General features: G+C 51.2%; 3 protein-coding genes and 1 non-coding gene across 23 annotated transcripts; 2 read left to right on the forward strand and 2 right to left on the reverse strand.

The window, feature by feature from the left end:
- The first annotated feature begins 464 nt into the window (after window positions 1-464).
- LOC105469493 (REST corepressor 2) lies at window positions 465-6,437 on the forward strand. 3 transcript variants are annotated; one of them, XM_011720558.2, is made up of 12 exons: window positions 465-1,301; window positions 2,020-2,076; window positions 2,378-2,458; window positions 2,682-2,734; window positions 2,821-2,982; window positions 3,096-3,220; window positions 3,307-3,376; window positions 3,468-3,683; window positions 4,719-4,796; window positions 4,934-4,991; window positions 5,134-5,363; window positions 5,494-6,437. In XM_011720558.2, the coding sequence occupies exons 1-12, from the start codon at window positions 1,175-1,177 to the stop codon at window positions 5,806-5,808; spliced, it is 1,572 nt and encodes a 523-aa protein (XP_011718860.1). In that variant the 5' UTR covers window positions 465-1,174; the 3' UTR covers window positions 5,809-6,437. The 3 variants fall into 3 exon arrangements, with proteins under 3 accessions (XP_011718860.1, XP_070930526.1, XP_070930525.1); XM_071074424.1 differs by lacking the exon at window positions 465-1,301 and adding an exon at window positions 1,404-1,865; XM_071074425.1 differs by lacking the exon at window positions 5,134-5,363.
- A 216-nt stretch (window positions 6,438-6,653) lies between these two features.
- LOC105469491 (microtubule affinity regulating kinase 2) lies at window positions 6,654-83,580 on the reverse strand. 15 transcript variants are annotated; one of them, XM_011720542.3, is made up of 19 exons: window positions 83,006-83,580; window positions 22,901-23,080; window positions 22,605-22,658; window positions 19,978-20,026; window positions 19,585-19,650; window positions 19,425-19,495; window positions 19,149-19,205; window positions 18,171-18,407; window positions 17,608-17,727; window positions 17,407-17,506; window positions 17,217-17,329; window positions 15,638-15,770; window positions 15,186-15,367; window positions 14,811-14,908; window positions 13,830-13,991; window positions 12,931-13,188; window positions 11,858-11,884; window positions 9,381-9,425; window positions 6,654-8,811 (listed from the first exon to the last, which is right to left on the reverse strand). In XM_011720542.3, the coding sequence occupies exons 1-19, from the start codon at window positions 83,057-83,059 to the stop codon at window positions 8,451-8,453; spliced, it is 2,367 nt and encodes a 788-aa protein (XP_011718844.1). In that variant the 5' UTR covers window positions 83,060-83,580; the 3' UTR covers window positions 6,654-8,450. The 15 variants fall into 15 exon arrangements, with proteins under 15 accessions (XP_011718844.1, XP_011718845.1, XP_070930524.1 ...); XM_011720543.3 differs by having other exon boundaries at window positions 15,186-15,364; window positions 83,006-83,578; XM_071074423.1 differs by lacking the exon at window positions 83,006-83,580 and adding an exon at window positions 69,840-71,450.
- LOC112424590 (U6 spliceosomal RNA) lies at window positions 36,419-36,522 on the forward strand. Its single transcript, XR_003015380.1, has one exon. It is a non-coding gene; the product is annotated as a U6 spliceosomal RNA (small nuclear RNA).
- Window positions 83,581-92,824: 9,244 nt separating the features above from the next.
- On the reverse strand, window positions 92,825-108,624 carry SPINDOC (spindlin interactor and repressor of chromatin binding). Of its 4 annotated transcripts, none has more exons than XM_011720539.3 (7): window positions 108,184-108,624; window positions 103,570-103,899; window positions 103,339-103,488; window positions 103,056-103,181; window positions 102,708-102,908; window positions 99,182-99,239; window positions 92,825-93,615 (listed from the first exon to the last, which is right to left on the reverse strand). In XM_011720539.3, exons 1-7 carry the CDS (start codon window positions 108,308-108,310, stop codon window positions 93,483-93,485), a joined length of 1,125 nt encoding a protein of 374 aa, XP_011718841.1. In that variant the 5' UTR covers window positions 108,311-108,624; the 3' UTR covers window positions 92,825-93,482. The 4 variants fall into 4 exon arrangements, with proteins under 4 accessions (XP_011718841.1, XP_011718840.1, XP_011718842.1 ...); XM_011720540.3 differs by lacking the exon at window positions 92,825-93,615 and adding an exon at window positions 98,394-98,833 and having other exon boundaries at window positions 108,184-108,623; XM_011720538.2 differs by lacking the exon at window positions 99,182-99,239 and having other exon boundaries at window positions 108,184-108,623.
- Window positions 108,625-108,826: the final 202 nt, after the last annotated feature.

The raw sequence follows: 108,826 nt of genomic DNA on the forward strand, positions 1-108,826 counted from the left end.
ATCCGTTCTGGCCCCCAAGGGCGCATGAAGGGGGGTCCCCCCTGCGGAAGGGGGGGCGGGGAGTTCCTTGGCAGGAAGGGAAATGGAAGGAAAAGCTGGGCTCCACCCGGGCGGGCGGGCAGGCGGCCCCAGGGCCCCCGGGGCAGGCGGCAGTAACCCGAGCCCACTGGTGTGTGGTGCTGGTGTACGCGTGGGTGGGGCTGACCCCTGGCTACTCCTGGGGGGCAGTGGGGTCTCCCCCAGGGGCAAGTCTGGGAGCCCAGGGACGCGAGGGGGGCCCCCGCAGCGGGACGCGTGCCCCACCAGGGTCCTGATCCCACCCCCTGGAGGTCTGGCCCTGGCCCCCAGGCCCCGCCCCCCGGGCCCTCCCTCCCACCCCAGGGCCAGATGTTCAGCTGGCGGAGGCATCGGCTGGGGGAGGGGTGCTGAGGCCGCAGCCGGCACTACTTCCCTGCCAGCAGCTTCATTGTGTGCGCGAGGAGCGAGCGGCGGCGGAGAGCGGGCGAACGAGCGGCAGCCCGAGCGCGGCGGGGAGAGCGAGCGCGCCGGGGAGGGTGCGAGGCGGCGCCCGCGGCTGAGCTCCGCCCGCCTCCCGGCAACTCTGCCCAGCGCCGCGCGCCGTGCGCGCCGTCCCGCCGCCGCCGCCGCCGCCGCCGCCGGGGCCCCGGCGGGCTGCCGTCGCGGGCAGGGTTCTGCTTGGGACACGGGTCCCCGCCCGGGGACTGGGGCATCCCCGGCGCAGCCGAGAGCCGCAGAACCCTGGGGGCGCAGATTGCGCTGCAGCGCCCGGCCGCTGAACGGCGTGGGCAGGTGGGCGGTGGGGTTCCAGGGCGCTCGGAGGACGGGGGACCCCGACTTAAGGGGAACCCCAACCCTGAAGGGCGTACATAGCAATCGCACCCCAGCCGCACCGGACCTTGCGCTCATCCCTTGCGTCCCCTACTTCTGCACAAACTTTTCTGACGCCCTGGCTCGTGGGGGTCGCCGAGAGCGCTGGGGCTGCCCGGTGGGCTCCCACCCCGCCGGACCCTAGCCACGCTGACCTCCTGCCTCTCCTAACCTCAGTGGCGACCTCTCCAGGCCGGGCCGGGCTAGGCACTCGGAGCGAGTGCAGCAACCACTGTCGCTCTCCGAAGGCTCCCGCGCCCCCCCCCCGGGGCAGCTGGGCGGGGTAATGCCCTCGGTGATGGAGAAGCCGAGCGCGGGCTCCGGGATCCTGTCCCGCAGCCGGGCCAAGACGGTGCCCAACGGCGGACAGCCCCACTCGGAGGATGACAGCAGCGAGGAGGAGCACTCGCACGGTGAGCCAGGTGGCCTAGGGTTAAAGGCGCGCCGGCCTTGGGGGAGCGGAGTGGGGCGGGAGGGGGAAGAGTTGCAGACCACGAGTCTATTACACTGATGGCTCCTGCCTCTCCTGGATTGGAGCCTCTGCTTTGCTTCTCCCCCAAGCCCAGGCTGCCGGCACAGCCAATCTGGAACCTGGGCCCCTAGCTGCTGTGGAGGCGTCCTGTCGGCCCCTCCCCTGCCCTCAGCTCCTCAGGCACCGAGGCATCCCTTCCTTGCATAGAGTGGATCTCTCATACCTTGCCATCTTGCAGGGGACTGAGGTCTGGCTGGAGCAGGGGCTGGAGAGACACCTCCACACAGAGCTGTGAGGCTCCTGTGGTGGGGAGGAGCCTTGGGTTCCTTGCAGGGCTGTGGTCCAGGTCTAGGGGCTGCCCTCCAACCCGGCTCCCCTCCCCCCAGCCGGAACAAAGCACTGTGCTTGGCCTGGGCTCTAAAACCGTCCCCTTGTCCACCCTCCAGCCCCAATGGCCATGACTGGACAGGGTCTTTTCCTCTTCCAGTCCCTTCTGTGGCTGCAGGTAACTGAGGGGGACAATCAGGGAAAAGTGAGCCTCCTGGAAGGTGGGGGCCCTGGGTGGTCAGGAAGAACTCCAGGCCAGCCACCTCCCCCGCCACATCCTCTCTCCCGTCCGCCCTCCCTGGAGTCCTGACTACCTCCCCCTGGCTCCACAGACAGCATGATCCGCGTTGGAACCAATTACCAGGCCGTAATTCCGGAGTGCAAGCCTGGTGAGTGGCAGGACAGGCTGTGAAGTGGGGTGGGGGTGGAGGCTCTGGGCTTAGCCTGCAGCCCCACCTGGGGTGCCCTTGGCTGGCTCCCCCTGGGAGGACAGGCTGGCAGAGGTGGGTGGCCCTGTGGCATGGTTAGCTTTCCTGCCCTGCCTTCTTGTCTGGGTCTCTGCCCCTCCTTCCCTTCTGGGCCTCAACCTCCCTGGCTCCACTCCTCTGCTGCCCTCTGGCCATGGGTCCAGCCAGGCTTGTGCCACCAGGCTGATCTGAGTGTCTTCCCTCCTGCTCCTCGGCCTTTCAGAGAGCCCTGCACGCTACAGCAACAAGGAGCTGAAGGGGATGCTGGTGTGGTCACCCAACCACTGTGTGTCAGATGCCAAGCGTGAGTGGGGCACAGCCCTGGGAGGTGGGGGCTTGGGTTCATCCCAGCTCCAAGCCAGCTCTTCTCAGAAGGGGGCTGGAGGCTGAGGTGTGTGTGGATCCAACCCTTGCCCTGGGGCTCGTGTTCAGGGGCCTGGCCGCTGGGGGGTGGTCCCTTTCTGGACAGGCCTGGGTTAAGAGCTATAACCCCCTTCACCAAGACCCTGCCCCTCCTGCCCCTGCAGTTGACAAGTACATTGCAATGGCCAAGGAGAAGCATGGCTACAACATTGAGCAGGTGAGCCTTGGCCCCTAGGGACTTGGGAATGGGGTGGAATGGTGCTGGGGGCAGCTGAGCCTGAGCTGCCCCTTGCCCCGGGCCAGGCGCTGGGCATGCTCCTGTGGCATAAGCACGATGTAGAGAAGTCGCTGGCTGACCTGGCCAACTTCACCCCATTCCCTGACGAGTGGACAGTAGAGGACAAGGTGCTGTTTGAACAGGCCTTTGGCTTCCACGGCAAGTGCTTCCAGCGTATCCAGCAGATGGTAAAGCCCTTCCACCCCCACTCCCTGGCGCTCCTCTGCCCCTCCTTTCTGAAGAGCTTACGTGGGGCCCAGAGTCTTGAGTGGGCCCCAGCTTCTGGCGTTGCCTCCTCCAGCTGCCCGACAAGTTGATTCCCAGCCTGGTGAAATATTACTACTCTTGGAAGAAGACCCGCAGCCGAACTAGCGTGATGGACAGACAGGCCCGGCGGCTGGGGGGCCGCAAGGACAAAGAAGACAGGTGGGGGCAGGAGCAGGCACTGGGCATGGGGGTAGGTAGAGCTCCTGGCACCTGCCTCATTCCCTCCCTGGCCCCTGTGTCAGCAGTGATGAGCTCGAAGAGGGTCGAGGAGGCGTGAGTGAGGGAGAGCCCGATCCTGGAGACCCTAAGAGAGAGGTGAGCTCCCAGAGACTCTGGGCCCTGCCTGCCGGTCCTCTTGCCTCTCTCAGGCTCTGCACCACCTACCCGCCTCTCCTTTCACTGGCAGCCTCTGCCCTCTCGGCCCCTGAATGCACGCCCAGGCCCTGGAAAAAAGGAGGTCCAGGTATCTCAGTACCGCCACCACCCCTTGCGAACCCGGCGTCGCCCACCCAAGGGCATGTACCTGAGCCCTGAGGGCCTCACGGCGGTGTCAGGAAGCCCGGACCTTGCCAACCTCACGCTCCGAGGTCTTGACTCTCAGCTCATCTCCCTCAAGCGCCAGGTGGGGCCCTGGGAAATGATGGGACTATGCAAAGGGGGCACTCGGCACCTGGGAACTGAAGTCTGGGGGGGGAGCTGAGGTGTAAGTGAGATGGTTCAGGGGCTGAGCCCCATCCTCTAGGACTCTGGGCAATGCGGTGTTCTTTTTGGGCCTTCTTTTAAAAAACTGGTCTGTAGGCTGGGTGCGGTGGCTCACGCCTGTAATCCAGGCACTCTGGGGGACTGAGGCGAGCAGATCACCTGAGGTCCAGGGTTTAAGACCATCCTGGCCAACATGGTGAAACCCCATCTCTACTAAAAATACAAAAATTAGCTGGGCATGGTGGCACATGCCTGTAATCCCAGCTACTTAGGAGGCTGAGGCAGGAGAATCGCTTGAACCTGGGAGGCGGAGGTTGCAGTGAGTGGAGACTGCACTATTGCACTCCAGCATGGGCAACAGAGTGAGATTCTGTCTAAAAAAAAAAAAAAAAAAAAAAAAGGCTGGGCACGGTGGCTCATCCCTATAATCCCAGCACTTTGGGAGTCCGAGGTGGGTGGATCACCTGAGGATGGGAATTCGAGACCAGCCTGACCAACATGGAGAAACCCTGTCTCTACTAAAAACAATACAAAATTAGCCAGGCGGAGTGGCAGGCACTTGTAATCACAGCTACTCGGGAGGCTGAGGCAGGAGAATCGCTTGAACCTGGGAGACAGATGTTTTGGTGAGCTGAGATTGTGCCATTGCACTCCAACCTGGGTAACAAGAGTGAAACTCCGTCTCAAAAAATATATATATATGTGCGTGTGTGTGTGTGTGTGTGTGTGTGTGTATATATATATATAGTAAAAATAAAAACTGGTCTGCAGAAAGGGGAGAACCCCAGCGGCTCCCCTACTGAGTAGTGCAGGGGGAACAAGCCAGATGGTGGACGGCAGAGAGCTTTGCCGGGGCAGTGGTGCTGGTGTCTTTGCAGAAGTAGGGTCCTGTGAAGGGCATGGTGGCCTGCCTGAGATGGGAGTCTGATGTTCCTCCACTTCCTGGCCTTCCCAGGTACAGAGCATGAAGCAGACAAACAGCAGCCTACGCCAAGCCCTGGAGGGCGGCATTGATCCACTCCGCCCCCCGGAGGTATGGCCGCTCTTTAAGTTAGGGTGCAAAAGGGGATCTCTCTCTGGAGGTAGAGCAGAAAGAGTACTACTTGGGGAGCAGGGCTGCCATTTGCATGGTTTTAAGTCTAAAGGATATGTGTGTTCCTTGCTTTCCAGGCCAACACCAAGTTCAACTCCCGCTGGACCACAGATGAGCAGCTTTTGGCTGTCCAAGGTGGGTTAAACTGTGGTGAGAAGAGAGAACCCCAGGAATCTATCTCCCCACCCTCCAAGGAGTGGGGGGGGCAGAGGGGAAGGGTCAAGGAAGTAACTAGTTCTAAGGGGTATTGACGCTGCTGCCCTTTTGACCCTTGCAGCCATCCGTAGGTATGGCAAAGACTTTGGGGCTATTGCAGAGGTGATTGGGAACAAGACTCTGACCCAGGTGAAGACTTTCTTTGTGAGCTACCGGCGCCGCTTCAATCTGGAGGAGGTGCTGCAGGAATGGGAGGCTGAGCAGGATGGGGCCCCTGGAGCCCCGGTCCCCATGGAGGAGGCTAGGAGAGGGGCTCCATTGCCAGCCCCAGCCCTAGAGGAAGATGATGAGGTGAGAAGGGGGTGAGAGAAACCCCTCAGAGAGAAGAGGTGAGGCGAGGCGAGGCAAGGCGCTGCCTCGGTCCTTAGACTGGGCTGAGGGCAGGAAGAGCCTGGCTTCTCACTCTTTTCTCTCCCCTCAGGTCCAGATTACAGCGGTCTCCACGTCTGTGCCCCGATCAGTGCCCCCTGCACCACCCCCCCCTCCACCTCCCACCTCGCTGTCCCAGCCGCCCCCACTGCTGAGGCCACCTTTGCCCACGGCTCCCACTCTGCTCCGACAGCCACCCCCACTGCAGCAGGGCCGCTTCCTCCAGCCCCGGCTGGCCCCCAACCAGCCCCCACCACCTCTCATCCGCCCCGCTCTGGCTGCCTCCCGCCACAGTGCCCGTCCTGGCCCTCAGCCCCCACCCACCCTGATTGGAGCCCCTCTGGAGCCCCCAGCACCCTCACTCTGAGCCCTGTGGTCTTCCACCAACCACAGGCTCCAGGATCCCTTTGCTGGCCATCCCCAGGCATCTCTGGTGTCACCGAGGACAGAAGGGACTAGGGATCTGGCGGGGTCTTTGGAAGACCAGAGCTGCGCACAGCCCAGCCCCGCCCTGTGGGTTCTGCATGTGTTCCTGGCAGCTGGGCCTGTCTCCTGTGGCCATGGCCAGGCTCAGGGGCCTTTGAGCTGGCCTGAGGGCACTTTCGCTTCCTGGCTGGGACTGGAATGGCTGCCTCCTAGCCTGCTGGGGCTTGGCCTCTGGGCTCTGCCCTTTGTGTGTCGGGGGTAGTGACCTTAGCATGGGGTGGGGAGAGGGCAGTTGGGTGTGCTGGCTGTTCTCATTCCTCTTTCCCTTATTTTAGCAATAAGTCTGGGGTGAGGTGGGGAGGGAGGCTGCAGAGGGGGAGGTGGGCAGAGGGGCCTTACAGCAGCAGAGGCTGGAAGAGCAGCTCTGTCTTCAGGGGCCAGCTGGGAAATGCTGTGGAGCTGAGGGTGCCCACCAAACCCACCTTCCAGAAACTTGGAGAAATGGGGGTTGGGAATTTATGCAGACATGGATTTATTTTTCAACATTTTTTAAAAATTAAAAAAAAATAAAACCTAAGCTTACTGAGTTTTCTTTCCCTTTTGGTGTAAGGGCCCTGGGCTTTGCTTCCTGTCTGTGCCCTGTGGGTGGGTGGGGAGCTGGGCCCACCCAGCAATGGCCCCAGACAGGAATCAAGTCTCTCCTGCAAGGCAGGCGTGCTGGGCCACATCTTGCCCACAGGGGACTGGGTCCCTGCCTGGCTGGGAGAAGAAACAGGAGGAGGCAGCTCAGATTCCAAACATTCTCTTTATTATGTGTTTGATCCAGAGGAGAAACTAAGTGCAGGGTTGGGGAGGAGGGGGCTAGCCGGGGAGGGGCCACCTTGCCTGGGTGCCCCGGGCCCCTACCCCCTTTGGGAGCCAAGCCATGCCCTCCCGGCCCCCTCAGAGCACCCGGGCTGTTCCATAGGGCAGGAGGGGGGAAGGGAGGGAGGGGGAGCCCTTGGTCTGAGCCGCAGTAGGAGTGTGGGGCAGGAGGGCTGAGGTTGGCGAGGCCCCTTCCTAGGACGCAAGGGCTCGACTTAATCGCTGAGCCTGGCCTGGGAGCGGGGGTGATGAAGAGGGGTGGAGTCATCATAAATCAAAAAAAAAAATAAAATAATAAAATAAAAAATAAAACCCATCACAAAAAAATGTACAACTCAGGTGAGGGTAGGGGCAGCCTCTGTGTAGGACTCCCTCCCTCAATTTCTCAAGAACAGAAACAGCAGAGAAATAAATTAAGGGATGCAGTGGCCACCACCAGCCAAGCGCCCAAAACCGCCCATGCCCACACTGGCCACTGAGGGCAGCAAGCTGGGAGTCGCTTTGCCTATCTGTCCCCCACCCTGTGGAGGGCAGATGCTCCCGGCCCTGCTGCCTAACCCAGCCTTCTGCCAGGTGGCCCTGGAGGCCCTGGGCAGTGTCTCCTGAGAGGAGGGGGCGACAGTGTCAGGAAGAAAAGGCAAGGCTGAGAGATGAGAGTGGTGAGGGAAGTCACTGCTATGGAGAGAGCTGGTGCCCAGATTAATGCCAATGAAGGGGAAGCCATGGGGAGAGGAAGGGCGAGGGGGCTGTGCTTTCAGACAAAGGCTCCCCCATCACAGAGTGCCCAGTGGCCCTGCTCTGGAGACCAACAGCCCAAGCGGCCCCCCTGGGGACCGAGGAGCCAATTTGCCCTGCAGTCCCCTCCCCTCTCCCAGCCCTGGGGTCAGCCCCTCCTTCTATCCGGGAGGGGTGGGAGAAGATGGCACAGACTTTGAGGAGGGAACACACGTCCCCACAGCAGCTTGTGGAAGGAAATGCCCAGCTCTGGGAAGGAGGGGCAGAGGGTACAGTGTGGAGGGAGGCGGAGCCTTGTGCCGGCCCTCCAGCCTCGGCAGCCCCGGGGCAGCCCCCAGTCCCACCCACTGCAGGGCTGCGCAGCACCCCCGCCCCCTGCCCCGCCACCCAGGCCTCCAGCCCAGGGGCCTGAGGTCAGGGGAAGGCCACCTCTGGTGGTTTGCTTGGAGGGGAAGGAGGGAGGAGAGGGAAGAAGCCCACAGTGGGCCTGGCGGAGGGCCTGACGGGAGCTCCACCACTCTTGCCTGAGAGTGTTCCAGCCCTGAGCCACCCTCCCGGGAAACCCCACAGATCCAGTCTCGACTGTCCCAATGGGGCAGGGAGGAAAGGTGGCCGCTGGGATTTTTTTTTTTTCTTTTTTTCTTTTTGGTAATAAAAAATTTCTTGGTTTAGGCGAAATACTCTGTGCAACCGCAGTACCGAGGGGGAGCCCTGCCCCCCCATCCACCCTCCCCTTCCTTTGCCTCCAGTTGGGGAGAGGGGAAGGGGGAATCTCTGGGCAGGGGTGAATGTGGGGGGCTGGAGAACAATCTCCCACCCCCCACAAACATGTAAGTGAAAACTGAGAAGGGCCAGGGAGGGGAGAAGTGCCAGCAGGGGAGACACACCAATCCATCGCTGCAGTCTCGCCCAGGTGGGGCGGCGCGGCGGCCCGGCAGCCCGTCCAGCTGGCCCGCCCCCGCCGCCCCCGCTCCTGGCAGCCTGTTAAAGCTTCAGCTCGTTGGCTATTTTGGAGGCAATGTTTTTGAAGGCCATGGAGGTGCCCGATATCCGCTTAAATCGAACCCCATTGAGAGAGAGCCGCGGCAGTTTGCACACCTCCATCTCCCACTGCACGAAGTCCTCGTGGCCCGGCGTGCCGTGCATGCACAGCAGCATGTATTTCTCATGCAGCTCGCTCTGGCAGCTGTTCGCGTCCAGCACCTTGCGGATCTCCCGCATCATCTCGTTGGGCTCCATGGAGCTCGTGGTCTTCATACTCCACGTGAAGCGGAGGGAGCGGGGTTTGGCCTCCCGAAATTCCTCCTTTTCTTTGTCGTTGACGCCACTGCCCACCACGTGAGGTCTGTGGAGAGGGCAGAGGCGGGCATCACGGGGGGCTGAGGCACCCCACCCCAGGAGGGCCACCCTGGCAGACAGCCCTCGAGCCCAGAGAGGAGAGCGGGAGGGAGCAGGAGCAGCCAGGCACGGCCCCTGGCCGCGGGGGCGGAGGGAGGCAGTCCTCCAACCCCTATGTGTCAGGACAGTGAAGGGGAGAAGCCAGCCTTGGGGTAGGCGGGGTGGGGTCAGGGAAGACACCGGTGCCCTCAATAGCACCAGCACAGACTCTATCTCCAGAAAGAAGCCTCGGAGCACAGGGAGGTGGGATAGGCCAGGGGTAGGAATCTGTAGCCCCGACCACCCGACCCAGAACTCCGACTTCCAGAATATACCAGACCTGAAGAGAAGGGCCCATTAACTCCTGCAATTGGGTTTGGGAAGGGGAAACTCTCTGAGGAAAGGGAGGCCCCAGAGGGTAGGGACAGGGCAGAACCACGGGAGGAAAAGCCAAGTGGCAGAAGGAAGAGAGGAGCAGGAGGCTTGTGGCAAGCCCGGTGGCCCGGGCAGGGCCAGTGCTGGCTCCAGCCCTCTCACCTGAGCGTCTCCACTCGGTCTTTGCTTTCAGGTTCATTCAGGTTCCTCAAAAAACAGAGCGAGGGAGAGTTTAGTGCTGGGATCTCTCGCTCCTTCCGCCGCCACAGACCCAAATGAGAGTGGGTCTGGGGAGGTGCCACCAGTGGGTGGGCAGGACCCAAGCCCAGGGCCCTCTGCCCATCACCTGGCAAGCCAACAGGGCTCTGCAGCACCTCACACTGGCGGCTCAACCATTCCTTTCCAGCAGGGAGCCCAGCACATGGGGCCTGTCCCTCCCCACACTCCCAGATCTGTGCCGGGGAGAAGGAGCCTCCGCTCTGGGGGAGGAGGGGGAGTGGCTGTGCACGCACTTCACTGAGCACACCGAGCACACAGCCGGGCACGAGGCTGCTCCCCCACAGCCAGGGCTCACGCGCTGTTCTGGGGGTTGCGGGTGTGAGTAAGTTTTTGGAGCCACACGCTAGGGTCTCAGGACTGCAGTCCTTTTGGAGGAAAGGGGCTGCAATGCTTTGGGTCTCTGTAGGAGGAGGGGCTGTGGATAGGCAAGGGTCTCTGTCAGAAGGCTCAAAGTGCCAAGGCCTGGGTCTGCATGGTAGGCACCTGGGGATGGGCGCCTGCTGCTGAGTGGAAAAGGCCGCCTCCTCCGACCTTTCCCAACTCCCCTACCTGCTGGCCTGCCAGGCCATCTGCTCATACACAGGGAGGACGAGGGCGGGGCGGGGCAGACACCTTGGGTGGGTGGGTGGGGAAGAGGTCTGGCCCCGCTGAGCGGCTTCTCCAGCTCCTGGCTGGAAGATGGGTGTCTGGAGCTAGGAAATTGGGGATTGCAGAGGGAGGATGTGAGAGGAAGGAGAAAGAGCAGCAGCACATAGAAATAAACAGGAAGACACAACCAACACAGGGGTGCACACAAGCGCACTGCGAGCAGGGAGCCCGGCTGTGCGAGGAAGGCACCCGCCCCGCTCTCTCCAGATGCCCTGTGGGGCAGCCCCCTGCTGGGGCCCCTTGAGGCAGCAGCCAGCCAGGCAGTCAAGCGCTGGGTGAGAGAAGGAGGGGATGGGGAAAGCCTGAAGACCCTGTCTGGACGTTCCTCCATCAGCTGTGGCACCAATGTGCCTGCCAGGCATCCCAGTTCCAGTGCAGGGCCTGAGCAGACAGCCCTGGGGAACAAGCACTCTTTTTTTTTTTTTTTGAGACAGAGTCGCTCTGCCGCCCAGGCTGGAGTGCAGTGGCCGGATCTCAGCTCACTGCAAGCTCTGCCTCCCGGGTTTACGCCATTCTCCTGCCTCAGCCTCCCGAGTAGCTGGGACTACAGGCGCCTGCCACCGCGCCCGGCTAGTTTTTTATATTTTTTAGTAGAGACGGGGTTTCACCGTGTTAGCCAGGATGGTCTCGATCTCCTGACCTCGTGATCCGCCCGTCTCGGCCTCCCAAAGTGCTGGGATTACAGGCTTGAGCCACCGCACCTGGCCGGAACAAGCACTCTTAACCTGGCCCTTGGTCTTCAGCTTGGTATTTGGCCCCCGAGGCCTGCAGAGAGGATGAGCCTAAGGCCAGGGGTGAAACAGCCAGGAAGGGGCCCATGAAGGGAGACCCCTGGGTAAGGGTGCAGAGATCTGTTGTTTTGCTAGGGCTTGGGGTAGAACGGCCCTTGCCCTGGAATGTCCCAGCTCCTGGCACTTTGGAAGGGACAGGCCATATCTGGAGAAAACAGCCCAGAGGAGAAGAGGCTTGATTTATCCAGATGCTGCTGGTGGCAGGGGTGTTGGGGCAGGGGTGCGGGTGGGTGGGGCTAGTCCTGCAGGAGCTGCCAGGAGGGGGTGCTGTGCTCCATTTGTGAGACAAAAGCTCCTAAGGTCTGGAGGATCTAGACTGAAACCTTGGGGCCCCAGGGTCCCTGTAGTGTCTCCAAAGTCCTGCCATCCCATAGGCCAAGGGGAAGAGGTCACACAGCTCTGAAGTTCAGGAAGCCCAGGAGACAGACAAGATACCATCCCAGATGCACTTGTAACCCTGGAGCTTCCTCACAGCGCATGCACATGACAGGGGAAAGGGCCAGGAAAGGATCCCAACACTGTGACCAAAACCTGGAGTGAGGGGGAGTGGGGATGGGGTGGGGTGGGTGAGAGGAGACAATCTTAAAGGGAGGCTTCCCTGAGACAGTCTCCCCTTACTTGAGGACAGGCGTAACTGTGGGCCCAAGGAAGGCCCCTCATTTTTAAAGCCATTTGCCCTGAGTGGGCCAATGTGGCCTCTTAGCCCTGCCTGTTCGTACTGGGGGCACTGAAGGCAGGCCCTGTGCCGTTGCCCAATCAGAGGCAGTCTTCATCCCTTTAAGATGGCAGAGAGAGGAGGGCCACACAGACTTGGTTAAGCAGATGTAGGAGAGTAAGAGCCAGAAAAGGGGAGTTAGTGATGGAGGCAGGACACAGGACACGGACACACACACACACACACACAGCGGGCTCAACGCCTACCTTCTGGCAAACCTGAAAGACAGATTTCTAAAAAAACAAACAAAAAAAAAGACAAAATAAAAAAAGAAATAAAAAAAACCCAACAAGACGGTATGTGGATAAGCAGGTGGGGAGTGGCTTCACAGGTTCAAGGGTCATCCCATTTTCGGAAGAGCCGCTCAGCGAGACTAGAGTCCCAGGCTTTCAGACCTGCCCACGCTCTCTGCAGGCCTCACACCTGCATTCTGGGGTTCAGACGGGGCAGTGGCTTTGGCTCCTCCAGCAGAGTGGAGTGAAACGTAGAGGAAGGGCAGGCGAGCCTGCTCTCTCAAAGCCCCTGCTGCTTCCTGAGCTGCTACTCCAAGGCAGGGAGAGGAATGGGCATGACAGGGACACGGAGCATCCCAGGAGGCCAGCCAGTTGGCTGGATGCACTTCAAGCTGCCCCTCTGTGGTGGCTGGGGGCTCAGGTGTGAGAAACCCCATGAAGAGATCCCCACCCTGGGTCCAACACAGGAAAGCTTTGGCACAACCTCTGGTTAGGTTAGGGAGGAGGCCACTGTGGGCCCTCGCCAGTGATTTCATTTATAGGTTTCACCATAAGAACCCCCGGGCGGAAGGGCATGGCTGTGGCTGCAGCCACAAACAGAACCAGCTAAGGGGAGAGGCAGTCAAAGGGACAAGAGACCAGGACAAAATTTTCCTTGCTGGCCCCAGCCTGGCTCATGCCTCATGACTTTGCAGCTGCGTCACCAAATATAAGTTTCCATGGGAACCCAGGAGAGAAGGGGGGGCTTTTATTTTAGCATCTGAGTTCACACTCTCCTAGAGAGGAGGCGGCATCGGCCATCTGCTTGGGGCCAGAGAATGAGGGGTGCCTGTAAGGAGTTGGGGAGAGGCCTAAGAGGGGTGGGCCTGGGCATACAAGGTGTTGACAAAGACCCAATTTCTTGTGCTTCCCCAAGCCTCTTCTAACCCCAAGACCCAATACCAGTACAGAGTGTCCCAAATCCCAACCCCCAACCCCTAACCCACTCCCAGTCAGGTAGGAAGGCCTGGCCTAAGCCTCTCTGCCACCCAAAGCTCCTTGCTTACCTGCGTACAAACTTGGAGGTGAACTTGCTGAAGATGCTCCCAGAGGCCCCCCGCCGGCCCTGGCTGTGGCCAGAGGGAGAGGCTGGGGTCACACCATAGGGCAAATTCTGCTGGTCCCGCACCTGCCGGAGCTGCCCAGCATGGAAGGTGCTTCGGCTGGACACACCCCGGGGGAAATTAGTTCGGTCTGGGGCTCCACCACTGCTGCTGATGTTGTGGGCGGATGGGGAGGCGACAGGGACACGTTGGGGGGCTGTGCTGTGAGAAGAGAAGTGGGGTTGAGGGGGATGAATTAGGGTACAGGACAGCCATCATCACTGGGCACCTGGACACCCTGTGGTGGGGACAGGGAGGGGGATGCTAGGGCAGAGGCAGCCATCACGAGGACACAGAAGGAAGGGTGTGACTATTGAGGACAGTGGTGAGAAGGAAGTCTTGTGGAAGTGGAAGGAGATGGTTTGGGAAGGGAGGGAGGGAGGCAAGGAAGGACCCGTGTGTGGAGTGTGGTTTAGGCTGGACAGAGCGGCCTCCCTGGGAGCCGGGCAGACTGGACCCTCAAGCGGGCAATGGGGACCAACCCTCGAGGATTGAGTCCCTGTGATGCCGACTATCCCCGGGGTCCCTAAGGAAACCCAGGAAGGTTCAGAACAAAAAGGTTTCCCTTTGGAGCCTTAGGACAGCTTCCTGCATACCTGTTCTGAGAGGGAGAACTGGAAAAGAGGGGCATTAACGCTCTTTTTTGTTCCCTCCACTTCCTGGCCGCAGGGGACAGACCCATTTCTTGTGGCTAAGATGACAAGAACAGAGCAGGACCCCCAAGTGGGAAGAAGAAATTGCTGGGGCAAGGGGGTAGGGTGGGCTGAGGGCAGCAGGTGCAGCAGCTGCCCCAGCACACTTGCCTGGGCCGCGGCACCTCACAGTTACTCTCCGTGGGGGGCAGCCCAGAGGCCTTGTTGGGGTGCACGGAGGCCGACATGGATTTCTGGTGCTGGCGGGGCCGGGCCGCAGAGACTGCGGCAGAAGCAGAAGCCGTGGAGGCCCGGGACCCTGGCATGGTTAGGCTAGGAGACAAAAGCAGCGGAGAGGCCCGTGTTAGGGGTGAGTGAGGGCAGGAGGCCTGGATTAGGAAGCAAGGGCAGGGGAAGGGCCAGAGCTGGGGAGCTCCAGCAGGGTAGAGGTCAGGCCTGGGCAGCAGCGGGATGCAAGTCAGAACTGAGGAATGCGGGGCTGGGAGTGGAGGTGAGTGAGGTCGGGAAGCAACGAGGTGGGTCAGAGCCTGGGAAGAGGAAACCAGAAATGAAGGAGAGCAGACAAGGGGCTGCTGCCTCCAGGCTGCACTGGCCTCCTAAGAATTCTAAGAACAAGAGAGTTTCTTCTACAGAAAGAGTGGGGTGTTGCTGAGGGGAAGCTTTCATAAACTCTGAAGAGATAGAGCCAGGAATGCAACAGTAAGAAATGCGGCCGGTGAAGGCTGGGGAGCTCTGGTCTCATGGGGATGGCTGGAGTTGCCCTCTATGTGTACACCGCTCCAGATGGGCATCTCTTGGTTCTGCCCTGAGCTGGGACCCCCAACACAAGGCCTTAGGTGCTCATGTCTAGAGAAGGGCAGCTGCCATGCCCTGGCCATGGTCGAGAAGCGAGCATGCAGCTGAGAGTCAGCCCCACACTTGGCAAACTGCAAGAAGCAGTCAGAGGAAGATGGGGAGGAGGCAATGGCGTGGAATAGGGGAGGGGAAAGCTGGACTGGACACAGCCAGGATGGAACTCCAGGGAGCAGGGAGCAATGCGCTGGCAGGGACAGGAGATGGTGCTGCTGACAGACATCACCCTGTGAGACGTGGCTCCTAGGGAGCGAGGCAGGCAGGGCCCGGGTCTCTCACCTGTCTTTGCCATTCTGGATGGAGGCCTGGCCGAGGCTGGCCCGCTCCAAAAGTGGGGAATTCCTGCTTCGATTTGTGCTGGTGGAGAGGACGCTGTTCTGTGGGGAATAAAGGGCAAGCGTTCTATCAGAAAGCCAAAGTGGTCTACAGCCAGGTTCTCCCGCAGGTTCATGGAACAAGCTTCCCCTCCCTTCCACCTGAAGCAGACAGCGGTAGGTTAAGGAAAGGATTCTGCTTTTACTCCTGGCAGCGAGGCTTCCTACTGCAAGCAGAAGTGGCAGCCAAAGGGAACAGAGTCTGAATTAAGAGAAGAGCTGCCTGGAGAGGGCAGGCCCCACCGCAGGAAGGAAGGAGAGGGCGGGGGCTGCGGCTCACCGTGGAAGGGGTTGGGGTGGTCTTCTTCCTCTCCAGGCCGGGCAGGGGGCTGGCAGGCACCTTGGCTGTGCTGCTGGCTTTCCGCCCCGACTCCCGGTCCTCCTCGGGCCGCTTATTTTCTGCATTGTTACTCTGAGTCTTCTTAGAGTAAGAATTAGAGGTGGGAATGGCAGGACCAGCTGCTGGGCCAGAGGGAGGGTGGGAATGCGTAAGGCCAAGGGGTCCACTGAGTACCAGCCCCATGCATGCTCATCTCCTACAGGGCTGGCCAACAACCCAGCAAGCCCCCATTCCACAGAGGTGAGGGAAGGGAAGTGGCTTGCCCATGGCCGTGCTACTAATAAGTGGCTGAACAAGGACTGAAACTTAGCTCTATTACCCAAGTCCCCACAGAACCTGTGACCTCTCTGGAGAGGGGTGACTCCCTACCTACAACTCCCAAAAGCATTTACCCTGGTCGCTGAAGCGCCGCTGCTTGGGATTGGCCGACACGCTGCGCTGTACCTTGTGGGATGGGGATGGGGCGCTGCTATTGGTCAGATCAGCTGAAGGCCGGGGCTTCAGGGTGATGGTGTCACCTTCCAGCTAAAAGAAACAGAAAACAGCTTCAAGGGAGGGCAGAAGTCACGTGGAAATCCCTACAGATGGACACATTTACACATACCACCCTCTCCCAACACTCCAACACCCCAGGATCATACCAGACGTCCACTTGTAAGACCAATAAATCCCCCCTTCACCCTGGAGATACACATGCTCTGACACAGACACTGACAGACACAGCCTCAGAGAGGAATACATAAGCCACACACCCAGAGACACAAATATCCACAAGAACACATGTCCAGACTCAAGACCACTCCCCTCAACACAGAGCAATATGGGCCTACACCAAGTGGCAGCAGGTGCCTGTTTTTGTTTTTTTTTTTTTGAGACGGAGTCTCGCTTTGTCACCCAGGCTGGAGTGCAGTGGCGCGATCTCGGCTCACTGCAAGCTCCACCTCCCGGGTTCACGCCATTCTCCTGCCTCAGCCTCCGAGTAGCTGGGACTACAGGCGCGCACCACCACGCCCGGCTAATTTTTTGTATTTTTAGTAGAGACAGGGTTTCACCGTGTTAGCCAGGATGGTCTCCATCTCCTGACCTCGTGATCTGCCCACCTCGGCCTCCCAAAGTGCTGGGATTACAGGCGTGAGCCACCGCGCCCAGCAAGCAGGTGCCTCTTAAGGATCCCACCACCAGAGGGACAGCAGGGCAGGGAGGCTGGGAGTTCATGTGGGGACACACAGATGATGAACAAAACCCAAATGGGCAGAAGAACAATCACAAAGTCTCCAGATCCACAGACGGGAAGACGGACACATACACACACACACAGATACACAACCCAAACATAAAGCACTAGACAGAAGCAACAGACTCAATAGCCGGGTGTGGTGGTGCATGCCTGTAATCCCAGCTACTTGGGAGGCAGAGGCAGGAAATCGCTTAAACCCGGGAGGCGGAGGTTGCAGTGAGCCAAGATCCTGCCATTGCACTCCAGCCCGGGCAACAAGAGCGAAACTCCATCTCAAAAAAAAAAAAAGAAAAAAAAAAAAAAAAAAAAAGCAACAGACTCAAGCTTCTGATCAGATACACACACAGACCCCCCTGCCCCACACACACCCACCCACCCATGCAGAAATGTACACTTCCAGATACAGAAAGACACAAAGATATCTAGATCAACACAGAGGTGCTAGCCGATGACCTAGACCCATCTAATCAACGCAGACTAACCTAGATCAACTACTCACCCGTATTGAAACTCTGACCCAGTCTCACACCGACCCTAACAGCTTTCTATCAATTCAGTCATGGAGATCAGTGAATGGGCCAGAGGACCTTAGACACCAAAGCTGAGGCTTAAAATTGGTGAGCAGAGAGCACACCTACTCAGAGATGAGCTTCTGCCTTCAACAGGTGTTAGAAGCATGGGTGCTACTGACAGTGAGGCTGGCCAGGTCAGAGAATGGAGCGGGGAGCACACACCTCGGAGCTCTTGTAGCCCAGGAGCAGATAGGTGGCCATCACCTCGTTGTATCTCTGGCCCACCAGCGAGTCCTGGATCTCTTCCCGTGTGTAACCCATGGACACCATCAGCTCTGCACAGGGGGACATATCGTTAACACTGGCCTCAACTCCTAGGCAAGCTTAACCTCACAGCCCGGCACAGCCTCACCTGTCCGCCGGGGGTCCTTGTAGTCAGGGAGTGGCTCCACATAAGGCTTTAGTTCATCATCTTCGTGACCCACATTCATCCATCGATCTTTCATGATTTGCTGGGGAGCACAGAGAAGGAAAAGGGCAGGGGGAAGAAAGTCAGCTGGAAAGTTTCCATGGGGACCCCAGGCCCTTCCGCCAGTTGGGCTCCACCGCTCACCTCTAAAGTGCCTCTCTTGCTGGGATTAAGAATGAGAAATTTCTTAAGCAAGTTTTCACAGTCCGTGGACATGTAGAACGGAATACGGTATTTTCCCCTCAGTACCCGTTCCCGCAGCTCCTGTAGGAGGATCCAGGGTTAGAAAATTGAAATTATCCCAAGGCCAAAGGAAGAAACATAATATCCAAGATCCTCAGAGCCTAGGCCTGGCCAGACATAAATGAAATATGGAAGAAGGCAGAGAGCCTGGGACAAGACACCTCACCAGAGAGGCAAGTGAAGTCAAATACCCTCGTACCCTCTAACTTGACCAGTCCGAGGCCTGCAATCCGGAGTGCCTTGGGGGATGAACACACACACAGTTTATCCCATCTTTCGAGAAAGGAACTGAGGTTATTCATTCCCAGGTGCAGAAGGCCTTTGACTGCTGCTACCTCAGCAAGCCCTTCTCTGAAGCTTTGGCTTGGGACAAATGTAGACAGGTGGCAAAGGCGGGAGGTCAGGGCTAAGACCAGAGGCCGAGAGGAAATGAGAAGCAATAAAAAGCTTGCACTTCACTCCACCTTGAGATTCTGTCCATCAAAAGGCAGGGATCCGCTGACCAGTGTATAGAGGATAACTCCTAGGCTCCACACATCCACCTCGGGTCCATCATATTTTTTGCCCTGGAAGAGTTCTGGGGCAGCATAAGGGGGACTGCCACAGAAGGTGTCCAGCTTGTTCCCAAAGGTGAATTCATTGCTGAAGCCAAAGTCTGCAATCTTGATGTTCATATCAGCGTCCAAGAGCAGGTTTTCTGCCTGGGAGGTAAGATGGAAAACATCAGGGAACCAAGTGAACCAGAATAAGGCCCTGGGCAGGAAGGAGCTGAGGGGAATGGGAGAACAAATGGAAAGTCATCTTCAGTCTCAGAACTTTCTCCACCAATGTCAGGGCAGGGCTTCAATCAGCGTGAATGGGCTGGGCAGGAGGAAGGCAGTGCAGGCCCCTCCTCACATGGGCAGCCATGGGAGAGATGGGATCCGAAGGCCCAGAGACCCTGTGAGCTGTGCAAAGCTACAGCATCAGGCCCAGGTTAATCAAATCATGTCTGTGAGGACTCAGCAACCAAGAGACTCACAGGTGTCCTCAAACTTGAGTATCTTGGTAATGGAGATGGTATATGCATGCCTGCCTGAAAAGCAGCTGGCATACAGCTGTGGAACTTTCAGCACTCTTCCCTGGGTCGGCTACCAGGTTGCCTGAAAGACCAAGAAAGCCTGGAGTGTGCCTGCCTCTCTTGGCAGCACTGAAAGGTGATGTGCCAAGAGGTGAAATGGCAAAGGCCCCCTGCTCAAGGGCTGGAACGGAACCCGAGGTCCAGCCACAAGGTCTCTATCAGAGGCAGCCCTAGGGGCTTTCTGGTCATCTCAAAAAAAAAAAAGAAAGGCTGGAGTTTCCTGAACACTCAGGGCCTGATGGTTATTGATGGTTTTATCATGGAGAATGAGGGGAACAACCTGGCCCCCACTCAAAGGCACAAGGAGAAGTACATGCCTTACCTTTAAGTCTCTATGGACAATAAACTTCTGGTGACAGTACTGTACAGCAGACACTATCTGAAAGGAAGGAAGAAGGGTTAACCCAGGGGTGCCTGAGGGTGGGCCACAGGGGCTGGCAGAGCAGTGATCCTGTGACCTAGTGCTAAGCTACCACACAGATAAGCAGAACCCAAAGTACCCTCCAGGGGCCACTTATAGACAGGCAGCTTATCCTTATATGTCAAACCCCAAAAGGCAGAGGTCAGGTCCAGATCCTATGGAGGGAGTCACACCTACCTGGCGGAATTTGGCTCGAGCCTCTTTCTCTTTCATCCTGCCATGAGCCACTAGATAATCAAATACCTCTCCTGTAAGAGACCAGGCAGGGATCTCAGTCAGAGCTGGCTGGAGGTGGAAGAAGTGGGGGCACAACAGGAAGAGGCAGTTCCACACCTACCGCCACTAGCGTACTCCATGACAAGGTAGAGCGTTTTCTCAGTCTCAATCACTTCAAATAATTTAACTACAAGAGAAAAGGCCAAGGCTTAAGTCAAGAAGCAGCAGGGGCCACATACTGCTCTAAAACATGTCCAGGAGCATCCTGGGGATGAAAGTCTCCCCTCCTTTCATGATCCCCCACTCCCAAGAACAAGTTCCTCTCATGCCAGCCAAACTGCTAAGGACAGCCCAGTATGCCAGAAGCGGAAACGGATTTTGAGCTGAGCTTCCCCAGGGGCATCCTTGAAGACCGCAGACTCCAGAAGGCAGTGTGCCTTGGGGAGAAGATGACACGCTGGAAAGCAGAGCCTTGCTGTTGGGGAAGAAGAGAGAAATGACAACTTGTGCTCACCTATGTTGGGATGATTCAAAACCTTCATTATTCTTACTTCGCGGAATAGCTGGAAGATAAAATGCCAGGGGTCATGCTTGCTCAACTTGCTCCCCTCAGGTACCTCCAAACAGAGCCCCTGCTAGGATTATTTTTTCCCAAAAAAACCAAAACCAGGCAGGGAAAAGAAAATAGGGTGGTTGTCTAGCTCATGTGCAGCCTTCCCCGTGGCTGGGAAGTCGGGGAAGCTGGAGGAGGGCTGGCTATGGGGACGTGCTACCCGGGATGGCATTGGGATGAGCCAGCCGTGCCCTCTGCTGCGTCTACCAAATCCAGCCCCAAAACAGCAGGCGGGTTTTGGCTGGGTGCCTCTGCTGGAGGGAGTGTGAGCCCATGTGCGTGAATATTCAGAACCCGAGCTGCTGCCTTGCTTCAGTGACAGTACACACCCCAGCTTGGTCTGTGTAAAGGGGTGGTGGAGCACCAGAGGGGGACCCCATCATTTTCTGATTTACAGTAGTCAGAGGGCTCTGTTCCAGGGGATAGGCCTTTCCTTCCTGGGCCTCCAGGGTGGTGACAGAAGAAGCCACTCCTATATATAGCTGATGCCAATTTTAATCAAATCCACCTCCACACACTCACGCTCTCTTTGTGAAACAAAACCAGGGGCTCCAAACCATGTATTTTCATAAAGACAGATGACAGAAATGAACTCTTTCCCCTCTGCGGGGGCCAGAGAACTGGAGGTGGGGCTTTTTGTAATTCCAGGCCTCATCACTTGCACAAAGAGCAGAACTAGTTTTTGTTGTTGTTTTTGTTGGGGGGGGGTAGGGGAAGCCCTAATTCAAGATATGGTTTATGGAATAAAGTGAATACATTTGTTTCCCCTTTAATGATGCCCCAGAGCTTTCCTGAGCTAGAACACAAAAGAAGAAAAAGGCTTTCCAATCTTCAGGAACCCAATGCTGACCTTACCCTTTATTAGAGCCTAGGTTTTTCTTACTTTTTTCCCTGGCCCAACAGATATTTTGGAAGAAGAGGCAAAAAGCCTCGCTACCACCCTCTGGGGTGGTAATGGGGAGCAGCACTGAAATGGGGCCAGAGGCAACTGCCAAGGTTTCTTCCCCTAAGGCTGCTCACCTGGCATGGAAGTGGCATTCTTCTGGGAGAACTTGGGGTTTTCTGGGCTCATCTAGAACCCTGAGGGGGCTAGCTTCTTCGATGTTCATTTTTTAGGGATTATTGCTGAGATCACATTTTTGGCCAGAATCAGACTGGCTTTAGTAACAGAGTCTCAAAAGGTTTTGAAAATGGCTCTATTTGTCCGGTGTTGGTGCCTTCCACAGAGTCAGGAAGAATTAGGGAGAAAAACAAGGTAGGGAGTAAGATGGCTTGGTGGACTGGCGATTATTACGATGGCAGGTTAGACTGCTCCCAAGGCCAAATGGCCCATCCCACGCTGACTTCTTCTGTGGGGCTGCAGCCAGTATGTCAGGAGCAGCCCTTTTTCCCTTGCTCCTGGAAAGCTCCAAGCAAGGACACCCTGGTGATGACAGCAATGATTCCACTGAACTGAAGAACCCTTGAAGGGATCCCAGGGGTAACAATAAATAGGAAACACCTTGGTTCTGGCTATTTGCACGTCAGGGGAACAACTCATCCACTCTAATTCCATGAGCATTGCCCTCAACAACAATCCTCAGCCCCTACTCCTAAGGTTCCCAGTATCACTGTATCTGACTCTAATGTTAGCACGAATCATGCCTTCTCCTAACTCAACTACCACAATATGCTTACGGAGAAAATATCTGATTTGCCACAAGATGAACAGAACTAGGTTTTGTTGAGAAAATTTGAGCTGGAGCTCATTCTCTAAAATGTAGCTGGCACAGAACCCAGCTGCAGGTTCCCTGTTTCCTCTTATTCTTGTATTTCTAAAGCCACTGCCCTGGATCATTCCAGATCTTGAAGTAGCTGCATGTGTTTCTAGTAGTGGCTACAAACATGTGTTTTTGCATAGGGCTGGCCGCAAGCCAGAAGATAACAAGATGCAGGAAGTAGGTCAGACAGGTAGGCCAAGCGGCTGGGAATGAACAGAAAGACTTCACAAGAGCCAGTGCCTGTGGCCAGGAAACCCACTCAGGAGGAGTCACCACAGAGGATTCAACTAAAACCCCTAAGGTAGCAGAGCCATGTGGGGTGGTGAGTGAAATGGCCAGAAAATTTAAACTAGGAATTCAAGAGGAGGTCTAAATGGGGTGAGTAGATCATTGACCCCAGAAGAGAGATTTAGAAAGGGACAGGAGGGCTGGGCGCGGTGGTTCACACCTGTAATCTTAGCACTTTGGGAGGCCGAGACGAGCGGATGACTTGAGTTCAGGAATTTGAGACCAGCCTGGCTAACATGGTGAAACCCCATCTCTACTAAAAATACAAAACTTAGCCAGGCGTGGTGGCGGGCGCCTGTAATCCCAGCTACTTGGGAGGCTGCAGTGGGAGAATCACTTGAAAACAAGAGGCGGAGGTTGCAGTGAGCTGAGATCACGCCATTGCACTCCAGCCTGCGTGACAAGAATGAGACTCTGACTCAAACAAAACAAAACAAAACAAAACAAAACACAAACGGACAGCAGGTGCCATGTGCTTACCTTCTGGAGGCTGGAGGAGTTCAGTTGAGTCTTGTCAATGATCTTCACAGCTACCTGAGGATGAGACAAAAAAGCCCCAAATCACTTCTCTGACTAGGCAAAATCCAGGATTCCAATCTACTTCCTCCTTTATATTTCGCACTCCTTTTCATCCCACAGCTTTTTGCACCCCTATATGTCAGATCTCATTTCTGCCGGATAAACAAGAGGTTGGCTGCAGTAGTAGTCCCATCACCACCTGCTGGAGTGTCAACAGGGCTGGGAGGTGCTGCCATGTCCCCAGTCCCAGTGCTCACCTCTTTCCCAGTCAGGATGTGTCGGGCCAACTTCACCTTGGCAAAGTTACCCTTGCCAATGGTCTTGAGGAGCCGGTAGTTTCCAATGTGGGGCTGCTCATCAGCAGAGGTGGCTGAGTTGCGGCCCCGAATCATGTTGGACTTACTGCTGGGCTTGGAGTCAAGGTGTCCCAAGGTGGGCTGCAGGGTAGAAACAGAGATACCATTACAAGCTACACTTCCAGTCCTCTAAACACTCTCTGCAAAATATGTAAGGGAGGAGGGTGCAGGGGCAGACTCCAGGGGGCTGGTAGGCATGTGAAGAAACATAGGACAGGAGAAGAAAGGAGAGGGGGCTGAGATGACAGCCAGTCTTCACTCCAAAGGAGCACATCATAAGGTCCAGTGCCCAGGTCCTGTGGGTGGCAAAGCTCAGGAGCAGAGCTGTCCCATCACTGGCTCCCTGAACCTCCACTGGCAACACAGCAGCTCGTCTGGCTCAGGAGGGAGAGCCGGTACCCCACTTCCCACTATGCTGCTTGTGCAGACTGCAAGAAGACTGCATCTCAAAGTCATGGTAGCAACATGGTCATAACTGCTTCAATGCCCTCACTGCCACCCAAAACTTACATGAAACTTTATTATTTATTTATTTATTATTTTGAGACAGAGCTTTGCTCTTGTTGCCTAGGCTGCAGTGCAATGGTGCAATCTCAGCTCACCGCAACCTCCGCCTCCTGGGTTTAAGCAATTCTCCCACCTCAGCATCCCGAGTAGCTGGGATTACAGTCACACGCCACCACGCCCGGCTAATTTTGTATTTTTAGTAGAGACGGGGTTTCTCCATGTTGCTCAGGCTGGTCTCAGACTCTCGACCTCTGGTGATCCGCCCGCCTTGGCCTCCCAAAGTGCTGGGATTACAGGCGTGAGCCACCGCACCCGGCCATAATAACCTTGTTGGGTAGAAATGTAGTAGCCCTCCCTGCATGGAAGGACTGCATGGCCGGAAGTTAAACCCAAGTCTCCTGCATGGGAGACGAAATTTCTGCCGCTGAACTACCAATGCCCCACCGAACCTTTATTATTTATCACTTTACATTTATTTTCCGTCTCTCCCAGTAAGAATGGAAGCACATAAAAGCAGGCATATATTCTTTATTCACTGATAGAACCCAGCACTTAAAGAGAGACTGGCTTATGTTTGCTGCTCAATGAGTACTTGTACAATGAAATGACTGACCGACTAGGTCTGAGCAAGGCAGCAGTCTGCCCTGCTCTGCCCTCCTGGCTCAAATGAGGGGACGAGGATGCAGAAGCTATAATGACCAGCACTGAACAGGCATACAAACATAATACAGGTTGAATATCCTTTATCCAAAATGCTTAGGACCAGAAACGTGTCAGATTTTTTATCGTTTTGAATTTTGGAATATTTGCATATACATAATCAGATATCTCAGGGATGGGACCCAAGTCTAAACGTTTATTTTTCACGTATACATTATATGCATGGCCTGAAGGTAATTTCATATTTTAAAATAATTTTGTTCATGAAACAAAGTGATTGAATTTTGATTATAACCTGTCATATGGGGTTACGTGTAGAATTTTCCACTTGTGGCATCATGCTGGCACTCAAAAAGTTTAGATTTTGGAGCATTTTTGCTTCTGGATTACGGATGTTCAACCTGTACAAAAAGGGTATGGTCTAGACAAAAAACATTATCTACGTGAAGACATGTACATTCGTCAAACTGCTAAACACAGACTATGTGAGCCAGCAATTCCGCTCCTCAGTATATACAAAAGAGAAATGAAAACATAAATCCACAAAAAACCTGTAACCAAGGTTCACAGCACCATAATCCATAATAGTCAAAAAGTGGAAACAATTCAAAAGCCCATCAGCTGGATGAACAGATAAACAAACGTAGCGGCCGGGCGCGGTGGCTCACGCCTGTAATCCCAGCACTTTGGGAGGCCGAGGCGGGCGGATCACAAGGTCAGGAGATCGAGACCACGGTGAAACCCCGTCTCTACTAAAAATACAAAAAATTAGCCGGGCGCGGTGGCGGGCGCCTGTAGTCCCAGCTACTCAGGAGGCTGAGGCAGGAGAATGGCGTAAACCCAGGAGGCGGAGCTTGCAGTGAGCCGAGATCGCGCCACTGCACTCCAGCCTGGGCGACACAGCGAGACTCCGTCTCAAAAAAAAAAAAAAAAAAAAAAACAAACGTAGCATCTCCCTACTGGGGAGTACTGGTTGGCAGCAAAAAAGAATATATGCTACAACACAGAAGAAACTTGAAAATGATGCTGAGTAAACAAAGCTGGTCATAAAGAACCACATATTGTATGATTCCATTTATATGAAATGCCCAGAACAGGCAAATCTATAGAGACAGAAAGTAGGTTAGTGGTTGCTGAGAAGGATGGGGGAAATTTAAGGGTGACAACTAAGGAGTGTGGGGTTTCTTTTTGGGGTAATGAAAATGTTCTAAAATTGATTACGGTGATGGATACACAACTGTGAATTTAATAAAAGTCACTCATTTAAATTTCAAATGGATAAACTTATGGTATGTGAATTATCTCTCACTAAAACTGTTCAGAGTTTGAGCCAGGCAAGGTGGCTCATGCCTATAATCCCAGCACTTTAGAAGGCTGAGGCAGGAGGATCACTTGAGGTCAGGAACTCAAGACCAGCCTGGGCAACATAGGGAGACTCTGTCTCTACAAAAAATTAAGAAATCTTGGGAGATTGAGGTGGGTTGATTGCTTGAGGTCAGGAGTTCGAGACCAGCCTGGCCAACATAGTAAAACCCTGTCTCTACTAAAAATACAAAAAATTAGCTGGGCGTGGTGGCAGGCGCCTGTAATCCCAGCTACTAGGGAGGCTGAGGCAGGAGAATCGCTTGAACCCGGGAGGAGGAGGTTACAGTGAGCTGAGATTGCACCACTGCACTCCAGCCTGGGCAACAAGAGTGAAACTCTGTTTCAAAAAAACAAAATAAAATAAAAACAAATAAAGAAATCAACTGGGTGTGGTGGCACGCACCTATAGTCCCAGCTGCTCTGGAGGATGAGGCGGGAGGATCGCTTGAACCCAGGAGGAGTTCAAGGCTACAGTGAGCCATGATCATGCCACTGTACTCCAGCCTGGGTGACAGAGTGAGACCTTGTCTCAAACAAAAACAAAAACAAAACACACACACACACACACACAAAAAAAAAAAAAAAAAAAAAAACACAAAAATGCAGAGTCTGGTCTAACTCCTGATTAGAGCCCTGGTTTACAACTCACAAAGAACATCTCACAAAGAACATCTGGTACGATCGCTCCAGCATACTGCAACAAAGCATATGAGGCCACAGCCTCATCCCAGAACCATCCAGAGCTGCCTTGGAAACTTCAAGAAACAGTTTGGAGGGCAGCAGGGTGACCAGAGGAGTGTGAGTCAAAGTTTTTCCTTTCATGGCCCCTGTTGGCTGTAAGTGAAGCACTCAAAAACCACAGAGAAAAAGAATGACTTGCTACTACTACCCAAGGAACTGTCCAGCATTCCTAGGCAAGAACCTTGCTAGGCCAGCCAGATGCTTTTCAGGCAGAAATGACAGCAGCAAGTAAATTCAGTATCCTGATTCTGACATTTCCCCTTCTTCACTGTGCCCATGCAGGGCCTTTGCATAGTAGCTGCAGGGTGTCTTTTGGTGAGCTGTTTGACCAGATCCCAGAAACACATGGGGTTGAACCTTGGAGGAGAAAGAGCCCATGTATTTGGTAGATGTTTGAAGGGGGAGGAGGCTCCTCACATCCCAGAAGAGGCCCTTTTAACTTCCTTCTTTCTCTCTTCCTCACCAACCTTTGCATCTCCATGAAGCCCCCCAGCCCTTACTGTCTGCTCATTCCAGCCCACAGAGCTCTCTGGTGCTCTGTTCTCCATGCACCCTGTAGCTCACCTAAGACTGGTTGGTTCTCAAACAGTGTTTGCTAGACAGGTGGATTTTTAAATACCTGCTTTTTTCCCTTCCAAAGGATCTCTAGGTTTCACACCCCTTGGAGAGCAGGGCATTGCTGGTACCTGACTGGGCCAGTCTCCTGAAGGGTACCCCAGCCCTGTTCAGCAGGGTACTGAAAGCCTGGCCTCCTCAGGCTACCTTTTTCTCAGCCCCAGCTTCCCTTTCCAGGCTGCTAGACTGCCTCCCACTTTCCCCAGTCTGCCTAAGGGGCAATGAACAGGAAAAACCTTCCTTCTGCCCCAACTCCTATGAGAGGAAGATGGGTGGGAAAGTTTCCTTGGCAACCTCTAGTTCACCTTCTAAGTTTGTTGTCACTCCCCTTTTCTCTGACGATATAAGTCCAAGGCAGCAGGAAGCGTGACAGTCTCTAAGTTCTCAAAATCCAGACCAGGGATTTAGCATCTACCTGGGGACTTGGGCCTTTTGCCAGTTGAGACCAAATCTGGGCATCCCACGCCCATCCTGAGCTCTGCTCTGCCCATCCCTCTTGGTGAACCGAGGGGCCAATCTGTGTGGCACAGGTCAGCATTCCCTGCCTGGCCCTGCTGCATGCACACTGGGCCTCAAGGAGCCTAACAACCACAAGCAAGATTCTGCCATTCATTCTCCTCCTTTCTGGTTAAGACTGTAGATGTCGGAGATAACCTGCTAGGTTTCAAATCCTAAATCTGCCACCTACTCAGCACATACTAACTTTATTATTATCATCAACATCATCAAGTCAGGCACAGTGGCTCATGCCTTTACAGGCAGCACTTAGGGAAGCAGAGGCAGGAGGATAGCTTGAGCCCAAGAGTTCAAGACCTGCCATTCACAAAAAGGAAAAAAAAAAAAGAATATATTTAAAAAGGCAATATAGCGAGACCCTCATTCACAAAAAGGAAACACACACACACACACAAAACCCCAAAACAGAACAACTGTAACATCAACATTGTCAAGAAGGAGGTGAGATTATTACAAATAGGAAAGAGAAGTACCCAAAAAAACGACCGGTGGCCAATACTGCCAGACATCTGTGCCAGGCAGCGATCTTGAGGAACGCTGCAGTCCAACAGAACCAGGTTCAAGTCCTGTCTCTCCCACCTACAAGCTTTAATTTCCTTATCTGTAAAGTAGCAATAAACGTTCCCTACTTTACAAAAGTAGATGAGAGAACACATGTAAAACACCCTATCCAGTGTTCAGTAAGAGCAACCATTATGTCCCCAAATACTACTATCTGCCAATCCAGAGGTCTCACTGTCAAAACAACCTTCCAAATCAAAGTTGAGCCCGCTAAGCCAGCTACAGCCCAGCTGGAGGCTGACAAGAGATGCTAGGGGCCTTTCCGCAAAAGGGGCCAGGTTGAGTGCCCGCTCTCCTCCAGACCTGGTGAACTGCCACACTCCCTCAACCTGTTGCTAGCCGACACCAGCACCTCTACCCTTCAAAAGAGGGAAGAAGGGGAGTTAGGAACTCAAGACAGGGTCGCTGTGAAGGGCTGGTCCCACACTGGATATCCAGGACAGGGAAAGAGAGGAGGTTCTGCTTGTTCAGGAGCCAGAGAAGCAATAAGCACTGATGCTTGCTCTTTGATCCCCTGCTCCAAAGTCACCAACCCACTTTTCAGGACTGAACCATCCAACTCACAGGACTCCAAGTGCTCAATCCTTCCCTTACTTACCCCTGCACCCCCTCTTCTATGCTGTAATATGTTTCCCACAGCAGGGATGTGAGCCAGGGTAAGGAGGCAAGCCACGGGGAGGAAGCAGAGAAAAGAGAACGGGAAAAGAGAGGAGAAAGTCTCCAACAGAAATGCTTCTTGGGGTAAGGCCCCAAGTGACACAACTTCCTCACCTAGCTGCTTCCCTGAAGGATAAAGTGGTAAGAGTATGCAGTGGCTAATATAGAGAGAGAGTTTCCCTTTTTGGGTTCTGGCTGCACCGTTCAGCTTGGCCCTGGGTCTCACCAACAGGATGGCAGGCTGAGGATTAGCTACCCTACTAGGCCAACTCAATAGGACCTGGCGAAAACCATGCTCTCTCCTCCACCACCATCCTCCCTGCTTATAGTAAGATGTGGCACACCAGGCACTCCCAAAGCTCTGGCCTATATCATACTCCAGGCAGGCCCTAAAGGATGGAGGAGGTCTGTCGAGAGGAGCCCCTATGGCTCTCAAGTAGCCTTTAGGAAGAATAAGGGGTCACCCTGCAAGGCAGTTATTTGGAACCAAAAGGCAAACCAAGCAGTTACTAAGCAGGCCTGATTCAGAAGTAGGGCTGAAACAGCTTTGGGGTCGGCTACTGAGAGGAAGAGAAGGCAGGACATGGAGGAGAAAATAAAAAGACAGTTTTGCATCCACTGGGCCCGTCGGGCCCTTTCCGCCTGGGATCTCAGACTCGGCCTAGGTGTGTTGTCAGGCTTGCCCGGAAGACAGCCTCCACCCTGAGAGGCCTGGCGCTGACTCAGGTAGGCAGGGCCCCGGCCCTAATGCTGGAGGCTCCTACCAACAGTTGTCCCGTGGAGAAGCTCATGCTTTGGGGCTCTGCATTCAGGGCTGGCCTTAAGTGTCCTTTGGCTTCCCGAGGGCTGAGAAGGGGCCAAACCAGGAGGGGTGATACTCCCTGGCCAGAAGCAGAGTAAGCCGGGTACTACAGAGTCGGGAGAGAAAAGTATCCCTTGGGCACCGGCCCTGGGTGACAGCTCTAGATCCTAGGCTCCCCCTCACTGGAGCACCGGAGCATCCTCTCTGAGGCCTCGGGACTCTGCCTCCCACCAGTCCCTCCTCGCCCACTTGTCAAGCCGCTTGATCCCAGGGGAGACTCTTCTGGTATGTGCTCCCTCTTCCTTTCCTAGTCAATGCCACTTCCACATCTGGACAGCCTTCCCATGAATATTACTATGCTGGACTCAGGCAGGACGCCACTTAGCAACTCTCTAAAGATCCTATGTTTGAGGTGAGAGGGAAGAAAGAGGAGGAGGCAATCCTAGAGCAAAAAGGGGGACAACATACCAGACTGGAGAAAGGGAAAAGGACTACCAGCGACTTCCATTCAGCAGAGCCCACAGCAGAACCTGTCAGGCAGCGAGGGCAAAGTACAGAGGCCAGGAAGAGCCAGGCCCAGGGCGGGGGCTGCCGGCTCAGCCAGCCACCCTTACTCAGCCGGAGCAGGCGACACCTTCCACCACCTCCTCAGTGAAAAGTAGCTAAGCAGACAGGCCGAGCGGTTCCTGCCTGGGAACCTGGACGGTGTCGCAACCGAAACCACCACTAGCAGAGAGACTGGGTTTGGCAAGGAGAGCAACAGGGACAAAGCCCCGCTGACTTCTCAAGGGCCAGAAGCCTGGTGGTAAGGAAGTGCGTGCAATTCCAGGACAGTACACCAGAAGCAAGGTGGGAGGGAAGGGGCAGGAGGGGAATAGGGCAGGAAGGGAGACAGAGAGAGAAAGAGGCGGGTTTAGATCAACTTCCTTCTCCCCTCCCCCTCCCTCCCTCCCCGGAAGTGGGCAGCCCCACCCTCCCCAAGGTGCTTTGCTGGGTAACAGCTGGCGAGAGGGTGAGGAGATTCACTGCAGCCACGGCTGTCATAAAACCCTAGCTCACCTGTAGCAGGTGGGACCTGGGTAGGGGCAGATGACTTTAACAAAACCTCCAATAGGGCTGGGGAGGAATACGTGTGACTCAGATGTGCTGACCCAGAGTGGCGGCCCTGCCAAAGACCAGCAAACCACCCCCTCAAGAACGGAGCAGGGAGGGGGGTAAGCAGAAACCAGCAAGCTGACAGTGGCGGATGGACCTCCTACTTCCTAAAAAAGCAGTGCTTAACCTTAGAACCATGCACATTCCACTTAGACACAAAATATTTTGGGCATAATTTCAGGGAGTTCGGGGACTCTATGTAAAGCCCCCTAGAGGTCTGTTTTCTAGATTAAGAGCCTTTATCACTGATAGAGCATTCTATCAATGAAAAAATCATGTTTAATCCTAGATTTTGCCCAAAAGCTAGAAACAATCCAAATGTCTCTTCTAAGTGCCTTCCAGCCCTGCTTCTGAAAATTCATCCATCCCTAGGTTCTAACTCACCTCCAAGTCTCCAGTCTCCAGTTTTGCCTTACCTTCAAAACAACACTGCTTTCTCAAGGAATTCCAAAGGCCTGGGATTTCTCACACTTTCCTCCTGCTAAGCCCCCACTACCTGGGCACATGGTGAGCACGGGGCAAGCTGGCTGTCTCTCATCTGGAGAAGACTCCCCTTCCAGACCAACGACCCCTGTCTACGTGCTGGTTGCAGCCTTGCCTCTGGTTCTCAGAACGATTTCTCATTCATCCCTGATTCTAGGCTAGGCTCTTTCTCATTAAGGAACTCTGTGACCTTCTCATGTTGGTAGCCATTAACCCTCTAGGGAAGGGCAAAGCTTCCTCTGTGCTCTTACAGAGGAAGATATCTTATATCCCTGCAAGACCATGCTACTCAGGAATGGCCAAGAAATGTTTGCCTTACACATGAGCCCTGGCCAACAGATTCACATTTCTGATACTACTGTATGTCCACTTTGTTTTCTCCAAACACAGACCTACAGGGTAGGTAGTCTCCCCGTTTTCCATTGAGAAATTGGCATTCAGAGGTTATGAGACTTGCCCAAAATCTCACAGCTTCTCAGTACAGAGCTGGGGCCAGAGCCCAGAGCTTTTGTCACCATGCTGTTCCTGACAGTCAGTCCCCCTTACCAGTTTCTCATCAGCCCTTCTTGATGCCTAGTTGTGCTCTCATTTCCCCCAAAAGATAAGCCCCTGGCTCCTCCTCCATAAGCTAGGAGACAGAAGGTATGAAGGCTCAGGAAAGGCACTCGGGACAATGGGAATGACAATGTTTGATTCAGGCCAATGGTGGAGGGCTGTTTAAAGGCCTCTCCCAGTGGTCCCACTGCAACCCTTTCCTTTTCTCAGCCCCCGAAAAGTGGGCCCTGACTTCAGTGGGCCCACTGGATCCTGGGCTTGAGCTTGCCTGGGCCCTCCGGCCCCTTCACTCACTGGTAGACTGAGAACCAGAGCAGGATCAAACAGCTTCATTTTTCCAGTCCCTTCATTTTTCTAGGGCTTTGCAATGTGACAGAAGGACTGTTTCCTCAATCCTATTTGTGGGAGACAGTAAGGGGTTTTGCAAACGGAGGAAATACAAAGCACTGACCTCAAACAGAAAGGCTGGGAAGAGACAGGGTAGGATTTAGATAAAAAGTCACATGGGGGCCAGGCACGGTGGCTCACGCCTGTAATCCCAGCACTTGGAGAGGCCGAGGAGGGTGGATCACTTGAGGTCAGGAGTTTGAGACCAGCCTGGGCAACATGGTGAAACCCCATCTCCACTAAAAATATAAAAATTTGCCGAGTATGGTGGCATGCTCCTGTAATTCCAGCTACTCAGAGGCTGAGGCATGAGAATTGCTTGAGCCTGGGAGGCAGAGGCTGCAGTGAGCACAGATTGCGCCATTGCACTCCAGCCTGGGTGACAGAGTAAGACTCTGTTTCAAAGAAAAAAAAGCCACATGGGGCTGAGCACTGTTGCTCGTGCCTTAATCCCAGCACTTTGGGAGGCCATGGTGGGAGGATGACTTGCGCCTGGGAATTCGAGACAGGCCTGGGCAACACAGTGAGACCCTCTCTCTCCAAATTCAAAAATTAGCCAGGCATGGTGCCATGGGCCTGTAGTCTCAGTTACTCAGGAGGCTAAAGCAGGGTGATTGTTTCAGTCCAGGAGGTGGAGGTAACAGTGAGCTATGATCGTGCCACTGCACTCCAGCTTGGGTGACAGAATAAGAATGACTCTTGTGACTCTTATTATTTTTTTTTTGAGATGGAGTCTCACTCTGTTGCCCAGGCTGGAGTGCGGTGGCGTGATCTTGGCTCACTGCAACCTCCGCTTCCCGGGTTCAAGTGACTCTCCTACCTCAGCCTTCCGAGTAGCTGGGATTACAGGAGCCTGCCACCACACTCAGCTAATTTTTTAATATTTTTAGTAGAGATGTAGGTTTCACCATGTTGGCCAGGATGGTCTCAATCTCCTGGCCCTGTGAACCGCCCGCCTTGGCCTCCCAAAGTGCTGGGATTACAGGTCTGAGTCACCGCACCCAGCCTCTTTTTTTTTTTTTTTTTTGAGATGGAGTCTCGCTTTGTCACCCAGGCTGGAGTGCAGTGGTGTGATCTCGGCTCACTGCAACATCCGCCTCCTGGGTTCAAGTGATTCTTCTGCCTCAGCCTCCCAAGTAGCTGGGATTACAAGTGCATGCCACCAAGTCCAGATAATTTTTGTATTTTTAGTAAGACGGGGTTTCACCACCTTGGCCAGGCTAGTCTTGAACTCCTGGCCTCAAGTAATCTGCCCGCCTCAGCCTCCCAAAGTGCTGGGGATTACAGACATGAGCCATTAAGCCCAGTCTTTTTTTTTTTTTTTGAGACAGGGTATGACTCTATCACCCGGGCTAGAGTGCAGCAGCACAATCTTGGCTCACTATAACCTCTGCCTCCTGGGCTCAATCCATCCTCCCACCTCAGCCTCCCGAGTAGCTGCAACTATAGGGCCACAGCAATATGCCCGGCTACCTTTTGTATTTTTTGTAGAGATAGGGTTTTGCCAGCTTGTCCAGGCTGGTACTGAACTCAACAATTCAAGCGATCTGCCCACCTTGGCCTCCCAAAGTGTGGGGATTATAGACATGAGCTACCACTCCCAGCATAAGACTCTGTCTCTTAAAAAAAGTCATGTGCCTGTAGCAAGTCCCTATTTATTAATTTATTTTTAGACAGGGTCTTGTTCTGTTGCCCAGGCTGGAGTGCAGTGGTATCATCTTGGCTCACTGCAGTCTTCGTCTCCTGGGCTCAAGTGATCTTCCTCTTGAGCACCTGGGACTACAGGCATGTGCCACCAAGCCCGCTAATTTTTGTATTTTTTGTGCAGACAGGATTTCTCCATGTTGCCCAGGCTGGTCTCGAACTCCCTGGGCTCAAGCAATCCTCTCACCTTGGCCTCCTAAAGTGCTGGGATCACAGAAGTGAGCCATTGCGCACGGCCATATGAAACATCTTGTAACTGGGAGCTGGAGTCCCTTGTTTTTTAACCCTTCCTCCCTCACTGTATCCAGAAACCGTCTTTGCATCCTTTGATTCTGAGCAACTATGGTTATCAACTGCCAAGAGCCAATAAACCAGAGGAGCATTCAGTGTTGGAGAGCTTGTAAAACTGGCAGGCACTCACCAGTGGAGAGCCTGGATGCTCCCACCCCCAAAATTAACTGTGACTGCTCCACTTGAGAAACAGTCACATTCCTTTACTATCCCACTGTAGATGGGAGGCAGAGGCTGCTCCCTCTTCCCAGCCAGGGTAGGAGCCTCCCTCACAAAGGATAACCAGAAAGCCTGCAACTTAAGCACAAAGCCAAAACCAAGGTGGTTTACTGCCCTTTAGCTCTCTGAGCTACAATCCTCAACACAAGGCAGGGAGATCAGCACTGCAGCCTGGCCCATGAGGCGGGCCGGGCCTCAAACCTGCCTGGGAAAAACCTGACATGGCAAAAGAGGTGAGAACAGAGAGCCACCTCCAGCTCACTCTCCTTCAGGCCTGGAAGCCACAATGCAAAGAGCACTCTCCAAATCTCTTGTCTTCAGAGCCACTTGAAATGCTGGACTCCTCTTGAAAGTAGGCTTCCAGGACCACTTTCATCCCTGAGAATCTGCTTGCTGGGGTCTGGTCTCTAAATCCCCAACTACTGTTAGACTAGCAAACCTTTGTTCAACAGTATTCTGGAGCCCTGGCTCCAGTTGCAAAGCTCAGTGAGATCTGGCTCCTGCCTTCCAGAATCTTAGAAGAGGTAAACTATACAGAAAACTTACTAGAGTCGCTCTGCCCACCTCTGCTGCTTACCAGTTGACTGAACATGAGCAAAGTGACATAACTTCTCTAAATCTGTTTCTTCATTTGGGACATAAAGATACTAGCTGGACCCATTTCACAGAATTAGCGGGAAGATTGAGAAAATCTGGCCGGGCATGGTAGCTCACGCCTGTGATTCCAGGACTTTGGGAGGCCAAGGCAAGCAGATCCCTTGAGCCTAGGAGTTCGAGGCCAACAGGGCGAAACACCGGCTCTACAAAAAAACACAAAAATAGGCCGGGCGCGGTGGCTCAAGCCTGTAATCCCAGCACTTTGGGAGGCCGAGACGGGCGGATCACGAGGTCAGGAGATCAAGACCATCCTGGCTAACACGGTGAAACCCCGTCTCTACTAAAAATACAAAAAATTACCCGGGCGTGGTGGCGGGCGCCTGTAGTCCCAGCTACTCGGAGGCTGAGGCGGGAGAATGGCGTGAACCCGGGAGGCGGAGCTTGCAGTGAGCCGAGATCGCGCCACTGCACTCCAGCCTGGGAGATACAGCGAGACTCCGTCTCAAAAAAAAAAAAAAAAAAAAAAAAAAAAACCACAAAAATTAGCCGGGGTGTGGTGGCATGTGCCTGTAATCCCAGCTACTTGGGAGGCTGATGTGGAAGGATCACTTGAGCCCAGGGAGGTAGACTGAGGCTGCAGTGAGCCATGATCACACTGCGGCACTCCAGCCTGGGTGACAGAGTAAGACCCTGTCTCAAAAGAAAAAAAAAAAAAAGAAAAAAGAAAATCCATGTCAGTGTTTACCATAGAACCTGGTGTTCGGGAATGTCTTGATGATGGATTCTATTATTATCTAGCTTCACTTTGGGGTAGGAACCATTGTTTCCCATCTCCAAGGGTTCTCTGGGCTCTGGGAAGAGCTGCAATACCTAGAAACTTGACTGTAAGTACCAGTATGGCTAAGTTGATTCATGTCATCCTGCTATTCCTTCTATAACAAGGAAAAGTCAAATTCTTGCCATGGCTGGGCCATCAGGCAAAGACGACCTTCTTTCCTAACATAAAACCATCCTGCAGGAAGAGTAGGTGAATGACAAAGTGCCCATGCCTCTGCCCTCTGTGTGGCCCAGAGGATGATGACAGTGGTCCTGCCAGGGTTCTTGCCTTCTTCATCAGTTCCTTAACTCCCTCCTCCCAGAAGAGGTCCACAAAACAACTGATATACCAGTACCACATGGTGCCAAGGGCTGGGGGAAGCTCACACTGCCAGCCTCGCACTTTATGCGGTTCCTCCCATACCAGTGGGTTACCGTAACCATGGAGACCAACAAATTCCTCCATATCACAGGAGAGCCAGCCTGCCAGTAGCCCAGGGCTCTGGGGGATGGGGGTGGTGGGGGTAGGCAGAAGGCAGCCTGTAGCACAGAGGTTTGGCTCACTTTACACAGGACTGTGGGGAGGTAGCAGATCCTAACCAGTGCAGCTGAGGTAGCTGGGCTTCCTCCTAAGCTCGTTTTCTTTGCCTAGTATGTGTGTTCTTGGCATATTTTCTGGGCTCTCTAGACACTCGGTCTCTCTTCCTAGCTCCACTGCTGTACACTGGGGATAATAGTGAAGGGTGCCGTTCCGGAGTTAGACCTGTGATAACCCAGTTCCACCGCTCTGCACATACATGCGCATACACAAAACATTGGAACAATACAGAAAAGATTAGCATGGCCCCTGTGCAAGGATGACACACAAATCTGTGAGGCATTCCTTTTTTTTTTTTTTTTTTTTTTGAGACAAGAGTTTCGCTCTTGTTGCCCAGGCTAGAGTACAGTGGCGCGATCTTGGCTCACCGCAATCTCCACCTCCCGGGTTCAACTGATTCTCCTGCCTCAGCCTCCCAAGTAACTGGGATTACAGGTATGCACCACCATGCCTGGCTAATTTTCCTCAGGTGATCCACCCAGCTCGGCCTCCCAAAGTGCTGGGATTACAGGTGTGAGCTACTGAGCCCGGCCCATATTTTTTAAAAGATTAAAAATTGTATTATTTCAGGCTAGGCATGGTGGCTTATGCCTGTAATCCCAACACTTTGGGAGGCCAAGGTGAGCAGATCACCCAAGGTCAGGAGTTCGAGACCAGCCTGGCCAATGTGGTGAAACCCCATCTCTACTAAAAATACAAAAATTAGCAGGGTATGGTGGCACGCGCCTGTAATCCCAGCTACTAGGGAGGCTGAGGCACGAGAATCACTTGAACCTGGGAGGTGGAGGTTGCAGTGAGCCGAGATTGTACCACTGCACTCCAGCCTGGGCTACAGAGTGAGATTCTGTCTCAAAAAAAAAAAAAAAAAATTTTTTTTTGAATAAATAAAAATAATAAGAAAAAAGAATAGGTCAGAATTGTGGTACAAGGAGCTACCCAGATCTACACATACTAAAAGGAAAGTGGTCATCTATCCTACGCGTCTTCCTGTGATCCAGGTTAAGTCCTCTTATCCCTTGTTTATCTCAAATCCAGACACTGTCTTAGCTGGGAGTGGTCGCTCACTTCTCTGGACTCTCAGCACTCTATCTGTACCCTTCATTTCTTCTTCTTTTGTAAGAGATGAAGTCTTGCTCTCTCGCCCAGGCTGGACTGCAATGGCACAATCACAGCTTACTGCATCCTCAAACTCCTGGGCTCAAAGGATTCTACTGCTTCAGCCTCTCAAATAGTTGGGACTACAGGTGTGTGCCACTATACCTGGCTAGTTTTTTATTTATTTCTTTTGTAGAGATGGCATCTTGCCATCTTGCCCAGGCTGGCCTCAAACTCCTAGGCTCAAGCAATCTTCCTGCCTCAGCCTCCCAAAGTGCTGGGATTATAGGCGTGAGCCACCACACCCAGCCCCACTAATTTCTTGTTTGTGTCCCCATACCTTAACCCCCTCATGCTCTGACAGATCAGAGCCAGTGTCTCCTTCACCTTCATATACCCTCAGTGCCCAACAATGCCCACACCTACTTGGCCCATGTTTTTTTTTTTTTTTTTTTTTTTTGAGACGGAGTCTTGCTCTGTAGCCCGGGCTGGAGTGCAGTGGCCGGATCTCAGCTCACTGCAAGCTCCGCCTCCCGGGTTTGCGCCATTCTCCTGCCTCAGCCTCCTCAGTAGCTGGGACTACAGGCGCCCGCCACCTCGCCCGGCTAGTTTTTTTTTTGTATTTTTAGTAGAGACGGGGTTTCACCGTGTTAGCCAGGATGGTCTCGATCTCCTGACCTCGTGATCCGCCCGTCTCGGCCTCCCAAAGTGCTGGGATTACAGGCTTGAGCCACCGCGCCCGGCCCGGCCCATGTTATAATACGTAGGGAACAAGAGAGGCACAACTTTTTCATCTTTAAAGTTGCCTACTCTCGACCCCAAGATATAAGGGTAAGGGAAGGAAGATCACAACTTCTTGCTACCAGCCCCGTTTCCCCTCTTTCAAGGCATTTGTTGCCCTTGAAGTTGGTTGGTTACTATCTGTCCTTCCTGCTAGACTACACTACAAAAGGAGGGACCTTGGTCTTTTTTTTTGAGACAGTTTCTTCTCTGGCCATCCAGGTTAGAGTGCAGTGGTGCGATCTTGGCTCACTGCAACCTCCGCCTCAGGAGTTCAAGCGATTCTCCTGCCTCAGCCTCCCAAGTAGCTGGGATTACAGGTGCCCGCCACCATGCCTGTTTTTTTTTTTTTTTTTTTTTAAGTAGAGACGGGGTTTTGCCATGTTGGCCAGGCTGCTCTCGAACTCCTGACCTCAGGTGATCTGCCCATCTTGGCCTCCCAAAGTGCTGGGATTACAGGCATGAGCCACTGCACCAGGCCAGGTCTGTCTTATTCATGGCCCAGAACAATGCCCAGCACAATATTCAATATAGTACTGAATGAATAAATGTATACAAATGAATAAATAAGAAAACATGTTGGGGTGTCTTCATGACAGTCTCTGGGACCAAGTGATAACTGACAGCCCACATCAGTGTACTCTGCAAAAAATACCCATGAGGGTAGTGAGCCACGAGATCCCCTATTCCAGCGATGGATGAAAAGTGAGTGATCACCAAGGTGAGCTGGAGACAGACTCAGAATATAGGCACAACCAGGGACCAGCAGGGCCCATCACACTTGCTCCCCTGAATCAAGCCCTAGCCTTCCTTTCATCAGAGGGAAAACCCTCTCCTTCAAACTTCCTGCTGCCCAAGACAACCACCAGGTACTCCCACTTAAGACAGTTCTCTCTGCCTCTCTACATTTAGTTTCTCTACTGCTTTGCTATCAAAACCATTGTGTCTTGCTGTGACAATGAATGCAACTCCAGCCATTCTAAGAGCTACCAATTGGGGACAGACAGTGACTTGTATAAGAATCTAGGAGACATTTATTTATTGTTTGCCACACTAAGAGTTCTGCTTTAATATTTCTTACTTGAACCAATGTACTGACTCTAAGGCCCTGTTAAATGTAGGGTGTCAAAATAATTTCACCCATACACACCTGCCTCCTGTCCTGCTGCACGAATCAGCATTCCCACCCTGCCCCCAACCCCTCCCCAAACTGCCTCCTGTTACAAAAAAGCAAAGGAACTAAAAACGGCAGCTGGGGAGCTCAGTTGACTCACCCAGCATAATCATCTCCTCCCAGAATCTCCCATCTTCTCCTGGGGTTTTTGCCAACACAAAGTAAAAAAGAAGCATGAGATCTTAAAACAAAACAAAAAAAAACTCTCTCAGCATTTATGCAACAGTCTTTCTACCTGGGTACAGATTTAACCCTTTGTTTCTGCCCTTTCCAATGTGGTTTCCTTAAAATTTGCTTGTATGCTGAGGATAAGATCCAGTCTGGAGCTGGGAAACAGGCCTTCTAGACCCCCCAGACCCAGCACTGCTGCTGGAAAGTGCAGAACAAGACATGTGCCTCTTCCTGCTGCATCTTTCTCTGGAAGTGAAGAAATACTGCCTTCCTACTCCTCCAGTTTCAAAGAGGGAGTTGAAGAAGAAGGAGGAAATGTCAGAAAAAAACACCGGGACAAAGTTTGTTGCCCCAGAAGTCACCATGGCCAGAGGTCACAGCGCATCAGAAACCACCCCAAGGCTGTCACTGCCACCCTCACCTCAGAACTGTCTCCCTGTTGGGCCCGGCTGCAAAGTGGCTACTCCACTTAAGTGACAACTAAAAATCCAACTGGCTGATCTTTCTAGAAGCAAGCCCTTACAGGGCTGCTCCTGCTGACAGGGAGAGGTGCTATCTTTCTCCTGCAGCAGATCACTAAAAACCCAAGCAGGAGAGGGCACCTAAGTTGTGGAATGAGGGCATCCTGTTTCAGGTGCTACCGGACTATGGATCAAATCAGCTGACATGGAGAACCCAGACAAACCTAGCCCTCAAGGCAATCACAGAAGACAAGGGCAGCTCTCCAGCAACTTTTCTGGGTAGGAAGAGGAGGGTGCTTCTTTTTTGCCATCTGGCGTATAGGAGGACGACTTACTTGTACGATGGATAGTGCCATGACCACAAAATATGATTTAAAAAAAATTTTTTATTTGAGACAGAGTCTCACTCTATCGCCCAGGCTGGAGTGGAGTGGTGTGTCATCTCAGTTCACTGCAACCTCTACCTCCCGGGTTCAAGTGATTCTCCTGCCTCAGCCTCCCGAGTAGCTGGGAGTACAGGTGTGCACCACCAGGACCAGATTTTTTTTTTTTTTTTTTTTTTGGTATTTTTAGTAGAGATGGGGTTTTACCATGTTGGCCAGGCTGGTCTCAAACTCCTGTCCTCAAGTGATCTGACTGCCTCGGCCTCCCAAAGTGCTGGGATTACAGGCGTGAGTCACTGCACCCAGCTGAATACAAAATAAAGAGACACTTCCACAGGCAAATGCAAATCTGTTGCAGCATATTAGTCAAGAAATCCCCAAGTTACCAAAAGTTCTGTTCTGAGAAGGAACTCTTTTTCCATAGAAACATGTTACAAATGGTAGCTGTGTTCTCAGGTCAGCCCATAAGGTCCCAGCATAGTATTTCAAGTGGTACGTGAATCGTACCTAAGAGTTAAACCATAGCCCAGAACAGGAAATGGATTCAGAGTTCCAACTCAGGACCTGGGAACAGATCTTTGCTCTCCAAGCACCATGGGCAGCAGACACTGGGGCTCCCTAGCCTTCAAGCTCTGGGTGAGGGCTTGAATCAAGAAGACTTGAGCCAGGTGCGGTGGCTCAATCCTGTAATCCCAGCACTTTGGGAGGCCGAGGTGGGCGGATCACGAGGTCAGGAGATTGAGACCATCCTTGCTAACATGGTGAAACCCCATCTCTACTAAAAATACAAAAAATTAGCCGGGCGTGGTGGTGGGCACCTGTAGCCCCAGCTACTGGGGAGGCTGAGGCAGGAGAATGGCATGAACCCGGGAGGCGAAGCTTGCAGTGAGCCAAGATCGGGTCACTGTACTCCAGCCTGGGCAACAGACCCAGACTCCGTCTCAAAAAAAAAAAAAAAAGGAAGACTTGAACAAGAGAGCTTCAAAGCATTTGGGGTAGAGCTTAAGGCTGGGTAGGAGAGAGGGTCTGAGGAGATATAAACCCAGATGGAGATGAGGAATGAGGCTAGAGGAAAAATTTTAAATGGGTGCTGCCTTACACAAGAGAAGAGCTAATTAAGGAAGACCAGGTAGAACAACTTCCAGCTAGAGGAGACAAGACAACCTGCAACAGTACCCTGACATATCAGGGGCAAAAAATGCTCTTTACAACTGTCTTCCCTACTAGGCAGCTGACGTGGGGGCTATGCTTCATACCTGCCTTACTCAGCTTGCCACTGCTGCTGCAGTCTCAACCCTGCGCTGATGGCTGGATCCTGTTACTAAGTGGCCATGGCCTAGGCAGGTATCCTGGCCAGCTTGCCAGATCAATGGAGGATTCATTTGTCAGCAGTTAGGTGAAGAGTGGAAAGCCCGAGCTTCTTAGTGAGACTGAGTATATGTCAGCTTATGGCTTTAGGCTGAAGGTGCCCCTCAAAGCCAACCACTGCTGTTTATTCGCTAGTGGCAATGACAATTTTGCTCCAAGGGGGCCCTTGCTGTTTGTACTTTCTACTTAGGAGCAAAGTATGGCAAACCAGAGGACAGTCATTTTCCATTACATGTGCCTTATTAAAAAGTACTTTTTTTTTTGAGACAGGGTCTCTGTCACCCAGGCCAGAGTGCAGTGGCACAATCTTGGCTCACTGCAGCCTCGACCTCCCCAGGCTCAGGTGATTCTCCCACCTCAGCCTTCTGAGTAGCTGGGACTATAGGTGCCCACCACCACACCTGACTAATTTTTGTACTTTTGTAGAGATGGGGTTTCGCCACGTTGCCCAAACTCCTCTCAACTGATAGGCGTGAGCCACTGCACCCGACCAAAAGGCACTTTTTATACTTAATTCATCCTTTCAACATCCTATGAAAAGAGTCTGGGCTGGGTGCGGCGGCTCACACCTATAATTCCAGCACTTTGGAAGGCTGAGGCGGGCGGATCACTTGAAGTCAGGCATTCAAGACCAGCCTGACCAACATGGTGAAACTCCATCTCTACTAAAAATACAAAAATCAGCCGGGCGTGGTGGCGGGCACCTGTAGTCCCAGCTACTCAGGAGGCCCAGGTGGAAGGGTCACTTGAGCCTGGGGAGGTCGAGGCTGCAGTGAGTCGAGATCACGCCACTGAACTCCAGCCTGGTTGGTTGACAGAGCAAGACTCCGTCTCAAAAAAAAAAAAAAAAAAAAAAAAAAAAAAGAGTCTGATTGAACTGGTTTCTAAGAGAAGGGAATGGCCCAAGGCATTTCTAACCTCTGTGGTATGAACCTGGGAATGGCACTGTTTGGTGAGATTAGCTCATGCACTGTGGAAGCCCTCAGGAACCAGAACCACCTATTAACAGGTGGCGCTGGGAGGAAGGGGGCCGCTCTTGGGCATTGCTAGATGTGCTGCTACAGAGACTGTGGACAAGGGAACGCTGGGTGTTTTGAAGGAGGCAGCAGCCAAGTCTGTAGCTCTCCACCTCTGAATTCACTCAGAGACGGCAGGGAAGAAAAGATGGCTCCAAGAGGAATACAGCTCCTACCCAACAAATCCTAAAAGGCAGCTCTAACTGGAAATAGGTATGGTGGCATAAATGAAGACCCACCCAGGACACCTCTCATCAGTAGAATTTAGCTTGGTGGCCACAGGCCGTGGCTACCCATTCTGTTGCTCTACATAGTTCATGCTAACTACCAAGGACAAAGAACCCCACAGCCACAGAGGGGTCCCTACCAATTCTTGAAAACAGAAGTTAAAGAGGCCGGGCGCAGTGCTCATGCCTGTAATCCCAGCACTTTGGGAGGCTGAAGCGGGCAGATCACAAGGTCAGGAGATCGAGACCATCCTGGCTAACACGGTGAAACCCCGTCTCTACTAAAAATACAAAAAATTAGCCGGGCGTGGTGACGGGCGCCTGTAGTCCCAGCTACTCGGGAGGCTGAGGCAGGAGAATGGTGTGAACCCGGGGAGGCGGAGCTTGCAGTGAGCAGAGATCGCGCCGCTGCACTCCAGTCTAGGAGAGAGAGCGAGACTCCGTCTCAAAAAAATAAAAAAATAAATAAAATAAAATAGAAGGTAAAGAATCAGAAATTACCAAATATCCACACCATCTAAAGCACTGAGAACAATGCCTGGTGACATGCTGGTTATTTCTATAATTTCATATCCTTTTCCAACTTATTCTGTAGGCTGCTAGAAGATACAGCTTGAACTTCTTTACTCAAAGCTCATCACGAATTCCCTGCATCTCCAAAAGGAGACGGATGTTTTCTCCAGTAGAGCCCTGCAGCTGAAGGCTAAGTTCTGGTCATCTATGTATATGGCTTGAACTTGGACTTGGGTTCAAGTCTGCATCCAGGCAGAAAGGCTGCTGCATAAATGGAGCTAGAAAAGGCTCCAGCAGCTCAACCATTTTATCTCTTCCACAAAAGGCCACTCTCCTCTCCCCTGATGAAAACACACACATCCCACCCTAGATGTATGGACCTGGAAACTCTGCAAATCAACTGTCATTATGGGAAATGTGATCAATGTTTCTCTCTCACACACATGCGTGTGCGCAGTGTGACCAGAGTAAGTCCATTCTCATACACAGTGCTTACTGAAGCTGGGCGCTGCCTCTTTAGCTGTGAGACAAGGGAAACCTGTGTGCATGTATATAGGGAGGGAAGTGATGGTGCTGGTGAAAGCTTAGCCACACTTCCAGCTCCTGGGTGTGTCTGCCATAGAATCCAGCAGCCTCTCTGGCAGCCAGGCCCCTATCGCCACTGTCCTTCACACAACATAACAGGATCGCTGTTTAGGAAGATGGGATTTTTGGTGTTGGGTTTTGTAGCCCATGAACTAGCATACATCTGCCCCATCTCAGGGGTAGTTTCCTGAAACAGCGGCATGTCCTGGGCCCCTGCAGACAGGGTCTGAGAAAGAAAAACAAGATGCCAGAACTAGAAATTTTAGGGTAATAAAGAAGGAATGAAAGTTGGCCACAGTGGCTCATGCCTGTAATCCCAGCACTTTGGGAGATGGAGGTAGGCAGATCATTTGAGGCAAGGAGTCTGAGACCAGCCTAGGCTACATAATGAGACCCCCCATCTCAACAAAGAAAAATTAGCTGGGCGTGGTGGCTCACACCTGTAATCCCAGCACTTTGGGAGGCTGAGGCAGGCAGATCATGAGGTCAGGAGTTTGAGACCAGCCTGAACAACATGGTGTAACCTCATCTCTATTAAAAATACAAAAATTAGCTGGGCGTGGTGGCACGCACCAGTAATCCTAGATACTCAAGAGGCTGAGGCAGGAGAATCGCTTGAACCTGGGAGGCTGAGGTTGCAGCAAGCCAAGATCACACCACTGCACTCAAGCCTGGGCAACAGAGTGAGACTCCATCTCAAAAAAAAAGAAAATTAGCTGGGCGTGGTGGCATGCACCTGTGGTCCCAGCTACTCAGGAGGCTGAGGCAGGAGGACTGCTTGAGCTAAGGAAGTTGAGGCTGCAGTGAGCCTTGATTACACCACTGCACTCCAGCCTGGGTGACAGAGTGAGAATCTCTTAAAAAAGTAGAAGGAATGAAACTGTCCTCTTCTCACAGCTGAAAGCCCTACCCCATGGGAGCAGACTTTTCCCACCTGGTCCTGAGGCCTCACACACACTCCCCTTTACCTTTCTTCACAGACCAGGATTCCTGCTGGTATCTCCACTCTACCCTGACAGCTCTACCATGTCAAGTGACCGTGGTATCTAACGCTGATGCTGGTTACCCCATGAAGAGATAACCAAGGTCATGTGAGCTGGGCTGACACGTTCTGCTGCACTTGTTTACAGACAAGGGGATTAAAACAACCTGTCAAGGGAGGGGGGGGAGCCCACGGGCAAGCACTGGCAACACGGCATAGAGGCCTCCCGCCAAGAAATTTTTTGCTCAAATATAAAGCAGAAATCTCTCACCAAACCAGCTAACTATGCCAAATACCACTTATGGTCAAGTGACCTTGAGGCACTGCTCAATTTTTCCAATGTTCTTTGGGTTTTTTGGGGGGTGGAGTGGAGGGGAAATTAGGGAGGTAGGCAACATAAGGTCCCTAAAAAGCCCCAAGTTCAATTAACACCCAAGCAAAGCATGTAGGGCTTAAAAAAGACGAGATGTCTTAAGGCTATATTTGTATAAAGCAAGCATTCAATTCTCAGATGCCTAAACTCCCAATCAGAAATCCAAATGCCAAAACAGAACTTTCTGTGACCACTTAGGTTGGAATTGGGAGGAAAGGAATTCCTCTTAGGTGCAGTTCCAGGGCAGAGGGGATCAGGTAGCAGGGAGTCTGGACACCAGGCCAAAGTCATCCTCTCTAACCAGAGGGTCAACCTGACAATGATAGTCGGTGGCCACAAGACACAGGAAGGAAGAGGGAAAGGTGGTCAGCACCTGAGACCCCGGCCTCAGGCAGTACAGGCCGCAGAAACTATATGGCTGTGGTGCAAAAGCTGACCCCTGGATCTGTGAAATTACAGGCTTTCCACCGCTCCTCTGCAAAACCATCTGTCACAGCCCCTAATAACCAATCCTCGGGTTGGGCACAGTAGCTCACACCTGTAATCCCAGTCCCTTGGGAGGCCGAGGCAGGCGGATCACCTGAGTTTGGTAGTTCAAGACCAGCCTGGCCAACATGGTGAAGCTCTGTCTCTACCAAAAATACAAAAATTAGCTGGGCGTGGTGGCGCATGCCTGTAGTCTCAGCTACTCGGGAGGCTGAGGCAGGAGAATCACCTGAATCTGAGGTGTGGAGGTTGCAGTAAGCCGAGATCGCGCCACTGCACTCCAGAGCGGGCAACAGAACAAGACTCCGTCTCAGAAAAAAATAAAATAAAATAAACAGTCCTCCCCATTCAGCAGGGTCGGGCTACTACTGGCTGGTCTCTGCCTCAGGCTCTCAAGTCTTAGCAGCAAGAGGATGTTTCCATTTGGGTTTTCCCACAGCTGGCTGTGGAGGTTGGCAGAAGGCTAAAGTGGTACCCCTTTCCTAGCCAGCCAAAGGGGGAACGTGAAACAATTGCTGGCAGCCTGTGCTCCCACTCCAACATCCCCTTTCTCGCAAAGGAGCAGCTACCACTCTCTTGACCTTTCATCCACAGTCTTGTTGAGGCCAGGGAAGATGCACCCAACCTAAGAAAACTGAAGGTAGTAAGTTAGCGACAAGAGAACGCAGTTTAGGAACTAAAGAACCTGGCTTTCGGGGAAAAGGGGGTATTGTACTCTAAGGGATTCTAAGAAGAAACTCGCCAAACCACCCAGCCAGCTCTTCTGAAGAGCAGGGGTATTTAGAAGTGCTTTTCATTTTCCAAGCTATTAGAGAACAGGGTGGCCTTGGACAGACCTGGTTACAGCAGAATGAGTGCACACACCTGCCACAGAGTGCCAGCCCGGGACAGTAACGTGCTCCAGAGTTCACATACTCACGCGCCCAGAAATCTCCTCCAGATCACTGCTGACAGGCAGAGCAGGGAGGTGGACTGAGTCCCGCTCTGAGCTGGTCACTCCAGTTTGCCTGGCAGGGTGGGGGTGGGGGTGGGGGCAGGGAGAAGTTGGGGAGAGGAGGAGGAGGAGGAGGAAGGGAGATTACTATTCTCTATTTTCAAGCCCTGCCCCTAAAACCAGGGAGGGAAGCGGCGGGGCTCCTGTTGCAGGAGCTCCAATCTCTAGGCACTACAGAGCCAACCAGCTGCATAAGAATTTTGGAGAACATGCACATCAAACAAACTGGGAAAAGGAGGGGAAACCAACCAGGGTAGAAGTGGGTAGGTCCCCTGCCAAGAACTCTGAATGGTACTCCTATCAGAACTAAAACATAACAGGAGGTGGGCAGGTTTGTGGCCTCTGGGAAAAGGCAGGAGGGAAAGCAGTAAAGACCGGACAAGCATGGGAACAAAACTCACTCCCTGGCAGGAGACGACAGCCTATGGAGTCAGAAGTGAAATGCTGTCCCAGTAAACCTTTCCCAGTAGGACAATCACATTCTAACCTTAGGTCAATTTTCATATGCTTCGCCGGCTGTGACCTGGACCCTGCAGTGTGGAACACGGTCACTTCTACAACCCTGTAAGTTAAGGCCTGCCACTCCAAGCACTTGTGAGGGAAGAGGGACTCTCACTGGCTGTGTTGTGCAATCTAGTCTGTGGCCAAGGGCAAAGCAGAAGCCACAGATGACGGGCCCTCCCACAGGGAGAGGAAAGCTCCTCCCTTTCCAGAACAGAGCCCAAGGCTGCCACAGAGAGGTGCTGTTTAGTGACAGAAATATTTGTCAGGAGTGACCAGAGGAACGGCCACTACGTACTTCCTCTTTCTCACCAACTGCTACCATCAGCCTCCACTGGCTGCCTCTGAAAACCCTGCAGAACCTCCGGTGGCAGGAGTGTTCTCTGAGTCATTCCCTCAAGAGAAAAGGGAAAGTGGGCCTGACTCCTGGGCCTGAAGAAGCCTCCCAGTGCCCTCAGCCAGTCCTTGCTGCAGAGCAAAAGCCAAGGACTGAAATCCCGGACGGCCTACTCTTCACCCACACCTGCATACAGTAAAAGCACTCCCTCTTACTCTAGAAAAGGCACGTGGCGGTGGGGGAAGCACCAACACTCATCTCCACAGCCACACAGCACTGGGAAAAGGAACTGATGGCTTCATATTTAAAGCCTTAAAAAACCAACTTTCTGTACGCACACACGTACACACGCACAAATACGTATATACACACACACAAACATAACTGATTTTATCTATGTGTGTGTAGGCATATACACATATACATGTAAAATTGATATCCAGATTAGATCCATGTGGTTTCTGGATTTTTGCCCACAACTGTATTATGAGCTGGCTGTCTCCCCTTCCCTGCCTGCAGCTCCAGGCTAACTCTCTTCCCTTCCTAGAGTCTCACTCGGGGTTCCAGCCACCTGTCTTCAAACGCAGAATGGTGTCTCAGACCTCCAGGTCTTGGCCACAGCTTTCCACTGCCTGGAACACTTTCCCACTAACAGTCACTCCCATTCCTCTTCGTGGTGAGCCTCAGCTCAGACATCGCTTCCACCAGGAAGCTTTCCTGATCCATGCATCACTTCACAGGGTCTCTCCGGACATTTCCCAGCTCAGGCCTTCCTGCACTAGCACTTCACTGCTTGCTGAACAGCCTGACTCCTTCACAACTCTTGTTGGCTGTCTTGTTCACTATTACACAGACTGAGAGCAGCATAAGGGAATTTCCAAGACTAGACCACTCTGTGTCTTCAGTGCACAGGCACAGCGCCTGGCACCTAACAGCCTCTCCAGAAATGCTTTCCTAACTCACCATGGGAAGTCTTGGGGTCAGAGTCTTCTTGCTTTTCTCAGAGTGACTCCTCACCCAAAAGCTCTTTGCACAGCTCTGCTCCATGTGACCCCTTTTAGCCTGGGTCAGGGCTAGAATGCTGGTGCCCACTTTTAAACCATTCCCAGCCAGGCGCCACGGCTCATGTCTGTAATCCCAACACTCTGGGAACCCAGGTGGGAGGATCGCTCGAGCCTAGGATTTGACACCAGCCTGGGCAATATTATAAGACCCTGTCTCCACCAAAATACAAAATATAAAATAAATAATCATTCCCTAGGGCCTCTGGCACCTCTATGGACACAGTCTCTGGCAGGATTTCAGAGCTCCTCTCCGGTGTGCAGAATTGGGGCCTGCTACCCTTCCACTTGTCCTTTCCCAGCCTGCCTTCTGCCATAAGGGCTGCAGCCAGCCCCTCTTAAGTGATGGCAATGGGGGCACAGTGCCAAGGGCCTAAGATCCATTCTAGACCCAACTCTGTGCAAACAATTTATGTCACCTTGGGCAAGTCATTCACCCTCTTATAAAATGAGGCACCGGAGACAAGCCCTGAGTGTCTTCCTGTGTGGATGCGACAGTCCTCAGTGCCTCTGTGCTCACAAGCCTTCCAGCCCTCTTCAAGACCACAGCAGGAAGTGGGCATCGTCTGCATGTCCTGAAGATCGCTTCCTGACCTTGACTTACGTCAAGACAACCTGCCTAAAAGTCTGGCTCCGGAAGTAAACCTCACCTAACATGACTAAACACCAGGTTGGAAAATCTCTTCCGCCTAAGGCTGAAAAAATTAAAAGCAACCTAGGTAGACAACTCCAGAAATCAAGGTAGTAAGCAGCAGCACACCCCAGAAACATGACAACCCTGAACTCAGGGTGCCCTCGAGAAGGATCATCTCCCTCCCTAGACTTCATTTACTCACAATTTACAAGCTCCTGGCCCCTCCCAGACACTCCACATACCATAAATGTAGCCACAAGGCGCAGGGAAAGGCACAGTCTATTTCCAACAGGCCCCAGGGCTCTGCAGCCTTACTTTGAGCAGCCCAGAGTAGGCACAGCCCCTGTTAGGGTAAATGGCACACCTAGTTCCTAGCACCTGCCCCCACCTGCAGCATGATTCCCTCGGAAGCTCGGTGAGTCTGCAGGCTTCCAGGTGGGGAGCTGCCTGCCTGCCTGCCTGCCTGCCTGCCTGCCACGAGCAGGTAATCCATGAAGAATAACTGAGTTGGCAAAGCCTAGCAAGCAGCAGTTTCAGCCTCTCTGCCCAGAGCGGGGGTGGGTGGGGTGAGGGGGGAGCAGGGAGGCAAGTACAAGCAGACCAGTTTAACAGGTCCTTATTTCCACCACCCCACACAGCTGGTGCCTTCTTCACCAGTCCAATAAAAGGAGATTCAAAAGTCAGATGGCGCTTTCATACTACACATCACAAAGACTAGAATCAAGGAAGAAAACGGTCATCCTTTTCACTCTTCCCCCACCCACAGTGGTCTCGGAAAACATGGTCCCTAATCTCACAGTTCGCAGGTCAACCAGGAAAAGCAACTGATCTGCTCCGAGAGGCTCAAAGGAAAATCTGGGTCCTCGCCATCATCAGGCGCTGAGCTGGTGTGAAATCAGTTCTTCCTGTGCCATGCTCCTGGGCTTTTCTCCCGCTATAAATAACTCCAGCCTTCTGACAGACCACATGACCTCTCCAACGCTGGACAAAATGCCCAACACTAGTGTTCCTCTGCCCACCCATCAAAAAAGAGGCGCAAGACTGAGACCACTGTAACCAGGAGCAACAACGCAGGTAGACACGTTGGTGTCTGGGCAAAGTGTCAGGGGCAAGGACAGAACTCAGCAAGGCCAGGAGGGCAAGGACAGAACTCAGCAAGGCCAGGAGGGCTTGGCTCTCTGGCTCTGGTCCCTACTCCAAGAAGCCAGACAGTTTCCTCAGCAGTGCATCCTCCCTGCGGTTTCCTCTCCGAGTTCTTAACACAATCCAGCAATGGTGTAAATCTTCTCCCTCATCTTCTCATCCTGAAAAAGCACTTCTTTGTAGTCATTACCACACCTACTTAAGATACTGGTTAAGACTTGTGACTTACACAGCCAAAGAATCAGACAGACAGATATCTGATTTACAAACCGACATGGACGCACTTCCCTAAGGGTAGCTGTAATAGAGAATGCCCACATTACAATTTTTTAAATTAAATTTTTTTTTTTTGAGACAAGGTCTCAAGCAATCCTCCTACCTCTGCCTCCCAAGTAGCTGGGACTACAGGCCTGCACCACCACGCCCAGCTAACTTTTCTTTTTTTATACAGACAGTGTTTCGCTATGTTGCCCAGGCTGTTTTCAAACTCCTGGACTCAAGCAATCTGTCCACCTCCACCTCCCAAAGTGCTAGGATTACAGGCATGAGCAACCGCACCCAGCCTCATGTTACGATGTTAAAAAGTTTTGTTTCACAAATAATTCATTGAGAGGTGACCATGTGCAAAGTACTCCAACAGTTTCTAGGTGTCCAAAGTGATACAGAGAAGGATAAAATACAGCCCACCCTTCAAAGAAGGTAACAATCTAGTAGGAGATAAGCACAAATCACACAATCCAGTGTGGGACGCAAATCCAGGAACTGAAGTTATGGTCAGCCTATTCCCCCAATTTACTGTCTATGGCTTTTTTTTTTTTTTTTTTTTCAGAGGAACAATGGGCTAAGAGAGATCTAAAGGTCCCCGTATCACTTCCAGTTAGGACCTGGCCTTCCATGAATGAGGATGCCTGCCCATGGCGTCAGCCACGGTGAGAGTTAGGCAGTGCTGGAATGAGAAGAAGCCAGTTCTGGGAAACTCACTGAAGAACCAGTCATTTAGCTTTTCTCGTCTTTCATCTCCCTCTGGAAACTTGAGACAGGCCCAGTATACAAGCAAAGGTGACATGAGAAGTGCTTAAAAATCCCAAGTTGAAAAAAATGCCGCTCAAGACTCGGTAATGGAAATGAAGTTGGAAAAAGCCCCTAATAATACGAACAGAAGAAGTTCTCTTGGGCAGGAGGTGGAAGGGATTCCTGAAGTTCTATATCCAAAACCCCAATATCACAATGCTAGCTGTGACCAAGGAGGCACATTTATATATTTTTCCTTTACTTCCCAATTATTGGTTGTCTGGTTTCCCTAATTCCCATTCAACCAGTTCTACAGCTTAGCTCATAAAACTATACCTTGGCCAAGTGTGGCGGCTCACACCTGGTATTCCAGCGCTTTGGAGGGCTAAGGCAGGCGGATCACTTGAGCCTAGGAGTTCAAGACCAGAAAGGGCAACATGGGGAAACCCTGTCTCTACAAAAAATGCAAAAAATTTGCTGGGTGTTGTGGCACATGACTGTGGTCCCAGCTACTCAGGAGGCTAAGGTCGGGGGACAGCTTGAGCCTGAGAGGCAGAGGTTGCAGTGAGCCAAGATGATGCCACTGCACTCCAGCCTGGGTGAGAGAGTGAGACCCTGTCTCAATAAATACATAAATAACCGTACCCTTATCCATCAGGCTACCAGCAGGTTCAGAGCTCTTCAGGAAGATAGGGAGGAACGAATACTAACTCCTGACAGTGCCTGGCAAGAAACAAAATTCCCTAGACAGACAGAAGATTCTATGCCATCTAAAAAAAGAAAAGTCAGTTAATCAGAGCCTGGGGGGTAAAGATTAAGGCCCCAGTCTTCTGTTAGGAAAAAGACACAATTCTGAAGCTAGTTCTCCTATCTTAAATGGGAAATGCTAGGGAGATGGTTGGTCCAAATCACCTCAAAAGAAAATCACTTCTTGAAATTAAAACAAAAAACAAAAAAAACACAGATGAGAGTGAATGGGAACTGGTTTATTTAAAAACCTTTCCTGTACAGTAGACAGTGAATTAGCTACACAAGCCTCTTCAGAAATGATGTACCAAGAGGAATTTGATAATAGAAGCATTCTGAATGTGAAACTGGGAGTTCAGCACCTAAACGTTTCTTATTGAGAAAAATCCTCACACCAGTCATAATGAAGGTTTAACATCAGTGTTTGACATTTTGTCATTAAGAGATTGGTTTTAACAGTCTGGATTTGGCAGCCTGCCTTATCGGCTGTTTCACAAGCAGTTTCTGTGGTTTCAAGAAAGGCAGGGTGTTTGCTTTTAAACACTACTTTTTTTTTTTTTGAGACTGAGTCTCACTCTATTGCCCAGGCTGGAGTGCAGTGGCGCAATCTCTGCTCACTGCAACCTCTGCCTTCTGGGTTCAAGCAATTCTCGTGCCTCAGCCTCCCGAGCAGCTGGGATCAGAGGCACGCCACTATGCCTGGCTAATTTTGGTATTTTTAGTAGAGACAGGGTTTCACCATGTTGACCAGGCTGGTCTCCAACTCCTGACCTCAGGTGATCTGCCCACCTCGACCACCCAAAGTAACACTATCTTAAAGTATATATTTCAGAATAGGGTCCAACCATTCCAAGACAGAAAGAGGGAATGAAAACCAAACGAAATAAAGGAATGTGGTGCTACCAAACAGAACGGGAGCACACCAGAGAGCAGAGTAGGAAAAGACGTTATTCACCACCCGCACCAAAATGGCAAGACAAGCCAACTTAGTACTTCTTACAGCCAAGTTAGAAAATTAGGACACAAAAGTGGCACTAAAGACATGATATTAATAAAGGGAAATCCCTACACAGAATTTCGTCTCTCCAAAATCAACTTACCTGGCCTAAATCTACCTGTTTACTTGAAAAAACACAACAAAACCACCCGACAGGGCCACATCAATGAAAAAGACTGTCATCTAATCAATTAGTAGCCACACCTCTCTGCCAGCACGAGATGTCGGTAATTAAGGTAGAGATTTTTCTCCCTGGGAATACAAGTACAGAAGGGCAGAGCCCCTATGGACCTAACCCATTATGACAGCCTTTTCATTAGCAAGGAAAGCATTGCCACACTCTCCAAGGAAGCCATGGCCACAGCATTAAAGAACACCTGAGTGAACAGCAGCTACCTCTGTTGAGAGATAAAAATGTGTTGGAGATGGGGTACGGGAAGGGGCAGAACCAGTCCTAAGAAAACCAACAGGCTGTGTTTCTCAAAAAACTTACATGGACCTTGGCTTTTCCACTCTTAACAAAAAGAGCACCTATGGCTCCAGCTACTTGGGAGGCTGAGGTGGGAGGGTCACTTGAACCTTGGGGGCCAAGGCTGCAGTAAGCTGAGATCACACCACTGCACTCCAGCTTGGGTGACAGAGTAAGACTCTGTCTCAAACAAACACCAAAGATACGGGTTCTGAAGTAGTTTAGAAATGGCACATAACTACATAACTGGGCTGGATACAATGGCAACTGCCTGTAATCCCAGCACTACGGGAGGCCAAGGCAGGTAGGTTGCTTGAGGCTAGGAGTTCCAGGCCAGCTTGGGCAACATGATGGAACCCCATCTCTACAAAAAGTGCAAAAAATTAGCCAGGCATAGTGGCACACGCCTGTAGTCCCAGCTACTTGGGAGGCTGAGGTGGGAGGATTGCTTGAGCCTGGGAGGTCGAGGCCAAGATTGCACCACTGTACTACAGCAGCCTGGGCAACAGAGTCAGACTCTTGTCTCAAAAAGAAAAGAAAAGAAAAGAAATGGCATACAACTGTGATTCTGGATAAGTAAATCTTATTTATTTATTTAATATTAGAGATGGAGTCTTGCTTTGTTGCCCAGGCTGGTCTCAAACTCCTGGGCTCAAGTGATCCTCTCACCTTGGCTTCCCAAAGTGCTGAGAATACAGCCGTGAGCCACCGACTACATCCAGCCCTAGGTGATATTTTAATCAAGGGCAACAGACCAGGCGCAGTAGCTCACTGCGATTTCACTGGCTTGAAATCCCAACGCTTTGGGAGGCCAAGGTGGGTGAGGGTCACTTGAGCCTAGGAGTTTGAGACCAGCCTAGCCAACAAAGCAAGACCCCATTCTCTACAAAAAATAAAAATAAGGCCGGGCACCATGGCTCACGCCTGTAATCCCAGCACTCTGGGAGGCCGAGGCAGGTGGATCACCTGAGGTCAGGAGTTCAAGACCATCAGCCTGACCAATACGGAGAAACCCAGTTTCTCTACTAAAAATACAAAAAAAAAAAAAAAAAAAAAAAAAAATTAGCTGGTGGTGGTGCATGCCTGTAATCCCAGCTACTAGGGAGGACGAGGCAGGAGAATCGCTTGAACCCAGGAGGCAGAGGTTGCAGTGAGCAGAGATCAAGCCATTGCACTCCAGCCTGGGCAACAAGAGCGAAACTCCATCTCAATAAACAAACAAACATTAAAAAAATTAGCTGGGTGTAGTGGCACAGCCCCTAGCTGCACAGGGGGTTCACGCAGGACTGAGTCCAGGAGGTTGAGGCTGCAGTGAGCATGTTTGGGCCACTACACTCCAGCTTGGGTGTCAGAACAAGATCCTGTTTCAAAAAAAAAGTGGTGTGTTGGGGGGGACACAGTGGTTCTCACCTGTAATCCCAGCACTTTGGGAGGCAAAGGCGGGCAGATCACTTGAAGTCAGGCGTTCAAGACCACCCTGGCCCACATGGTGAAATACTGTGTCTACTAAAAATACAAAATTAACCGGGTATGGTGGCAGGCGCCTGTAGTCCCAGTTACTCAGGAGGCTGAGACACAAGAATCACTTGAACCCAAGAAGCGGAGGTTGCAGTGAGCCGAGATTGCACCACTGCACTCTGAAACCCTGTCTCAAAAAAAAAAAAAAAAGCGGGGTTGGAGGAAGGGCAACAGCTCACCCCTTTACTCTCACCCCATTCTGTCATCTTAAAATAAAAGGCACCTTTCTGTAGTCCCAGCTACTCGGGAGGCTGAGGCAGGAGAATGGCTAAACCCGGGAGGTGGAGCTTGCAGTGAGCTGAGATCCGGCCACTGCACTCCAGCCTGGGCGACAGAGCGAGACTCCGTCTCCAAAAAAAAAAAAAAAAAGGCACCCTTGCCACAGTTAGACAAGCAAGTAAATTAAACCATACACTCAAGTTTAACTAAAATTCTGTAGAGAGGCATAAAGCAACCATTCCCACTAAGAAACAACTGCAGATGTCTAGGATATCTAAGATGTCTGGTCCCCATAGCTAGCCATGTGCACAGCTACGGGGACCCACTTTAGGAGAGAGAAGCAAACCAAAGGAGAGACTGAGCAAATGCAAACAGGAAGTAGTGGCATAAATTATACCAGCGATGGGATAAAGAGACACATAGCAGGATGTCCAGAGTCCAGCTCCCAGGACTGAATTGGCAAGTCCTAAACACACACAAGGCCTGGCACTACCAGCTACAGTGCTCAGGGCTGCTAGTAGTCAAGGCTACGAACAAGTAGCTCTGTGCCTGTGTGTGTGCAAGTGGCACACAGAGGGTTGCAAGAGAGAATCTGAGTTTGCTTCCTAGAGACAAAATATACACAGTTAAGATCCACACACAAGGCTGGGCGCGGTGGCTCACGCCTGTAATCCCAGCACTTTGGGAGGCCGAGACGGGCGGATCACAAGGTCAGGAGATCGAGACCATCCTGGCTAACACAGTGAAACCCCGTCTCTACTAAAAATACAAAAAATTAGCCGGGCGCAGTGGCGGGCGCCTGTAGTCCCAGCTACTCAGGAGGCTGAGGCAGGAGAATGGCGTGAACCTGGGGGCGGAGGTTGCAGTGAGCCGAGATCGCGCCACTGCACTCCAGCCTGGGTGACAGAGCGAGACTCCGTCTCAAAAAAAAAAAAAAAAAAAAAAAAGAGCCACACACAAAAGCTTCTTACGTTTTGTGGGGTTCTTTTTGGTGGGGAGTGGGGCGCTTACAAAGAAAGAGTTCTAGAATCCCAACATTTCATGGGTGCCACAGAGCAGGATAGTCAAACCTAGCAATCTATAATGCCCTATATTTTAAGGTACTTAATTGTTGTTTATCAATTTTAGGACCCAGGACTTTGGTTTTTCTAAAGGGGTTCTTGAAATTCCAGAATATGGGAAAAGATAAAGATGTGAATCAGAAGCTGGGGTCAAAGATCTTCTTTAAAAGGTCTCCCTTGCACACAGCACTCAACAGTAGCGAGGTAAGCCCAGAAAGCTGCTCCCACTCCATCCACACCATTTCTGCCACATTTACCAATGGCCACCAATGACAGAAGAAACAACTGGAGGCCATTTGTGACTCTAAACTCCATCTGTGAGACATCTGCCTCACACTTACCGTGAGCTAATCCTAAGGAAACTAACTTCTACTGCCTGGACACAACTGAAGCCAGGGACAAAGGATTCTTCACAACCAAGAAAAGCTGGTTCTGACAATGACATACTCTGGACCACCTGGGTTTGCAGCCTTAAACAAGTTATTCAACATTTCTGGGCCTCTATTTCCTCACCTGTAAAATAGTAAGACCGACTAACTTACAAAAAATAAATGAAGCCAGGCATGGTGGTTCATGCCTGTAATCCCACCACTTTTGGAGGCTGAGGTGGGTGGATCACCTGACGTCAGGAGTTTGAGACCAGCCTGGCCAATATGGTAAAACCGCATCTCTACTAGAAATACAAAAAATTAGCCGGGCGTGGTGGCGGATACCTGTAATCCCATCTACTTGGGAGGAAGAGGCTGGAGAATCGCTTGAACCCAGGAGGCGGAGGTTGTGGTGAGCCAAGATCGTGCCATTACACTCTAGCCTGAGCAACAAGAGTGAAACTCCGTCTCAAAAAAAAAAAAATTAGTCAGGCACGGTGGCAGATACTTATAGTCCCAGCTACTTGGGAGGCTGAGGCAGGAGAATTGCTTGAACCTGGGAGGCGGAGGATGCAGTGAGTCAAAGTCGTGCCATTGCACTCCAGCCTGGGCAACAAGACTGAGACTCTGTCTCAAAAAAAAAAAAAAAAACAACAAGTAAATGAGTTAATGAAGGTAAAACAGCTAAACAAGTGCTTGGGACAGAGTAAGTACTCAATAAATCTTAACTACTCTGTCTATAGCTAAAGATACACAGCCTCAGAGGCAAACCATGCAAAAATGAGGAGATCCTGCCCACTCTTCAGCCACTCAGTCCATTCTCTTTAAGGCTGAGTTTCCCAATGACTTGGAGCAGATTAATGCACTTAGAGGGCCATCCAGGAGGTGCCATTACTAAGCTATTGCCTTAACTAATACAGTAAACAAATCTTTGAAATTAAAATTCTTTTTTTTTTTTTTTTTTTTTGAGACAGAGTTTTGCTCTTGTTGCCCAGGCTGGAGTGCAATGGTACGATCTCGGCTCACCGCAACCTCCACCTCCCAGGTTCAAGCAAATCTCCTGCCTCAGCCTCTCTAGTAGCTGGGATTACAGGCATTTTTTGTCCTATAATTTTGTATTTTTAGTAGAGACAAGGTTTCTCCACGTTGGTCAGGCTGCTCTCGAACTCCCGAACTCAGGTGATCCACCCGCCTCGGCCTCCCAAAGTGCTGGGATTATAGGCATGAGCCACCATGCCCGGCTAAAATTCTTTTTATTTATTTATTTTTGAGACAGAGTCTCACTCTGTCGCCCAGGCAGGAGTGCAGTGGTGTGATCTCGTTTCACTGCAGCCTCCGCCTCCCGGGGTCAAGCAATTCTCTGCCCAGCCTCCAGAGTAGCTGGGATTACAGACGCCCACCACAACGCCTGGCTAAGTTTTTTGTATTTTTAGTAGAGATGGGGTTTCACCATCTTGGCCAGGCTGGTCTTGAACTCCTGATCTCGTGATCCACCCGCCTCAGTCTCCCTAAGTGCTGGGATTACCGGTGTGAGTCACCACGCCCAACCCAAAATTAGAATTCTTTATCTTCCACATAGACCAGTAGCCGAAGGGAGAAAATAGCACATTAAGTTCAATTCTGGAACTGAAATGCAAGCCACATGTAAATCTGAAAAGAAATATGCTTTATGGAAAAAGCAGATTATGGGACTTGCTGAGTGATGGGAAATGGAGCTACAATCCTGTATGTAGACAGGAATTGATATGTTGAGCACTTGATTAAACAGTTTTTAAAAAATGATTCCAATGAGATATGATTCTGAGCAAATGACATGAGTTTTTGTTGTGTTTTTTTTTTTACTTTGAGATAGAGTCTCATTCGGTCACCAAGGCTGGAGTGCAGCGGCATGCTCTCTGCTCACTGCAACCTCCGCCTCCTGGGTTCAAGTGACTCTCCTGCCTCAGCCTCCTGAGCAGCTGGAACTACAGGCACTCACCACCATACCCAGCTAATTTTTTGTATTTTAAGTAGAGATGGGGTTTCACCACATTGGCCAGGCTGATCTCGAACTCCTGACCTCGTGATCCACCCACCTTGGCCTCCCAAAGTGCTGGGATTACAGATGTGGGCCACCGTGCCTGGCTTTTTTTTTTTTTTCTTTTTTTTTTTGAGAGGGAGTCTCTCTCTGTCGCCCAGGCTAGAGTGCAGTGGCATGATCTCGGCTCATGCAGCCTCTCCCTCCCGGGTTCAAGCCAATTCTCCTGCCTTAGCCTCCTGAGTAGCTGGGACTACAGGTGTGCACCACTACACCCAGCTAATTTTTGTATTCTTAGTAGAGACAGGGCTTCACCATGTTGGCCAGGTTGGTCTCGATCTCCTGACCTCATGATCTGCCCACCTCAGCCTCCCAAAGTGCTGGGATTACAGGAGTGAGCCACTGCACCCAGCTGACATGAGTTTTAAAAGATTTGCTTAAAGTTGGTCAAAGTGACTATTAGAGGAGGCCCAAGGTCTATTATTCGTATGACTTAGGGAAGCTGTTAAAAGCTAGAGGTGCTATGGAAATTGGAGAATGAGTATACACAAAAGAACAATGTTGATAATTACAGGGTAGTTTAAAGATTATACACTACTACAATTCTCCCTGTCACTTAAGGACTTGTCAAGGAAATACAAAGTTCACACCCTCCTACAAACACTCCAAATAAACCTATCTCTTACAGGAAAAATAAAGTATACCTACATAAAAGTAGGATTTACAGGCATGTTTCATTAAGAAACAAGGGTTACAGGCTGGATGCAGTGGCTCATACCTGTAATCCCAGTACTTTGGGAGGCCATGGCAGGTGGATCACCAGGTCAAGAGTTCAAGACCAGCCTGGCCATCATGGCAAAATGCTGTCTCTACTAAAAACACAAAAATGAGCTGACCATGGTGGCACACACCTGTAGTTCCAGCTACTCGGGAGGGTGAGGCAGGAGATTCACTTGAACCTGGGAGGTGGAGGTTGCAGTGAGCCAATCCAGCCACTGCACTCCAACCTGGGCGACAGAGTGGGACTCTGTCTCCATAAAAAAAAAAAAAAAAGAAAGAAAGAAAGATAGAAATAGGGGTTAGCCCGGGCATGGTGGCTTGCACCTGTAATCCTAGCACTTTGGAGTAGCTGGGATTACAGCTGCGCCCGGCTAATTTTTGTACTTTTAGTAGAGATAGGCTTTTCACCATGTAAAGCCTATCTTTACATGGTAAATGATAGGCTCATGCCTGTAATCCCAGGCCAAGGCAGGCGGAGCACTAGCTCAGGAGTTCAAGACCAGCCTGGCCAACATGGTGAAACCCTTCCTCTACTAAAAATACAAAAATTAGCTGGGTATGGTGGCAGGCACCTGTAATCCCAGCTACTCAGGAGGCTGAGGCAGGAGAATTGCTTGAACCCAGGAGGCGGAGGTTGCAGTGAGCTGAGATATGCCACTGCACTCCAACCTGTACGACAGAGCAGGACTCCTTCTGGAAAAAAAAAAGACAGAAAAGAAAAGAAAGAAACAGGTTAAAAAGAATCAAGTACAAAAGGAAAAGAAACAAAAAGAAACAAAGTATGTCAGCTCTGGAGCCACCCAGGGAATAGACCATTGAGTGTCTGGCTTTAGTGACTGCAGCCTACCAGCCCTCAGCTAATGTAAGCACCAAGGTTCAAGGATAGAAGCTGTGTAAGCTTTGCAGTTTTCAAATTTGGAATTGACCAATAGCCAACATATACGTTAAAAAAAATTAAAAAAAAAAAAAAAAACCTACTGTCATAATAAAATCCAAGTAAGCCAAATGATCTTTTTAATGGAATAAAACAACAAAAAGTAATGCTATGTATTCAAAGGAGGAAATGAGCCAACTTTGGCCAAGGTCCAGCAGGTCACTGACAACCAGCTTCCTCAGCTAGAACAACTGAAAACCAAGACAGCAAGTGCCTTCCTGAGGCCCAGCCAGGGCCCCAGAAATTGCAAAACAGAGGCTCATTATGAGGTCATAGCAAGTAATCAACCAATCAAAGACAGGGATTATCAGTCCCATCTCTGTTTACAGAAGAGTTCTCACACTGTCTGGAATCCCTTTACTCTTACTGATGACGTCAAATGGATTTCTTCGTGTGGGTGACAGCTACTGATATTTATTGCATTAAAATTAAAACTGGCCAGGCACAGTGGCTCATGCCTGTAATCCCAGCGCTTTAAGAGGCCGAGGCAGGTGGATGATGAGGTCAGGAGTTTGAGACCAGCCTGAACAACATGGTGAAAAGCCTATCTCTACTAAAAGTACAAAAATTAGCCAGGCGCAGTGGCGTGTGCCTATAATCCCAGCTACTCCAGAGGCTGAGGCAAGAGAATCGCTTGAACCTGGGAGACTGCAGTGAGTGGAGATCACGCCATTGCACTCCAGCCTGGGTGACAGAGCAAGACACTGTCTCAAAAAAAAAAATTACAACTGAGAAAATGTCACACTATTAACTCATGTAAAATTATATTACAGGGTCAGGTGCAGTGGCTCATGCCTGTAATCCTAGCACTTTGGGAGGCCGAGGCAGGCAGATCAATTGAAGCCAGGAGCCTAGCCAACTTGGCAAAACCCTGTGTCTACTAAAAATACAAAAATGAGCCAGGTGTGGTGGTGTGCACCTGTAATCCCAGCTACTTGGGAGGCTAAGGCACAAGAATCGCTTGATCCCAGGAGGCAGAGGTTGTAGTGAGCCGAGATGGTGCCACTGCACTCCAGCCTGAGTGACAAAGCAAAACTCCGTCTCAAAAAACAAAACAAAACAATAATAATAATAATGATAATAATAAAGCCAGGCACAATGGCTCATACCTATAATCCCAGCACTCTGGGAGGCTGACATGAAGGGATTGCTTCAGCCTGGGAGGTTGAGACTGCAATGAGCCAAGATCATGCCATTCCACTCTAACCTGGGTGACACAGTGAGAACCTGTCTCAAAAAATAAAAAAAATTTATCGGCCAGGCGCAGTGGCTCAAGCCTGTAATCCTAGCACTTTGGGAGGCCGAGACGGGCGGATCATGAGTTCAGGAGATCGAGACCATCCTGGCTAACACCGTGAAACCCCGTCTCTACTAAAAAAATACAAAAAACTAGCCGGGCGAGGTGGCGGGCGCCTGTAGTCCCAGCTACTCGGGAGGCTGAGGCAGGAGAATGGCGTAAACCCGGGAGGCGGAGCTTGCAGTGAGCCGAGATCCGGCCACTGCACTCCAGCCTGGGCGACAGAGCGAGACTCTGTCTCAAAAAAAAAAAAAAAAAAAAAAAAAAAAAAATTTATCAACCAAAGTCATGGAGAACCAACCCAAGTTTTGTCTACAACCATGATTCTTACAGTTTTTGGTTTCAGGACTCTTTGCATTTTGAAAAATAACTGAACACTCAGAAGTTTTTGTTTATATGAATTGTATCTATCGATATTTACTATATTGGAAATTCAAATGAGGAAAAATTTAAACATGTATCAATTCATTTAACAGAACATGAGTAAACTCATTACATGTAAACATAAATGACTAATCTTTAATAAAAAACTTATTTTCCAAACCACAACTAAATATATACCAAAGAAAATCCACCTGATGAACTAATCTTATAATGCAATCAAAACACAACAGCTGACCAAAAAACAGGCCAGAGGCGGTGGCTCACGCCTGTAATCCCAGCACTTTGGGAGGCCAAGGCGGGCAGATCACCTGAGGTAAGGAGTTCGAAACCAGCCTGACCAACATGGAGAAACCCCGTCTCTACTAAAAGGCAAAATCAGCCAGGCATGGTGGCAGGTGCCTATAATCCCAGCTACTGGGGAGGCAGAAGCAGGAGAACTGCTTGAACCTGGGAGGCGGAGGTTGTAGTGAGCCGAGATTGTGCCACCACACTCCACCCTGGGTGATAAAGTGAGACTCTGTCTCAAAAAACAACAAATACTAACAAATTAAAGAAACAAAACAGGCCGGGCGCGGTGGCTCAAGCCTGTAATCCCAGCACTCTGGGAGGCCGAGGCGGGCGGATCACAAGGTCAGGAGATCGAGACCATCCTGGCTAACACGGTGAAACCCCGTCTCTACTAAAAAAAATTAAAAAACTAGCCGGGCGAGGTGGCGGGCGCCTGTAGTCCCAGCTATTCGGGAGGCTGAGGCAGGAGAATGGCGTAAACCCGGGAGGCGGAGCTTGCAGTGAGCTGAGATCTGGCCACTGCACTCCAGCCCGGGCGACAGAGCGAGACTCCGTCTCAAAAAAAAAAAAAAAAAAAAAGAAACAAAACAAACAAAAAACAGATGAGTATAAAAACTGAAAAATTTAGGCCAGGCGCAGTGGCTCACGCCTGTAATCCCAGCACTTTGGGAGGCCAAGGCGGGTGGATCATGAGGTCAGGAGATCAAGACCATCCTGGCTAACACAGTGAAACCCCGTCTCTACTAAAAATACAAAAAATTAGCAGGACATAGTGGTGGGTGCCTGTAGTCCCAGCTACTCGGGAGGCCAAGGCAGGAGAATGGCGTGAACCCGGGAGGGGGAGCTTGCAGTGAGCTGAGATCACGCCACTGCACTCCAGCCTGAGTGACAGAGCAAGAGAGACTCTGTCTCATTTAAAAAAAAAAAAATCTGGCCGGGCGCGGTGGCTCAAGCCTGTAATCCCAGCACTTTGGGAGGCCGAGGCGGGTGGATCACGAGGTCAGGAGATCGAGACTATCCTGGCTAACATGGTGAAACCCCGTCTCTACTAAAAATACAAAAAACTAGCCGGGCGTGGTGGCGGGCGCCTGTAGTCTCAGCTACTTGGGAGGCTGAGGCGGGAGAATGGCGTGAACCCGGGAGGCGGAGCTTGCAGTGAGCCGAGATCACGCCACTGCACTCCAGCCTGGGAGACACAGCGAGACTCCGTCTCAAAAAAAAAAAAAAAAAAAAAAAAAAAAAATCTGAAAAATTTAAAAATCAAAAAAAAAAAATGAGAAAAACAAAAAATAAGGCAGGTTGCAGTAGCTCATACCTAGCTCTTTGGGAGGCCAAGGTTGGCAGATCACTCAGGCCAGGAGTTCAAGACCAGCCTGGCCAACATGGCGAAACACTGTCTCCACTAAATATACAAAAATTAGCCGGGTGTGGTAGCACACACCTGTAATCTCAGCTACTTGGGAGGTGGAGATGGGAGGATCAACTGAGCCTAGAGAGGTCAAGGCTGCAGTGAGCTGAGATCACACTACTGCACTCCAGCGTGGGCGACAAAGTAAGACTCTGTTTGAAAATAAATAAACAAGCAATAAAGGAATGAAAAGGGAAAATGAGAAAAAAAATTTAAGATATAAAGGGGAGAAAAAGAATAAACAAGCCACATATTTTAAAGAACAACAACAAAAAAACCCAACAAAACCCACAGGGCCAGTGGTGTATGTATCAGAAGGAAAAAATCAGTTATCTTTGGTCAAAGTCCCTCACATCACGGGAACCAGAGGGACTGCAAACCAAAGTACTGAATGCCTCTTTGAGACCCAGGCAGGGATTATACTGGGGCTGGGAACAGCAAAACAAGGGCTCCTTATGAAGTCATAGCAAGTAACCAACCAACCCATCAAGACAAGGGCCCCATGTTTTGTCTACTACCGTGGTTTTCTCACCTTTGGTCTCAAGAACTCTTTATATGCTTAAAAAATTATTGAGGACTACACAGCTATCTTATTAGAAACTGAAACTAATTTAAAAAAATATTTATTAATCCATTCAAGATAATAAACCCACATGTTTATGCTAATAACCTTTTTAAAATAAAAAACTTGTATTTTCCAAAACAAAATGAAATTTCACCACAAGAGTAGCAGTGCTTTACATTCTTGCACATCTTTTTAATGTCTGGCTTAATGAAAGACAGTTGATTTCTCTCTCATATCTGCTTCTGCATTCCATGTGTTTTCATAAGTTGTTTTGGTTGAAATATAGGAAGAAAATATCACTTCACAGAGACATGTAGTTGAAAAACAGAGTTCATGGCCGGGCGCGGTGGCTCAAGCCTGTAATCCCAGCACTTTGGGAGGCCGAGGCGGGCGGATCACAAGGTCAGGAGATCGAGACCACAGTGAAACCCCGTCTCTACTAAAAATACAAAAAAATTAGCCGGGCGCGGTGGCGGGCGCCTGTAGTCCCAGCTACTCAGGAGGCTGAGGCAGGAGAATGGCGGGAACCCGGGAGGCGGAGCTTGCAGTGAGCCGAGATCGCGCCACTGCACTCCAGCCTGGGCAACAGCGTGAGACTCCGTCTCAAAAAAAAAAAAAAAAAAAAAAAAAAAAAAAAAAAAAAAAAAGAAAAACAGAGTTCAACAGCCTTTCGGATACTGAGGATTTTCTTCTTTGATACTACATCAAAATTCACCAAGTGGTAGTTTTTAAAGGCTAGTTGCAATGTGGAACCTGAAATCTTATCAATAAACATTTCATATACTTTTACATTAAAATCCATTAGTCATCCTGCACTTTGCTTTTTTTTTTTTTTTTGAGACGGAGTCTTGCTCTGTCGCCCAGGCTGGAGTGCAGTGGCTGGATCTCAGCTCACTACAAGCTCCACCTCCTGGGTTTACGCCATTCTCCTGCCTCAGCCTCCCGAGTAGCTGGGACTACAGGCGCCTGGCTAGTTTTTTTGTATTTTTTAGTAGAGACGGGGTTTCACCATGTTAGCCAGGATGGTCTCGATCTCCTGACCTCGTGATCCGCCCGTCTCGGCCTCCCAAAGTGCTGGGATTACAGGCTTGAGCCACCACGCCCGGCCCACTTTGTTTTTTGTTTTTGTTTTTGTTTTTTTGGAGATAAGGTCTCACTCTGTTGCCCAGGTTAGGGTAAAGTGGCACAATCACAACTTACTACAGCCTTGACCTCTTGGGTTCCAGTGATCTTCCCGCCTCAGCCTCCTGAGTGGCTAGGACTACAGGTGCATATCACCAATGTTAGCTAATTTTAAAAAAATTTTAGCAGAGATGATGAGGTCTTGCCATGTTGCCCAAGCTAGTCTTGAACTCCTGACCTCAAGCAATCCTCCCTCCTCAGCTTCCCAAAGTGCTGGTATTACAGGGGTGAGCCACCATGCCTGGCCTCATCCTGCACTTTGAATGGCTCTTTTACCCACTAGAATTCTGGAAAATATTTCTTCACTGACTTGTGCAGAATTTCCAAATACTGATATTTCACACAATATCAAAAAATCACACTCATTAATTTTACTACCAATCTCAGAAAAGTTTTAGCAGACACAAGTTTTCCAAAATTCTAATTTTCACTTGAAAACTTGAATTTTATCAGTGGCAACAATGACAGGCTCACCTTTTTCATTTTCATAAAATGTCCATATGAACAACTCTAGTTTGTCCATCAGCTGTTCTTTCAAGAAAAAATTATGATCCCTGCAGCTGGTGCAGCTCCAACACACACGCTTTCCTCAAGTTTGGCATACAGCAGCAATGCTTCATGGATACTTTGCATTTCATCACTTGGAATACCTTTTTTTTTTTTTTTTTTTTTTTGAGATGGTGTCTCCCTGTTGTTGGCCCGGACTGGAGTGCAATGGCACGATCTCGGCTCACTGCAATTCTTCTGCCTCAGCCTCCCGAGTAGCTGACATTACAGGTGCCCACGACCACGCCCAGCTAATTTTTGTACTTTTAGTAGAGACAGGGTTTCACCATGTTGGTCAGGCTGGTCTCAAACTCCTTACCTCAGGTGATCCACTCGCTTTGGCCTCCGAAAGCGTTGGGATTACAGACATAAGTCACCACGCCTGGCCTAAAGAGACCTTTATTAAAGGGTTGATAAAATAAAAGGCTGGGCATGGTGGCTCATGCCTGTAATTCCTGCACTGTGGGAGGCTGAGGCAGGCGGATCACTTGAGGTCAGGAGTTAAGACCAGCCTGGCAAACATAGTAAAACCCTGTCTCTACCAAAAAAAACCCAAACAACAACAACAACAACAACAACAAACAAATAGAAAAACTAGCCAGGCGTGGTGGTGCGAACCTGTAGTACCAGCTACTGGGGAGGCTGAGGTGGGAAAATCACTTGAACCCGGGAGGCAGAGGTTGCAGTGGGCTGAGGTCGCACCACTGCACTCCAGCCTAAGCAACACAGTGAGATCTTGTCTCACACACACACACACACACACACACACACAAAATTAATAGTTTTGGCCAGGCATGGTGGCTTATGCCTGTAATCCCAGCACTTTGGGAGGCCGAGGCAGGTGGATCACCTGAGGTCAGGAATCCCAGACGAGCCTGGCCAACATGGCGAAACCCTGTCTCTACTAAAAATACAAAAATCAGTCGGGCGAGGTGGCAGGTGCCTGAAATCCCAGCTACTTGGGAGGCTGAGGCAGGAGAATCACTTTAACCCAGGAGGCAGAGGTTGCAGTGCGCAAAGATCATGCCATTGCATTTGAGCCTGGGAGACAGAGTGAGACTCTGTTTCAAAAAAATAAATAAAAATAAATAAAATAAATGAATAAATTTAAAAAATAGTCTTTAGTCCTTCATTCAACACATTCTCAAGTAACAACGGCTTTTATTTTTCAACCACAAGTTTGTGGTGGGAAAGACCATGACAATGACCACTGGTAGAGTTTATTGCCACTTCCTTGATCCATGTTACGGCGCCAGCAGTTTTCTCCACCACTGCTTCTGCACCAAGGGTGCAAATGGAAATAAAGTTGTTCCAGGATAAATCATGAGATTCAGGAAGTTATTCAACCCTTTGAATATTTATCACCATTTGTATCTGCTTCTGAGCATTCACATAAAATAAATTATTCTTTGATGAGCAGTTGGTGCTGATACAGCAAGTCGAGCCACGTCTATAGATTTGCTCATTTGTAATGTGAAAGTAAAATTCTGTAAATAAGATATTAACTCGGTCTTCATGTGTGCAGCTACATCTTTTCTGTTGAGACGGAGTTTCGCTCTTCTCGTCCAGGCTGGAGAGGGATGGCACGATCTCGGCTCACTGCAACCTCCACCTCCTGGGTTCAAACGATTCTCCTGCCTCAGACTCCCGAGTAGCTGGGATTACAGGCACGCACCACCATGCCCGGCTAACTTTTGTACTTTTAGTAGAGATGGGGTTTCACCATGTTGGCCAGGTTAGTCTCGAACTCCTGACCTCAGGTGATCCACTTGCCTCGGTCTCCCAAAGTGCTGGGATTACAGGCATGAGCCACTGCGCCTGGCTAAATCTTGAATTTAATGAATCCTGGTAACATCTGAAGTGGCACTACCTTGAATTTTACTGACTTTTCATCCAGTGGGCATTCAGGAATGTCAGCTGTTCAAGACTTCATTAGTCTCTCAGATTCTGTGTGGGCTTTTCCAGTCAAAGCAATGTGGCAACTTATCCTGATAGATAGAGGCTTCAGTGACTTTTTTATTTCTAGTTTAAAAGCTGGAAGAGGCCGGGCCCGGTGGCTCAAGCCTGTAATCCCAGCACTTTGGGAGGCCGAGGCGGGCGGATCACAAGGTCAGGAGATCGAGACCACAGTGAAACCCCGTCTCTACTAAAAATACAAAAAATTAGCCGGGCGCGGTGGCGGGCGCCTGTAGTCCCAGCTACTCAGGAGGCTGAGGCAGGAGAATGGCGGGAACCTGGGAGGCGGAGCTTGCAGAGAGCCGAGATCGCGCCACTGCACTCCAGCCTGGGCAACAGCATGAGACTCCGTCTCAAAAAAAAAAAAAAAAAAAAAAAAAAAAAAAAAAAAAAAGCTGGAAGAAATTTTGGGTTTTAAAGAGCTCATAGTACACACGCATAAAATACATAAGTCCTTTTTCTTTAAACTCTAAATGATCCTGAAAGAATGCCACAACTTAACTGGTACCATAATACTACATGAAAATGTTCTATCGCATAAGACACAGTAAGGTACATTATGAACATTTATGAAACTGGGAAGATAGTTTTCATTATAGTTTATTTCTTTTCTGCTTTTTTTTTTTAGTTCTTATTTACAGTTTTGCCCAGTTTCTTTAGAGTTCTCCTTTATATTTGCTGGTATGTCCGTTTTAGTATTTTTCAACATACAAATTGCAGCTATGGGTTGAAAAAGCAAGTCTTCTAATCTCCCTTTTGTAAGCCAACAATCCACCCTTACATATAAGGGAAATATTATAAATTTTTTTCTATTTTAAAGTGCTAAAATAAGTTTTCAATAAAATTTTTAAAATTAGTTTTCCAAAAAAAAATTTTTTTTTTTTTTATATGGAGTCTCGCTCTGTCACCCAGGTTGGAGTACAGTGGCGCGATCTCGGCTCACTGCAAGCTCCGCCTCTCAGGTTCACGCCATTCTCCTGCCTCAGCCTCCCGAGTAGCTGGGACTACGGGCGCCCGCCACCACGCCCGGCTGATTTTTTGTATTTTTAGTAGAGATGGGTTTTCACCATGTTAGCCAGGACGGTCTCGATCTCCTGACCTCGTGATCCGCCCGCCTTGGCCTCCCAAAGTGCTGGGATTACAGGCATAAGCCACCGCGCCCAGCCTTCCCAAAAGTTTTTACAAGAAACTTTTACAAGTAGTACTTACTTCTTATATTTCCTCAAAGGTTCCAGGAAAATGTTGGGATTTCAAAATAAGGATTTATTAGACAGTAATGAAGTGTACAAAAAGATTATAGCACTTACAACTGAAGAAAGCTAGTAAGAGCACAGGAGTACTGAGAACAAACTGAGTTCATCAATGAAAACTTCCATATTTTTACCTTAAAGTACTACCTTAAAAATTACAGATAACATAAGAATACAGAATTACACATTTCATTAGCCAGAAGAATGTGATGTCACCACACATCATTTAGCCTCTGGAAAATGTCACTGTATACTGGTGAGGGAATGAGAGTGAAAAAGGCAACACTGTGTTAATATTATGATGAACAGAATTTTGACTTCGTGCATCACCTGAAACAGTCTGAGGGTCTCCAGATCACAATTAGAACCGAATTCAATATTACAGTGTCCAAAATTCTCAAGTACCTCTCCAGATCTCTCCCAAGACAGGGCATTCCTGATAGGTTAGAGAAAACAGTCTAGAATCAGTTTAAACGCTGTCACCAGGGAAACCAGAATGCTGTCCCTAATAAGTCGCCAAGACTGGCTTTACTGAGAGAGGTGGCTCCAGAAACATGGAAAAAAACAAAAAGCAAAACAAACAAACAAACAAAAACTACACCATGTTTTCTAAAGCAGTGAATCCTTAAATGTACAGAAATCAGAGGAACGAGAGAAAAAAAGGACCAGGTGGTCTGGGATTCTATACCTGAAGGAGATCTTGGACTATCAAAATTCATACCCTGAGCCACGACATAAACAGGGCACAGAAACAGGTTAGGGAGAGTGGAACAAAGAAATGAAAAACCTAAGATGGACTGGAACAAGGACATGATAATGAAGAAAGGGAGTTCAAAGAAACCAAACAAAAAATGAAAGTGAAACAAGTCAGCAGAGGGGGCAAAAGGAAGAGGAAAATACAATGAAAGAAATAGTCCCTGATGAGTTCTTTTTAAAAAAATTTTTGAAATTTTTGTAGAGATGAACTCTCACCATGTCGCCCAGGCTGGTCTCAAGCAATCCTCCAGCCTCAAGTGATCCTCCTGCCTCAGCCTCCCAACGTATTGGGATTCCAGGTGTGAGTCACTATGCCTGGCATCTCCATGAGTTCTAAGGGGACACTGTTACCTTCCCCCAGTCACAGCTGCAATGTGAAAAAACTAAGCAACTTACCTGCTGCTCTGAGAAGGCATGCAGGCTCCAGAAATGGCAAGTGATGAAGATAAACAAGCAACCAATGGAGACCAAAATCTGAGCTCCAGATTCAAAGTCCACAAATTCCCAGGAGCAGAAATGCCTGTGTCCCTTCAGGTCTCTGAAAGGGAGGTAACAAGAACCTGCCCTTGAAGGCCACTCTACAAGGGAAAAAGGAACCTACAATCATGGGCTGCTAGGTTCCCACGTGGTCTTTAAGAAAAACTGGGTGCTTTTTCCTGTGGCCAAAGGGTCAATACCCTACTTGAAGAAAGGAACATGGCTGAGTGTGTAACCCCAGCACTTTGGGAGGCCAATGCAGGAGGATCACTTGAAGCCAGATACTCAAGACCAGCCTGGGCAACACAGTAAGAATCCATGAGAAAAAAAAAAGAAAGGAAGAAAGAAAAAAAGAGAAAAGAAAAAAGAAAGGAACACGATGGTATGAATCCCTGATCTTGGTGCTGCAGAGAACCCTAGGGCTTCCCCTTTGACACACAGATCTCAACTCTCAAAAAACTCAAGCTCTGGTGACTTTGGATTTGGCCTTCTAGCCACAGATGAGGCTACACATCCACCACCATCATTTGCAACACAGAAATATAGGCAGGCAGCAGGTGGTGATTTTTTTATTACTTTAATCAAGAAAACTACTTAATATTTGATGCCTTACAAAACATGAGCTAGGCCGGGCGCGGTGGCTCAAGCCTGTAATCCCAGCACTTTGGGAGGCCGAGACGGGCAGATCACGAGGTCAGGAGATCAAGACCATCCTGGCTAACACAGTGAAACCCCATCTCTACTAAAAAAATACCAAAAAAAACTAGCCGGGCGAGGTGGCGGGCGCCAGTAGTCCCAGCTACTTGGGAGGCTGAGGCAGGATAATGGCGTAAACCTGGGAGGCGGAACTTGGAGTGAGCCGAGATCCAGCCATTGCACTCCAGCCTGGGCGACAGAGCGAGACTCCATCTCAAAAAAAAAACAAACAAACAAAAAACCATGAGCTAAAAGTGTTATCAGAAGTACATGAATCTCTCCAGTAGCACTCCACTTTTTTTCAGATAGATGACTGGTAAAAAAGCAAACTAGGCCGGGTGCAGTGGTTCACGCCATAATCCCAGCACTTTGGGAGGCCAAGGCTGGCAGATCATGAGGTCAGGAGTTCGAGACCCGAGACCAGCCTGGCCAACATGGTGAAACCCCCGTCTCTACTAAAAATACAAAAAAAAAAAAAAAAAAAAATTAGCCAGGCATGGTGGCGGGTGCCTGTAATCTCAGCTACTCAGGAGGCTGAGGCAGGAGAACTGCTTGAACCCAGGAAGCAGAGGTTGCAGTGAGCCAAGATGGTGCCATTGCACTCCAGCCTGGGCAACAAGAGCAAGATTCCATCTCAAAAAAAAACAAAAAACAAAAAACAAAAAACAGAGATGTTAGAAAAAGTGCCTATAGGACCCCAATGGGTTGAAGATGCCAGAAGAACAAGATTTTTTTCAACTGATAACAGAGAAATTCCAAACATTACCCCTTATACTACTGACCTAGAGTTGTGTGGTGCTCAGATAAAATTCACTGTGTTGTTCAACTGGAACAATAATGGCAATGATTATTCTGCTGTGCCAGGCACTATTCTAAAAGGTTTCTATTCATTAACTCTTTTAATACTCATAACAGCTATACCTATAAGATAGGTACTATTCTCCCATTTTACAGATGAGCAAACAGACACAGAGGGAACCTAAGATGACAGGAGACGATGATCCAGGATTCCAATACAGGAAATCTAGCCACAAAACCTGCTCTTATTGTTTGTCTGAGATACAGTCTCGCTTTGTTGCCCAGGCTGCAGTGCGGTGGTATGATCTCTGTTCACTGCAACCTCCACCTCCCGGATTCAAGTGATTCTTGTGCTTCAGCCTTCCGAGTAGCTGGGACTACAGGTGTATGCTACCACGCCAGGCTAATTTTCGTATTTTCAGTTGAGATAGGGTTTTACCATGTTGGTCAGGCTGGTCTCGAACTCCTGACCTCAAGTGATCCGTCTGCCTTGGCCTCCCAAAGTGCTGGGATTACAGACATGAGCCACTGCGCCCAGCCCACCAAACCTGCTCTTAACCATAGTGGAACCACTTATCGGAAGTCAAAAAGTGTTCAAAAAGTGTGGGACTCTCCACTCAGCTGTGCCATAAGCTCAACATAATCAGTATGCTATGTGACATGGAGCTGGCCTAAGGAGCCCCACTTCCTCTGACTGGAGAACCGGTAATTCAAACTTTCATGGGCAAAAAGACAAAGCAACAATCTCCAAGTGCCTTCAACACTACACGCAAAGATAGCCAATGACAGTCTTTTGTGGCGGAGAAGTAGGGAGTGATGGGGTGAGTGAAAGTCCAGAAGGTGGAGGGGTCAGGTATGACCTGTAGTCCCAATACTCTGGAAGCTAAGGTGGGAAAATAACTTGAGCCTAGGAGTTTGAGGCCGCAGTGAGCTATGATCACACCACTGCACACTAGCCTGGGTGACAGGGTGAGACCCTGTCTCTTAAAAACAATAAGGTCAGGCGCGGTGGCTCATGCCTGCAATCTCAGCACTTTGGGAGGCAGAGGCAGGCGGATCACGAGGTCAGGAGATCGGGACCATCCTGGCCAACATGGTGAAATCCAGTCTCTACTAAAAATACAAAAATTAGCCAGGTGTCACAGTCAGGCGCAGTGGCTCATGCCTGTAATTCCAGCACTTTGGGAGGCCGAGGCGGGCAGATCACGACGTCAGGAGATCGAGACCATCCTGGCTAACACGGTGAAACCCCGTCTCTTAGCCGGGCGTGGTGGCGGGCACCTGTAGTCCCAGCTAGTCAGGAGGCTGAGGCAGGAGAATGGCAAGAACCCGGGAGGCGGAGCTTGCAGTGAGCCGAGATCACGCCACTGCACTCCAGCCTGGGTAACAGAACAAGACTCTGTCTCCAAAAAAAAAAAAAAAAAAATAGCTGGGCATGGTGGTGCATGCCTGTAATCCCAGCTACTCAGGAGGCTGAGGCTGGAGAATTGCTTGAACCTGGGAGGCGGAGGGTGCAGTGAGCCAAGATCGCTTCACTGCACTCCAGTCTGGGCAGCAAGAGTGAAATTCCGTCTCAAAAAAAAAAAAAAAAAAAAAAAAAAAAACCCAAGAAACAAAAAATTAGCCTGGCATGGTGACCGGTGCCTGTAACCCCAGCTACTCAGGAGGCTGAGGCAGGAGAATGGTGTGAACCCAGGAGGCGGAGCTTGCAGTAAGCTCCAGCCTGGGCGACAGAGCGAGACTCTATCTCAAAAAAAAAAAAAAAAAAAAAAGGCTTAGCCGTGTGTGGTGGCGCGCCTGTAGTACCAGCTACTTGGGAGACTAAGGCAGGAGAATTGCTTGAAACTGGGAAGCGGAGGTTGCAATGAGTTGAGACTGTGCCACTGTACTCCAGCCTGTGCAAAAGAGCAAGACTTCGTATCAAAAAAACACAACAAAAAGAAGGTGGAGAAAAAAGGGAGCTGCACGTGGGATATCAGAAAAGAAAGCAAAACTCATACTGAAATGGTAATTAGAAGCAATGAGTAGCTCACTGTAGTAAAAACAGGGGCGACCAGCCTCCAAGGACAAGGTCTAGGCTGGAGCTCTGTCTGCAGGTAGTTACACTCACTAATTGCTAAACATTCATATTTTGGCATTTCCTGCTTAGCTGGGAGACTGGGAAACAATCCTACCTGGCTGGGCCTTGCTCCCTGAGAAAGACTCCCTACTGCTATTGCAGGTCACACATGGTGACCCGTAGCTCCCACCTTTCCTACAGGTTGTTTCCTGAAGTCCCTGTAAGCTGCCACAGACCAAAAGCTATTTTTTCTCTCTCTTCTTTCCCAGCAGGCCTGGAGAGACAGTCCCATTGCATGGACCAAAAAAGGCCTGGGGTGTCACTGAATTTAGCAGCCAAATCATAGCAGTAAGGAGTCCTGATCCTCTTCCAGACCCATAAATGAGGAGCCAAAGGCAGACCCAGTTCCTTCCTCCTGGCCAGGCTGAGGGCCTTTTGCCAAGCTGTGAATTGGGAAGGGGGACCACAAGAAGGAGCTATGGCTTAGAGCTTTCAGTGAAAGGTGTATAAAGCAAAGCTGCCTTCAGTTCAGCATAGGGCGGAGAGAAAGCCTCCTCCCTGGAGTGAAGGACCAGCTCAGAGACCCATTCAGTGTTTGGGGAGAAGGGGGTTGTTTACAATAGATGGCTTCCAAACTTCCGCCTCAACGAACACAGCCCCAAAGGAGGCCGACCTTCATATTGCCAACTTCCCAAAGAGCACACAAGAAAATAGGCCGAGGCTGCCTAAAACCAGCTTGACTGGTTCTACAGAGAAGCCCCTGGTCTGCTCCGCCTTCCTCATGTTAAAAAGAAAAAAGGCCAAAAAGGTGGCTGGGAGCCAGTCACTGAACACAGCCCTCCTCTCTTCCTGTCAGGCATCAGTTGTCCCTCAGGATCACCTAGCCACCAGTATCAGTGTCCATCTCCCCTCCTCTCCTACCAAATCTTCTGTTCATTTAGTTTTATAAGCGTAAAACTAATAATTTGGTGTAAAAAGGAAATGGATTTACTTTTGCCATTTTTGCCATTTTCGAATGAGAAATGTAAGGAATAACTGCAAGTGGGGGAAGTGCCAACCCAAAGACAGACATCTGTGGAAAGAACCCCCACAGGGACTGACAAACCTTATTTATCTTGAGATGGGGTCTCACTTTGTTGCCCAGGCTGGAATGCAGTGGCATGATCATAGCTCACTGCAGCTTCAACTTCCCAGGCTCAAGTGATCCTCACATCTCAGCCTTCTAAGTAGCTGGGATACAGGCACGTGCTACCACACCCAGGTAACTTTTTAAAAATTTTTTTGGCCGGCAAGGTGGCTCATGCCTATAATCCTAGCACTTTGGAAGGCTGAGACAGATCACGAGGTCATGAGTTCAAGATACCAATATAGTGAAACCCTGTCTCTACTAAAAATACAAAAATTAGTGGGATACAGTGGCATACACCTGTAATCCCAGCTATTCAAGAGGCTGAGGCAGGAGAATCACTTGAACCCAGGAGGCGGAGGTTGCAGTGAGCTGAGATGACACCACTGCACTCCAGCCTGGGCGACAGAGCAAGACTCTGTCTCAAAAAAAAAAAATTTGGCCGGGCGCGGTGGCTCAAGCCTGTAATCCCAGCACTTTGGGAGGCCGAGGCGGGCGGATCACAAGGTCAGGAGATCGAGACCACAGTGAAACCCCGTCTCTACTAAAAAAATACAAAAAAAAAATTAGCCGGGCGCGGTGGCGGGCGCCTGTAGTCCCAGCTACTCAGGAGGCTGAGGCAGGAGAATGGCGGGAACCCGGGAGGCGGAGCTTGCAGTGAGCCGAGATCGCGCCACTGCACTCCAGCCTGGGCAACAGCGTGAGACTCCGTCTCAAAAAAAATAATAATAATAATAATAATTTAAAAAAAAAATTTTTTTTTTTTTGGTAGAAATGAGGTCTCGCTATGTCGCCCAGGCTGGTCTTGAACTCCTGGGCTCAAGTGATCCTCCTGCCTTGGCCTCCCGAAGTGCTGGGATTACAGATGTGAGCCACCACACCTAGCTTGAGAAACTTGAAACATTCTAGACAAAAACAGATATGAAGATAAAGGGATCTAGCCTATTTATATTCATCAGAGGAGGAGCTGTCTAGAGGGCAAGAGGAGGAACTGGGATGCCTCCTCCTCTGAGACACAACTGGAAATCAAGAGGCCAGATTCTCTCTTGGTGTTGTTTTAGAATCAGCTGTAACATCTCAGTCTAAAAGATGAGCAATGATGCCCGGCACGGTGGCTCACTCCTGTAATCCCAGCACTTTGAGAGGCCAAGGCAGGCGGATCACTTGAGTTCAGGAGTTCAAGACCAGCCTGGCCAACATGGTGAAACCCCGTCTCTACTAAAAATACAAAAAGTGGCCAGGTGTGGAGGTGCGCACCTGTAATCCCAGCTACTTGGAAGGCTGAGGCATGAGAATCTCTTGAACCCAGTGGGTGGAGGTTGCAGTGAGCTGAGCTCGTGCCACTGCATTCCAGCCTGGGTGACAGAGCAAGACTGTCTCAAAAAAAAAAAAAAAAAAAAAGATGAGCAATGACCTTCAATGGCCTATACTATAAAGGAAGGGGGCGGGGGGCAGTAACATTCTGCTCAGGAGTCAGAACTTTCAGGGTTAACCTGGGGATAGCCTGGCTCTCCAGCAGTGGGAAGAGGGTGACTTCCTCCCCCACAGGTTTGTAAAGGCTTACTCTTCCCTTTGCTGAGACAGAAGGGGGAAAATGCATAGATAACACTTCTGTGACTCACTCATGTTTGATGAAGGCTGGGAGGTAGCCTGGAGAATCCAAGCTTCAAGCACAAAACGTACAAATACTGGAATCTCCCGTCAAGAGAAGGAAATTCAGCCACCTATCTGGTTTGTCATTTTGCTGAACTTCCACTGAAGGAGGAAGGGCCAGATTTAAACTCCACCCACCCTTTCCACATCCTTCTCAATTTTTGCTTTGATGGGAAAGTGGGGAAACTGGTGGCCCCACCATGGCTAAAAGAGAATCAAATCCTTTCTACACTTCTCAAAGCAGAGGCCTAGCAGCTCCAGTCCACAGCTTAACCAAGCAGAGGGAATAGGGGCTGGCCCTGGTTACCGTAGGAAAGCCTCTTCAGGCAGTCTCAGGGAAGGAAGATGACCACCCTCCTCACTCTTTCCATCTGCTGAGGTTACTTCATTCCAATCCATTAACGGGCTTCAAAGTGCTGCTGGGGAGAGTCCATTTAGCAGAGAAGCTATCACGGGGCCAAAGGTGGCGCCCACCCCCTACCCCATTTGTCGATAATGGGCCACAAAGTCTGAGGCTTGGCTGCACTCTAGACATAAAATATTCATTCAAGTCGACATAATACATATATAGGAACCTCATGGAAGCTCCTGGGAGAAGAGTAATGCCAGCCAGGTGGCTAAGTGCTCAATGAGAAAGAGTTCATGAAGGCCTGGGTTAGTCCTGATCAAATGCCCACGGAGAATTGGGTTGTTCTGTCCAAAGGGGAAACAATCTAGTCTGAGAAGTTCTGACTCCCAAGAGCTCTAACCCTGCAAACCTCTTAAGCAAACAGTCTCAATCTTTTCCTACCTCACAGGCACCAGCTCTGCTTAGGACATTTATGTTGAGAAAAATCTCCAGCCCAATCTTTGGTTAGTCTGAAAGATTCAGTTATCCCTGTGTGTAAACTTTTATTTGAACCTGCAGCAGCCCAAGTTTCAACAACTGCCTTATATCCATCTGTTAGCTACTTCCCAAAGTCCATAAACTGGAGAAAAGTAATTTTTTTTTTTTTCTGAGATAGTGTCTTGCTCTGTCACCCAGGCTGAAGTGCAATGGCACAAACACAGCTCAATGCAGTCTCGACCTCCCCAGCTCAAGCCATCCTCCTGCCTCAGCCTTCTGTGTAGCTGCGACCACAGGCATGTGCCACCACGCCCAGCTAAATTTAAAAAAAATTTTTTGTAGGTATGGAGTCTCACTTTACTGATCAGGCTGGTCTTGAACTCCTGGCCTCAAGCAATCCTCCTGCCTTGGCTTCCCAAAGTGCTAGGGTTACAGGCATGAGCCATGGTGTCTGACCAGAGAGAAATTATTATAGTTTACTAGGTACAGTTACTTTTACCAGGTTCAAAGGTTACGAACTCCAAGGACTCCCAAAGCCCTTGCTCTAACAACACATCATTCCAGATCCCTACGGCCAAGCTGAAAGTGACACTATTTGGTCTGACATTCACCCACATTCCTAACCAGAAGGCAGCACCATCAAGGAGCCCCTGGCCAGAATCAAAGGACAGAGTGAGAATTAGCACCAGGACACACTGCTGCACAGCTCAGAGTGTGGAGTGAGATGCTAGCTAGCTCATCCAATCTACCTAAGTGACACCAAAAACAAAAAAAATATATTTACCCAGCAGATCACCTGAAGTCAGGAGTTTGAGACCAGCTTGGCCAACATGGCAAAACCTCGTCTCTACTAAAAATACAAAAATTAGCCAGGCATGGTGGCAGTCGCCTGTAGTCCCAGCTACTCCGGGAGGTTGAGGCAGGAGAACAGCTTGAACCCGGGAGGCGGAGGTTGCAGTGAGCCGAGATGGCATCACTGCACTCCAGCCTGGGCGACAGAGCAAGTCTCTGTGTCCAAAAAACAAAAAGAAAAAAAAAAAAGATTATATATATGTCCAGAGTCAACAATGGGGTCCAATGAAGAGTGTTTGGAGTACTTCAGCTATTCTTTATAGGATCTTGTAACTTTGTTTTCTTCACCAGTACTTCCAAACTCCCCTTTCTAGAACTGAGAGAATAAACAATGCCACTCACCACCTAGAAGCCTGACAGCTGCCCCCTCCCTTCCCACTGTAGCAGGAGTGGGGCGAGTTTTCTCTCAATCTCTCTCTGATAGTTTCTGAGGCTCAGAGGTGGGGCAGGTCCCAGATCCAGTAGCCTCTCCCCCAGGTGTTATGAACTCTAGCAGGTGAACTCTGAAAGCTGGACCTTTCTCCAGGCTTGCCTGTGACTACTGCTGCTGTTGGCTGGAAGGCGAACAGTCATCTTGCTGATTGCTTTCACAACTGCCAAGCTTCCAGGCCAGCAGAGCCATTTGGAAAAGAAGTGAACTGAAAGCTCAGCTCACAGACTAACAATCCCCCAAACTACCAGCCCCAGATTAGAACCCTCCTTCTGCAAAAGCAAGAAGTCTATGGCTGTGAACAAGCACATCTGGAATCAGGTGTCACAAAAACCATCTTAAAGACAGGGCTTGACTTTTTTTTTAGTCTCCTACTTTCGCTGTTGCAAGCGAAGTCGACAGCAAACAGGCAATCTCCCTGCAACGCAAGGTTTATTTTTATGCTTCAACATTTTCTGTGTCTGTGTGTTTCAGAGTGATCAAAGGGCTCCTGGAAACAGGTTCTCATCAGCCACATTTTTAAAGAAGAGGGAGAGGAACAGCAAGAAAAGAGACTGGAGACAACCAGTGGTGTTTGTTTACCTATTTTCTGGTAAAACCAGTTTAAATAATTTAAATTTAAATAAGGTGACAGAAGACCTTTAGGGGAGGAAATCAGCCCAACTAAATCCCCTTTTTAAAAAAAATAACATTAAGACTATAGTAATGACCAAGTTTCCATGACTACTTTAGCTAAAATCACAAGAGGACCAAGAAGAGGTTTCTTTCACTTGGTGGCATGATCTACTCTCGGAGGTCAATGTTTGATACACCTGGCCTTGTGACCTGAGGAGCTGCTGTTTGTCTTTTTTCCTATTTTAAAGAATACAAGGATCAGGCCCAGCGCGGGGGGCGTGGTGGCTCACGCCTGTAATCCCAGCACTCTGGGAGGCCGGATCACCAGGTCAGGAGATTGAGACCATCCTGGCCAACATAGTGAAACCCCGTCTCTACTAAAATACAAAAAATTAGCCGGGCATGGTGGTGCGTGCCTGTAGTCCCAGCTACTCAGGAGGCTGAGGCAGGGGAATCGCTTGAACCCGGGAGACGGAGATTGCAGTGAGCCAAGATTGCGCCACTGCACTCCAGCCTGGTGACAGAATGAGACTCCGTCTCAAAAAAAAAAAAAAAGAAAGAAAGAATACAGGAATGTGTCTGGGATAGGTGCATCCAAGGTTTTCCAAAGTCCCTGCTTTTACTGGAATGAGACTTCATATTAAGTCGATACAGTGATTGGCTACCCTGAGAACAGTAGAAGGTATGAAGGGGCTAAGGAGAATCTAAGTCCATAAAGAGTAGAAATAGGATGGGTAATCAATAATCATAACAGGATGACAACGTATGCAGCTACTGCTCTGGGCAAGGTTATCAAAGAGCTTACTTACATTCCCAAATGGTCACTGACTGCTGCTATCATGAAGTCAGTGGATGCGCACTATGGTGGAATCCCTACTATATGCTCAGCAGTACACTAGGCATGTAAGGAAGAGGGGAAATCAACACACATATCACAGGAATATACCATGGCAATAATGCATTTACATGTAGTAAGCAGCACAAAGAAACCACACTGAGGCAGTCTGTTACTCTGCTCTGCTGAACACAATGCCCCCCACCAGCCTCACTGAGAGAGTAGGCACTCCATCGCCACTCCCCAAATGCCTGAGGGTGCCAGTCAGTCACTTGGTCTCCTCCTACCAGCTCACGATCAACAGTCTGGGAAAGTTCTCTGGTTAAGCAGGGTTTACCTGCTAAAACAGAGGTTGTGAGAGGAAAAAGGGTGGAAAAAGCAACCTCAAGAGGGCCTAGAGAAAGCAATTCCCAGTAAGGAGAGATAAACAGCTGGCAGGCAAGGGAGAGAAAGACTGCGAGACACCGAACATGCTCCGCTGTCTCCGAAGACCCACCTGTCCCATGAGAACCAGCTGCCGAACCCAGTGATGAAATGGAAATCAACCATCCCTCCCTCTCAACCCCTATTTCACCCCTAGAAGCAAATAATCCACAAGTAATAAAAGGATCAACCCTGCAGAGAAAAACTCTGCCTAGAACTTCTTTTGAGTTCCTAACTGCCCAGGTGAGAGAGAGAGCCAGGGGTAACAAAATAGAAAAACTACAGTAAATGAAAGGAGGTAAGATTTTTCAAAGAATGTTCACATACAAGAGAATATAACAAGTGCTCTACCGGGCTACAAAGAAAGAGGGGAGTAAGAGGGAAACATAAAGGATGGAATAAGCGGAAAGAAGGCAAAAAGCACAGCAGCCCCGGGGCGGAAGCACTTCTTTTTCAAGTCAAGTTTTTTTGGCCTAGTAAAGTTCTCCACCAAGAAAGGTATGACAGGCAGGGGCCTCTGCACAGAGCAGTCAGCAAAGGACGCTAGAGACGGTAAAAGAAAGGGGAGGGGTGGAAAGTGGACGCCTCTGGGATCAAAAGTGAGATGACACAGAAAGGCTAAGACTTGGGTGACAAACCATAGCAGTGATTGCCAGGATGAGGGGGACCGTGGAGTCGTGAGGCTGAGGTGTAGCTAGAGAAACTAGCATGCAAAACACCCGGACTTCCTGGGAATTACAAAGACTTAGCCAATAGGAACAGAATGGATCCAAGCATGGTGGGGGGATACACAGGACATGAAGAAGGCAGGAGACTAACGTGGAGATGAAAGGCAACGCTGAGTAAAAGGTACAGTAAGGAAGATGCGGTGAGGGTGGAGAAACAGGAAGGCAACAAGCAAGAAAGAAAATACTCTAAGTGCCAGGCACGGGAGTGAAGACACAGAAAGTCATCATGGTTTGTGTTTCAGCGTACGAAGACAGAAAGGCAAAAATTGTGATGCAGCGAGGTCTGGGAAAGGACTGAGCAACAGGTTGTGTTAATACAGTGGGGCCAAGTGTCTTTCGGTTGGGAGGAAGAGCCCAGTAGAAGGCTAGTAGAACCCTCACAGAGAGAAACAGGAGACCCCGGGACCTAAAAGCCAAACCCGAGGGCAAGAGAACAAGAGGGATCCAAAGACTCTGAAGGGAGTGATGATTGGAACCCCAAAGGCAACCTGTGGGAAAACTATGCGCATGACAGCTGTGGGGAAACACGGAAGCGACAAATGCCAGCGCCAGGATCCAGGGAGCTCCTGGAGCAAAGAAGGGAAAGTGATGAGCAAAGAGTAGGCGAAGGATTTGGAAAGGTGATGAGGGTGGAGCTGGTGGGTTGCAAGCAAGAGGGAGAGAACAATTTGGAAAACGAAGAAGCAGGATAGAAAAAGCTGGGGGAACTGCAAGGGGCCAGGGATCGAGAGCGCAGTCCAGGGCAAGGACCCTGAGGGTGATAACCAGAGACTGGCAGAACCGGTGCGGGCGGAGGGGAAGCGAGGCAGGAGAGACGAAGGGAGAGGTGGACAACGATCTGTGGCAAATCGCGGGGTGCTGCTATTCGAGGAGCGGGAGGGTGGCTGCTTTAAGCGTGGGTGGAGGAAGACCAGAAAGGCCCCTGAGAGAAAAAGGGAAGAGAAAGGGAAGCTGGGGAGGTGACACGGAAGAGCGCAGGAGGGCGGTGAGGGGAGAGGGGGTTGGCAGAAAGACAAGTGTGCAGCTTGGAGTCAGGACGAGGTGGGTCCCAGGTCAGGACTCGGAAGCGGGATGTGCGGAGCTGGAGCCGGGAGCCGGATGACAGGGCAGCCGAGGCTTGCAGGATGGCAGCAGGGGCACGAGGAGAGCAGAAGAGGGAGTAGGCTCCGCAAGGTGCAAGGGGCCCAGCCAGAGAATTCGGGGAGCCCTCGGGGCTCCTTACCTGCTCCGTGTCCCTCTCGTTCAGCGTGGGTAGGGGGGTCCGAGCGCTGGACATGGCGCCGGTATCTCGGGGGAGGGAACCGAGAAGCTTGGAGGAAGGGAGGGAAGGGAAGGCGCGGAGCCCGGCCGGGCGGGGCTTCTCACAGCAGGAGCACCCGCCGCATGGGCCCCGGCCGGGGGTGCGGGGAGGCCGGGCAGCCGCTCACGCCAGCCCGGGGATGCGCCGCTCGGGCTAGGCCGCGCCGGCTCCGAGCGGCTCCGGACCGCACCCCCCCGACCCCCGGCTGGGCTGTGCCGCCTTTCGGCCGGGCCGCGCCGCTCCGCCTACTCTCTGCCGCCGCAGCCGGCCGCCTGCCTCGCTCCTCCCCTGCCCTCAGCGGCACTGCTCCGCGCCCGGCACACAGGCAGCCGCCGCCGGACCTGCTGCTCCCAACATGGCCGCCACCACCGCCGGCCCTCGGCTCTTTCCGCCGGCAGCAGCCGGAAACATCCGAAGCGGCTAGAAACGGGAGGTGGGGCGCGCCTTCTCCTCCCGGCCACAGACTACGGGTGAATTCCGGAAACAGCCGAAGAAGGTAACCCCCGGGGACGCGCGCACCTCCTCGTAAGAAGACGAAGCTTCGGCTCTGTTTACGGAAATCCACGAAACGACCCCGATTACCTACCCCCTCAGCCCCCGTCCACAGACATCCAGCCACGCCCACCGGCCTTTCCCCGCCCACTTCAAGAGGGCTTTCGGCAGTTTCCGGAAATACCCGAAGCTGCTCCGCGTGCTGAGCCGGCCACGCCCCCTCCCACCGCCCTGCCTAGGGCGGTCGTCGGCCATTTCCGGCAACACCCGAGGCCCTCCGAGCACCCGGTCGTTTCCCCGGGTGACTCTCGGAATCTGATTCGCTTCGTGTCTTTCCGTCAGTTTTCGGGTATCTTCAAACCTTGAACAGGAAGCATGGGTCACCTGTTCGTGCTTGTGATTTGACTAAATACAAAACAAGATTGTTAGCCGGCCCTGCGATTGGCATCCTCTGGTTCTATAGCAGCTTCCTGTCTGCATTTCTGTCCATCTGTCGGTCAGCTCATAAAATCCATCTTCTTTTTATCATCTAGCCTATCAACATACCTGTCAAACGCAGCATCAGTCTATTGCCTGTCTGCCACCGTCTATCTTGGCTTCTTTGGATCCATCCGTGCATTCCTGCATCTAGTCTGCAGGGCTCGGCAAAGCCCCAGGAAGGCCCAGGGCAGCGTCCTCTGCACCGGATGCGGGAGCGTCCAGGGCCCTGCATTTCAGCCCCAGCTCTGCCAAGCGCAAATGCTGCGTGATCTTAGAAAAATCACATAACATCACTGAGTTTAGGCTCCTCTTTCCTATGGCTTTGTTCCTGCGTTGACGTTCGAAATGACATTTCTAAATTCCAATTACCTTTTAAAATGCATCTGCAAGATAAGACATTTAAAGTTTATTTTCTTTCCTCCTCTGGGCCTCATTTTCCCCATCAGTAAAGTGAAGCCATTGGATTCATGAACTCGGAGGTCCTTCTCAGCTTTGAAGAGCCCTTGACTAACAGGAAGTCTGTATGGCAACTGCAGTCCACTCCTCACTTCCCCTTACACTGTGTTACCAAGGACAGGCAGTATCCTGGGCTGATTTCCCCAGCGCCAAGCTGTCCTCACCCATAGTACCTGGAACATGTTGGAACCACACCCTCCCGTCAGTGGCTTAAGGTGGGCAGGAGGCAGAGGCCCCACAGAAGTCAGAAACCAGGCTCAGGCAACAGGTTCCCAAAGGTACGGGAGCAGAGAGGCCCCAAGAGTTATTGGGAAAACTGCTGATTGGACCCCTGCTATTTGACCTTCAACTCCCAGCTACAGCATCTTGAGCCAGCCTTCATCCCACCAATCAGAGAAATAGGCATCTGAGCAGATGTAATTACCAGGGTATGAAAGTACTTCCTAAGGCAACAGGTATCACTACACTCTTAGTAAATCCCTGGAACTCCGGCACTGCTCCCCATGCCCCATGCCAGCTCTATTCAGGCACCCAACCGTTGAGGAAGAAGGTGGTGAAGGCACACCCATGAAGGTGAGGGCAAGACAGAAGAGGACAGAGAATATTTCACTCCCCCGACCCAAATTCAATCCTTGAGAATCATCTGCCCTCTGGTGGCCAAAGGGAGACACACTGCTGATTCCTGTGCCTGGTATCACCTCTAATGCCAGGGTCTGGAAAGCAGGGAAAAGAGAGAGGAAGCAGTTGGTGGTCGGTGTTCCAGCAGTCTCTCCCTGGTCCACGCTCTCGTCTAAATAGACTCCATCTTCTCCAAGCTTCTCACTCTAGCTCTAACCCCTGCCTCACCCTTGCCCTTTGATCTTCAGCCCCGACCCCTACCCTAACTATCCTTTTCTCTTCCTCGCTAGCTTTGCACAAGGCTGCTGAGCTTGTCTCCCTGCCTAGACTCCCTCCAACCTACTGCACCAGACATGTCAGAATAATCTTCCCAAAGTCCAGCTCCAATAACATCTCTGCTCTGTTAGAAAGCTATCACCAGCTCCCTCACAGGTTATAGGCAGGGCTGGCTTCATTGACCCATGACCCATGCAGTCACACAGAGCCCTGTGCTTAGGAGGGCCCTGAGCTTGGATTAATGTTCTGCTGTCACCATCTTGATTTTTTTTTTTTTTTTTTTTAAAGACTGGATCTCGCTCTGTAGCCCAGGCTGGAGTGCAGTGGTGTGATCTCAGCTCACTGCAACCTCCACCTCCCAGGTTCAAGTGATTTTCATGCTTCAGCCTCCTGAATAGCTGGGATTATAGGTGACCACCACCACGCCTGGCTAATTTTTTATGTTTTTAGTAAAAACAGGGTTTTACTATGTTGGCCAGGCTGGTCTCGAACTCCCAACCTCAAGTGATCCACCTGCCTCGGCCTCCCAAACTGCTGGGATTACAGGCATGAGCCACCACGCCCGGCCCACCATCTTGAAATTTTTGACCAAAAGGGCCATGCATTTCCATTTTGCACTGTGCCCCACAAATTATGTAGCTGGTCCTGGCTGTAGGAAAAGCCTTTAACCTGCTTTCAAAACTTTGCTCAATCTGGCCTCACATTACCTTGCAATAACCTCTCTAACTATCACTGATCACACTTCTCCCTAACTCCCACCCTGCTGCCAATCTCTCTTCCTTCCATGCCTTTGTTCAAGCTGATAGATGATTGCCCGTCACCCACCTCAGCTTCCAGAACCGCTTCAAGATCCAGTTCAAATTTCACCTACTCAAATCCATGAGCCCTCCCAGTTCTCCTCAAAGATGAATTACTGCCACACATTTACCCCCTCTCTAAATCTGCAAATTCATTCATTCATTCAGTAAATCCCTATTGAGCACCTACTATGTGCAAGGCATTGTTTTAGGCTTTTAGGTAGATCAGTGAACAAAATAAAGATCTCTGCCTGCCAGGTGTGGTGGCTCACGCCTGTAATCCCAGCACTTTGTAGGAGGCCGAGGTGGGTGGATCATGTGAGGTCAGGAGTTCAAGACCAGCCTGGCCAACATGGTGAAACCCCATCTCTACTAAAAAAAAAAAAAAAAAAAATACAAAAAATTAGCCAGGCATGGTGGCGGGCGCCTGTAATCCCAGCTACTTGGGAGGTTGAGGCAGGAGAATCGCTTGAAACCGGGAGGCAGCAGTTGCAGTGAACCGAGATCACAGCAAAAAAACTCTGCCCTCTGGGAGCTTACTTTTCATTTTGAGGAAGACACACAACAAACAAAAGAGTCAGTATTAAGTGACATCAGAAAAAAACAGAGCCAGCTAAGGGGGGGGGTCAGGAGTACAGGGGTGAGAGGGTGGAAGACAAACTGCAGTACTGAGGGGGTTCATGAAACCCTCACTGAGAACGTGACACTTGAGTAAAAACTTGAAGGAGACCGGGTGTGGTGACTCACACCTGTAATCGCAGCACTTTGGGAGGCTAAGAAAAAAAAAAAAAAAAAAGACGTGAAGGAGGTGAAGGCATGAGCTCTGCAGACATCTAGGGGAAGAGCAACCCAGGCAGAGGAGCGTACCTGTCCTGTTTGAAGATCAAGGGGCCAATGAGCCTGGAGCAGAGTGAGTGAGGAGGTGTGTGGCGATGGGAACCAGGCCTGGTGGGCTACCGTCGTGGTTTTCCCTGGGAGTGGGATGAGTTGCCGCCGGAGTGACATGATCTCACTGGCTGCTGGGTTGGGAACTGAGTGAAAGGGCATGACAGAAGCAGACCCGGGGGACTAGCAAGGAGGCTTTTACGACAATTCAAGGGAGAGATGCCAGTGGCTTGGGGCCAGGCAGCATCAGTGGAAGTAGTGAGAATTGATCAGATTTGGGACGTATTTGAAAGATGCAGCCAACAGGCTTTCGGATGGGTTGGGGTTATGAGAGAGAGGGGTTAAAGATGATTGTAGGCTTTCCCACCTGAACAGCTGAAAACACACACACAGAGTACAACTGCCGGGAGGTGTTGGCATTCAGCGGGCCCTTCGGGGTGACAGACTTTCCATCCTAGAACTACATTTGTCCTGAGAATGAGGGTGTTCTCTCTAGGGGAGAAAAGGACTGAGCAGATTTGGTGGCATGATGGCTCTGGGCTGAGGCACCTGGCTTCAGGGAGGTAGGAAGGCAGACACCCCAGGAGGTGTTGCAGCCCCTTCCCTGTCGCTGCACCTGCAAGCAGCCTCAGTAGGGTGCCCCCCTCCCAAGAGACTCCGGTGGCAGAGAGGGTCTGCAAGCCCATTAGAGACCCTCTCCCATCCCAGCCCCCATCTTCTACCACACCTTAGGGGTGTGCAGGATTTTGCAGTTTACAAAGGCCCCCAAATGCAGAGTCTCATTTGAGCCACACAGCAGCTCAGCTGTGTGTGGGGTGGAGGTGGGGGTGACTACCACATTTTCTGCAGAGAAACAGGAAGCTCAGATTGCAGGAGCATCTGTTGGAAAGCCTCAGGGCCTGGACCAGACCAGTTCTACCACTGGGGTGCGGCAGGGGCCCAGTCAGTGTCCCCCGTTCCCATTCACACTCCCACATGCTCCAGTTTCTCTTCAAGGAGGGCAGGGGCAACTGTTCCCTTGTCTCAGACTAGCTTTGTCCACAAGAAAGAGAGGATTACCAGCATTGTGATATAAAAAGACAGATATCAGCCAGGTGCGGTGGCTCACACTTGTAATCCCAGCACTTTGGGAGGCCAAGGCAAGTGGATCACCTGAGGTCAGGAATTCAAGACCAGCCTGGCCAACATGGTGAAACCCCATCTCTACTAAAAATACAAAAAATTAACTAGGCATGGTGGTGGCAAGCACCTGTAATCCCAGCTACTCGGGAGGCTGAGGCCGGAGAATTGCTTGAACCCTGGAGGCAGAGGTTGCAGTGTGCCGAGATCATGCCGTTGCACTCCAGCCTGGGCCTCAAGAGCGAGACCTTGTCTCAAAAAAAAAAAAAAACCGCCGGGCGTGGGTGGCTCACACCTGTAATCCCATAACTATGGGAGGCCGAGGCAGGAGTTATCACGAGCTCAGGAGTTCGAGACCAGTCTGGCCAAGAGAACAGCCTGGCCAATATGATGAAACCTCGTCTCTACTAAAAATACAAAACTTAGCCGGGCATGGTGGTGGGCGCCTGTAATCCCAGCTACTCAGGAGGTTGAAACAGGAGAATCATTGGAACCTGGGAGGTGGAGGTTGCAGTGAGCCAAAGATCATGCCATTGCACTCCAGCGTGGGCGACAGAGCAAGATTCCGACTCAAAAGAAAAAAAAAAAAAGGCATATATATCTGGTCTTCATTCGGGGTTTCTGGCCCAGAACTAAAACTCCTGGAATTTCCTGAGTGATGGGGAGAGAGGAGCATCTTTTGTTATTCATAATGAATCTCTTTTCACCACACCTGAGTTCACACTAATGAGATGACTTTTGGAGGATGGGGCTGGTGGCCAGAGAAACCAACCACGTGATTAGGGGATTGCAACTTTCATCCCTACCCCAGACCTCGGGGAGGGAAGAGGGGCTGCAGATTGAACCAGTGGCCAATGATTTAATCAATCGTGCCTAATGAAGCCTCCATCAAAACCCTAACTAATGGGGTTTGGGAGGTTCCAGGTCAGTGACAGCACCCACATGCCAGGAGGGGGTGGCTCAATCCAACTCCACTAGGACAGAAGCTCCTGTGCTTGGAACGGTTCTGAACATCACCCTCAGTAGCTCATCACCTGTTTGTCTATATCCTGTGTGACATCCTTTATAAACCATTTTGAAGTTCCCACAACCCCCTCCTTAGGTTTGATAATTTGCTGTAATGGCTCACAAAAATCAGGGAACGTAAGTAAATGTAAGTAAACCTAAGTAAATGTTTCCCTAATTTTTTTTTTTTTTTTTTTTTGAGACAAGGTCTCATTCTGTCACCCAGGCTGGAGGGCAGTGGAGTGATCTCTGCTCACTGCAACTTCCACCTCCTGAGTTCAAGTGATTCTCGTGCCTCAGCTTCCCGAGTAGCTGGGATTACAGGCACCCACAACCACGCCCAGCTAATTGTTGTATTTTCAGTAGAGATGGGGTTTTGCCATGTTGGCCAGGCTGGTCTCCAACTCCCGATCTCAAGCGATCCACCCACCTCGGCCTCCCACAGTGCTGGGATTACAGGCCTGAGTCACCACGCCCGGCCTGTTTCCCTGATTTTTGTGAGCCATTACAGCAAATTATCAAACCTAAGGAGGGGGTTGTGGGAACTTCCAAATTTGGGCTGGTCAGAAGTGCAGGTGACAAGCTGGGACCTAGAACTGGTATCTAAAGCAGGGGCAGTCTGCTGGGACTGAGCCCTTCGAAGACCTGTGGGGTCCGGGCTAACTCTGGGTTGTGAGTGTCAGAACTGAATTTTAGGACAGCCGGCTGGTGTCTGGAGAGGTGGAGAATTGGTGTGGGCGCCCCCCTCCCCACTAACATTGGTGTCAAAAGTACTGGGAATGTAGAAAGTTTTTCCTTGTTAGGTATCCCAAAAGATCTTCCACACCTGGATCCCAAGGAAGGCAGCAGGAGGTGGCTGGCTTCAGAGAGCCAAGGAGGACTGGGAAGTCAGGGAATGGGTGTGTGGCTCAGCAGTCAGGGGCTTTTTCCCCAACCTCTTCAACTAAACGCATGGTTGGGCTTCAGCACCACATGGATGAAGGTGCCACCACCAGCCCTGAGAGCCACCGACATTTGTGCAGAGCTTCCCCAGTGTTGCACCAGGATGCAGGACCGGGGTCAGGGACTCCAAGCCAGTGTGGAGTAGGAAAGCCCTGGGCAATCCGTCAGTAAGGTCCTTCCAGCCTGGGCTGGAGTCACATCCTCAGCCCCACTTTCTCCAACTCTTTCTTGGAAGCCCAGAGGTGCCACACGCAGTTGCTGGCCACACACACTCACATAGTCCCCAGGGTCCTGGCTGAGGCTGGGGAGACCCCTATTGGCCACAATGTGGGGATGAAGCTCCCACCCAGTCACTGTAGCAACCACCCTGTGCTGAGAACCACACTCCAGGGACTAGCACGCAATAGAAAAATGTCACACAGGAATACACACCCAGGGGGCACTCGAGAAACATTTATTGAGCACCTACTATGTGCCAGGCCCCAGGCAGGACACTTGGAAAACCAAGTCAATACAACCTGGTCCCTGCCGAGGAGCTCACAGTCTAGAGGGCTAAGCCATTAATCACAGAACAGCAAAGGTGCATTTAGCTTCACAATTTTACAACAAACGTTTACATATGTTTTCTCAAGTGTAAACACCCAGCAACACAGTCATGTTGTTTTAAAAGCACATTGGCAGAAATGTAAACACAAGTCACAGGATTGAAAGGATGGGAGAAAACCATTTGCAGTATTTGAGATTGCAGAACCAGATTTTTAGCATTATTTATTCTTTCCTATCAGGTAGGATCCAAGTTTTGCCAATCTGCGGATCATGGTGTTTGAGACACGGGAGTTCCGTGGCCTGCCTGCCGTCATACAGTGGGGGAGCCACCCTAGATACAAGGCATCCTGAAGCCTTGGCCACTGCCTTCTGTCCACCACACCTCACTGTCTTTTAATGTCCCCTAGACAAAGACCCTGTACATTTTTAGGCTCCTCCTGAGCTTGTCAGATGGGGAGAAGGGACCATGTCTCAGGAGCCCACCAAGCCGTGAGATCCCTCATATCTGGCTTGGCACATGGTGACACCCCATCAGGCGAGCATGCAGCACACGCTACCCAGGCCCAGATCCTGCCTGCCTGAGATGAACTTCCTGGTTAGTCTCAAAATCTGGCAGCATTGGCCGGGCACGGTGGGTGGCTCATACCTGTAATCCCAGCACTTTGGGAGGCCAAGGTGGGTGGATCACTTGAGGTCAGGAATTCGAGACCAGCCTGGCCAACATGGCGAAACCCTGTCTCTACCAAAAAATACAAAAATTAGCCAGGCGTGGTGGCGCACGCCTGTAATCCCAGCTACTTGGGAGGCTGAGGCAGGAGAATTGCTTGAACCTGACAGGCGGAGGTTGCAGTGAGCTGAGATTGCGCCACTGCACTCCAGCCTGGCGACAGAGCAAGACTCCATCACACACACACACACACAAAAGTGGCAGTTTCAGTGTCCTACAGGAATAGGTACCCTCCAAGTCTCACCTGTGCCCCCACTTCTCCTGTGTGCACATTTGTCAGCAGGTGCAGAGGTGTACAGTCCCGCTTATCACAACTGCTCTAAACAGGACAGTGCAGCTGGGGTTTGAGAGGGGGCTGCCTGTGTGCTCCATCGCACCAAAGGGAAAACCGCACACAGATCTGGCACCTGTTGGTTTAGTTTATAAAGGTAAGGAATCCGGTGAAGAGACCCAAAGTGGCCTCCTCGTGGTCCAGGGAATAGGGGAAACCAGCAAGCATTTGGGTTTAATTAGGCCAAGGGTTGGGTGGGATGAAGGTGGAAGCTGAGGGTGCAGGCCTGCAGGGCTGGAGAAGGCGGGGCTGAGTTGAGGACCCCTGTGCCAACCTCACCATCACAGGGAAAGGGAGGAGCGGCATCTTGCCACCTGTAAGCTGGCTCTGCCATTTCACTTTAGAAAGCTCAGGATAAGCGGGGCGCGGTGGCTCACGCCTGTAATCCCAGCACTTTGGGAGGCTGAGGCGGGTGGATCGCCTGAGGTCAGGAGTTTGAGGCCAGCCTGGCCAACATAGTGAAACTCTATCTCTACTAAAAATACAAAAAATTAGCTGGGCATGGTGGTGGGTGCCTGTAATCCCAGCTACTAGGGAGTAGGGAGGCTGAGGCAGGAGAATTACGTGGAACCCAGGAGGCGGAGGTTGCAGTGAGCTGAGATCATGCCACTGCACTCCAGCCTGGGCAACAAGAATGAAATTGTCTCAAAAAAAAAAAAAAAAAAAAAAAAAAGAAGAAGAAAAGAAAAAGCAAGCAAGCAAGCTCAGGCTAATTCCCATCTCCCTGGTTGTGAGCACCCCTGGGCTTCTACAGTGACCTCTTCTGGGCAGAGGCCTACCAGGTGAGCCAGAAGGTACAATGTTGAAGAAAATAGTTTCTGACCCCATTTCCAGAGCACAGAGGAGGCGAGGGGGTGAGATGCCCACAGGTGACTGACAGCACAAGTCAGCCTTCGTCCCTGGGCTCCACAGAGGCCTGCCCTGGTGCTGTCCCCACCTTCGGGAGAGGTGGCTCCCCGGCTCCCCCTAAGACCATCTTCCAACCCTCCTGCCCCTCAAGGTTGCTCTAGGCAGCCAGGTATCCTGCTAGCAAACCCCTTTCCCCAATGATGGCCCAGACGGAACTCTTAATAAAAAAAAATAATTTATTGTCAACAAAGGTGATATATACAACAGGAAAACAGATGTAAATGAGAACAGGAGTGAATGGGGTGCCCAGGCCCAGCTTCAGGCCTCTGCAGGGGTGGGACAGGAAGAGGTAATGGAGGCCTCCTGGTTTAGGAGCCTGAACAAGTGGGGAGGGGAGGTGTCCCCCGAGGTAGTGGGAATCAGTTCAAACCCCCTTATGACCACTCTTGTGTAAGGCACTGTGCCAAGGGAGAATGGTGGGGAGCGGGGGGAGGGTGGGAGGAGGTCACGGGGGACAGAGAGGTGGGGGTCAGCGAAGGACTGGGGTAGGTGTTCTCCACAGGCCCAGTGCCCTACTGCACAACAGCCTCAACCACCCTTGCCGACCTCAGGCCTGGCCAGGAACAGACACTTTTCAGTGCCCCGAAATAACAGTGGATGTTGCCCCAGCCCCCTCCTGCCCTGGCACTTGTTTCTACTCTCTCCACCAGATGGGTGAGCCAGGCAGCTCTGAGTTATAAGCCACAGGGGGACGCTGCCTCCTCCCTCCCCCCCCCCCTCCCCAGGAAAGCAAGAATTTACACCCCATTCCCTTTCTCTGGCTTCCCCGCCACAGTGGTGCTGGATTCTGACAGAACCGTGGGCCAGTCTGAGGTGTCACCTGCTCCCACACGCTTGGTGCCCTGGGGGTGCCTGGACCAGTCTTGCAGGAGGCTGACCGCTGGGGGCTCCTCCATCCGCACGCGGATAACCTGGAGATCCAGTGTCCCGCGGAGCCCCGGAGGGGGAGCTGGGCAGGGATGAGAGCAGAGAGCAGTCAGAGCCTCCCAGACACCCCACCACGAGGATGCTCCCTGGAAGCTCTGCAAACTGTACCCCCATTTCCAGGGCTTTCATTATGTCCACAGCCCAGTGCCTGGCATGAGGGGAAGTCCAAGGATGGCAGGAAGCTCCACTCCTGGGTGATCAAGGACTGCCACCGGCTAGAAAATGAGGCTCACAGCCTCCCTAGGGATAAGCCACATGAAGCCAGGCAGCCTTCCTCCTGCGTGTATTTCGGCACAGGGTGCCTGGTGCTGCGTGCCTCTCCCCGTAACTCCTACCTGCAGCCAACTCCATTTTATCTCAAACTTACTGGGCATCCTAGCCTAACGCGTTCTGCCTGAGTGGGGCAGAGGTGATGCGGTGGGAACACCCAGAACAAATCTGAGGCATAGCTGTGCCCACCAAGGAGTTCATGAGGGACTACAAAGGGTGGAGAAAAGACCCCTGGTGAACTTCCACCAGGCTCTTCATCTCCTGAGTGTCAACACCGACATCACCAAGATCAGGCGTCCACCTTAGCAGTATGGAGAAGGCACTCACTGGCCTCGAGGCAGACGAAAGAGGACTGAGGACTGCCGTGGCTGCACGCAGCCATAAAAACCAAGCATGCAATAGGGATGTGTGCAAAAGTTACGTTACAATAGGGCTGGGAGTGGTGGCTCCTGCTTGTAATCCCAGCACTTTGGGAGGCGAAGGTGAGCAGATCACTTGAGGTCAGGAGTTTGAGACCAGTCTGGCCAACACAGAGAAACCCTTTATCTACTAAAATACAAAGAAATCAGGCAGGCATAGTGGTGCACCCCTCTAATCCCAGCTACTCAGGAGGCTGAGGCGGGAGAATTGCGTGAACCCAGGAGGCAGAGGTTGCAGTGAGCCAAGATCACGCCACTGCACTCCAGCCTGGAAGACAGAGCAAGACTGTCTCAAAAAAAAAAAAAAAAAAAGTTACATTACATTGAAAGGCAAAAACAGAAAATGGTGATTTCAACTACTGCACTGTCTATATTGGGAAGGATTCATTTGTGTGTGTTCCTTTTCTACCCTGTTTTTATTTTTTTTAATTTTTTTTTTAATTTTTTATTTTTTTTTATTTTTTTTGAGACGGAGTCTTGCTCTGTCACCCAGGCTGGAGTGCAGTGGCCGGATCTCAGCTCACTGCAAGCTCCGCCTCCCGGGTTTACACCATTCTCCTGCCTCAGCCTCCCGAGTAGCTGGGACTACAGGCGCCCGCCACCGCGCCCGGCTAGTTTTTTGTATTTTTAGTAGAGACGGGGTTTCACCGTGTTAGCCAGGATGGTCTCGATCTCCTGACTTCGTGATCCGCCCGCCTCGGCCTCCCAAAGTGCTGGGATTACAGGCTTGAGCCACCGCGCCCGGCCTCTACCCTGTTTTTAGAGACACGATTATTTACAATGTGGCAGAGAAAACAGGTACAATTTTGCTGTGCAATGTGCTGGAATTTAAAATGACTTAGTGGCTGCCACGGAATTTTTAACACCTACCAAATTCTATTCTGTGTTCCCAGAAGCTGGTTTGTCTCCCCGATAAACTATATGCTCCCTGAAGGAACACTGAATCCCATTTGTTCATTAATTCGACAATAATTCATTGAGCACTATCTGCCCAAGGCTGTTTGGATTGCCAGGGGTACAGCGGTGAATGGAGCTGCCTAAGTGGCCTTCTGGGACTTCACATTCTAGTTATCAGAGCCAATAAATAGGATAAACAAATAAAAAATGCAGTATGTTATATATGGACAGACGCAAAGTAGCAAAGTACACCAGGGAAAGGAGATAGGATAGCAGAGAGCTGACAGGGGACTGGAGACACAGAGGGAGTGAGGAGCCAGCTGGGCAGACGGGTGAAGAAACAATATTTTGAGCACAGGGAAGAGCAAATGTGGACCCCCTGGTGGAGCACGCTGGCTTCCCCAGGAACAGCAAGGCCAGCGCCTGTGCAGGGAGTGGGGTGTGGGGTAGAGGTCAGGAGCCTGGGGGGAGCGCACTGGTCACCATGAAGGCTCTGGCTTTTATCTGGAGTGCAACAGGAGCAGCACAGGAAGGCCGGGAGTAGAGGAGTGACTGGATCTGACTTGTGTTCTCAGTAGGGACACTCTGGCTGCTACAGGAGAGGAGAGGATAGCGGGCAAAGCTCAGCAGCCAGGAGACCTGGCTTAGCTTTGTTACAGGAACCAGGTGAGAGAGCAGGCCCCGACTAGGGCAGTGGCAGTGGATGTGGTGACAGCAGTGTGAGCTCTGAACTTGTTTTGGAGGATCGACTGCTGGACAGATGCTGGGTTGGAGAAAGAAGAGGATGACTGTGTGGGTGTGGCCACAGCAAACTGAAGCCTGGGGCTGCCTGTTCACTGGGAAAGGGAAGATTGTGGAGTCTGTGGGTGGGGTGCATTGGGGAGACTGGGGGTTCCGTTTCAATGTGCCGAGATTTTTTTTTTTTTTTTTTTGAGGCAGAGTCTCACTCTGTCGCCAGGCGGGAGTGCAGTGGCACAATGTTAGAGATCTTTTAGACAACCATGTAGAGACGTCACCTGGGCAACTGGAAAAGAGGATGGAACCAGGAAGGAGCAGCCAAGGTGGGCATTATGAGCACACACATGGCATCGAAAGCTGTGAACCTGGATGAGATCTCCCAGGGAGCGCGTACGGATACTGACCTATGGCTGGGGATACTTAAGCACTTACTCATTCACCAAACACATAAGCTGGGCCTATGCTGTGCCAGGCACTGTTCTGGCTACTGTGCATATCACAGTGCAGGAAGCAAACACCGTAACCTGCAGACCCTTACATTCTAGAAAGGGAAAGGCAGACAACGGTATGACATGTTCCAACTCTGGGAGCTGAGAAGGAGCGGCAAGAGAAACTGAGAAGGAACAGCTAGTGAGGGAAGAAGAACACCAGGCAAACAGCTGCCTGAAAAGCCAAGGGAAGAAAGCTGTCTCCAGGAAGGAGTGATCGGCCCACTGTAACCGCCAGATCAGAAAGAGAAGGACCGGCCAGGCGCGGTGGCTCACGCCTGTAATCCCAGCACTCTGGGAGGCCGAGGCGGGCGGATCACCTGAATTCAGGAGTTTGAGACTAGCCTGACCGACATGATGAAACCCTGTCTCTACTAAAAATACAAAATTAGCTGGGTGCAGTGGCGCATGCCTGTAATCCCAGCTACTTGGGAGGCTGAGGCAGGAGAATCGCTTGAACCCAGGAAGTGGAGGTTGCAGTGAGCTGAGATCGCACCACTGCACTTCGGCCTGGGCGACAAGAACGAAACTCCATCTCAAAGAAAAAAAAAAAAAAAAAAAAGGACTGCCAGGCACGGTGGCTCATGCCTGTAATCCCAGCACTTTGGGAGATCGAGGCAGGTGGATCACAAGGTCAGGAGTTTGAGACCAGCCTGGCCAACACAGTGAAACCTCGTCTCTACTAAAAATACAAAAATTAGCTGGGCGTGGTGGCAGGCGCCTGTAATCCCAACTACTTGGGAGGCTGAGGCAGGAGAATCATGTGAAACTAGGAGGTGGAGGTTGCAGTGAGCCGAGATCATGCCACTGCACTCCAGCCTGGGCAACAGAGCTAGACTCCGTCTCGGGAAAAAAAAAAAAGAAAGAGAAGGACCAAGAACAGACTATTGAATTTTATGGAAGTCAACGGCGACCTTGCCAAAGAGGCAATTTTCGTGTGGAGTGCTGAGGATGAATTCCAGAGAGATGGGAGGCAGCTGCTACAGAAAACACAGTCCGGCTTTACTGAAAAGGTACAGGGACAAATGAGACAGTGGCTACAGGGACAAGGGGCTAAGAAGGAAGAAATAATAACTTTGTATAGGCTGATAGGGAAGACCCAGGGGGCAGTGTGACAAGGGGGAGGTAGGATGAGCTTTAGTGACGAGGACAGGGGCTAGCTTTTGCTAGGAGCAGTTCAGTTACATGAGCTAGAGAGAAGGCATGGAATTCAGCCTGGGTGCTGGAGGGAAGGGAGTTGGGGGCAGGGGACACTGCTCGAAGGCAAGGTTCTGAGTGGGCAGAGTGGAAATACACCAGGCTGCCAGGTGTAATGGCTCACGCCTGTAATCCCAGCACTTTGGGAGGCTGAGGTGGGCAGATCATTTGAGGTCAGGAGTTCAAGACCAGCCTGGCCAACATGGTGAAACCCCGTCTCTACTAAAAATACAAAAATTAGCTGGGTGTGGTGGCGGGCGCCTATAAGGCAGGAGAATCACTTGAACCTGGGAGGCGGAGGTTGCAGTGAGGCTAGATTGCACCATTGCACTCCAGCCTGGGTGACAGAGACTCCGTCTCAAAAAACAAACAAACACACACCCCTGTGAAACTCACACTCACACTTATGTACACGCATGCTCGCTCTCTCACTCCGCTACCTCCCTGGTCCAGCCTGCAACATAGGATCTGGCCAAGGTATCCTAAGCCAGATCCCTAGGTTCTACTCAAACTAACATCAGTGAGGGCCACGCGCGGTGGCTCATTCCTGTAATCCCAGCACTTTGGGAGGCCGAGGAGGGCGGATCACGAGGTCAGGAGATTGAGACCATCCTGGCTAACACGGTGAAACCCCGTCTCTACTAAAAATACAAAAAATTAGCCGGGTGTGGTGGTGGGCGCCTGTAGTCCCAGCTACTTGGGAGGCTGAGGCAGGAGAATGGCGTGAACCCGGGAGGTGGAGCTTGCAGTGAGCCGACATCGTGCCACTGCACTCCAGCCTGGGTGACAGAGCGAGACTCCGTCTCAAAAAGAAAAAAAAGAAAGAAAAAGAAAAACACCAGCGAGACAGAGAGGCTCCTCTTTCCATTACTTGTCAGTGGGTCACTGTGGCCCACCTCCTCTCCTGGCCTGGATACTGTCCCCATCCTTCTCCGGCAAGGTCCTTAGAAAGTTCTAGTCTTCCCGGACCACCTCACATTCACATTCATCAGCTCAGCTAACCTGACCATGGGTGGCCTTTTCCAACTGTTAAATCCATGATTTTTACACCTCTAATGTTTTTTAAAGTGTCAGGATCTTTATTTAAATAAAGTCTTCAGAGAACTTCAATACGTACATAACAACACATAAAGTAGAGACATTCTGGTCGAAGCCTCACAGGTTTCTGAGAAATCTGTCCAAGCTTTGGGTTCGTGAGACCGTCTGAAACCACAGGTCCAGAGCCTCTGCTCTGCAAAGAACCGCCACAGGGGCCGTGGTTTTTAAAGATTTACTGCCTCCAGCCTAAACTCCTGGACACAGAGTTTTGGAGGACAAAGGCTGTCTCACTCTCGCCATCTCCCAGGGTGCTTCCCTTGGGCACAGCCTCCAGGAACACTTGTGAATCACTTAGGTCTCTTCTGTGGTTTCCCAAGCATCTCCAGCCTCCATGAAGGCTGCCACTGCTGACAACACCCGACAATCGCCTCTGCCCCTCTCAGATCACTCAAGCAGCCTGCTGAAGCCCCTTGCTCTCAGACTCTGCCCTCTCACCCCAAAGAAACCTACAATCTCAGGGATTCTCTTCTCATCTACTCACCACTCCAGATAGGTGGAGTTTGCGCACAGGGTACCCCAGGACTCGAAATGAAGGCTCCCTTTCGAGAATGAAACCAGAAGACCCATTAGACAGTGGAAGAGGTCAGCCATTTAGAGCAGGGATCCACCGGAGAGAACCAGGAGACTCGGGACACGTTCAAGTCCAAGCAGCACACACGGTCTCAGGGAGCCAGGAATGGAATGTGACTCAAGCTGAAACTTGAGACAGTTAAAACTGTGATCTATGTGAAGGGGTGAGGCCTGCCTCGAGATCAGAAAAAGGGGGGCCCAAATTTAGGCAAATAAATAAAAGCAACTACGCACACATGCGAACACACAGAGAGCTCTCTCTGAAGGATACCAACCAAATTAAGAGTATTATAGCAGTGAACACAAAGAAAAACCTTGTGAGGGGTGAGTGGAGTGTGACTAAAGGAGTGTGTAATACGCTGACTTTTTTTTGTTTTTTTTGTTGTTGTTGTTTTGTTTTTTGAGACCGTCTAGCTCTGTTGCCCAGGCTGGAGTACAGTGGTACAATCTGACTGGAGTACAATCAGAATTTATTGCAGCCTCAAATTCCTGGGCTCAAGTGATCCTCTTGCCTTAGGCTCTAGCCTTAGTAGGGACTAGAGGTGCACACCAACATGTCCAGTTAATTTTAAAATTTTTCTATAGAGATGGAGTCTCCTTATGTTGCTCAGGTTGGTCTCGGATGCCTAGCCTCAGGCAATCTTCCCACTTTGGCATCATCCCAAAGTGCTGGGAATGACAGGTGTGAGCCACTGTGCCTAGCCAAGGCTTTTTTCTTTATGCAAAAAAGCACACCTGTCATCCCAGAACTTTGGGAGGCCCAGGTTGGAGGATTGCTTGCGCCCAGGAGTTGGAGACCAGCTTGGGCAACACAAGGAAAACCTGTCTCTACAAAAAATTTAAAAATTAGCCTGGTGTGGAGATGCAAGCCTGTGGACCCAGCTACTCAGGAGGCTCTGGCAGGATAGTTTGAGCCTGGGAGTTTGAGGCTGCAGTGAGCTATGATGGCGCCACTGTACTCCAGCCGGGGCAGGGTCTCTATCTCTTTTTTTTTTTTTTTTTTTTTTTTGAGACGGAGTCTCGCTCTACCGCCCAGGCTGGAGTGCAGTGGCCGGATCTCAGCTCACTGCAAGCTCCGCCTCCCGGGTTCACGCCATTCTCCTGCCTCAGCCTCCCGAGTAGTTGGGACTACAGGCGCCTGCCACCGCGCCCGGCTAGTTTTTTGTATTTTTTAGTAGAGACGGGGTTTCACCGTGTTAGCCAGGATGGTCTCAATCTCCTGACCTCGTGATCCGCCCGTCTCGGCCTCCCAAAGTGCTGGGATTACAGGCTTGAGCCACCGCGCCCGGCCTTAGGGTCTCTATCTCAAAAAACAAAAACAAAAACAAAAACAAAAGCACATCTGCTTTTCGAGAGCCCTATTCTCAGGAGAGCCTCCAGCCACCTCGTTGGCCATCATCTATGGCTCTAGTTCCAAACACACATTTCAGACAAGTTGGTACAAGGAGACATGCACCCCTGACCCACTCACTTCTTCAAGAAGCATTTCCTGACCGCCTATAAACTATGCTTGGCATGGAGAGGTGAACAGACGACTAGGCTCGGTCTCTGCCCTGCTGGACTACATTCCAGGCTCATCCTAATTCTGTCTGCTGGGTCACGTGTGATTGGCAGAACGATGCCCCTCACCCCCCACCAGATGTTCATGTTCTAATCCCTGGAACCTGTGAATGTTTTGTTACATGGCAAAGGGGAATGAAGGCTACAGATGAAATTAAGGTTGCTCATCAGCGGACTAAAAAAGAGATTATCCTGGACTATCTGAGTGAGCCCAATATAATCATGAGGGTCCTTGAATGGGGAAGACGCAGATAAGCCGGAACCCAGGGCAGTATCTGAGAAAGACTCTACTAGCCTCTGCTGGCTTTGAAGATGGAAGGAGGCCACAAGCCAAGAAATGCAGGCAGCCTCTAGGAGCTGGGCAAGGCAAGAAAATAGATTTTCCCCTAGAGCTTCCAGGAAAGAACATAGCCCTGCCAACACCTTCGATTTTAGCTCAGTGAGACCCATTTTGGACCTCTGACCTCCAGAATTGTGAAATAAATTTGTGTTTTGTTTTGATTTTAGGGAGGGTCTCATTCTGTCGTCCAGGCTGGAGTGCAGTGGTGTGATTGTAGCTCATTGCAGCCTTGAACTCCTGGGCTGAAATAATCTTCCTGTCTCAGCCTCCCAAGTGGCTGGGACTACTGGCACAAGCCATGTGTGTTGTTTCAAGCCACTACATTTGTGTGATTTGTTACAGCAGCAAATAGGAAACTGACATAAGGACCATGGGGAAGAAGGAACCATTTCTTTGAGAAATGGTTTTCCCTTTTGGAAAAAGGAATGGACATCTGCCTTTCTCTACAAGCTATTTTTGTAAGGGCCAAATAAACTATATGTAACTTTTTTTTTTTTTTTTTTTTTTTTTGGGGAGACAGACTTTCACTCTGTTGCCCAGGCTGAGTGCAGTGGCACAATCTCACTGCAACTTCTACCTCCCAGGTTCAAGCGATTCTCCTGCCTCAGCCTTCCAAGTAACTGGGATTAGAGGTGCCTGCCACCATGCCTGGTGATGTGCCCGCCTCTGCCCACCTCAGCCTCCCAAAGTGCTGGGATTCCAGGCGTGAGCCACCGCGCCTGGCCTTGTATGTAAGCTTCTTAAACTCAGTAGGACACCAAACAACACAAGCACCTACGGCTATTATGAGGCAATTTACTGAGCTGGTGTCCCCTGGAGGTGTCTGTCCACTGCTCATCTCGTCTATTCCCTGGACATCTAACTGAATTGTTGAGTGGCCCCATCTGGGCCTCAGCACCACCAAGGTAAGGTGGGCACCCCTCAGGCTCTAGCTAGAACAAACTGCCTGTATGGAAATCAGTATCAGTCTCCTGGGAAACACTGGCCTTGGTCATTGGAAATCCAATGACCAATTCCAGGAAACAAGGAAACACTAAGAAAAGCCCACCTGGCCAGGTGTGGTGGCTCACACCTGTAATCCTAGCACTTTGGGAGGCTGAGGCAGGTGGATCACCTGAGGTCAGGAGTTTGAGACCAGCCTGGCCAACATGGCAAAACCCTGTCTCTACTAAAAATACAAAATTTAGCCAGGCGTGGTGGCGCACACCTGTAATCTCAGCTATAAGGGAGGGTGAGGCAGGAGAATTGCTTGAACCTGGGAGGCAGAGATTGTAGTGAGCTGGGCTTGTACCACTACACGCCAGCCTGGGCAACAGAGCAAGATTCCGTCTCAAAAAACAAACAAAAAAAGAAAAGCTCAGCTTTCGGGCCAGCCTCCCTCATCATTCAGATCCCCCTGTCCCGGCCCCGTGTCCCAGGAAACCTGGGCACCACCCACCCCTACCCTGGGCTCTGCCACAGAGCAGCCTCGTGGAGGCCCGGCCTAGGAGCGCTGCCTGAGAGGCCTCCACTGTGCTTCCCTCTCAGGAGGGCTCACCTGGAGAGGGGCTCTCTGCCTGGGGAAGGCCTCCTTCTGCCTCTTCCCTGTCTTTGGGTGAGTCCTTGCTGTCTGGGCCCCTGAGCTGGGTGTGGGAGAAGAGCTGCAGGACGAAGCCGGCGGGGAAGCTGCCATCAGTGAAGTGTCGGACCTCGGCTGGTGCTGCGAAAGTCTCTGTGGGTGAGTCTGGCGATGGGGGCTCTGGAAGGGAGGACAGGATGGAACTGTGAGTGAAAAAGCCTCAGGAGCTGCAGGCGCCCTGTGCCCGAGCCCTGCTCCATCCTCACTGACGCGGATCTCCTCAGAGCACCCGCCAGAGCCCATGCCTCCCCCGGGCCTCCCCTTCACCTGGGTCAGGGTCCAGGTTTTTGGTCATAGGTCTGCCTCTTTTCTTTCTGACTGGCTCTTCCCCCAGGGGCTCCTTCCATCTCTGACCACGGGGCTTCTTATTTCCTGGCTCTGTGGCAGGGACAGCTGCAAAAAGAAAAGACCTCATACCCTTTCTAGGAGGCCATCCTCAAACCCTGCCACCCCAGGGGAAGATACTTGCCCAGAACACAGGGCCTGTATTTCACCCTGTCCCCAAACCCCCCACCTCCACCGGGGCTCACTGGCTTTTCTGCTGACTAACCAGGAAGCTCGAGGGGACGGAGTCCCCTGGGCCGGCTCCTTTTAGGGAGGGATGGGTTATCCTCAGAGTCAAGGAGAACGACGATTTCGGCTGGCATTCTGGCAGGGTCTGGGTTGGAGTCTGGGTCTGGATGGGCATCCTGGCCTGAGTCTGCAGGGAGCAAGAGCACAATGAGCTTCCAGTGCCCCAACAAATCCGACTTCTCCCTTGGCCCACCCCAGGCCCAACTACCTGAGTTGGGTGGGGACGGCTGCTCAGCTCTCACGTCTTGCAAGAGGGCTACCCCTTCACTCCAGGCCTCCAGGATGTTGCTCTTCTCAGAAGGGCTCAGGTCCAAGGTGTGAGGGTGCTGCTCCAAGATGTGTGTGCGAGCCGTGTCGGCCGAGGGTGCCCGGATCTCAGCGCCACACACCATGCACAGCGCCCGCCCGCTGCCTCCTGGGCTGCTGCCCACCAGGAACTCCTGCTCCCAAGACACTTGCTGCTTGGGCTCCTCACAGCCATCACTGCCTGCCTCCAGTGGGCTGGGTCTAGGTGGTGGGGTCTTCTCCTGTTGGGTCACTGCGAGGGGAGAGGGGAAGGGTGTAATCACGAAAGGTGCCCACAACCAACAGCACTTAGCACGTCTCTAGACTCGGTGGTTTGAGTGGGATGGGGGAGGAGAGCATTTCTGTCCAAAGTGTTCTTCTTCCTTCCCCTGGAGCCCACGAGGCACACACCACACTCAACACAGCCAATGTGCCTGGGATCCCACGACCCTCGTGTCTATACTTCCTCTTGATCTAGTCTTGGACCTTAGGACTACACATACTTTCCCAACAGGCTGCGTTCTTGCAGGTCTCCAGCTTTTGCACATCTGTCCAGACCACCGATTTGGCTGGGCAACGTTGTCCCTGCGAAGCTTTCTGGAAACCCAATCCCTGACAATAGATTTCATCCACATCTGACTTCTATGCTTTCTTGAGGGTGAGGAAGGTAAATTCTTTTAATTTTTAAATGTTATTTATTTATTTATTATTTATTTATTTATTTATTTATTTTTTGAGACGGAGTCTCACGCTGTTGCCCAGGCTGGAGTGCAATGGCGCGATCTCGGCTCACTGCAAGCTCCGCCTCCCGGGTTCCCGCCATTCTCCTGCCTCAGCCTCCTGAGTAGCTGGGACTACAGGCGCCCGCCACCGCGCCCGGCTTTTTGTATTTTTAGTAGAGACGGGGTTTCACTGTGGTCTCGATCTCCTGACCTTGTGATCCGCCCGCCTCGGCCTCCCAAAGTGCTGGGATTACAGGCTTGAGCCACCGCGCCCGGCCATGTTATTTATTTTGAGACAGAGTCTCACTTTGTCACCCAGGCTAGAGTGCAATGGTGCAATCTCAACTCATTGCAGCCTTGACCTCCTGGGTTCAAGCGATCCTCCTGCCTCAGTCCCCCAAGCACCTGGGACTACAGGTGAGTGCCACCATGCCTGGCTAATAATTTTTTTTTTTTAAAGAGATGGGGGACTCATTTTGTCACCCAGGTTGTAGTACAGTGGTGTTATCATAGCTTACTGCTGCCTTGAACTCCTGGACTCAAGGGACCCTCCAGCCTTAGGCACCTGACTGGCTAGGGCTACAGACAGATGCATGCTATCACACCCAGCTAATTCACAACAACAAAAATTTTGTTTAACAGATGGGGTGTTGCTCCGTTGCCCAGGCTGGTCTTGAACTCCCGGGCTCAAGCAATCCTCCTGCTTCAACCTCCCAAAGTGCTGGGATTATAGGCATGAGCCACCGTGCCCGTTCTAAAAGCCACCCCATCCCCTCAGAACTAGCCTCCCTTCTCAGTGCTCACAGAGCACTTACAGCCATGGTTCCACTCCAATTGCTGCCTGATACCTGCTCTTTGTGCACACAGACCATAAACTCTCACAGAGCATCAGCCCTTTCCAGTTCAGCAAGGAAGGCAGCCTTAGACCTGCATCAGCCTGGAAGCTCAGTGCTTTTACGAAGTGCCCATGATCCTTCACGGCTGCATCTCTCTCCTACCCTCCAGAGAGGATGGGACAAAATTAAAACACAGGAGGCCCTAATACCTGGGGGCTGCATGGAAGAGGTGGTATTAGAAATAGGAACCTCGGCCTGCATGGATACAAGAGGTGGTGTCTGAAAGAGATACGAGATACGCCTTCTACCTATCTCTCATGCGACCATGGGCAGAAAACCTGACCTCTCAGGTGCAATCGGCTTTCTTCCCTACCAGTCCTCCAAAACAGCTCTCACCCAAGTCAGCAGCGCTAAACTCTGTGCTCAGTTTCTCAACTTCGTCCTCTACCCATCACTTCTTCAATCTTGATTTTCATCACTTGCGTCTAGGGCATGACCTTCTGTTGGTTCTTCTTTTGCTTCCCTGGCACTCTTTCTCAGTTACGGGTGCTGGTTCTTCCTCATCTCTTCTCAATATTCCCTCTCTTCCTCTGGGTTGTTGCTGAAGAACCATCTCCCCTCACCAGAGCACCCCATTCCCCTTATGGATCATCTCCAACACAGCACACATCACCACCTCATACTTGTTTTTGGGATGTTCACTGCTTGTCTCCTCACCACACCATAGAATCCATGACCATGGCCAGGCGCAGTGGCTCACACCTGAATCCCAGCACTCTGGGAGGCCGAGGCAGGCGGATCACCTGAGGTTGCAAGTTCGAGACCAGCCTGAGCCACAGGGAGAAACCCCATCTCTACTAAAAATACAAAATTAGCTGGGTGTGGTAGCGCATGACTGTAATCCCAGTTACTCGGGAGGCTGACGCAGGAGAATCACTTGAACCCGGGAGGTAGAGGTTGTGGTGAGCCGAGATTGTGCCATTGCACTCCAGCTTGAGCAAAAAGAGAGAAACTCCATCTCAAAAAAAAAAAAAAAAAAAAAGAGAATCCATGACCACACAGATTTCTGATGTTTTACATCCGTATCTCTGGCATCTGTATCTGTATCTCCCGGCATGCAGTGACATTTAGTAATGTGTGATGAGGGACTGACTCGGTTTCCAACCTGCCATCACTGGAGTTTCCCAGGACTCAGTTCTTACACACTTCTCTACTTCCCTCTCATCCCACTGTCTGCCTGCTGGCAATTTCCGTTTACGCCACTAGCCAGATACTCCCAGGAAATCTAGGCTCATGTATCTGCCTGCTTAGTTGACCTCTCCACTTGAATATGTCATAAATAGGCATCTCAAACTTAATTATATTCAAACTTTCATTCCCAGTTTCCCATGAGCACCGCAGCCTTCCCTATCTCAGAAAATGGGAAGGCTGTTCCTCCAGTTGCTCAGGCCAAAAACCTTGAATTCAATCTTTCTTCCACTCTCCACTGAAATCTTTCCAGCAGCTTGTGCTGCCGGACCTTTGCACTTGCTATTCGGCCTGAAATGCTCTTCCTGCAGATACCTGCAAGGTTGGCATCCTCACTTCCTTTGGGTCTGTGCTCAAAATTCACCTTATTAGAGAACACTTTCTGAACCACTCGATATATCCAATTAAACACCCATTCCCCCTTTCTCCTTGTCCTGCTTCAGTGATCTCTGAACCATTTATTGCCACCCAACATACTATACATGAATCTATTTCTCTGTCTTTAGCCATTGGTATATATATGTTCTTCAAGAGTAAGGTTTCAGCTGCTCTGTTTACTGCTACTACTTCCCAGCCTAAAAACACTAGCCTGAACAGCCTAAAGTAGACGTCCAGTGAATATTGGTGGAATGAATTCACCTGTCTATTCCCACCCTAACAGTGGGGTTAAGGCCACCCTTGCAGGGTTGAGAGGATTAACTGAGACAGCCTCTGACAATGCCCAGTGAACACTCAGCAAATATTAGCAGAAGTAGGAAAACAACCTGTCTTTTGGACTACATGCTCCGAGAAGGGAGGTGACCTTTATTTCCCTCATGAATTTTATAACCCTTCCAGTTCCAAAAAGGATGAGAGGCAGTGCAGACAGACATCATTCTGTTCGGCTGAGGTTCAATGAATGGCCTTGCTGCTCTCAACCTCTTCTGGGTACTGTCCCCCCAAAGAAAAGGCGGGTGGGAGAATGGAAAGATATTTGCATTTTCATGCATATTAAGTCTCCCACAAAGATGGCTCTTTGTTTTCTTATGGTTTGCAAGTTCCTGAGGACTAGAAATCGGCGAAGGGGGAGGGGAGAGCGAGTGTTCTCAGACTGTTCTTCCCATCCCCTCCCAAAGCTAATCTCATTCTAGCACTGCACTGCTTTTCCAAACTAGCTGTTGTATGCAGTCCCATTCATCCCTTCTCTCCAGAACCTGACACCTGTGGCTCCTGCAAGTGGAAGGCCCGGGAATGGGGATGAAGCGGGGTGGTGGGCAGGAAAGAGTCATGCTCGGGGAGTCCTTAAAATTCTCCTGGAGGTCGGCAGCGGCGCCCGCCTGTAGCCTCGGGCCTATAGGCTTCGCCGCCCCTCGGCCTAGAACACAGCCCGGCCGTTGTGCTTGCGTGAGACGGCGGCCTCAACCACCCAGCGCCTCTGGGGATCCGGCCTCCGGTGCTGGGCCCGGGAGAGGGGGCGCCTGGGCACCGGAAGATCCGGAGCGTGCGGGGCGTGGATCGAAGTCTCCAGACCCTGGGCGGGGGAAAGGGGGAGGGAGGGGAAAATCGGGGAGGCCTGAGCTTCCAAACCATGGTGGGGGAGGTGCAAGAGCGCGTCCTGGACCCAGATCCGAGAGGGAAGCCTGGGCCCCAGGATGAAGGGGATGAGAAGGTGCCCGGGTCGCGGACCCGACTGGGGAGGGACGGCCCCGGCCCCGCACCGTGACGCGGAAGTGGGATCCCCTCCATCCTCACCTCTGAGCATCGGCTCGGGCCGCGGAATTACGGCCACCACCATGGCCTCCTCCTCGTCCTCCCCTTCCTCGCATTTGAGCGTCACCTCGAAGCAGTCGAGTGCGGCGCCCTCGGCCTTTAGGGCCATGGTGCGGCCGTGGGCGATAGCGGTGGCCGGAGAACTGGCGCGCAGGCTTCGCCGCGCAGCCGGCAACCGCCTCCCGCCTCCTGGCCGGAACAACGCCGGGCCCGCTGCCCGCTCCGCGCAGCCCCCTCCCCGCCACCTGCCCGCCTGCCGCTCGCCGGCCGGCGCTGCGACCGGCGCGTCCGGGCCTCCCCGAGACCTCGGCGCGTCGGGAGCCCGGGCGGGGAGGGCTCAATCCGGGGCCCCTGCCCCCCGCCGCTCCCTTTTATGGAGGCTCATTGTCGGCGCCCGCCCGGCCGGCCAGCCGCGGACCCGCCCCCGATCCCGCGCGACCAATCGCGCGTGGCCCCGCCCCGGGCACGCGGCCCCGTTGGAATCCCTCGACCCAGGAGGCGGCGGGAAGGGCCGAGCGGACCCGGGGCCGCCCAGTGCGCGGAGGCAGAGGGGCCCCCAAAACCCGCACCGCGGACGTCTTAGTCGACTGGCCAAGCCCGGGGGTTTCCCTCCGTTCAGAAGTCA

The sequence above is a fragment of the Macaca nemestrina genome, chromosome 12, assembly GCF_043159975.1.
Source record: "Macaca nemestrina isolate mMacNem1 chromosome 12, mMacNem.hap1, whole genome shotgun sequence".
NCBI classification, from domain to species: Eukaryota; Metazoa; Chordata; class Mammalia; order Primates; family Cercopithecidae; genus Macaca; species Macaca nemestrina.

Excerpts from the sequence above, each read along its gene's own strand:
- LOC105469493 (XM_011720558.2), top strand. The coding sequence starts at position 1,175 with ATGCCCTCGGTGATGGAGAAGCCGAGCGCGGGCTCCGGGATCCTGTCC. Across the intron at positions 2,077-2,377 it reads AATTCCGGAGTGCAAGCCTG|AGAGCCCTGCACGCTACAGC; the intron begins GTGAGTGGCAGG and ends TCGGCCTTTCAG. Across the intron at positions 2,735-2,820 it reads ATGGCTACAACATTGAGCAG|GCGCTGGGCATGCTCCTGTG; the intron begins GTGAGCCTTGGC and ends GCCCCGGGCCAG.
- LOC105469491 (XM_011720542.3), bottom strand. The coding sequence starts at position 83,059 with ATGTCCAGCGCTCGGACCCCCCTACCCACGCTGAACGAGAGGGACACG. Across the intron at positions 19,206-19,424 it reads CTCGAGCCAAATTCCGCCAG|ATAGTGTCTGCTGTACAGTA; the intron begins GTAGGTGTGACT and ends CCTTCCTTTCAG. Across the intron at positions 14,909-15,185 it reads CCACCCCAACCCCTTCCACG|AACAGCGTCCTCTCCACCAG; the intron begins GTGAGCCGCAGC and ends TATTCCCCACAG.
- SPINDOC (XM_011720538.2), bottom strand. The coding sequence starts at position 108,310 with ATGGCCCTAAAGGCCGAGGGCGCCGCACTCGACTGCTTCGAGGTGACG. Across the intron at positions 103,900-108,183 it reads GCCCGAGCCGATGCTCAGAG|TGACCCAACAGGAGAAGACC; the intron begins GTGAGGATGGAG and ends CTCCCCTCGCAG. Across the intron at positions 102,909-103,055 it reads AAACCTGGACCCTGACCCAG|AGCCCCCATCGCCAGACTCA; the intron begins GTGAAGGGGAGG and ends CCTCCCTTCCAG.